Raw genomic sequence first — 114,915 nt, forward strand, 5'->3', positions numbered from 1 at the left:
GCCGGGTAGGACGCTGAGGCGAGGTCCGCGCAGGGAGAGGAGGACCGAGAAGCCCCTACGCCCGTGACCCTGACGGACGCGGCGGGGCACGGGTGCTCCCCCCGAGAGTGTCCGCACAGGACGAGCGCGGGTTCCACCGCTGGACGCGCGTGTGCGAGAGCTGCCCACCGAACGGTGGTGCGGGGCAGGGTGCCCGGGCCGGCGGTAGTGCAGCACCGGCGGTAGTGCAGCACCGGCGGTAGTGCAGCACCGGTGGTAGTGCAGCACCGGCGGTAGTGCAGCACCGGCGGTAGTGCAGCACCGGCGGTAGTGCAGCACCGGCGGTACAGCGGCGGCGCTGCGGGGCCCCGGGAGCCGCGGAGCGGCGCGTACGGGGGCACCTGCCCGGCGGGGGCGGGCAGTGGGCGGTGCGTCCCGCCCTGACGTCACAGCGCTCCGGCCCCGCCGCCTGACAGCCTGCGCCGGGCGCTGTGAGGGAGGCTGCGAGAGCGCCCCGGCTGAGCGGCGGCGGGACCTCTGCGGCTCGCCTCGGCTCGGCTCGCTCGGCTCCGCACGGCTGCAGCGCGCCGCCCTCGCCATGTCGGTGGCCGGGCTGAAGAAACAGTTCCACAAAGCCACGCAGGTACCGCGCCCCCTTTCCGCGCGTGAGTCGGTGCCGCCGCGATGCGCTCGGCTACGGCCGGCCTGTGCGTGGGCGGGCATGGGTGCGTGCAGGTGTGTGCTGGGCGCCCTGTGCGCGGATTTCCATTCGAGTGCAGGGCGAGTGGGATCGCGGATGCTGTGGCCGGTCGTGCGTGATGAGCGTGCGTGCGAGGCGGTGTGAGCGTCTGCACGGGTGTGCGTGGTGCGCCAGTGGGTCACGGCTCCGCGTGAGCGTGAAGGGTTTTGCGTAGTGGATGTGCACGGGAGGGGGTGGGTCTGCTCGGGTGTCCATGGGTGCGCGGTGCACGGCTGCGGAGGGCCGCCCCCCTGCCCAGCCCCGTCCGCGCTGCGGCAGCGGGCAGGATCTGCCGGGGTGCGGGAGCAGCTGCTGGGATGCCCTGTCCTCTCCGCCTGGAGTCCCCGGGGGTGGCTGCTGGGGCAAATACCCGCTGTGGCCCTCGAACCTTCCCTACCGAGGGCTATGCACTGTGTTTCCATAGGCATTCCTGACTTTGGGAAAAGAGCAATAAACATGACCTTTTTGTTTTCTGGGTCTAGACTACAGCTGAAATCCGAATAATGAAGTTTGGTTCTGTTGCTTTAGGCATGGTGTGATGCAGGAAGGTCAGGGTGGATGTTCCACCAGTCTTCGAGTTATTTTATAATACAAAGTGTGTGTGTTATTGTCTGCGAGGGTACAATTCCTGAATCAGCGTGCTTTGGGCAAAAATCTAAAATGGTTTCATAGACATCAAGAGAACTGCTTTGGATTTAGAGATCTGACATCAAGACCTGTGCAATATGCCTTTTTTTTGGTTTGCAACTAAATACAAAATCTCCAATTATTTTCTACTAGTTGCTATTGCAGGCATCTTGAGGTAGCAGTCTTGGTCACTGCAAGCAGTCTCTCATGCAGGTCACTGCAAACAGTCTGTAGGTGCAGGCACACAAGATACATTCTGCTGTTATGCTTTTCAACACCCATGTATTTCTCCTTCTCATGCATCTCATCTCTTTCATCTCATCTCTTGTGCAATATGGGGAGATGTTCCCTGAAAGAATGATCCTTAATACGAGTATTTGTCCAAATTCTGATTTTCAATACCTGGCAGTTACACCAGTACCCATTATGTTGTAGCCAGGTGGGCATCGGTCTGTTCTCCCAGGCAACCAGCAGTAGGACAAGAGGGCACGATCTTAAGCTCTGCCAGGGGAAGTTTAGGTTGGATATTAGGAAGAAATTTTTTATGGAGAGAGTGATCAGACATTGGAATGGATTGCCCAGGGAGATGGTGGATTCACTGTTCCTGGAGGTTTTTAAGATGAGACTGGATGTGGCACTTAGTGCCATGGTCTAGTAACCACGGCAATTTCGGATCAAGGGTTGGACTTGATGATCTTGGAGGTCTTTTCCAACCCAGTTGATTCTATGATTCTATGATTATGACTCTGAATGCAATAGGTTATGTCAAGTTCCAGCACAGGCACATGCAGGCATTGAATGACATTGTATCTCACTTTTAATGCCAGATTGTGTTGCATCATTGGTAAAATAAGTCTCACAAGAAAACTGCTGTACTCCGAACAGATCAGTAAGGAGCAGTTAGGGGGGTCTGAGCCCACCCTGCAGCACCCATCTGCTGCTCCTACTCTTGTTGTTTCTACTGCTGCTGCCTACAGTGCCATCAGAAGGCTAGGAATCATCATTACTGCACTGAGTTCTGGTACTGAAAATAAGAATTTCAGTGTCTATGTCATCCACATTTAAGAAGGAGGCAAGCTGAAGTTCACTTGTGGATACTAGAAGTCTCGGTTCTCCATTATTGTAAGCTAATGAGAATGCATCTGCAGCAGCAGAGATAAACATCTTTTTTTCCGGAAGCATGGTGTGAAAGGTCTGTGCGTGCTGTTTTGTCCTTCAGATGACACTCTCACACTGATTGTCAGCAACACTGTCATCTGGAAGGAAGGAAGAGTTTTAGCTGTCTGGAAACAAAATATTAAGTCTCTGATGCCAGATTTAGCAGCCTGGCATCTGATGACCTAGGGATTTTTGGCCTCAGCCTTGACTTTCACAGCTTGTTTCATGCAGGCCATGAATACACATTTGTGTATGAGAATGACTCACAAGTATGTTGCAAGACAAAACTGTTTATTGGCTTGTTCGCAGTATGAGTGAGAAATCCAGGATTTAGCTGTGATAACCTTGATCTAGGGAGTAATTCTTTAGCTAGTGATTAACCCCCAGGTGAAATATAGATTGTCAGTGTGAATGAAGCTTCCCAAATAGAACCAAACAAATTGGTAGTTTTAAAAATTCTTAATTATTAATTTGGTTCTTACTCATGTTTATGTATATGATGTGCTGTCATAAGAGAGTCTTAATTCATATCAGGAACAAGTTATTTCTCATCATTTCTCAGCTTGCTCTGTCCTTTAACCCAGTTTAGCATTGTAAAGTTTTGAATTCTCTGGTTTAATTTCTTTCTATCTTTAATGCTATTATTCTTGTTGTAACAATAGTACCCTGTAAACAAGTAGAGTTTATGAGTGTACAATACTATTAATACATAATACCATTCCAGTGAGAAGTATAAATTTGTGATACAATTTAAATGTTATAGATAAGGTTTTGTTTCATTCAAAAGTCTTCTTTCCATAAATCAACTTAAAATATTATGACTTCCACATTGTTTTATACAATGTAGGCATTTTATTGTCATTCATAATTCTTTGACTTGTAATATGTCAAACTAACCTGCATGAAGTACTGCCACTTCAGAAGCCGTGCTGAAGAACTTAATGCCTGTCAAATTCCATGCACCAACTGCAACAGCAGTGAGTCATTGAAAAGCAGGAGGATACTTCGCGCCTTCTAGAATGAGTGGTGTGTTCACCCTTCTGCCTTTCAGGAAAACTTTTATGGTTTTACCTCTGTGCAGCATCATGAAGTTTAGAAGAACTATTCCTGACTTGGTAAAAGCAGGGTGAGTCTGGAAGTTGTGACATTAATACAGAATTGCAAGATGCTAGATTGACCAGTATGGAGCAGGTTAGATTATTCATTTAATTCTATTATCCACAGAGCACCTAAGAAGGAGAAATAACCCCATTTGAATGTTAACTGTGCTGCTGCAAATCTGTAAGACATCCTGGAGTTAAGAAGATTGCACTAAAGAGTGCTTTTCCAAAAATGAGCAACCAAGTGCTGTGACGCCAAATGGTCCCTTTTATTTAGACATGCAGACTCCTTTCCGTTAGTGCTATGTCAGTGTGACTGGGAGAATATTGCTTCTACAGGTTTGTGTACAGTTTTAAAACTACCGCAATCACTATGGGTGATACCAGTTTGACAGTCTGGGGCATTTAAATAGAGTTGTTTTAAAATAGCATGAGCTTTGTTTCCACATCAGTGCTTTCATTGCATAATATGGTTCTTGTGAGGCATAGTCAAAACTAAGCTTTCAGAAAGTAATAATTTCATAGGGAAAGAAATGAACAAAAATTCTGGGAATGGCTGCATCCGATGTTCCCCTGGAAACCACTGAATAAATGTGACTGACATTTAAATAGCAATCTGAATGTGGTGATTTGAACCAGAAGCCTGTAATATTTAAAAGCCTGTTTATTTCCTACCACTGTATTCTCCTTTTTTTGATATAACATGATTTAATTTGTCTCAACACCAAGACAAAATTAACCAGTTTATACAGTTTTATAGAGAAAAAGGTTTGATACTGAAAGAAACATCTGAAGAAATTACTTCCAGTCCACTTATCGTTTTCAGTAGCTTGTTAGATGCCCTGACTTTTAGGTGGAAAGTACTGTGCTTCCCTCTTTAACAAGACAGCCTATGAATTGCCCAGTAAGAGAGTGACCCTGGTGACTAATAAGAAGCAAATGAAACTCCTGCCTTGCTATGCTATTACCCACGAAATTCTATGGCTTTCATAGGAATTCTGCATTGATTCAGAGCTGTCTACCTAGGTTCGTTTGTAAAAAAGAGAACATTAGGGTTGAGACAGGGTTGAGGTTGAGTTTGAAAACATTGATAATCTGTTTAGAAAGTGTCCTGACAGAGTGTCTGCTTATTATCATAAAACGCAGAAATCTTCTGAACATGTGCATCACCACAAACTTGGAGCAGTTCCATTGAAATCAGTAGGAATATGAGTATGATGGAAATTAATCTCCTGGTCAAACGATTTCTATACTGTAATTCATATCTCTGAATGTTTTTTTAATTCCTTGGTCAGAAGTATGTAAAATGTTTTTTTTAACTGGAATATGTGAAGCAATCCTTCTTTACATATGAAGTGATTTATACACTTGCTAGAGTCTTAAACTGCAACTAACCAATTGTTACTGTTCCACGTTATCAATATTTTCCTAAATCCCTGGCAACCTTTTATTCAAAATATATTCCTGACTGTCCCACAGTGTAGAGTGGGATCTGTGCGTGTGTGCAGGCTAGGCTTTTCCAGTGATAGGGCATCACCTGTCTTTTCCAACTGACTGTGATTGAAGCTAGACTCACAGTAGGTCTGCTTATCTCCTTCCCATGTTTCCTCTCAGCCTCATCCACCAAATTATGATCAGTTTCTGTCTTTGTAGGTAGATATGGGAGTTGGTCTGGGAAGTTGGACAATGCTGTATTTTTCCTAGTGGGAATGCTGCACTTCGTGTTGCTATGTCGAACTTAATGAACTGCCTTCTCATGTGGTGTGAAAACTTGTGAGCAAGCTGAGGAAGGAGGAAGGAGAGTCATTTGCAGGCTGGTGTGGCTCTGAGGATAGTGGCCCAACAGGCTGCTAGAAACCTCTCTTTAAGAGGCTTGCACCAGGGCAGTCTGTTGGTGTCTCTCAGTACAAAGTGGTACTTTTTGAGGTCAAGGAAAGGGAGCAAATTTTTTATCTGGAAATAAAGACTATTTTGGGGAAAAATATTCACTTAGCTGTGGAGGGAGTTATTTCCACAGTAGGTAGGGAAGTTCCTTTGCTTTGTACACTTGAACTTGATTGCCAGATACATTGTTCACATTTGGCATAATTCCCATGTGTCCTTTTATTGACATTACATAATTGAAAGGATGAAAAATTGACTTTAACCTAAATTGCCCTTTAGTTGGATACTTTGTAACCTTTCTGAGTTATTGGTGGCTTAAACAGTTTGCTTCAGTTAAAGACCCTGTTTCTGAATCTGATTGAAGGAACTGCTTCTTTGTGTGCAAAAAAGGTAATTTTTTTTTTTTTGTGAGGATTTCTCAAGCATCTGTAATCATAGTATCTTTCCACCTGATGTGTGCACTTTATGTTTTTATGTAAGTATGAGTATATAAAAGCTGGAGCCCTGAATGACACACATCTGTAAGTTTTCTCCCAGCAATCTCTGGAATCAAAGAATACCTGTGGATACTGTGCTCAAAACACAGCCTGCATCAGACTTTTGTTTCAAATCTTGACTTCCATTTTAACTGGAAGTGTTACACAGCAGGGAAGAACTGGCTGCTCTTGGTCATTCATGCAAAACAGTGTCTTTAATTTTTAAATGTGCCCTCGTGACTAGCATACTGATTGATAGCATGCTTCAGAAAAGTGCTGATGCAGCATAAGCAGGTTTAATCAAAACAGGTTTTGCAGAGGTTACTGCGCAGGAGATTCTGTAGTTTTATGTAGCTGTCAATTGAAAATTGAGGGTGACGCTGGGTTGATCTTACACATTTCTTGTGAAGGGTGGAGGGTCAAGAATCTTGAACACTGTCATGACCTAGTAGTGTGACCGTAAAATCTTTGGCTTTTATAAGCTCAAAAGGAGGGGAGGAGTTGAAAATCTGCTTTGCAGGCCATAAGGAGCTGTTACCACTCTGTGAATACATCTGAAGAGAAACCGTATGGACAGCATTTAGTGGGAAATGCCCTGATGAAGCAGGCTCATGGCCCGCTTCCCAGTGAAAGTCTGTGGTATGCTCAAGGGCAGCCAAAATATCCTCCACACAACCTTTTCTCCTAGAACTAAAAACTCTCCCTTTTGCTTCTTTCCAGAAATTTCTGTGACTCTTGTTCTTAATTTCTTCTCATGTAGTGGCCCTTGATGGACAGTGGTGGTGCTGATCCTTTCTTAAATATATGATATTTATGATAATAAATATATAATATCTTCAGATGAAAGAAAGCCAAGCTACAGCATGGTATTATTGTGATGATGTTTGCTATGGCAGAATTACCTAGCCTTTGGTTCTTACCTAATCCTACACTTAATCTTGGAGGCAAAATACTAGCTTTTTTATAATCTGAGGTCATAGCACATGTCACAGGAATCTATCCAGTCCATCATAGAAGTGGAGTAGAAGAGTTGTTTTTGTTTCTCTCAAAGCAGAGAAAAAAAAGAGGGAAATTCATATTTACTGTGCTAACATTTTTCACAAGTTTTCACTTCATGGAGGCTCTACAGACCTGCATGGCAGAAAATTAAAAATCATAAGTGGTTGTTTGAAGTTTACTGTGAATGGAAACTACTGTGGTGGAGCTGAACAGAGTGGTTCATGGATATGTAGTTGTACTTGATGTAGTAATGATGATGCTCTCGTGTCTGTGATGGAAGCCATATCTTTATAACTAAAAAGCTTTGAAAAAAATTTTCTATTTTGTAGACTGAAATTGTAGTGAAGTAGTTGTTGCAGCATCTCATGGTTCACACCAAGGGGCAGCAGTTTGCTCTTACTTTCTTTGCCTATTGCCGAAAAGAAGTATTATTTGATCCCAGCAAAGGTGCTGCTGAGGCAGCAGCAGTGTAACCTTGCTAGTGGCAGCCTCTAAAGGCTGTCTCATGTCATGCCAGAGGGCCTCCTGAAAGAACAAGAAATTCAGCCACTGGTTCAGCTAATGGACCTGTCACTGGGGGAGGGCTGGTGAATTGAATGCACATGTGTTTCAGAACAGGTAGGTGCCACTAGCTGGGATCCTTGTCAGCATTGATGTAATTTTCATCGGGCTGTGAAAAGGGGATACTCTACTGAATCCTTCATAAGCAGAAGTTCTAAAATAGAGAAAAATGTTGTCTTTGCCCCCCCTTTTCCCCCTCTATTTTGATGGCAGCAGAACACTTCACACTGTTAAAATATTTACATCTACCTCTGCCTTCTTCATAGTTTTGGGAATTTCAGTTCCATTTTTTAGCAATTTGCGGTTTTATATATCAAATGTTATTCTTTTCCATTGCCTAAATTCCAGTTTCTGTTGGCTGCAAAAGGTCTTTAAATGTGAACAGTTTAGCTAAGCATTTTGATGTAGGTCTTGTTTTTCATATTTGTGTTAAGAAATTCGGTGAGTATTGAGCAGAAAAATGAGGACACAATTTATTTTCCAGTTTAAAGTGTTCTTAAGCGCTAGACATCACTTTTGTTCTGCTTCTGGGGGGAAGAGTGCAACCACAATGAAATAGGATAGCATAACATGTTCCAAACAAGACAAAAGTTGTATTTTTTTCTCCAGAAAGAAAATTTTCCTGCAAATTATTGTTGATTTCATCTTTATGACTTTAAGTATACTGACAGGACTTGCTCTTTAAAGCAGCACTAGCCAATTAGATAGTTTTGCTGAGTTCTGTTCCAGTCTGTACACTTTTCAGCTTCAAGGTATGTGCCAGAAATTCCCATTCATGCAAAATCAATCTAGATGCAGTAAACCAGTTAATAATTCATAAAGTATAAATGTCAAAAATAGTGTTTGCCTTTCCCGATGAGTCACTTGGAAAGTTAATCTATGGGCTGAATTTGAAGTGCTGCAGTTTTACAGTTATAATTCTGCAATGGATCGGTTTCTTTCCACGAGTAGAAGAACAGCTTTTCAACTTAATTGATTTTGTTTGGAAAGGGATTTGAGGACATCACACTTAAGGCACATCCATCCATTGCAAGAAAGTGCACAGAACTGGTTAAGGCATTAGAGATGACCAGTTAGTGTGTTTTTCTCAACTAATTCACCAGGTGGATTTGTATTTCTCTGGGAATCCTACCTTTGTCATACAATCACAGTTAGTTAGAACTGAGTCTTGCTTCAGTTGAAGTGAAAGGAGGTTTCAGTGTTTAGAGGGAGGTCCTAATTGAGTATTCTGTTGATTGTTTCAAGCCGTTTCTTACATTGGCCAGGAATGAATGGAATTGCATTTTATTTTCCACTGTTATGAAAGGAATTAAGAACTTTTAAAACAAAACTGAGGCATGAAGAATGTTCAACAATATGCTAACATTTTTAGGAACCAAAAAACCTGTAACACTTGAAATAAGACACCAAAGCTCTACAGCCTCTGGAGGGTATTCTGCTGGAGTAATATACCAAAAAGGAAGATATGTGAGGATGAAAGACTGTGGAGGTCCACAACAGGAATTCCTGAAAACTGAGCAGAGGTAAATTCTCTGCTGTATGTATGGATGACTGACTAGAGGCAGAAGGAATGGCAGATATTACTGAATGAAGCTAGCACTTGGTATTTCCTGCTTCATTAACCTATTTCAAGGATCCTCAGTTCCTGATCTGGAAACAGTGATACTGTGTGTTGTTCCAGTCCAAGAGAAAAGATGACAATGTTCCCAAAACTTTATGTTTTGCACGTGGAAAGTCTCCCCAGTGCTGACTGCCAAAGTTCTGCTAGATTTTGATCAGCAAAGTCCCTGCTTCAAATTGATGACTCATTCAAACAGTTAAGTGAAGCTCAAAACTCTCTCAGGCAGAAGCTGAACTCTGGGTTAGCCTATTCCTGGGGTTCCCTGTAGTGCTGTGACGTCTGTGCTGGTGCCTAGGGTGCTGTGAGTGACAAAGTACATAGGCTGCAAAGGCAGAATGCAGTAACACTTACTGGCTATACAGAGGTATGGCCTTTCAAGATAAAAGTCAAGATTGTCCAAGTTTGTCTTGCTTCTCTATAACTCTGACGGAGGTGGGAGACCCTGTTACTTTAATGTGAGAAAGCATTACTGCATACTTAGACAACAGTGTCAGTACATCTGTACAAAAGGAGCTACTCTTCTGCTCTCTGCTGCTCAGTGCATATCATAAATTATGTATATATTCTTCTTCCTCAGAACAATGTAAATCTCTGGACATATGCGTGGTTGTGGCGCTTGAGGTCTCAAAAGCCTCAACTTCAGGAGCTGGAGTTTTGGCTGTCTTATTTCTTGATTTACAACCTAAATGTTCTGGACAAGAAAGCAGCCAAGCATGCTTGGGTTGAATTTCTGACTGGGGCCTACTGGTTCCACTGCAGAATCTATTTTAATAATAAAATAATTACCTGAGATAAAAACAAATTGGAATGTGGATGGAATTTGATTTGAAAATATCTACCAGACTATAGGAGTAAATTCAGTGATGCCCAAGGGCTGGCCTTACCCTCATTTCTGTTGCTGTAATTTGGGTTCTGGTATGGTAATTGCTGATTTACTCCTCTCGTCTCAAGACCACTTCCCAAAACATACATTAAAATCAGCTATACTGGATTTCTGCCAACTTTTATAACATGAAGAGAGTCTTCTTGAGCATATTTGAAAGCTTCCCTAGAGACACACAGATATGGTACTGTTTTATCTTGTCGCTTGTGAAAGACTTTCTCTCTCTTCTTGCACAGCACATAGGAGCAAAAGAGATTTGAAAATTTAATGAAGCTGCAATAAAACATCCTATTCTAGTTCCATATTTTTCTCATTTGTGTTTGCACATTAACTGCATGTGTGTCCAGGGAAAATTTATGACCTACAAACAGATTCACTGCTGCAGACTTTTTTTTTCTGATTTTCTCCTGATATTTCTTTAAAACCTTTGTGAACTATTGTTATGGAAAATTGTATTTCCTTTAAATGCTGTATTAATTGGCTTGTAATAAAATAAAAATTGGGAAGCTAAATTAAGCAACTGGGGAAGAAGCCATCGATGTCAAATGAACTTTTTGTTAAAGAATGAAGATCAAATCAGGAGCAACATCCCTATGGATGGCTGAACCAGAGGACTCAGAGCTTGAAACTTAAGGCTTCTGAGATCATGTGATGGAACAGGTAGCAGGGAGCCAGCAAGAGGGAAGAGTGTGTCCAGATGTTGAATTTGCATGCTGTGTATTAGTGATTTTATTAGCACTACACTGAGAGCTTAACAGAAGAGCATATAAGGAATATTATGATTTTTTTTTCTCTATAATGCAGCATCATGCTGCATCATGGTAGGACAGCACACTGTGTCTGTATCACTGTCAGAAGTCATCAAGTGTGTGGGGTGTCCCTTTCCTGGCTCAAAGTATCCGCTGTTGTCTTTGAGAGTGACTGAGCTTGTGGTTATAGATTTAAGATGTGAAATGTTGAAGCTTAGCAGCACTAAGAAGCATGGATGAGCTACTGGCAACTTTCTTCCTAGTATTCCCACGTGAGAGCTGAAAATGCTTTGAAATGTTGTTGCCCTGTTTTTGCTTGCATGGGCTTGCCTTGGAGGTTAGCTTTTTCTTCTGCACCCATTTAAGAAGAAAGTAGCCATTTCTAGGTGCCCAATGCTAAGCTATGGGGAGGTATTGAGGGAAACACATAGAAGTCTCTCCTATCCTGTCACAAATAAGCCTAAGTCTCTAACAAAATATCCCAGGGAGGAGTGAAAGGGGGGGGAGGAAGAGGGAGAGAAAATAAAGCATATTTACAGAAACTTTTGTTTTCTGCCGCAACCTTCCCAAGCCTGTGCTAGGAGGAAAAGGTCTGCAGTGCACTCTTCTGCACCCATTTCTCTTCTCACGTTTCTGCTGTAAAGTGACCAGGAGAGCAGAAAATGTGACTTTTGGCTCTTGTTCCATGCCAGCCTTTGACATCTGAGGAATTTATGGTGGGATTTGTGGGCTTGTTTCCTCTGCACCATCTTAGTGTGACCAAGGAGCTAAGACTTAAGGAATTCATTCATTGTGAGTATGATTGTGACTTCTTGGCTCTACTGAAATAACATGTTTGGTTTGCAGGCTGGAAATGTTGGGTTTTGTGCTGATACCTTATTTATTTTTAAATGGCAAGAGTCCTGTTACTAACAACTGCTCTAAATTATGATGCATAACCAACATTTACAAAAATTTTGCCGGTATTTTCCTTCTATGGAGACTTCAGGCAAATGTACGGTGGAGATGACCTGGTTGTTAATAGGAGATATTCACTAATCTATGTGCTATATGCCTTTATTCAGCAGCAAGAAAACATTCTGCAGACTAAATGCTGCTGTTTTGGGGTATTTTGGTCATTTATTTTGTCTTAAGTGTTCAGGAGTAATTTTTAACAGAGTTTTTTGTTGTTTGCTTTTTGTTTGTTTCTTTTTTTTTTGATAGTATTTTAGCAGCATATAATCCAAAACATTAAGGAGACGTTACAGAATCCAAACATTTTAAAAATAGTAGTACTGACTCCTTTTTTCTTCTTTACTGAATTGCCTTGGCTTTATGGTTTAAATTTTCAGTTCTATCAAGGGCAAAACCTAGTGTTTTGTTATAACTATATATTTGTAAAACTTGAGTTTTGAGGGGGTAACAACATATAGCAGCAGACAAATGATGGGCATTGCAAAGACCTGTCAATAATTCCTCTGAGCTATTTTGTTTCCTTAAAGTTTACCTCCCTTGAGAGCTGTTCTAGTTTAAAATGTGTGCCATGTATTTGACAGTGTGTGTTTGTGCCCCTCCCTCTTGCTTGCTTTCCGATAGAGTGATGCAGCAGCTGACCTGAACTTCTGAGGCAGTGTCTATGTTGGAAAGTCACACAGTGCAAAAGGGTTGTGAAAACTGCAGGAAGCAGTCCTCCTGTGAAAAGCTCTATGTTCAGCTGATGGGCTGACTTGAGTTTTAAATTTAGTAAATTGCTTGGCTCCTACTAACTCACTTTGCAAGCAAGGGTGTAGGTAGATACAAGAAGGAAAGTAGCATCATCCACAGAGAAAAGAAGTCATGTAGATTTATGGATCAAGGGGGCTGTATTTTAAGAAATAGTGTAGTAGTGAGCAGATGTGGCAAAGCAGGTTTCTTTACCTTCATCATGTTTTAAAGAACTAGATTGTATCCTCTGAGGCACAGACCTACATGGGGAGTGTTACAGAAACATGACCCACTAAGAGACCAGGATGTAACTCCTGAAAAGCCCACTGGTGCTCTTGGTAATATTGCTGTCTTGCCATCGAGGAATGTCATCTTCAGCAGATCTGAGATACTCAGTACCATGGTACAGCACTGATTGGTCACATCTCCTAGGTTTGGATCATGCAAACATAGGAGTCCGGTGAGGAACTACTTCTATGCTCCATTGTGAGCTTTTATATCTGCCGTAGTTGGCCTAAGAAGTAAAGGATCCTTAACCACTCTTCTTCTACGTACCCAGCCATAAACTAGGCAGTGTATAATTGTCATAACTAAAGGACCTCCACTGTCAGTGCAAGCTCTGCTGAGAATTCCTCTCCTTGCTTTGCATCACTTTTGTTTCAACAATATGACAAAGCTGTGACACTGGAAAAACAGCTGCAAACTCCTGAGGAAACTGAATTCATGAACTCTTGGTATGCCAAAGAGGATGGCTATTGTCAACACAGCCCTGAGGGCAAATATCTGTTTGTCTTGTTGTTTATTGCTGTTACATATCTCTTTGGTTTTTGCTGATAGGAGCCATTGTCCTCATGCAACCAGAACCCAATGATTATGATCTTGCCTTGGGTCTTGCTGGTCTTGCTGCCAAGGCATGCTGTATAATTCCTGATTTGCTAATTTACCCAAGTGTGCAGTGCTTGTGAGCTGCCATATTTGTCTCTTGTCAGTGATTTGACACACAGTGTTTTAAAACTACACTTTTCAAATGAGATAGACCTGCCAGCTGAGGTTTTGCTGTTGATCAGTTAATCAGTGGGAATGAAAAATCTGATGGCTTTAATCTATGCTCAATAGGCAAAGCTAATTTTAGGAACTTTAACGTCTTAGGTGAGTATGAGAACTCCCTGTACTCTGCATCACTGAAGAATTGAGAGCATGATGCCTCCTGGCCTTTGGGGGCTTATATTTCTAGGTACTTCTAGTAAAGCAATGCACTTCATCAGAGCCACATTGCATAAATTTAATTGCCTTTCAATTCTTCGTTTGCATTGCAGCTTATTTGTTGCTTTCCCCTCAGACTGCTATAGCTCATGCTACAAATAACTATAAAGATAGGAGTATCCCAGTGGCATCCTACATATACACCCAGCCCTCTACTAGTGTCCTTGCTGCTGTGAGGACAAAACCAGACTGTGACAAACACATCCTTTATAGAAATCCCCTTACATTTCCTTCATACTGAATATATAAATATACTAACTTGCTATGCACAGTTTTATAGTTCGATTGCTTGAGTCATGTCATGAAAAGTAGCTGTCCCACTGAAACTAACCCAGCTTTGCCTGTTATTAGATGTCTTGGCAGTTGTCTACTTTTGAGGTGATGTGTATGTGGCAATTACTCTTCCTCTCTTCTGGTCCTTGTCCTCTCTCAGGAACTGTGAAGCTCTCAGGAGCCATATAAATACATTACTTGTACTTGCCTTTTTTTACACTACAAATGTATTTGTTTTTATAGCAGTTCTTCTGTCTACATAACCTTCACTTTTCCTGCTAATTGCACCTCCTTATGTTCTGTGGAAAGATCTGTGAGTCAGTCTCTGCTTCTCTGCATTTGGAGATGAATTTAAAATTCTTGAATCCAATTAGAGTCTCCCCATAGACGTCAAAGCCTTTTTCATTTCATGTTCTTCTACTTTACTTGTCCTTGTGGAACTAGCAATGAAATTACTGTGGTGCATCCCTATTCACAGACCTGTATATGATTATGTATCAAGCACTCCCAGCCATAAGGGATGTGCATGTTATACTCAGACAAAGGAGATACATGCTTTTGTGTATATGTCTGTTTTTTTCATGTGTCACTGTAGGAGATACTTAGATGTAGATATCCTGCCTTTGGTAATCTGAAGTTCCTCTTTGAGCAATGAAGTGGTTGGCCAGAAAAATTGACTAGCTATTGTTACCATTTGACCAGTGCAAAGTATCTGGAAATGGTGCTTCCCTTGTATGTATGTGAAAATAAAGGGTTGAATGTGGATACTAGGAGAAAAGATATCAGCAAGCTTTTTGTAGCAAACTTAACCTGAGCATTACCCTACTTCAAATCAAGGGATGAAAGTGGCTTCTGAAGTGATGATTAGTATTTTATGTTGCATATCCAAGTTGCAAATTATGGTAGTTTAATGAGACAAGCAGTGCTATTTTGATATATAGCATAATCAGCTGTGAACATTTAAAAGTCATGAGGTCAGCCATTATTATATGGAGAGGCTGAATTAAAAGCATGAGTTAAAAAAATTTGGACTGGTTTTGTATTGTTCTTGATTTGAAATTTTGGGTGTTCATGATTCTAAACTTTTCAACAAGTGCGGGGGCCAATGTTTACTTTAAAAGTCCATTAAATAAACATTTTCAAGTAAATCATTTGCCTCAATGTTCTGGAGCTTTTAGGAAAACAATAAATAAAATTATGATGTTTCAAAGTAATAAACCCCCAAATGTTTCAAAATCAATAAATTCCTCCATAGACTTAGTATACAGCCTTTTCTTTCCGTTGTTGGCATTGAGATAATGACCTGCCCAGCAAGTGACCTCAGCTACTCGTTGTAAGTCTTGCCCTCAAGACCTTTCACCACCTCCTATGACCACACTCTTACGGTCTGATGTCCTACTTGTACTGAGCTGCCCAAAACTGCACACAGGAGGTGAGGCCTCACCAATGCAGAGCAGAGTGGGGCCAACTGGTGATGCTTTGCCTGATGCCCCCCAGGACATGGTTGGCCCTCCTGGCTGCCAGGGCACTGCTGACTCAGATTCAACTTGCAATCAACCCTCATATCTTTCCATGGGGCTGATTTCCAGGCTCATCTCTCCCAGCTTGTATGAATAACCAGGATTACCCCATTCCAGGTAAAGAATCCAGCACTTGCTCTTGTTAAAGTTCAAATGATTGGTGATTTCCCAGCTTTCTAGTTTATCCACATCTCTCCATAAGGCCTTTCTACCTTCTAGAGAGTCCACAGCTCCTCCTGTTTTAGTAATATCAGCAAACTTCTTTTTATCTACCTTTGATTTCTGTGTTCAGATAATTTATAAAAACACTAAGGAGCACTTGCCCTAAAATTGAGCCCAGGGGAACCCCTAGGGTAACTGTCTGTCAGCCTGATTGTAACCCCATTTACTATAAGCTGGACCCATCTGTCAATTTCTCATTCGACAGGTTATAGACTTTCCTAGCTGCATGCTGGACATTTGTCCAGAAGGGTACTGTGAGAGACAATGTCAAAATCATTGGTAATGAGTGCTTTAATTAAGTACTACGCATCACATCCTCTCCATTACGTAATATGTTTTTAACTATTTATATTCACAACAGAGCATGAAACTTACTTAACCAGTCCCTAAGACTGTTAAGTAAATTATTCTTGAGTCCTCTGTAAAGTTTCCTTTAAATCTCACCTCCTCTAGTTCTACTCTGTGAATTGTTTTCCCATGTCTAAAACTGCAGAGATGACTCATCTGCGCTGTGTGATATCTTGACCCCAATGTTTTATAAAAACAGCAGTGCTGTAACTTGGTTTTTCTGCACTGAGTAGAGGCAGTCAGCTGCAGATACTCGGCCTACAGGGTGTTGTTCAGTGGCAGAGGGAAAGGGAGGCTCTGGCAAAACAAAGATCACTGTACTGATATGGGAATATTAGTATATGGCTGTGATAAATAACTGTGATTGCTGTATGAACAATACCCTTGGGATTAAAGCCACTATAAAGCCCTTACAAGTAAAACAAACTGTAGAAGAAAAAACTGCTTTGCTACAAAAGAAGCAAATTACTTCTTTCGCCAGAGGTCTGGAGGTCAGGAGTCAAGTCAGTTCCCAACCAACACTTAGCTGAGTTAGGGCAAATATGCAGTGTAGATCTGCCAGAAGTGGAGGGTGTGAAAAAGGACAGAAGCTTGGTCACATAGTGTTATTCATAGAATCATAGAATCATAGAATCAGACGGGTTGGAAGGGACCTTCGAGATCATCAAGTCCAACCCTTGATCCACTACCGCTGCGGTTACTAGACCATGGCACTAAGTGCCACATCCAGTCTCTTTTTAAAAATCTCCAGGGACAGAGAATCCACCACTTCCCTGAGCAGCCCATTCCAATGTCTGACCACCCTCTCTGTAAAGAAATTCTTTCTAATATCTAACCTAAACCTCCCCTGGCAGAGCTTAAGGCCATGCCCTCTTGTCTTGCTGATAGTTGCCTGGGAGAAGAGACCAACCCCCACCTGGCTACAACCTCCTTTCAGGGAGTTGTAGAGAGTGATGAGGTCTCCCCTGAGCCTCCTCTTCTCCAGGCTGAACAGCCCCAGCTCCCTCAGCCTCTCCTCATAGGACTTGTGCTCGAGTCCCTTCACCAGCCTTGTTGCTCTTCTCTGGACCTGCTCCAGCACCTCAATATCCTTTCTGAACTGAGTGGCTCAGAACTGGACACAGTACTCGAGGTGTGGCCTCACCAGCGCTGAGTACAGGGGAAGAATCACTTCCTTGGACCTGCTGGCCACACTGTTCCTGATCCAGGCCAGGATGCCATTGGCCTTCTTGGCCACCTGGGCACACTGCTGGCTCATGTTCAGCTTCTTGTCAATCCAAACTCCCAGGTCCCTCTCTGCCTGGCTGCTCTCCAGCCACTCTGTCCCCAGCCTGTAGCACTGCAGGGGGTTGTTGTGGCCAAAGTGCAGGACCCGGCACTTGGCCTTGTTGGACCTCATCCCGTTGGAATCAGCCCAATTCTCCAGCCTGTCCAGGTCCCTCTGCAGAGCCCTCCTGCCTTCCAGCTGATTGACACTCCCCCCCAGCTTAATCTCATCTGCAAATTTACTGATTATGGACTCAATCCCCTCATCGATAAAGATATTAAACAGGACTGGGCCCAACACAGACCCCTGGGGAACACCACTAGTGACCGGCCGCCAACTGGATGCAGCACCGTTCACCACCACTCTCTGGGCCCGGCCCTCCAGCCAGTTCCTAACCCAGCACAGGGTGTCCCTGTCCAAGCCGTGGGCTACCAGCTTTTCCAGGAGAATGCTGTGGCAGACAGTGTCAAAGGCCTTGCTGGCCAAAGAGCCTAAAGCAAAAATGAGTTATGGCTTGCTTGGGGGGAAGAGCAGGCTACAGTAGGTTGCTGAGAGGTGCAGTATCTACCTATATCTTGGAGATCAACCTGAATCCTCAGGTTCATAGAAGATGCAGGGCCTGGTCTCTTCAGGGACTGTGCAGTTAACTAAATATTTGGCTTCCTGAAACATTAAATTATGCTTTCAGATTTTTCATCTAGGCTTAAGGTTCTGATTTAAGGCTAGGAAGACAGATGTAACGTTGAAGTAAGCAGAAGCTTGTGGCATAGATATTTATACATAACATATCAAACATTTAGGTATAAGTAATTTCTGTAGCTTAGGTCAACTACAGAAGACATGTGGACATTTTCAAGCTCTTAATATCCTAATTTTTATTATTAATTTATGTAAGATATTACAGGACTTTCGTTTTATGTAATTTGGGAAAGAAAATAGATTATTTTCTAATTCAAGTTCTGCACATTGATTTTCTTTGTACTTGAATTCTCAGATAAATGGTTCTTAAGCTACTTCAGGTGTGTTGAAGAATATTCAAAACACAAATACTTTGAAAATTTGGTGAGGACATGAAATAATATGTTCGGTGATGATGTGGTTGTAGTGCAAACAGCTGTCTGTGGTTCTGAGGGAAGACATAAGTAAAACTGAGAGAGTTATGACATCTTTCACTACTAAGTGATAATTGAACAGTAGTTAAAGGCTGACTAGTCTTGTGATATATTTAAAGCACAAATATGTGCTGGGGATTAGGTATTTTCTGAATGTCTAAATGAAATATAAGTTCACTGTTAAGTTCTAAATCCAGTGTTTCTTCTTTTTGCTAGTGGGGCCACTGGCTGATTTGCCCTGTAGAGATAGTTCTTGCTAATAAGTAATGCTGTGATACAAGAACAATGTTTTAATACCATCTATAGAATGGAGTGGGTTTTCCTCAAAAATACACATTTTCACAAAATTTTGTCAAGTGTTGATAAACTGCTACATTTATCCATGGGATGTAGACAATATGAAGTCCTTATAAACATTTCATTGGGGCACAGAAGTTTCAGTTTGTGTTTCAAGCAGTTTTTAAGCCAGGGTTTTGTTGATTTTCTTCTCCTCTTTCTTAAGAAACTTCAGTTTCTTAAAATAGAAGTTATTTAGAAGTGAAAGGCTCTGAAAACAAGAATGGCATCCAGTTACACTGCAAACCACAGTCTACTTGTGAGCAAGTAGGGGTACAGCGTTGTAAGAGCAAGGGAGCTTACTTGGTGAGAAATTATGTCTCTCCTTTCATAATGGCAGAGAAGACCACATCCTCTGGACCTTTCCCTGAAATCTTGATGCTGCTGCCATCAGCAAAGTCAGTTTTGATTCAGATGTCCAACTGAGGGACCCCTTGGCATCAGGGATGTAAGTGGTAGCAGAATCACTCTTGGGAGAAAAGTAGGAGGAGAAGGCTTTATGGAGTATCACTCTGGAAAACACTATTGTCAGGAGACAAAACCAGGTTGAAGATGACCTCAGCAGTGGGGATCGTGGACAAGGCTGGTAAATGAAGCCTCCACTGGCATTTTACACCACATAATAGTACTTATTGTCCTTCCTCTCAGGGCTTTATCTGGAAGCTCTCTAGTTGTGCAAATATGAGAACTGGAGATTTAATTATCCTTAAAAAGGGATATTGAGTAAGTCCTTTCATATAAATAATGGCTTTTTTCTAGGAACAGAAAAAAGACCTCTTCAAAATTTATGTTCCCATTCTAAGCTGTTTTAAAGGGCAACATAAACATTCAAAACACAAATGCTGGGATTAAAAAATAGGTTGTTTTAGAGTTGGTTTGAGGGAGGAAAAATGCTGATGCATTTCCAGATGGGAATGCAGTCAGTATAGGAACTGCTGACACACCATAGTAGTCCCCTTCCTGTTCATACAAGTAACTTCAGGAAATAGTGGTAAACAATTAGTTAAGAAATGAGTAGTGTGTGGTAATAGACAAATAATTTTGACTGTACAGTCCAGATTACACCAACGACAATCAGTCTTCCAGTCTTGTTTTGTGCAATTAGGGTGCCTTTGTGACATGGTGATGGCTAAAGTTCTGACACATCTCAGGCTCCGAGACAGTCAGTGATGCTCATTATCAAAACGCCACAGAGCAGCTAAGACACAGTAATTGCCACAGCAACCTGCAGCAAGCACAAATTCAACTTAATTTGGTAAATTGTTTTTAAACTACATTTGAGTACCCTGCAGAATCAAGCACTGTCAAAGGGGTTATTCACTGTTCAAGGCTCCGCTATGTGAAGGCCTACAGAGGAAATCTGAAGAAAGTAGATCTGAATGGAAGAATCAAGCTAACTGTGTTTTGTAAGAATACCATATCTGATTTAAACAGAAAGGGAAATCATGTGCAGGGTATTTTGGAAGTTCAACAGCATCAATAAAATAATAACTTTGTAATTTGACTGTATGTAGAAAAGTCCGATTGACATTTCAGTCACATTAAAAGTACCCAAATCTCAGTGTGCTTAGTTGAGATTTAGGTAATTGCTGTGCCAAGTAGAGGAATTATTAGTGAACTAAGGATGAAATAAATTCTAATTTATTGTGGTCCAAAGGTAGAGGAGAACTAAAAAGGTTACTGCATTTATCATGGGAGTTTTCAAATGAGACAGTAAAATTTAAGTATACTGATTTGTTGGCTTTATGGACAAGACTATAAAAATTTGAGCTTTTATTTTGAGTTTTGGCAGTTCAAGAATCATAGCAAGGGATATTCAGCTGAAAAGCTTGTACTGACCTGAAATTTTTGTTGGAGTAATGGTCTCTGTCTGTGGGATGTTAACAAGGTTGCATTTCTTCTAGCCTTCCCCGGAAGACTGCTGATTTGAAAATTGAACCTTCCACTGTTCTTTCCTTTGTGCTTGCTTGCACAGAGATTACTGACATTGGAATAGTGATGCCTGTTTTGGGACTTCAGTCAAATCTGTGGTTTCCAGAACAGACCGTGCTATGTGCTGGTGTCCCAGAGCGTATTGCTCCTTTGCGACCTCTCCTTTAAAGAAGCTTCACCTACTCTCAGCTCTTACTTTTCTGTATTTCAGCCCAAGGGAAAGGTCTTTGTGGAGAAGCTTGACTGTAGTCTACTGTTATCTTTCTTCCAGCAGTACACTATTTATTTTACATCCCTTTTCCATTCAAATATATTTTAAATGTCCACTGCAAGAGGGATACTGAAGGAAACGTTGTTTTGTATATCTCTGTTCCATCTCTCCTTTGAACTTTCATGATACTAGTCTTGAGGAGGCAGTGAAAAATTTTCAGGAATCAACAACATGTACTAAGAGAAGAAAGTCAGACTTTTTGAGAACTCCATCTTGGCATAATAATGTTGCAACAGAGTGGTGAAAAACAAATGGGATACTGTTCATGTATCTGATTTGGTGGTGTACTAAGACAGAAGCATACAGAAAAATACTGAGTATTGACAGAATTATCCATGAAACATCTGCTTTTCTCTAAAAATTTGTTATAGTAATCTGGTTGAAATAAGTTGATCGTGGTAATAGTATATAGAAGGTATTGTTATTTAAGATTAATTCTTGCCATAGTGGTGAAGTCCAATGAAATTTGTTAGGAACTTGAATTCCTTCTATCAATGTTTGCTCCTTCAGTCTCTTTATACTACCTTCTGTAGAACTTATTTTCATTTTTGATGGAATCATACAAATTTCTCAAGAACAAGTACACAGAACTTATTTTAACACCTAATCAAGGACTTAGCTTTTTACTGTTGAACTAATGGAAAATATTCGCCATTTTAAGCAGCAGACAAAAGACAAATTTTATTTTCCTTTTTTTTCCCACTAAAAATACTTATATTTTAAAAATAGCACCATCAGTTGCCTACTGGATGAGCAAGGTTATCTGTATTTCCAGTGATGACAAGCACTTGTTTCAGTGGAAAAATCCAGAGCTTCAGCTAAGTTGGGTTTAATTTTTACTAGTTTTTACTTTTGCAGACTAAAAGGGAACAAAAAATGAAGCAGAAATTTACTTAATTATTGATCCTCTTTTTTTTTCTTATGTGGGAGGCAACCAGAGGAAATTGTGAAATCTGAGAACAGCATTGTCTTAGTTAGACCAAAAGCCTGACAGAGTTCCACTAACACCAGTATGGTTTAGCTTTGAGCATTGTCTCTCAATAGGAAGGTGCAACTCTGATGTAACAGAAAAGGGAAGAGGCTATTCTCAGTACTTATGTTATATGTACCATCCCTCTGCACTTAGTTATCAGTGCAGACTGTTGCCCATAGTTCAAAGGGAATTGAAGAGTTCACAACAGTCTTTTCTCTGCCTTGCCACCTTGTGGCAGCTGACTTAGCAATGAACTGGAAGCAGTGATTCATTGGACACATATCCCAAGATTTCTTTGCTGAAAGTTGACAAGGCAAGTTGGGTGATCTCAGTGGTAAGGGTGTCCTTGTCATTGTAGTTCCTGATAAATCTCTTCGAGAGAGATAAGTTGTCATTAGGGCTACAGCAAATTCATAAAGAGGAGTGTTATGCTATTGAGATGAATTTTACACTGCTGATATGATTATGTGCTAGGAAACACAGTGACAATTTCTCGGTTGTGGTAATCCCACACTCATACACACTGTGCAAGGTACCGAACAGGTTTTTGTAGATGGCCTTTAGAAACTTTTTCATTCAGCTTAACGTGATCATGTATGGTATATTAGGATAATTCTGAGTTAAGCTTGGGATATGATTCTAAAAGACTTTGGGCTCTCAGTCCATAAAGTCTTTGTTCAACATGCCAACAGTATGTCTGCTGACATTTCAGTACACTCTTAGAAAATAATCTGACTTGTTCCTTGTCACAAAGCCAGGACATGGAAAAGGCTTTGTTTCGGTCATATAGGGCTGGATCCCTTCTGTAATTGAAAGTGGTGGGGAAAGTTGCAGTTGTCTTCCACGACATGGAGACCAATCTTGAACTGAGTGTGGGCTAATTGGAAATGAAGAAGTTTTTATTTTGTTACCAACTTCCCCAGACTTCTCATAGTCTGATCTGTCTCTGTTGTAACTTGAGAGTGTGGTGGCACAGACAAACAGTGAGAGGATCTCAATATTCACTGGTAGCCTGAAAATGTCTTAGGGACAAATTTATTTAACTGGCATTTTATTACATAAAAAAATGTGTCCTAATATTTGGTATGTTTTCGGTGCTGACTACAAGAGTGGCTAGAGCTTTGAACAGTGATATGAATTGAGACTCCCTGAAGAGAACAGTGACATGGTCAGTGTAAGCGTGTTGTTCAATATTTATTTTCCATTTAAACCTCACCCCCTGGCATAAAAAATTAGTAACACTTTGCTGTTTGGACATGGCATTTTTAGGGTACAGAAAAAACAGCTACAGTTCCTTATGCTTGCTATTCCTTGACCACGTCACTATTGGTAGCTTGGAAGCAGAAGCACTTGGGAATTTGCAGTCAAAGTGGTTTCCTGCAATGATTCACTGAAGGAAAAGAAGATCTCTGCAATATTTTGCTTCTCTTTGTATTTCTGGCTATAAATGAATGAACTTCACATGCAAGACTATGTCTTAAAATGAAAATATCACTTTTTCAGTGTAAATTGGTCAATTAATTCTGTGTGGATATAAACAGAGGGAGACTTATTACAGTCTCAGCCAGAGCCCTTGGCTCTGGCTCCTGCTTAAATGGTGATTACTGTTGTGGCTGACAGTTGGGTGACTAAATGAGGAACATCCATGACTAAAGGTGCGAGATGGTTCAGGTTAATCTTGGATCTGGAGGCTCCCTGTCTGGGGTTATATGGTTTACATGATGCAGAGATAGGGGATAGGAAGGAGCCATCATTATTGGATCAGAGCTGAATCATTTTGTTCATCCCTTCAAAAAAAGTTGTACTCTTTTTAATGGTGGCTGGCTCAAACAAGGATAAACCTGGAGATTATGCCAGCAGAAAAACATTGCAACTGTTTTTCTAAGAGGCACAAGTCGTTCAATTCCTGATGAGCTGTACTTAGAACACATTTCTTTTTTGTAGAGAGTTTGTCAGCATCCTCGTCTTCAAATAGTCAAATGTACTGTTGAGGCTGTATCAGTAGCACTAATTAACACATTCTCTCCTGCTAGGAGTTAAAGCAACTATGCTGAACTCTTCTAAACTCATTTCTCAAAGACCCACATTAGATGTTTGCGTAGATCTGTTTTTAGGGTGTTGAGCAGCATGTCAGTGTTGTTAGGAAAATTTTAAAGATGGCACCTATGTTGCCTGCAATGTCTGTGCCTGTATAAAGTTTATTTCTTGTGTCTCTCACTGTGACCACCCTTTTGCCTGTGTTTGGTGTGATGTGAGATGGCTCGAGGTGGGGGGTTGCTCGCTGGGGAGTGTGGCACTGCATACCCAGGCAGCTGGGAACTCCCTAGAGACTTCAACACAGTGTCTTCAGGCCCCCACTTAACAAATTTCATTTACATCAGTTATAAGTGCTGAGGGAGGAGGGGGGCAAGGGAGATGCACTTTACTCCATGTCTGGCCCTTTCCAGTTGGTTTAAGAGTATTACAGTGCTTATATAACACTTCTGTTGCAGTGTCCGGGGAGGCGTGGGCATCACATCATGTGCAGGAGGTTGCTTGATCAGAGAAATTCTGGCTTATGAGCCCTTGTTGGGCAGCCTTGCCCCCTACCCTCCTGAACTGATTTGTTGTCAGCTCATGAAGCAGTGCAAGCTACTTTTATTCTCTTGGTTTGTCTGATAGGACATTAAGACTGTTTTTAGTCACAGGGTATGATAAGCTCTATATGGCTTATCCGTAGGTTACATAATGTCCCACAAACACAGTCTGGGGTCTCAGTTGGTCTTGGGCTGGCTGTGCCACTCCTGTCATGGCCTATATTTATCTATTTGTTTAGAAACAACTCATCCATTTCATATGGTCTTGTGTAAAAGATGCTAAGGACAACTCTTAAGAAGCCAAGACATTTAGAATAAGCCCTTTTTTCCATTATTACTATTTTTTATTTACAAGGCTGCATACATGGAAAGTGAAAAGATTATATTATGAAATATTATATTGTCAAGTGTTTTGCAATTTCTGAACTTTCATGTACCTTGGTGAGACTCAGATTTTGCCTGAAATGTTTCTAGTTGTTTTTGATTAAATACTAAATACTAATGATTTCTATTATAGTTTCAAAATATTTAAGAACATCTTTGTTACCATAAGCTGACATGCTATTCAGTAGTAGTCTCCTGAATTCTTGGATAATTGACTTAAAGATCATCATTAAAATTTAACCATGACAGAATTTTTAAGCTTTTTTTTTGGTGTGCTTTATGAGCTCTGCCTTTTGACGTTTAAAAGATCTGTTCAATAAAAGTGAACTAAAATCGGATATTGCTGCAGGTATTTGTGAACTTTGTATCCCTTCTGTAGTTCATCTGTCTTATTTTCTTTATTAAGCACTGTTTTTTAAGGCAACTTCAGTATTTCCTTAAAGTGGTCAAAGCCTGCTTAGAAGACTTTTGCTCTTAATTAAAAAAATGAGAACAATAGGAATGGAAAGATCTTACTGAGTGATATTATGCTGCTCAGATACTGTTGAAGACATTTTTCCTGCAAGAAGTTTCTATGTAGAAATATTTTTCAAAATATTTTTTTCTCCAACTTGATATACACTGGCGGATTTTGACAAAATACTGTTTCTGAAATATGTTTCTTGCAAATACAGCATTCTTGCAAATACAGCATTGTCATTACAGTAGTAATGACAATGAGGGGAAGGCTGTGGATGTAGCCTACCTGGTCTTCAGCAAAGCCTTAACAGTCTCCCATAGCATATTCCTGGAAAAGCTGGCAGCTCACGGTTTGGACAGGGGCACTGTCCACTGGGTTAAGAACTGGCTGGATGGCCAGGCCCAGAGAGTGGTAGCGAATGGTGTTACGTCCAGTTGGCAGCCAGTCACTAGTGGTGTCCCCCAGGGACCAGTGTTGGTCCCAGTCCTGTTCAATATCTTTACTGATGATGTGGATGAGGGGATTGAGTGTACCCTTAGTAAATTAGGATGACACCACGTTGGGTGGGAGTGTCAATCTGCTGGAGGGTAGAAAGGCTCTGCAGAGGGTTCTGGACAGGCTGGATCAATGGGCCAAGACCAACAGCATGAGGTTCAACAAGGCCAAGTGCTGGGTCCTGCACTTTAGCCACAACAATCCCAGACAGCACCGCAGGTTGGGGAAAGAGTGGCTGGAAATCTGCCCAGCAGAAAAGGACCGAGAGGTGCTGTTTGGCAGGTGGTTGAACATGAGCCAGCAGTGTGCCCAGGTGGCCAAGAAGGCCAGTGGCATCTTGGCTTGTGATCTTCCCCCTGTCTTTGGCACTGGTGACGCTGCATCTTGAGTACTGTGTCCAGTTCTGGGCACCTCACTTCAAGAAGGACACTGAGGTGCTGGAGCGAGTCCAGAGAAGGATTAGAAAGCTGGTGAAGAGTCTGGAGCACAGATCTTGTGAGGAGTGGCTGGGGAGCTGGGGTTGTTCAGCCTGGAGAAGAGGAGGCTAAGGGGTGACCTCATCACTCTCTACAACTACCTGAAAGGAGATTGTATCCAGGTGGGGGTTGGCCTCTTCTCCCAGGCAACTAGAGACAGGATGAGAGGACATGGGGGAGGACATGCATCGGGGGAGATTTAGGTTGGGAAGGATTATCAGATATTGGAATGGGCTGCCCAGGTATGTGGTGGATTCTCTGTCTCTGGAGGTGATTAAGGAAAGACTGGATGTGGCACTTAATGCCGTGCTCTAGTTGACATGGTGGTGTTCAGTCATAGGTTGGACTCAGTGATCTCAGATCTTTTCCAACCTAATTGGTTCTGTGATTCTGTGATAATACGAGTATCAACCTTGACAATGTCCCTTTAAATGTGTGGGCTTTTTCTGTTTTCTTTAGTCATGTCTCCTTCTTTCTAATCTACTAGAAAATGATGCTTCAGAGACAGATCGCAATACCAGTGTGAATACTGTGAAAGATCATCATGGCCAGGCTTCGCAAACAAAGATTTGGGAAGGGCTTTACCCATGTTTGTTACAAGCATGTTGGTGGCTAAAAAGGCCAATACGAGATAGGCACATCCGGTTGCAAAAGGCACAGCAGAAAGACTCCTTAGGTGGTAAATTCTGCAAGACACGAATCTTTCTGCGTTGTCTTTTCTCCTCAAGAGTGATCCTGCGTGCTTTCTCAAAGGCATCAGCAGTGTTATAAATAGTGTGTCTCCAGACCTCCCGATTGGAAGCCAGAGTAGACCAGTTATGTTAATCAATATGGCCAAGGCTGAGATGTTGTTTCAGGGAGTCCTTGTATCTTCTCTTCGGGGCTCCTCTCTTGTGGCAGCCAGTGGCAAGTTCACCATAAAGCAAGATCTTAGGGAGGCGGTGGTCCTTCATCCTGGAGACGTGCCCTGCCCAATGCAGCTGTGTTCTCAGTAACATGGCCTCAATACTTGTGACTGCTGCTTGTTCTAGAACAGATGTATTGGTCACATAATCTGACCAGTGGATGTTTAGGATTGTACGGAGGCAGCGTTGATGGAAGTGTTCTAGGAGACGCAGGTGGTGGCGGTAGATGACCCATGATTCAGATCCATATAGGAGAGAAGACAGCAGAATGGCTCTGTAAACACTGATCTTTGTACTTTCCTTCAAGTGTTTATTTCGCCAAACTCTTTTTATGAAGTTTTCCAAAAGCACTATATGCCTTTTCTAACCTGTTGTCTCTCTCTCCATCAATCTTACCATCCGAGGAGATGAGGCTACTGAGGTAATTAAACTGCTGGACTGATTTGAGCTCTGATTGGCTGATGGTGATAGGGGGATGATGGAAGACTTCCTGAAGTGCAGGTTGATGGAGAACTTCTGTCTTCTTTAAGCTGACTTCCAGCCCAAAGAGCTCAGCAGCATCTGCAAAGCAGGATGTTAAACGCTGCAGAGCTGCTTCTGTGTGGGCAACGAGGGCGGCGTCATCAGCATAAAGCAGCTCCCGGACAAGATGGTTTAAGGTCTTAGTGTGGGCCTTCAGTTGCCTCAGGTTGAAAAGGCTTCCATCAGTACGATATCAAATGTAGATACCGTCCTGATCATCGAGGTCTGCTGTGGCCCTTTGGGGCATCATGCTGAAGAAGATTGTGAATAGGGTTGGTGTGAGAACGCAGCCTTGTTTCACACCACTAGTTGTTAGAAAGGACTCAGAAAGTGCATTGCCATATCTGACTTGGCCGTGCTGATCCTCATGAGTGAGATGATCATTTTAAGGAACTTGGGGGGACAACCTAAGTGTTCCAAAATATCTTAGAATCTGCTAATGCAATACAATGAGTTAACCAGTAGTCAGCAAATTAGTAGTGTACAGCAAACATTTCTTCCTCCTAGGATTGTTTCCATTGCAGTCATAAGCAATGATAGAGCAGTAAATAAAATGGTGAATAATGTTTCAAAAGATCTTTTCATCATGTTTTGACAGATGAACTTTAGATAGCTGTAATACTAGTGTGCGTTGGGAAAGTACAATATTTAAATGGAAGTGGATTACTTACCTTTGAAGGCATACCTGTGAGCTTTCAGTGGTGTGAAATGAGGGTCATGAATATACTACTTTCTGTATGAAAGAGAATATAGCTGTGTAGAAAAGCTTTTGTTATGCAGATGCTGTTAAAAGCATTGTGATTCCAGGGAAATGCCACTAGAAGTTAAACTAGAAAAATAAAAACTTGTGATAAAAAATCACTAGCATGCTGTAATTTAACTGATTCTCAGAGCCAGAAACCAGTAAATACAGGAAAGATTATTTGTTTCCATTTCTGAATATACTTTGCAAGCCACAGTTGCACTGAAGCGACATTCTAACTTGTCAGGAATGGACTCATGGTACTATGATTCTTAAGATATTAATTGGCTTATTAATTGATGCTTTGAATACAATTTATTAGTGTTCAAGCATGTAGATATAAAATTTACAGATGAGATGTTTCGAAAGTAACTATCATGATTGCATGAGAAAAGAAAAGATGAATGAATGGTGAGGATGTGAAAGGTCTTAAAAGAGGAAGTTCAAGTCACAAAAGGTTCTGTCCATAGAGGAAAAAATGCCATCACTTAGGCTGTGATGCGTACAATGCCATCACAGGTGCTGCATTTTTGTGCAGAACTATTGATTTAGCCATGGAATAGTTTTAGTCAGTCACTCCAAAATTGGTTAATATCTTCTACAAATAAATAAATTGCAATAAAGCAGTTGGATAATCTTGCAACAGTATTGGTACTTTTCCTCTCAGCCTTGTCAAAAGTTTCTGAGGAGCTGCATTTGATAGAGTGAGGCCTACATCCCCGAAATAAATTCTCCATAAATTAAGATGTCTTGTGAAGTTAGACATGTGAAAAATATTTGGAGTCAAATACGAGTAATGAGTATTTTACCATAAGCTGTCTTTATTTCAGCAGGATCTGGTGTCTTGCTTACTGTATTCAGATGGAAAAACAAAAACAAAATATCTCACTAAAATCAGAAATCAGCAAACAATTAGCTTGTAGCAAAAAGTAGACGGAATCATATCTAAAACTTCGTGCTAATAACACCAAGATCACAGGTTCAATTCCCTGTGTGGGCCATTCACTTCAGAGTTGAACTTGATGATCCTTGTGGGTCGCTTCCGACTCAGACTACTCTGTAATTCAAACTGTAGGACTTGTACTTTGAATAAAGATTTCTCAAATATCCTACCGAAAATACATCAGGGAATCTTCTAGTGCTTTTGTGCAAGTCAGTGTATAACTGCTTGAGATTTCTGACACAAAAAAACTGGATAGACGTTGAAATTGAGACAGCTGGAGAATGAAAGTGCATAGATTGAGGTGCTATACGCATCCTTAAGTAAACCTCCTATTTCCTACTAGACTGCATTTGTGAGCTAAATAAGACAAAAATTATACCATTATTTATAACCATAGTCTCTTCCCAAAGTCAATCCGCCATATACAAAGATTTTAGACAGAAGATGGCAAATCAGTTGCAGAGAAAGTTTGGAAAATATATGCAAACTGTTCTCCAAAAAATTGAAGATGTCAAATTTCTGTGCTTTTAATCTCTTTAATTTATACTAATCTGGGATCTTAAGGATAGTAATTATTTTTTATAAAGAATTGTCATTGTTTAGAGATTTAATTTTGTGCTCTTTTCTTTTTTTTACCCCGCTGGAAAATAGTAGCCTTTTGGAAATACTTCCTTAATGTTCTAAATAGAAAAAAGCTGGACACAGCAACTGGGTTCAATAATAGCAGCAGTTCTGGCTTTCACCAGCCTAACGGTGGTTATCATTTAGAGTGTATGAGTAATCCGCAACCTAAATTGAACCCAGCTGTCTTAGCTTGTTATTTAACTGCTGCAGCTTCTGGAATAAGCATGTGTTCAGCAGAAGCTTCCTGGAGATTATCCATGCCAGTGAATAGGAAATTGTAAAACTCTGATATGTGCCTCACAGTACTGGAAAAATTAATTTGCAGTCTAATGATCTAGGCCAAATAGGTAAAGTTGATTCAACTGCCTTTTAATTTTGATGTGTTATGATTATGCCAATAATCTTGAGAGCTTTTTTTTACATGTCATTAAAGAAAAATCCCTAGAAAACTGACATGTTAAAGATGCAATTACCTCTCTGGTTCTCTGTATCAGCTTGTATAAAATGGAACATCTTTCTATGATTTGTTTTTGAATTAAAGTGTAGATTTTGGGGAACACGGAAGTGCACATTTTGGAATACTTTTGCATGCTTTCTGTACTTTAAACTGTATAAACATTTTTTTTAATTTTATTTTTGAGTCAGTGTAATCTACTGTATGTATAATTAAAACATTTCTCCACCGATCTGATATCTCACCTACGAAAAATATGCAATTTAAAACAACTTTTGTTAAAACAGCTTTTGTAGTCTTCCTAAGCTTGTGTCTGTTAATTTCCTGAAAGGATTGTTCCCACTGATCAATCTTATTTTTATATATATGATACAATGGAGTTTCAGTTGAAATTATGTTTTATAGCAGGAACTTCATGGATCTTATGTCATTCCCTTATCAGTTAGTGATGATTTCTAATGATTGGTAAAGTCTTACTCTTCCACTCAATTAAATTTTCAACTTGCGTATAAATCAGGGCCTCATCTTAGTTAAAATCATAACCAGAGGAAAAATTAGAGAAAGGAGACCCGTACAGGTTTTTCACTTTACAGTAGTACAGTTCTCTTTCTACTGCATTCTTTACTTGGGATGTGTCTCTTTTACGGGCACCAACTACTATATCCAATAAAGGTTGGTTGTTTTTTTTCTTTCTCAGCATTTGGAGAGAGGTTGTGGTTTCAGACATTTTTTTGGTGGGGTTATGGGTTTTTTTTAATTAGTGAGGGGTCAGCGATGTTCTCTGGAAATTAATTCACAGTCCATGCAAAACCCATCTTCAGTGGAGCTGGTAGATGGGATTAAACAAGCAGGACAGACATGCTTGCGGTAAAACTCCATTTCTACTTGTCTTTTTTTTTATTTTTCATGAAAAAATAAGTTTTCAAACTTCACTTTCACAAGAACTTTTAAGTAAAATTTTATCTTCTTTTATTAAATATAAAAAAGTATGATTAGGAAAATATAACTCTGTTTGGGACCTGTATTTCAGGTCTGTTTTCCCCTTTATGGGCTAAGCTCTCGAGCTGGACTACAGCTATGTGAAAAGAGGTATGGCCTGTTATGCTGTGAGTTGCTTTGCTTATAAAGCCTTCCAAAGAAGGATGAGATGTATGAAGCTCTTAGATTTTAATTCTTAATGACACCATAATGCCTTTTTTGGGTTTTCTACCTAGCAAAGGGTGAAGCATGGGTAAAGATAATGTACTTTGACTATATTTGATTTGATGCTATTAAGAACATTTTAAGATAATTATCAGACAATAAAACTAGCTTCGTTCCTTAGGTCTACTAGTTCTATTGAATTCAAGAGAGAGGAAAATTAAGATGATACCTTGAAAACTATGTAAATATTACTTCTTAATGCAGTCCTTTGAGTTAAAGTGCTAATGAAACATTTACTATTCTCTTTGTGGAGTAAATCTTTATGCCTGTGTTCAGTGCTTTATACAGGAAATTGGCTTCAGTAAGTCCTTGCCTCATTAGTAAATGGGAAAAACTGTAGACACTTTATTCAATTGAGGGTGGGCAACTCTAAGTTTAAATCATCTGGTGAAGTGGTGGAGACACCACTTTTGTGACATAGTATTCTTTTCCTCACTGCTAATTTGTTTTGCAATATATGCAGACATGCAAGTAATGATCCTGTCATCTTTGCTTTCTTAAAGCATAATATCTTCTAAAATAGTATGTCATGTAGATGTCTTTCAGTGTCTGCCATCCTGTTATTTCTGCACTTGTCTTCTGCACACTTACAGGAACAGAGACATAAAAAAAGACTTGACCTTATTTTTTCATGATGTTTTTGGTTTTACTAGCAGAAGTCACAAAGTCAATTTGTATCTTTGTCACCTCAGCATTCCCATACTGAGGTCAGCTGTATTCCAGTACCTGGAAATGGGTTTGATAATTGGAGCTTGGGTATTTTGAAGGGATGTAGTGTTATTTTGAGTACGCGGTTATTTAAATTGCCCAAATGAAATAATTTGAAATCTGCTTGTATGCCATGAGCTATGTGTCTATTTCTTTATTCAGACATACGTAACAAAGAAACCCAGCTAAGGGGGAAAACTACTGTTCAGTACTTAGTATCAGAATCTATTAATGGAATGCTGCTGACTTTTATGTCCTAGAGCAAACCAAATCATCCATCTTTTCCCTCAGTTTCCCACGTGGAAAATTAGTGGGATGTCGATCATTCATCTTGAAATCCTATTTGCATGGATACTTGAATGTCATCCACTGTGCCTCCAAAAGGAGTCTTTTATGACGCTCTGCAAAAAAAAAGCGTAGCCAGAAGTAATACTAATGAAATTCCTCATTATTTAGTGTAGTGTGGTGATACTGTGAGAATGTGAGTGTATGCAGTAAGGTGTATCTGCTAGGTAAATAATTTTAATTACTTGCTTATAAAACTAAATGTACCCATCCTGAGCTTCCCTATAGCTCCTGAGAACTACAGGAGAACCTTTTGGGCTTTTTATCCAGAATTTTTAAGTTTTGTGATTTTTTTTTTTCCAGAGGCTATGAAGGCCTGGTCTTTTCCATGGGCTTTTTGTTTGAATATGAATCATAGCTGAAAAGCAAGGCAGAAATAGACATTTTTCTGCATTGGTGTGAGGTTTACAGATGCAAAGCATCCTGGTATCATCTATTACAGTCTTTTCTAGGCTTCTTTGAAGTCCAGACTTTCTGCCATATAAGGACTTGGGTAAATGTTTATTTTGAATTAAGAAAAAGGAAGAACAAGTTTGAAACATTATGGATACTCCAGAACAGATCTCTGTGCTCTAGAATAAGAAAGTTTTTACCATAGCTACTCTAGTAAGTGGTAAAATGGCTTACCATACTTGTAAGTTATACTAGAGAATCCATCACTTGTTATATAATCATTAATTTTTTGGTTGACTACACTAAAGGGGATTTCTGAGAGTCTTAGAGTTTTATCAAGCAAAATAAAAATGTGATATGGCTGATTGCAGTATTTCAACAAATACAAAATAAATTTAATAGAAAGTTGGAATGCACAATAAATCATTGTTTCACTACAAAATAGCAAGTTTGTCTAAAAACTATCAAGTTTTCTTGTTAGCTGCTGAATTAAGGAGGCAACAGCTGCTGTCTGAGATGCATATAGGTCTGTACTTATGTTCTTAATGAGTCATCCTGATTACACTTAGCTTTGTGTTACCTAAAATAAGTTGTCTCACCTAGTCATCCCTGTATATGATGCTTATCTGCTAATTATGCCGTTTCTTCAGTCTGAATGTTTCACTAGAAGATACATTATCATGGCCCTGTAGCAATGGATCTTTTTAAATTGTTATATTTGTTATTGTAAACCTTTCTGAGATGGTAAAAAATCTGCTTTTGATTTCTTATAGGAACAAACTATCTGCTTAAGCGTAAGGTTTGACTAAAAATTTAGGATTTCATAGAAATTTGATAGTACACAATGCTTTACAGTGTAAATCCAATGGGACCTGAAGTGATAGATACTCTGGATGTTGTGGTATTAAGGAATAAGGGAAAAAAATCAATCCTGTCTCAATCACTAGGTCAGTCAATCATGGTCTGTTTGGATGCAGTTTGCAGTGGTCTTGGACAACAAATCATCAGTGCTTTTGGATACAGTCATGTCACTTTTGCTTCCTCCAGGCTGAAGAAGAGTCAGACACAGTTGCCTGTTGACTTTAAGTACTTCTTAAAGTAAGGTAAATCTTATTTTCTTTGGCTGAAGAGCTTTGTGCTCAGGCATTGATGGCAATCAAGATCAGTAATGGAAGAGCCATCCGTTATTTTTCATTTGGGGCACATCAGGGAAAACAGATCCTTAACTTATAAGCCATTTTTATTCCTGCATAGGTTTACCATTCTCTGAGTGTATGGGAGAATATTTAATTCTCTATATAATGTGACTTCCTGACTAACTAAATTTTGTGACAGTGCTGCATTTCAATGTTAGCAGATGCTTACAGTACAGTTGTGTAGTTTTACATTGGAAGGTAGCTAAAAATGTCTTTTATAGTTTTTTTTTGGCATCCTAAATGCAATGATTTTTGCACTGAACAGTCTCAGGCTTAACTTGATAAAATTAGGCAGATTCTTTTCTCCACTATAAATGGTAATGTTATACGTTTTGAAGGCCATTTGTCCTTGCAGCTGGATCTAAAAGCAGATTTAGCTGAAATCTGTCCCTGAAATTCCAAACTTTAAATCCTGAAAAATCCTGTTTTCCTTACCCCTGGGCCAGAATGCCACCAAATTTTACTGGCTTTTCAATATCTCGGCAACTTTAGTTCAGTTTCTACAGACAACCAGCTGAATTCTGGGGTTTAGGCAATTTAGTATACTTAAGAAAAACAGGGATTAAGAAACTTGATGTTAATCTCTCTGAGTCAGTCAATGCTTCATGCCTTTGATGCAGTAAGATTTGATCTCATACTTACTTTGGGATTGTCATCTCTCTTTTTTAGTGGATTTATTGTACCGCTTTTCTTACCAGGATTTAGAACACTCATTCAAAAAATGGGAGAATTCTTCTTGAGACTTTCAAGGTTCAACATCTGTTTCTCCAATTTTTTTAGCAGTCTTTCAGCCATCAAAATGGGGATGTTATACTTTATTGCTGAATCCGATCTAACCAATGAACAAGAGATCTTTTGAGTGACTGGGAACATGGCTGTGAGATGTGGTGTTCTGCTACCTGGTTTCCCCATATTGGATTTTGAAGATTTCTGTCTGGAGACTGAGAGCAGGGCAGTGAGTCAACATTTGTAACATCTCTTGCTTAAGTTATTTTACTGCCGTGTAATTTTTGTTATACCACATTGTTGTTTAATGCTGACCAAGACTCTCCAAAGTGTTAGTGTTGTAATTAAAAACCCAACTGAAATCGCAGATGTGTGCAGTTACTGAGAGTATTTTTCTGTACTCTCTTTGCTTGCCTTAACCATTCTTTGAGGGTTTGGAAAGCTGCAAATGGAACAGAACCCCAGCTGCAGGTGGAAGGTGAAACACATGACAAAGAACAAATGAGGCTGAAAATTGAGTTTGCTCTGGTGCATGTGGGTATCAGTGGAACTTTAAATGGTCTTCAGATGAGTAGATCGGTACATTTCTCAGCAAAACATCATAAACAATTAATTCCACAGGACACCAGGGGCTGCTGGCATGTGTAGGAGTAAAGCGGGTTTTAGCAGTAACTGCAGTAAGAAAAGGAGGGGCGGGGGGGGGAAGGAAGTCCAATGTTTGGACTTCCTCTCAAGGTTTTTAAATGCCTACTGTGCCCTAAGCCAGTGGTCTAAGCCAGCTGCCTACAGTTAACCCTATGCATTTAGAGCAATCGGTTCAAACAGGTTTTGGAGACATCTGCTGCAGTATAGAAGGAGGGGAGTGAGACAGGGAGGTAAGTCAGTTTACAGAGTATGCATTAATGTATCCAGATACTGTGACCAGAATGGTACCCTCTCTGTCAAACACAGTCAAGCCACAAGTTTTATGTATATTTCCTATGCTTTTTGTCGTGCTGGTGTAGCTAGGCCCCACAAAGTAGAACTCAACAGCTGTTCCTCTTTTTCTGAGACGAACGCGTGTACCATAGGGTCTGCTGAGTCTACTTCACCCACGTTTTGCTTCACACTAAGGAACTCCCTACATCTTCCACTGCTTCCACGAACATTTGGGGATGCAAAGTTCTTCTAGAAATCACATGCAATCATTTTTTTAAAAGCTGCTTTCAAAAAATGGGAGAAGCATGTAGAGAAAAGGGCATCAAAGGAGACTAGGAGATTTAGTTGAACAAATCCTCTTTCATACAGCAATAGCACTTTTCTCTTATAGTGCCTTCTGCGGCAGTATCCCAAAGATTTTTATCTTTTTTTTACAGATGAGAAAACTGAGGCCATGGGATAGGCCATTTATTTGGGTTAGATTTTAAGAGAGCTCTCCAATGCAAGTATTATTCATATGGCATGTGCATTTTACATTAGTGAAAGCAAAAGCTGTTTTGTTAATGCTTTCAGTGGGAAAATGGATCATGCAGATCTCCCTCAGGATTTTGAACACAGCATTACTTAGATCCATTTATGTACATGTAGAAAATCATAATAAATGTGGTTTGCTTGGCGAAGGTATATCATTGCTACTTGTGCAGGCAGAGAAAATGCTTCTCAGGCAGTTATTGCTCTTACAGTTTCATCTGTAAAGTTAAAAAGCAGAATAAGTCCATGACCTAAAGATCACTAGCACATTATTTTTACCTTCCTGAACTTGCGAAGCCCTTAACGGGAAAACGTTTCAACCTTCAGTTTTAAGAGACTGTATGTTGAGAAAGAAAGGGAAGTCCTCTCTTTTACTTATTCCTGGTTTTGTTAAAAAATTGAGCTTTTCCGTTTTAATACCGATGTCATGATCACATAGACACCTGCACATTTATCACTATTTCAGTTTACTGCATAGACTTAGCACCAGACAGAATCACTCTAATAGAAGTTTTATTTAAAGACCACTGTGGGCATGATAAAATCTGTTTTCAGAGGAATAGGACAGACATGAGGATACAAGTAGAGGTGTGATGATCTCTCAACTACTTACATCTATATTAGTCAAAATCCCTGGTAAAGTGCCCAAATGCACTTGTTCCCTTCCAAATAAACAAACACTGTATTTATGTGAGCAGCTGGGGTTAAGAATATCAAGCTGCTAATTAAACTCTGCAATAGTTTTCACAGTGAATATAATTGTCAGAAGTATCTTACAACAAGGAAATGTACTATGTGAAATTCCATATCTGTGACAGAATCGGAGCAGTGAATAGCTTCATCCAGTTATCTCCCTACCTGATTTTAAAAAATAAAGTCTGCAAGTACTTGACCTTACATTTGATTACTTGTTTATCATCCATAACAAAGAGAGGCAATAAAACACCTCCAACGCTGATGATCCTTTGTAATACTTTTTAAACTTTCTAAAAATAACCATTCAACAAGTGACAGAAGGACCACGCTCTCTTCTTTTGTTTTTCCCATTTGAGCATGAACTGTATCAGTGACTTTGAAATTAACTAATAGGTGGCACTGAGAACTCATTAAGAAACCAGTCTCCTTGCAATTGAACAGTAGTAATGTTCCCCCCCTTAGAGATTGTTTTCTGCCACTTGAACATGTCAATGAGACACCATGATCATAGGAATTACCTTATGATGGAGACATAATGCTATGTAATTAAAGACTGTGTCTAGGTTTCTTCAGATGACTGAACAGTATTAGCACCTGTTACCAGAAACCAAGTTTTACTTGTTTTTTAAAGAGTCTAAATATTCAAAACCAAGTTGGTCAAGTAATTTTGTCGTACAGAACGTGGTAGGAGACCGTGGTATGTAGCTAAGGTTGTGCAGACAGGGAGCCTTGGAAAATATTCTATTTCTTTTGGAGCTGTATTTAGAGGAAAGATTGCATCTGTTCCATTTCAAAGAAAAATCAAAATACATATCTTCTGAAAAGCATTGAGGACTAGTACGTGGTACTTTTTCACCTCTTGCAGTCATACTGTGTATCCTTAGAAGTGTTCACTTTTCCTCTATTACACTGTCTTTTGAATGTTACCCCAAAACAAAAGAAATTTTGAACATTTATGTGGGAAATTTTAAAAGTGTGTTTTATTTCATCTTTTAAATGCAAGTGAATAGGTAAGGAAAAAGCATTATGCTATTGTATTATATTTTGTAAATGAATTACATTTGCAGTCCAAGCACTGGCTTCCATTACAGCTGGCTACTATGGTGGATGGCATATTTCCGTATGGAGCCATTAAGAAAGAATAACTATGGAATAAATGACTTCATAGTTGGTCATTCATCCTTCAGGGAGGAGGTGATGACATCAAATATCCTTTGAGACATCCTTGGGAGCTAAATCACACCAGTCAAAGTACAAGGTCCCTCTGCAGCCTCAAGGCGCAATGCCCTGCACCTGCAGGCTGCAGATGGCTTACCTGGGTGACCAGACCACATTTTAATGTGTGTTTCAAATGGCTGACTATGTGAAAACTCAGCTGAATGACAGTTGGCATCCTTGAAGCTGACTCTGTATTTAAATGTGGAGGATAGCAGTTGGCCTGGGCTGCAGGTTTTTCGATGCTGCTCCTGGCAGTGAGTGCCAGCTGCTGCACCACTTTGCAGTATGGTGGAATTTGTTTTCCAGTGAGGAAGAGGACCATGGCCAAAATTATCTCTTTCTGACACAATTTACCCAAGTTGAATTCTTGGCATTTATAATGGAAAATACTGTATTAGTGTACATAGGATGAAAATGCACATTCATGGAATGAAATGCCACAACTTTACAGCAATAATAGCAGGTATGAACTGGCACGTATTTTATCCAGATTAGTTACATCTGGAAAGAAAAACTATTTTTTGATGTGTCTCCTCTTCAGGACATTCATGGCTAATTGAGACCCAAAGTCCTGTTGTTATGCGATGGGTGTCTCTATTAGCTTTTGAGTCCTGATGATATGGGTTTGGTTTTGAGTGCTGATAGTGTCTGTTCTGGTGGTATCCTGAGAATCACAATTTCTCTACATTGATATATTCTTACCAACTTTAAAAAGCAACTGAGATTTTAATACTGTAGTGGGACATTTGAGATAAGACCAGGTAACTCATATTGCACCTTACATTAGTACCAGGCCAGACAGTTTAACAGGGCTTTGCAATGCTGTTACCAGATGGATCTGCATAATCACACTGCATTTGCTGAGGGTAACTGCAGTAAAGGCAAATTAAAAGATCAGAGGTATGAGTTCCTGTCTTAGTTTAACAAGACACAAATGTTTGCTAAGGAGGGTGGGTTAGGAAAAAAAGAAACCAAACTCCTCCCTCTAAGTTATTATAACTTCGAAATTAAGAGGCTTCAGGTGAAAGGTGTAGAAAAGGAATAACCAATAGTGGCACAACTAAAACTTTCAAAACAAAGTCCTACTTCCTCAGGTGGCTTTATGCATGTTGATGTTCAACATCTTCCTACCAAAGATCATGGTTTTATTGTAGATGTCTAGAAGCCACCATATCCTTATATATTTCAATATATATATATATTGTGCTGTACCTCCATTAAGTAATAATTATGCTGATAAAATTTGATGCCAATTATATAAATATATATTTAAAAAAATATATATATTATAGAACCACAATTTTTTTGGAACATAGTCTCTTTTAGGAAAGACTTGTTTCAGTTTGGTTTAAATAATTGTAACTATGCTGGTTTAAAATCCCATTAAATGCTATAAATAGTGCAGACCCTTATGGCATACAGACACTTCTTACAGCCGGATAATCCATTTGGTGTTATTTCGGAAAGCTCACTGCAGACAGGGGAGAAGAAAGTTCTTGACCTTTCTGTTAATACTCAAAGAAAGCCCCTAAAAAACTCACAGAGGTGCTTCTGCACAGTCCTTACTCACTGTTGTGCAGGCCACATCTTCAGCAGGTAGGGCAAAGGGTAGCTTCAGCAAGGAACAAATGCAGCATGAATAGTAACCACCTTAACCACAAAAGTGGATTTAGGTTCTCTCCAGCTGCCAGAGTTCAGCTGATGCAGAAATGATACAATTTGAATTGATTTCACAGGAGATATAGTCTCACAGAATTTCAGCTGGAAATTGAACTCTCAGATTCTAAAACCTCTTTTTACTGACTGTATATGTTCTATCAGTAACTTTAAGAGGGAGAAATGCGAATTGACAAGAGTTGAAGGTAAATTAGGGGCAAGTCCTAAAAGGGAGTAAGATTCCTCAGTACTCTAGCGAGTAGCAAGCTTTTTAGTGTGTCATTAAAAGGTAATGAAGGCTCTGAGATTGGCAGTTTCATCAGGGAGACATCCCCGTGACTCATCTTGTGTAAGCAGAGCTGAGTCCTTATGATCAAAATAGAATACAATACTCCCATTCCATGAAGTGAGAGCAACATAGCAGTGGAAAAAATAGTCTTTTTTTTCCTTCTTTTTTTCTCCTTTTTTTTGCTCTTTATTTGAGTCATGATTTTATGGCTCTTAATTAAACAAGACTTTTAGGACCTCATAAAGTCTCAGCATGGCATTAAAAAAAATCAGTCAGATTTGCTTGCATGTTTAGCAAATTTTTACTATAACCAGATCATACAGTGACAACTATTTTAATTGTGATAATTTTTCAATATGGGGGCATTTTATTAAAAATGGACTTCATCCTGTGATCCATCATGCTTTTAGAAATGGTATCTTTTTAAGTACATTAAGGAGTGCTTTTGTTACATGTATGGAAAAGCAGTCCAAGTAAGTTTTTTTCTTTTATAAAGTATGGCTGTAAATGGTTTAGATAAAAAAAAAGGCATCACATTTTTACTGTGTTTTCATAGCACCATGTTCAGAGATGTATTTTTTGTCTCTTATGTTTTGTCATAATACTATTTTTAACTTGAAATATTAGTCATAAGAAACCAAGACTTTTGAAGTAGCAGTAGCCATGACAACCTTCACTTTTGGGCGTGCAGTACAAGGTCTGTCACTGTGTGGCTGGACTGTGTATGCTGCATGTGACTGAATGAAATGTTACTGTGTATGGTAAAATTACTTACCAGTTCATTGAAGACTACTTTTTCGAGATCATACCACAAATTAATTGCAAACTGCAATTTAGGAAATTAGTTGTCACTGCTATGCTTGTTCCATCAAACAGTAAAGACACTGTTGAGCAAGCAATGTCTATTAAGCAGGGCATATTTTGTGGATTTTTTTTAATTACTTTCTCTTTTCTGTTTTCACATTCTGAGTAATCTTTTTCATTTCCTCCCTTTCTTTTACTTATTTTTCTATTTTTCTTCTTTTTCTGTTTCTCTGTTTTCTGCTCTTTACCATCTCTGTACCTAGCACATACTCTGTGGCTGAGATCAAGTAGGCAATTCTGTGCATGTTGACTTAGGTCTTGGGAAGAGGGATATGAATCACCTGAGGCAGCATTTATCTTACTGGGCTCTTGAAGCTGAGATTAATTGAGAATAACATGAAGTCAGAAACTGATAAATCTGCCACAAGTAGAGCTTGAAAATATGATTAATACTGCTTTCATATATGCAGTGCTGCTAAGGTTAGTATTAAAGATTTGAGTTTTTTAAGTGGATATGATAGGTCTTGTAGTTAAAGCCATGTGGCAGCTTTTAGTTTTAATCATATCTGGAAGTGGTGAATTTGAAACAGAAGCCTGGTGTATTTGTAAAACAAGCAAATAGCTGGGTTTTTTTTAATTTAATTGGGAGGGGCACGTGTTTTTTAACCGCATTTGAGTTGTATTGATCTTTAACTGCCTAATTTTCGCTGTAGTGAGTTGGAATAACTGAGATGTCTTGTGGTACCTAACTTTAATTACTTTGGCATTAAATATGGCATATTTTCTGAAGGGGCCTGAGGATATGTGGGGCTCATCAAGGCAATATTTAGGTGGGTGATGTTCTCTTGAGCACCTTTGTTAGTCAGCAATGCAGCTAGAAATGTGTGAGTGAAACTCTGAAGACTGTTTCTACTCTGCAAAAAAAAAATTCTGTAAACAGGGATTAAGCTTTGTACATAACCCCAAAGGTGTTTATGATCATGTGTTCTTGTCAGTCTACAATTGCTAGATTAAAAGAATATCAGGAACTGTAATTAGCAAACATAAAAAAAAAAGGGTTTTCTACAATCTCACAGAGTTTTTATCAAAATAAATTCAAAGATGGTTTTGTAGAACTCAGTTTAGGTATTAATGAATGTGGTTGGAAAATGATATTATGAAGAATTTAATCTTTATGCAGGATATGGTTCTATAGTAAGACATTTCCCTACAGATTGTACAGTAGAGCTGAAACAAAGTAATCCCCAGGTTTTTGTTAAATTAATACTGCCCATTTTATACAGCAAATGAGAAATGAAACTGCACTGCTAGTGCGAAAATAGTAAAAGTTTACATACCATCGTGCTTACATACAGAGAGCTAAATTGAAGTTACATGATAAGTTTAATTGTGCCATTTCTTGTATTTTTGAATGTGTCTATAAATCATTCATTATCTTTAAAACTATTTTATGCATGTGGTTTAGTTTATCTGTTTTTATGTCTGTAAAATAGAGTTTTATAGGCAGTATTTTCAGAAATAATTGTAGATTAAAATAACTGATTAGAAATACAATTTATTATTATAGATAAAATTAATTATGGTTACATATATTATAATCAGTTTAAAATATTTATTTGAAATTTTATATGTATATATATCAAATCAAGGAACACATTTAAAACAATTGCCTCATCACTTCTCTGAAGATTAAGGAATTTTTACTTTTCGGTTCAACAACTAGGACAAAGCTAACCTGGATTCTATGAAGTTGTTTGGAAATAAATTGGAAAAGGTTGTATCCAGGCAACAGCAACTTAATAATTTTATAACTTCTTACATCCACTTGCTCAATATGAAACCATTTTCTGATCAAAAAATACCGACTTATATAAACTACTTGCTTGGTATGCTCTTCTTTCTGGTAGAGAATTCCTCCACATTAATACACAGCTAACAAAAAGTTAACAGTTTACTTGTGCCTGTATTGTTACAGGCCTACACATCAAGCTACATTGGCAGCAGTGTAAAGTGTGATCTTTTGACAAGCAATGGCTTCTGTACTTGAATATAAATATTAGGCACTGGCTTTCAAATGGTAGGAAGAGTAGTGTAAAACTGTTCTCCCTTTTAAAGATCTGGTGGCATCTGTTTCTCAGGCAAACCAGAGAGAGGACCTTCTGGTTTTTCTCTGTTGAGGGAGCAAAGAGCTGGATTCTCCTGTCCTTGAGCCTGTATGTGGTGACCCTGAGGGCTGGGAGGAAGGATGGTAGGCTTTGCCCTAGTTCCCACAAACAGGCTTGAAGGACCAGGGAACAGGGTGGTAGCACACCCTGGACCATGCCAATGAAGTTATATGTGCTAAGCAAAAGGCCTAGGAAATTCCAAAGAGGAAGGGAAGAAGAATTTGGGGAAGAGCAAGGTGCACTGAGGCATTTCAGATTTTGTGCTATGGGGACAGATTGGGCATGGCAGCTATTCCCCAAGGGAAGTGAGGGATAGTCTGGCAACTTAGGGTGGTGCTGCCCAAGAGATGTCAGTACCAGCTTCTCTGTTACCATAGTCGAATTGGTCTCCAATCCTGCTTGTGATTCACCATCCTCAACTAGAGTTTGCTTTTCATTTTTGTTCATTTGTAGAAATCAAGAGAAGAGGTAAATCTGGCTCCAGGAGAGCTTCTTGTGACCACCACAGAACATTCTCCACAGACCAGTTACATGCTGCATGTTTGTATCTCGCATGACAATGTGAGCAAGCTGACTAATAAGATTATAATAGTGGTAAAGTTTGTGTATTGGGTATGTAATAACCCATATTTCTTTACTAAACTTGGACATAATCATGCCAGTCATTCTGGTATGTTTGACTTCACAACTTCAAGATAGTCCAGTAACTTCTGTATTTGAAGACAGTCTTCTCTGAGGTGTACAATATTTGAGCATGTGAAAGGTAAGTATGAACCACATTTACTTTAAAAGGCTTTAGTTGGATTTTGTTTTTGAACTGTGACAGATTCATTACTCTCTTTGTTTCTCTTTGGCGTTGGTACATATCAGCAAGTCGGTGATAGCCCACATCTAAATCTATCCGTGATAGAGTGATTGCTTCTAATTCTGCTTCTTGTCAGATCTACCAGCTTTTGGTGTCTCTTTCTGAAACACTTGAACTTTAAAGTCGTCTTCTTCTTCTTTTTTTTTTTTTTTTTAGTAAACTATAAACACAGCTGAACCAGTCTCGTAAGCTAAGAAAAACATTGATCTGGAGGGCCGTGTGCTGCATGCAGAAATCCCATGTTATCTATTCTAAATAATTCAGGCAAAAGAAGGGCAATGAAGCTGGTAAAGGGTTTGTAGACCACGTCTTATGAGGATAGGCTGAGGGAGCTTGAGGGCTGAGGATTGTTTACCCTAGAGAAAAGAGCACTCAGGGGAGACCTTATGGCTCTCCACAACTACCTGAAAGGAGGTTGTAGTGAGGTGGGGATTGGCCTCTTCTCCTAGGTATCTAGTGATAGGGCAAGAGGAAATAGCCTTGAGTTGCACCAGGTTTAGATTGGATATTAGGAAAAATTTTTTTCACAGAAATGATGGTAAGGCATTGGAGCAGGCTGTCCAGGTTGAATCACCATCCCTGGAAATGTTAAAAAATCATGCAGATGTGGCACTTAGAGACATGGTTTAGTGGTGGACTTGGCAATGCTGAGTTAATGGTTGGACTTTATGATCTTCAAGGTGTTTTCTGACCTAAATGATTCTATGATTCTAAAACTGTGTGAAAATTAGTCTTTTTAATAGTGATTTGCCTAAAAATCAGTGGAAAATTGTTGATAAAATAAGGCTAGCCAAAACTTAAAACTGAATTCTGGCTCTTCCTGACTGCTTTCCCACTGTTTTGAAGGTATGAAACATCTGTCCTTGGACAGTGTTTCAGAATCCCAATGGTCACCTACTCCCTCTACTGTCATTAGTTTGATACTAGTTGCATTTCTTTATATATTTTTTCTGTGGCTTTGAATATTATTTTTATTGCCTTTACAATTCTGTTCTGTGTGGTTTTTCACTTTTACTTTCCAGTAGATCTCTCTTTCATTTCTGAAGTCAGAAAAAGTAAAATTTTAGGCTGTATTCTTGGAAACACTGTTATTGGCAACTTTACTGGCAATTCAATATTTGTAAGATGACATTATAGGTTTGAAAAGTATTGTAGAAGTGTCCTTGAACCTAGCTTGAGACACGGCCTAGAGCTAGGGACCTGACAAATACAGTACTTATAACCTGACTTTTTTAGCATCTGGAGAGAGTATCTTATAGTGAACTTCTTTGAACTGCTCATTTTCTTCAGAAGTGGAGCTGAAGTGCAGCCACAGTGGATGATAATCCATAATGGATTCCCTTTCCCTCTCTCTCTTTCTTTTCTTTCGATCTTTCTTTGGCTTCCATGTAGGAAAAGCATAGCAATGTCTGGCAGATCAGCTATTGGTAACAGTGACCTGAAAATCTCTAGGCCTTTGGTTTTGCAGATCACATCATCTCTGCTTTATCAAGGGCGCTGAGAGTATTAATCTGTGCATGTAAAGTCTTTGCAATGTCTTATGGTTGATAGCATTAGATTGTGACTAGCAGCAATTTCTTCATCTAAACTAATGACAGTTCTCCATCTAAGCACTTCAGACATTCTGGGACCTTTCCTACACAAAGATTATTAACCCTGGATAATGATTTCATTATAAGAGCTGGTGGTCTCTAAAAGTAAGCTTGAAACCAAACTCATTTTGCTCTGTGGAGTTAAAAGCAGAATGTAAAATTAAGCACCGAGGTGAAAGCGTGGCATACGCACATCAACTCTGTGAAGGGTAGACCCAGGGAGAATTATTTTCATGCATAAAGTGTACAAAAGCTCTTTAATTGTCTGTTACAGAATGACATTTAAGCATCTACTGCTGTTTTTATTTATTTTTTTTTATAGCTACTCTCTGAAAAGTCTTTATATAGGCCTTAGAAAGTTTTGAAAAACCTTTAAGTTTAGTAGTGTTAGATGTTGGCAGTGTGGTGAACTTGCAATAAATCAGTGGCATATCCAAGAAGAAAAATATCCACCACCATCTGTAATGAAGAAAGAACTGTGTCCTAGTTATGAAACAGGGCTCAAAGATAGTATTCACTGAGTCATAACTCCACTAAAGTTCATATAGCTGATGTATTTGAAGCTAAGCTGTGTATAGAGATATATCTTAAAATTTATCAAAAGAAGGATTAATTCTGCTCAGATACAAATACAGCATTTTGCAAAACAAAGCTGGAGCATAGTTCCTCCTGAACAGTCTCCTGAACAGTCTTCAGACGTAGAAACTTGTAACATCTCTAATAGCTACATCAGACAATAGCAAAGTACGTTCTGTGTCTTTAAAATAATTGATACAGAGCCTCACATAATGGTGATATTGTCCAAGAAAATAAGATCTTCTCTATCATCTTAAATATCAAAGAATACTTATGAGATCTCCCTATTGTCAGTAGTAGCTGACTAAATTGACAACAGCAATTACAGGCTGTACATCCTTATTATGTAATTTAAAGTTCAATAAACACAGACTTTTTTTTAGGAACTGTCTGTGATATGGTTTTCTAGTAAAGGTGCCCCTGTAAATAGGGAGAAAAGTATCTGAGGGAGTCAGATACTGCAGTCATGAAGGATATGGATCAGATAAGGAGAAAGTTAGGCCCCAAACTTAAGGAAAGCAAACTGTAAACTCTTCAAGGAGAGAGTCAATAGGATCCTTTGAGTGACTGCCCTCAGGGACAAGGGAGCAGAACAGAGCTGGCAGATCTTTAGGCGAGTATTCCATATAGTTCAAGAGCTAGCAGTCCTCAGGAGCAAGAATTCAGGCAAGGAAGGCAGGAGACGGCATGGCTGAGTAAGGAACTGCTGGTCAAGCTTAAAGAAGCAAATACGCAGACAGTAGAAATGAGGACAGATAACCTGGGAAGAATATAGATGAAGTTTGGTTGCGTAGGTGCAGGATGATGAAGGGTAAGGCAAAGGTGGAACTGAACCTGGGAAAGGACGTAAAGAATCACAAGAAGGGCTTCTACAGATATGTTAATCAGGAAGAGAAGGTCAGAGAAGGTGTACATCTCCAATAAGCAATGCTGGAAAACTGGTAACAATGGATAAGGAGAAGGCTGAGGTACTCAACAACTTTTTTTGCCTCAGTCTTCACCTCTTGAGTGGATGGACAGCAGGAGAAGGACTGGGGGTGAAAAGTGCTTCCCACTGTTAGTAAAGATCAGGTTCATGACCACCTGAGAAACCTGAATGAGAGCGCAAGTCTGTGGGACCAGATGAGCTGCAACCCAGAGTCCTGAGGGAATTGGCTGACGTAGTTACCAAGACACTCTCCATGATAGTTGAAAAATCATGGCAGTCAGGGGAAGTCCCAGGTGGCTGAAAAAAGGGAAACACTGTACCCACCTTTTACAAAGGGTAGGAAGGAGGGTTCTGGGAACTACCAACCTGTCAACCTCTCCTCTGTGCCTGGGAAGATCATAGAACAGATCCTCCTAGAAGCTGTGTTGAGGCACATGGAAGGCAGGGAGGTGATTCTGGACAGCCAGCATGGCTTCACCAGGGGTTGGTCCTGTGTAACCAACCAAATGGCCTTCTGTGATGGAGCAACTACATCAGAGGACAAGGGAAGGGCTGCAGATGTCATATATCTGGGCTTCTGTAAAGCCTTTGACACAGTCTCCAACAACATCCTGCTCTCTAAACTGGAAGGAGATGGATTCGATGGGTGGACTGCTAGGTGGATGAGGAATTAGTTGGACGGTTGCATCCAGAGAAACTGGTCAATGACTCAGAGTCCTGATGGATATCAGTGATGAGTGGTGTCCCTCAAAGGTCCATATTGGGACCAGTGATATTTAATATTTTCATTAATATCTTTATTAATGCCATAGATGGAGGGATCAAGTGCACCCTCAGCAAATTTGCAGATGACACCAAAACGAGCGGTGTGGTTGACACACCTGAAGGACAGGATGCCATCCAGAGGTACCTGGTATCATTGTTTTGGGAAGGTACTCCCCAGTTCAGTGCCCTCACTGAGACCCTCCCTAATCAGACACCACTTGCTCGCTTCCTGCCTTCCCCTCCCTCTTCCTGCTCAAGGAATGGAGTTGAGAATTGGAGGCCCAAAAGGTGAAAATCATGGATTGAGATAAGAACAATTTACTGGAAACAGCAATGAGATAAGAAAATGAACACTAGCAGCAACAATATTAGTAACAAAAGGTATAAGACAGAATTATTTATATGGAAAATCGTGACAAATACCGACTGACGCTTTCCTCCAATACCACTCTTTCTCCCACTGGAAGGTAATGCCAATTGTATCCTGGGCTACATCAAAAGCAGTGTGGCCAGCAGCTCGAGAGAGGTGTTTCTGCCCCTCTGCTCTGCTCTGATGAGACCCCACCTGAAGTGCTGCATCCAACTCTAGGGTCCCCAGCACAGGAAGGACATTGATCTGTTGGAGCAAGTCCAGAGGAAGCCACCAAGCTGATTAGACGGCAGGGGCACCTCTCCTATGAAGAAAGGCTGAAAGGATTGAGGTTGTTTAGCCTGGAGAAGGGGAGGCTTAGGGGTGACCTAATTGCGGCCTTCCAGTGCCTGAAAGAAAGCTGGAGAGAGACTTTTTACCTGAGCGTATAAACAGAACAGAACACAGGGGAATGGCCTCAAACTAAAAAATAGTAGATTTAGATTAGATATGAGGAAGAAATTCTTTACTGTGGAGTGGTGAGGCACTGAACAGGTTGCTCAGAGATATTGGGGACGCCTCATCCCTGGAAGTGTTCAAGACCAGGTTGGATGGGACTTTGAGCCAATCTGAGGTCTAGAGGAAGGTGTCCCTGCTTGTGACAGGGGCCTTGGAACTAGATGATGATTTTAATTCCAGTAGAAAGAGAAAAGAAAGCATTCTACTGAAACACTTTTTTTTCTTTAATCATTAAAGATATAAATTGTGATTATAAACTGAATATATATTTAATTTCAAAGTGTAAATAGGAATTCTGAATAAAAGAAGAAATGCACTGTAATTGCATACAGATTTTACAGGGGACACTAGTATTATTCCCATTTCTCTGAGAAACTAATATAATGTGCCCAAAGCGATGCAGCACTGATGACTGGTTGAGACTTGAGACAGGTATTCAGATTTCTTACTGTCACCTTACAGTAGGTTTCCTGAACTTCCTATGTGTGCACATTTTATGTGTAAGACAAACAACTATTGTGACATAATATTGTTAAGGAAGGTTGCTGGTTACAGCATGTTTGATGCCTCACAAACATGTAAAAGTTTCAGACATTACATTTAATATGTATATTCATATGGTAATTCTTTTTCTGAGAATGTTCTCTGTATTGAGTTCTGATTTGGTAAAAAGCATTCTGTCACGTTCTGCACAGCCAATCAGTCTGAGGACTTCAGTGCATGATTTCATTCTTTCTCGTCAAAATAGCAAATTGCATATTTGGAGCTTCGGTGTTCATTATTTCTGTTTCTCTAGTGTCACTTCTGCTGCACATAGATTGTTCACCAGAGGTGTAGTAGAGCTGGGATTCAAAGAAAGGAAATGTAAGCAAGCATTTGGAACAGCTGAAAAAGAGAATGGTTACCTGCAGACAGTAAAAAAGCTTAAGGGGAAGCTCAGGGGGAAGAATGGAGTTCAACAGCCATTGAGCCTTGGATTATTATTTTACTATAGCCTAGTGGTACAGTATAGGGATAAGGGAGCTGCCTATAGTTGAAAATTCATGGGCTGAATGGGGCTGAATGTCAAATATTCTTATAGTACCTGCTATCGTGCATCTTCTACAGAGACACATTTTAAAAACATCCTGTGCCTCCTGCTTGAAGTAAGAAGAGGTCAGGCGGCAATTACTTGAACAGTGGGGAATTTTGTGCACAAAAACCATGTCATGATCCATTTTGTATCAGGGATGGGACTGTTACAAGAGGCTTCAAAACTTATCCACAGAGATTGAGCATTTTTGTTCTTTTTTTCTCCTTCATCTTGTTGGTTCTTTTCCCACAGCATTGTATAATGTTTCTCTTATGACTCATGGCTTATCTGACATCTTCCCAAACAAAACTAAAACAGTTGTGGCTGACCTGATAATAAAGTGCACAAGCCAGTAAAAAGTGCTACTTGTGTGGGAAGTGAGAACAAGATTGTTTTTGTAAGACTGGACTACGATCCTTCAGAGAATGTCCCTCAAAACCAAACACTGGGAAGAAAACTGTATCAGGATGGATACATGGCTGACAGCATGCCTGGGACTTCTCTGATCTTTAGCTGTCCTTGAGAGTGCTTACAGAAAAACAAAACCTAGTTGTGCTGTGGATAGTGGATTTAAACCTTTCTACTGCTATATTGGTAATATATTTCGGTTCAACGAGAGACATATATTTACAAAGCCTAAAATTGTACAATTGTAAGAAAAAGAGAAACAAATTTTGAATTAAAAGAAATCTTACTTCTGAGTTGTTGCAATAAACCTATATCTATGCTGATTTTTATGCAGTAATGGTTATTAAATACATTATAAAAATCTCTATATGATGAATACTGTCTCCTGTCTGTGCAATCCTAAGTTAGGTCTAACATAGGAGTGTTTTGGGTTTTTTCTTATGTGAAATTGGTGACAGGTGGATTTTAAAAACTGAAGCATATTTCACAGCTTTGCTTGAATAAGTGTGTTTGCACGACTTAGAGAGCTTTCTTGGCATTAATTCACCATTCCTTCAAATAATTAGTGCTTTTTAAGAAAAATTCCCAAAAAGTTCACTAATTTGAGGGACCTGTCTTGCCTCCCAGTGTTTCCAACAGGCAGTATTGGGGAGTACAACTGCTAAAAAGGTGCTTGTTTGGTTTGTTTTCTTTTAAATGTCCATAATTTTGGATCCTGGGACTCTGGTTTTTTGATGCATAATCAGTCTATTAATCAAGTACAAGATGATATCTTGTGCTTCTGAAACTTTATATTAACCTATGATGCTTGCTGATTATCAGCCTTGAAGCCAGCAGATTTAATTTTCTGCCTGCATTTTGAGATGATACTTCTGTAACTCTGCACTGGAGGTGTCATCTAGTGATACTCTGCTCTCTTAAAAGCTTGTCTTCTCTAAATATTAACTTGAGCCAAGCTAATTTAGGAACCTGTTATATGATTTGGTATGCTGCATTTCTGTGCATAGTGTTCTATTGGACTCTTTACTGGAAATAGAGTCTGAAACTTAAATACAAAGTGTGGTATGTTTTCTACAGCGATCAACATGCTTTTCAAAAAAAATATTCATCCTTGATGATGAATTTTGCCAAAGGTTACCACAAACTGCACTTGCATCCACAGCTTACAAATTAGTTGCATCAGGCAATGTTTTGGTTTGGTTTTTTTTCCGTGGGGGAAAAGCTTGATCTGTTCCCTTGAAAGTAATTTATTTATGAATGCAGATACATTGCTTATGATTTTCAAATGCAAATTTCACTTAAAAGTCTCTAACTTTTGGAGATTTAAGTATTCTGCAAGGTGATATGATCGTTTGCTTTCTTTTTCTTTCCCCCAGAAAATATCTAACTAGTCACTTTTCTAAACAAATTAACTGTTCTTACAATCATTTTTCACTAATGATCACTTTAACTTCAGATCATTCAAATTTGCTTTCTCTACCAAAAGATTCTAAAATTTCCCTGAACTTTCTTCTGATGTCAGTCCATCAACTCTGGACATGACGAGAGCAGACTTCAGGCTGCTCAGGGAATTAGTAAGTAAGATCCCCTGGAAAAATGTTTTTGCAGGTGCTGGAGTCCATCACTGCTGGTTACTTCTCAAACGTCATCTCCTAAGGGCACAGGAGCAGGCGATTCCCAAATGTCGAAGTCAAGGAAAGGAGGCAGAAAGCTGTCTTGGCTGAACAGGACCTCAAAAAACCCCTACCATTTTCTCCATTGGGAAGACTGACAGATGTAATGGGAAATTCTCATTCTTATTTTATCCTTTGTAAAAGCTGATGATTAAAAGGAAAACCTTTTATTAGGTACAGTAGGCTACTTCTACTAGTAGAAGTAGTTCAAACATATCATTACAGTACAATCAAAATACATAGTTTATAACTTGTGGATATATACAAAAGAAGGGAAGATTTGCTGTCTCTTAGCAGCAGCAAAGTCTTTAATGAAAGCCAGAATGCCTTAACCTGAGTAAGTGCAGTTGTTCATTTAACTTCTCAAGAGCTGTAGATGAACGGATTTTTAATTGATAATTAGATTAAGAAATGCTGTATAATTAAACTCATGGATTATGGAGAATATTCCTTGATATTATTGCTGTGCAAACAAATTTTTTCTCTCTTGTGTATTTAATTCCTCTAGCACTTTCTGGTACCTTCTGAAGTGAGAATCACGAGATGAAACCTCACTGATGCTATGGTAAGGCAACTAGGCCTGGTGTTTTTTGATTTACAAATGTGGAGGGTTTCACAGGTTCTGCATTTGCAACGTTATCTTCTGCCCTTCTTACCTTACTTTGTAACCTGCACATATTAACTCATGACTTAGTTCTCAGCACTGTCAATGTCGTGATAGAAAAGGGGTTGGTGAATCAACAGGTCACCACCGTCTAGAGCAAGGTATCTTCCATAGGATGTGTTAAAAACACAAGATACCTAGAAACACTGGAAGATACAAATTCATCAAATGAGGAAGAGCATGATTTTCTTGCCTGTGCAGTCTTTCAAGATTATAGAAGATTTCCTAACTTGCATGACTCTGAAAGTAGTTCTGAGGTAGCAGAGAATTTTTGTGGAAAAAGCTGAGAGCAGCCTCCTTAAATATGTACTGTTCATGCAGATTTCCGCGGTGAACTAGATGATCTTATTCTTTCCTTTTAGACCTCCTCCACTTTATGTGAGTTCCTTCTTCCCTTCACTTGCCTCAGGCAAGCATAACTGTGAGGTGTCAGAGACCAAAATTTTATTCTCTTCTGTAAAAGAGATTTTCTGAGTGAAGTTACAGGGTCACTTGGTTTGTCCAATATTGAACAGAATTTTTTCTGACACAGAGAAAACATTTCTCAGGTATAGCAAAACTGGTAGAATCCTATTAAAAAAAAAAAGTATTTTTGGCCAATTGGTATTATCTGACAAACTGTTTGAGAAATTCCTAAACATCTCTAAATCTTCTCTATACTGTACTGGCAGTTACTATTTCTTATTATCATTCAAATGCCCTAAACTATAAATATCTTTCTGCAATTATTAAAGGTGCTGATCTTGTGAGTTCTTAACTGTCTTTCCAAAGGGCATCTGCATCAGAAGCTGTTACGTAGAAGATATTGCAGGAAAGAACAAAGCATCATCATGCTGTATCATTTGAGCTGTTTAAACAGAGCTCGGATCAGTCATTTCCTTGATTGTCTTACACAAGGTGCCCATTGTCATAATAGCTTCAGTTTTATTGCTTTTGTCTGCAGTTTGCAGGAGGCTTTATAGCCTCATGAGGAATGTGAGAGGTTTTTAGTTTTTAGACATATCCTTTGGCAGTTTGATAATGGAAAAGTTTTGCTGCATTTTGTCTGTCAAAATGAAGGTATTGCATCTCCTCAGCAGTAGTGCCTCAGCAGTGGCAAGCACATAATCTTGATAGATTGAACTAGCATGATGATGTAAACGCTATATAAAAATAGTCCCAGTGCTACCCAGCCAGACTTACAGCTCCAATATGCAGGAGAGAGAAAAGCAAAAAGTAGATACTACTTTTCATGCAAAGAACAGTGATAGAGAAACATTAGCAGCCTCATTTCAGGAAATGGCTAACTCTGTCAGCTTGTATCATTAGTGCCTCTGGTCCCAGTCCCACAGTGTTTTAGAGGTAAAATTGTCAGGACAGCAAAATTGGAACTTGGTATTGTTTTGTGTTGATTTATTTTTCCAGCTTCAAATTTTATGATGATTGTAAAATTTATTGTTGATAAAGCTATTTAGGGCATAACCTTAGTTTAGGTTTTCTTCTTATTTAAAACTTAAAGTTTTTTTTTCACTGACACTCCCACAGTATATGAAGAGGAAGCACTCATTTGCATTTGTAACCATTCATTTTGCTCTGTTTGACAGAAGCAACTCCGTATGTGTGGGGATTTGACCCCAAAAATCCAATCTCCAAGCTCCCCCCCCATTTTACCTCAACACCAAAGAGAAGTTTTCAGACAGGCACACCTCAGCATGGGGGAATAATATTACAATTTATTACTATCACACTAAATACTATAGAAACTAAAGAGCAAATAAATACACAGTATTAATAATAATCCTACCACCCCTGGACCCTCCCACATCAGTTCAGAAGAAGTTCTCAGGGTGATAGTTAAAAGTCTCTCTCTCATTGGGGTATCAGGGTATCTTGCACCCCCACCAGACCTCAGCTTCTGCTGAGGTCTCCTCCTGAGCTGCAAGGGAAACACTTGTGTCACCAGGTCTTCATCACAAAAGTCCAGGGAGTCAGCTTGTGAGTCCTTTCTCCCTGGTTCGTGAAAGTTTCCTCCCAGAGAGTGAAATGTTCTCAACCACCAGGTTGCAGGTTTCTGGGTCTCGCTCAGTCTTTTTACCCCAAATAGTTTTCACCAAAAGTCCTTATCCAGAAAAGGCCTGCTGTTTTGGCTTTCCTCTGTTTTAGCTGCTGCAGCATCAGCTCGACTTGCCACATAGCAAGGAGGGGTCCATCCCCAGCATTCCTCGCCCTTTGGTTTTCAGCTGCCTTCGTCCAAGCCTTATGTAGGGCCTCTTCCGAGCCCTTTGGCCCGTCTCCAATTTCTGCCTGGAGTTCTGCCAGCTCTGCGTATTGCAGCTGCTTCTCCAGACCGGGACCACTCCTGGCCCATCTCCTGGCTCAGCTCCAGTGCTGAGACTTAAGTCCATGCCACCGCCTCTCCTGGGCAGTGGGGGAGAAAAAAGCCCCCTAGCCTTGGCCACAGGCACTAGATCCAATTAATATACTGTCCCGAGCTCCCTGCAGCCTGGCTGGGATGGGGAAGAGGGCCTGGCCCCCTGCAAGGGGCGGGAGGCCTCCCTCCTCTCACCTCATGGTCTCACACACACAGAGCTTCTGGCTGTTGTAATATCTAATTTTCACAGAGGCGAAAAAACAGTTCCGATTGGTCCCTCAGTGGAAACTCAGCTGGGACCAACCATTTCCAGCCCCCTCCCCAGGGAGTGGCTCAAACCAAGACAATATGTTACAAAAAAGTGTATTGGACAAAATCCAACTTCACAAAAAAACTTTCTACAGCAAATAAGAATTAGAAACTTATTGGTTACTCCTAAAGATAATGGGATACTCCTAAAATGTCTGTTATAAGAACAAATTACATACTCTTTTACATTAAGCACAATAATTATTTCTTCAATTTCCTCATAACTTAAAGTAGCATTTTCCCTCAGTGTGGCTGTGCTGTGGTAAGATAAGATTGAGGATGAAATGGAAACCGTAGAGCAGCAAAGTCTTTTCATGCCCCCACTTTCTCTTTAAAGATGGTTCATCAGTCTTGAGAGTTGGAGTGCACTTCCAGGTTACCTCAGCAAAGGACTCCAGTTGTACTGATGCTGAAACCATAAAAATAAAAAGTCAGGGTAGCTTGTGGCACAACTGATCCTGGAACAGATTACACTGTGGTATGTAGCAGTCAGAAATAAAAGCAAATGTTGGGGTGACCACCAGGTCTCACTTGTAATGATTTTTCTGACAGCTCCATGAATAGATGTGTTTGTGGTGAAGTGCAGGAGACAATGTATAGCCAGAGGTAGCAGCCTTTCTTCCCTTAGAAAAAAGACTTTGGCCTGTGCATTTTTACCATCTTTTGACATCTTTAAAAGGAGATGCAGTTGGCCTTGGTTTTCCTAATTCCCCCCCTGCTTCTCCAACACTGTCCCCTTTCAGAACTGTAATGGCAGTACCATGTATATTTCTGTGGTGCTGGAAGGGAATCTTCTCCAGGCATCTGTTTTCCCGCCACTGGTAAGGCCACAGCTTGCTTTCCCATGTGTCTCTTTTGAAATTTCTAACACAGAGAGGATTCAATGGGTCATGGCCCACCTTGTCATGGTCTACACATGGTAGTGGAGAAGCTAAGGCTTGAAGAGTAAGAAGTGGAAAGTAAGGCTTGAGAGCACCACTGGTATGTGTATCCATACAATTTTTTTAATCTGCCCAGATTTGTTGGACTGTGAATACCAAGCTGTTTTTCGCACTGTTGTTTATATGCGATGTTCTTTGGCTTTTGGAAAGTGCTGCTAAACTTTTCTATCAAGAATCTCTTTTTGTTTTGTACCTCTTGTTTAGCATTTGTCCATTCTTATGTTGGCATAGGGTGTCTGGATGTGAGATTCTTGGACTTTCAGAAGGCAAAACATGATAGATTTGTAAATCCCAGCACAACTCATGTACACTTTAAGGAGAAGATACAAAAATAGTTTATTCTTCTGGATCTTATGAGTCACACAGTAGCTAAAGAATTGAGACACAGGGAAGATGTTATTCACAGGGTTCATGCATATTCACAACATGGCTTATTTATTGTCCACCACTTTGCTCAACTTCAAACTGAGTGACGTATTCGACATAAATGAAATATGAAAAATGAGATATTGCAAAATCCGGTATGATTTATCTGTCTTCATACTTCCTAGTTTTGTTTCTTTATACCTTTCCACCACTAAAATCCTTCGGTTTGAATTGCTATTAGCTAATGTGAAAGAGAGAAATACTAGCACTTGTCTACACTTATCCATATTTATATATTTTTATTATTAAAAAACCCTTTATCTATATTCATGCATATTGTAATACTTGTATTAGGAAGTGATTACCTGATGAACAATTATCCTGCAAATTTCATACCAAAGCTTTATACTGTTATAAGTATAAAAGCTCAAGACATAAATCATTCTTTATTCTTAAGGAGGAGCAACAAATTTTCTTTTTTTGGATGCTCTAATGCCATTATCCTGTAAATCTAAGTATTATGGATGATGTACCTAGGTGGTATATGGTTGTGATGCTTGCTACAGTTGGATTTCGTGTGAATAATTTCTGACCTTCCACATTTGCATTTAATTTAGAGGATCAAAGTACTTTCATTTGCATATTTGGAATATTCATAGTTAAAGTTTAGCTATACTTTCACTCATTCCTTCTTTCTTAATTTTCATGAACAACACTAGGTATAATTCAGCATGCCACTGTGCTATTTCTTTTTTAAATTCCAGCAGCCATCTTCAAGTCTAAGTTGCCCTCACTAGATCTTATCTAGCAGAAGTGTTAGACTGGTTGAGTTTCACCTTTGCTGACAGCACTGGGAGAACAGGTTTAGGTGGGTCACCTGGTTTTGCATAGTGAGGTCCTCTTCTGAGCAGTGTTGGAAGTAGCATTGTTCCAAATGGCAGCCCATCATGTGAAGGCCTACTGGAGCCAGGATACTTCTAGCCATGAAGAAATTGTTTTTTGCACAAGACTCCCTAGGGTAGACAAAGCTTTTATTTATTCTTGTTAATCAAATAAATGGTATTTAAAACAAAAGGGTAATGGTTTTAACTGAGGACTACTGTGCTATATTGGTTAAATACTGATTGTCTTATATAGTATCACACAGCAGCTGATAGATACTAATGAAATGTACATTCATTGCAAGGTTGACATTTCTTTAAAAGTTTTTCTTTCAGAATATTTAACATTGTTTTCTTTTGGGATGGTATTTCTGAGATCTGGTTAGAACAATATTATCAACTCCAGTTATTTTTTTGTTAAAGTAAGAGGCTCAAGAATACAAGAAAGAAGTATATTAAGTTGGAGAGGAGAGCCTTGACAAGACTAACTTAAAAATTACATTACTTATGAGTAGAATGCAGCATTTGTTATAGAATTGTTAGAGAATCATGGAATCATTTAGGTTGGAAAACACATTTAAGATCATTGAGTTCAATTGTTAACCCAGCACTGCCAAGTCCATCACTAAACCATGCCCCAAGTGCCGCATCTGCATGTCTCTTAAATACCTCCAGGGATGGTGACAACCACTTCTCTGGGCATCTTGTTCCAATGCTTGGTAACATTTGAGGCCAAGGACAGGACCTGCTGGCCACGCTATTTCTCATACCAGCCAGGATGCCATTGGCCTTGTTGGCCACCTGGGCACACTGCTGGCTTATGTTCAAACACCTGTCAACCAACACCCCCAAGTCCTTTTCTGCTGGGCAGCTTTCCAGCCACTCTTCCCCCTCCTGTAGCTCTGCCCAGGATTGTTGTGACCTAGGGGCACTTGGTCTTCTTGAACCTCATATAACTGGCCTCGTGCCATTGATGCAGCCTGTCCAGATTCCTCTGCAGAGCCTTCCTAGCCTCTAGTACATCAACACTCCCACCCAACCTGGTGTCATATGTGAACTTGCTGAGGGTGCATTTGATCCCATCATCTAGGTCATTAAGATGTTAAGTAGGACTGGCCCCAGTAACGAGCCTTGGGGAACACCCACTAGTGATGGGCCACCAACTGGATGTAACTCCACTGACCACCATTCTCTAGGCCCAGCCATCCAGCCAGTTTTCCACCTAGTGAAGAGTGCAGCTGTCTGAGCCAGTTTCTCCAGGACAATGCTGTGGAAATGGTGTCAAAGGCTTCACTAAAGGTAGACAAAATCCTCAGCCTTTCCCTCATCCATTAAGTGGGTCAGATCTTTAACACCGTCACTTTTGCTGCTTTGCTTGATCCTGTAAGGTCAGTGGGAATTCTTCTGCTGATCTCTGTGGTAAATGGTCCATTCTGACACCTACAGTATGTTTGCTAAGAAGCAAGTTTTGCTACCTTTCTGCTGAGAAAATTTGTACTTCGCAAACATTCTAATGCCAAGATGTGGTGTATCCTAGCTCATTAATCCACCTTTCTGATGTCGTGTAGGGAAGAACATGTATGTGCTGAAATCTGATTACAGGACTTGGCTTAAGTCATACTCCGTCAATGAGATACCTCACTGTAAGAAATCTGCAAAGTCAGTGGTGTAAGAGACCCAGTCATGTATGAGAAGAAGTGGTGTCTAAAGCTGTCCGTAGGGGTACAGTTTCAGGTGTAATACAGAGTTTCCTTGTTTACTGGCTTTCTAGAAGGCTGTGAGAATAAATGAATTAATAATATTTTTAAAATCATGTGTTTGTGAGGCTCTGTCATAAGCAGGTAACAGTGAAAAGTCTGTATGCTCACAGATTCAGCAGCCTGCAGATGGTACTCTGATGGATGCCAGGGGCTTCTGCCTGTCACTGAATGTTTTGTACAGGCTAGTCTAGGATCTTCTGCAGATGGAAGGAGCATTAAGGCAGCTCAAGACCAGAAAAGCATATGTTTAAAGCCGACAACCTCTGTGTATAATTTCTGCTTGCATGTTGTTTTCAGAAACTAATTTGAATACAGTATTTTAAAGCAAGAAACAACAGTGTAAAAGATTTAGGACTTCTCAAGAATTACTTTGTACCTTAGAGTATATACACTGCTAAGCAGTCTCCAAGGCACAGTAAGCCAGGGAAGTATTTAGTGGCATTTCTATCTCTGTGTGTTTTTTACAGCCAACTACAGGCCTGAAGAATACAGAGCTCAACTACTCTTCCTCCCAGCTCCCCAAGATAAAATTGTTTGGGTGAAATGAAAATATTAATTGCACAGTTGTCTGCACAATGAACAGTAACTCTGAGCACATGGATAATTAGGCTAATTAGTCTCATTCATTAATTATATTAAGAGGCTACTACTGTATTTTTGTTTGTGGTTGTGATGTTTGAATTTAGATATTTGAAAACCTCACCTGGTCTACATGTTTTGTTATTTTTTGCCTTTACATAACTTGTGGTAAATTTCATATTGAACATAAATGTTCTACGAAATTTAATGAGCAGTAGTGGGTTTCTGTGGCTAGGTTTTGGTAGCAGGGGGGGCTACAGGGGTGGCTTCTGTTAGAAGCTGCTAGAAGCTTCCCCTGTCTGGTGGAGCCAACACCAGATGGCTCCAGGATGGGCTTCCTGCTGCTGGCCAAGGCTGAGCCAATTAGGAGCAACAGTAACGCCTCTGTGATAACATATTTAAGAACAGAAGATTGTTGCGCAGAAGGAATTCCAGCCAGGAAAGAGTGGAGTGAGAACATGTGAACAACAAGGTGGACACCAAGGTCAGAGCAGAAGGAGGGGCAGGAGGTGCTCCAGGTGCCAGAGCTGAAGCCGCTGTGGCCCATGGTGCAGACCATGGTGGAGCAGCTGTGCCCCTGCAGCCTGTAGAGGACCGTCAGGGTGCAGAGACTCACCTGAGGCCCATGGAGAAGCCCATGCTGGGGCAGGTAGATATCCAAAGGAGGCTGTGATTCCGTAGGAGGCCCAAGATGGAGCAGGGTTGTGCAGGGGACCTGCAGCCCATGGAGAAAGGAGCCCATGCTGGAGCAGGTTTTTCCCGGGTAGGACCTGTGGCCCCTGTGGGGGACCCACGTTGGTACAGCTCATCCATGAAGCACTGCACCCCAGGGAGGAGAGACCCACGAGACAGCAGTTTCATGAAGAACTGTTGTCCGAGGGATGGACTCATGTTGGAGAGGTCCATCAAGGACTGTCTCCTGTGGGAGGGACCCCACGGGAGCAGGGGAAGGACTCCTCTCCCTGAGCAGCAGCAGAAACAGAAACTGACAGGAACTCCCATTCCCTGTTCTTCTGCACCGCTGAGGGGAAGGAGGGAGAATGTGGAAGGAAGGAGGGGTGGGGGAAAGGTGTTTTTAAGAGTGTTTATTTCTTACTCTTTGGTTTTTATCCTTTTAGTAATAAGTTTAAATAATATTCCCACTTTGAGTCTGTTTTGCCTGTGATGGTGAAAAGTTAGTGACCTCTCCCAGCTCTTAACTCATAAATCCTTTGCTGTTTTTTTTCTCTCCTCTGTCCAGTTGCAGAGTGGGGGGAGAGGGTGACTGTAGTGAGTACCTGGGGTCAGCCCACTACACAGATTGATATAAATGGTCATACATGCTTAAATATCCCATGCAGACTGCAATATGTTTGCATTCTGAAATTCAAAACATATTTTAATACTTGCCATGGGAGATATGGGGGCAGGGGGAGGGGGAAGAAAAAGTGCTATTTTCTCCTCTGGTGTAAGGTGATTTTCTTTTAAAACATTTTCCATTAGGTTATTTCAAATGGAAAAGGAATCCTATGCATTTAAGAGCTTTATTTTACAGGTCCCTCACTTCTCATTCTGTAAAGCAAACAAATACCTTTTGATAAAATGTGGTATCTCTGGGATACAACATGGCACAAAACAGATCAGCGCCTAGCAACATAGTATACATGTTTTTAAGAAAACAGGTGAAAGAAGTAGTGGGTCTTTCCCTGATAGGGCAGCACAGAGCATCAGTTAGAATTACTTGTCTCATAAAATGGAAGCTGATTTGTGTGTGTTACACCAACTGAAGATCCTATCTCCTTTATACTCTGCTTTTCTTGCTCTTTTCACATCCACTCTCTCCTCCTGCCAGATAGTACTCTTTTGCAGGTAGCAAGTAGTAACTTCCACATGTTTTATAGAAGCTGGAAAGTCCCCATGCGTGTGGCAAGGACTGTATGACATGCCTAACGTCAGCTGTGTACTGTGAAATGGATTCAGTTCAGAGAAAACAGGTGTCAGTGAGATGCCTATAGATGTGCAGGCAGGCAGTTCGTGAGAGTAGTCCACAAGGGCTGCCTTTCCTAGTGTGTCAAAGACCAACATGGTCTTTCTCAATGGGTTGAGACAGGTCTAAACTATTGCTGTGTAACTGAACTTGACATGAATATGCAGCTGTCTTTCTAAAAAGTCACTCTTAGGGTGGCTCTTCATCTGCATTAACATGATGAAAGAATCAGGTGATGTTTTAGCACTGAGTAGTATATTCCCATGTCTGCATTTCTACACTCTTAGCTGTGAATATTGCTTCCTTTATGTAGGTATGGTTTTATTCAGTGTGCGCTGTCTAAAAGGTGATTACCCGTTTTTCAGATGGGATGTGCCTCTGGTGTGATTTAGGAAGGATGAAATGGCAGCATTGATAAAATCTTTCATTTATTTTTTATGTAGATTCAGTTTTTTTCAGACCTATCTCTGAAAGTAATCTACCTACATGTGCATGTACACATTGGAATCTACTTTGCCTGTTTTGTTTTCTGCATGGGCTAATGGAGTGGGAAAATACTTTCATTATGGATAATGGATTTCCAGACATTGAGAACAGGAAGTGACATAACAATGGATTAACTCTTAGAAGGCAATTCAGAAAAGAATTTGTTGTCACTTTTTGTATTTTTGTATCAATTAAGAAGTGTAAGCGGGTCCACATTTGCATCTTCCAAATCAGTTTTTAAAATTCAAGGGCCTCAATTTTTAATGAGCCTGCACAGGCAGTTCTTGAAGACTTCATAATGTTTTTTAAGAAAAGTTAATGCAATCTAACAGCTCTTTAAAACTGAACTTACTAACTGCAATAGTTTATTCTCATATGATGTTAAAATTACAGGGAAACATAACCAGGGTGAAAAGCAGCAATTGAATTTGTGTGTGAAGAGGAGCATTCCTCTTTTCTCTGAAACTCCAGGTATGTATATAGTTTGATCCACAATGGCTCAGAGCTTCAACTGCTGTGAAAGACTGAAAGACTGACTGTAGAAGACTGAAACTATCTTAAGATATTCAGAGGTGTAAATTTTTACAAGTTGTTTTACCAAGGACGTGTGGCCTCTGTGGGTTTTTTTTGTTGTGGTTTTGGTTGTTTTTTTTTTAATTACATTTTCATTTGGACTTCATCAAACGGATTGTGAGTTAACATAAGCAAAAAAAATGCCTGTTTCATTCTTATCTCTCAAAAATCTGCATATCCCTCTGGTAATCAGACACTGCTTTGTAAATTAGGTGAAAACTTATTGAAAGGCTTTCACTTCCTTTTATCACAGGAGCCTCCTTAGAGCGTCAATATCTTGAACACCAGCTGGAACCACAGACCTATATTACTGCAACTAAAGCAGAGTTTCTTGTGTTGATCCGTGTTGCATTATGATCAGAGCTGACAGTAGTCATGAGCCAGTTAGTAACATCAGTGCTATAGTATAATTTATTTTAAGAGGGATATTATGGTCATTCTTCTCATTTCTTCAGTACCTGTTAGAGAGCAGTACCTATTAGAGAGCAGCAGGTTTAGCTCTGCTTTTGCTTAATGCAGATATGTTTGTGTAACTGCCTGCATGTCAGAGGTGCTACTGGTGAATTGCATCTGTGTTTAGGTCAGAGCTGAGTCTTGTGTCTCTTTATGCAGGTTTTGTTTCCTTACATTTTAAAATGACCTTTATAATTGGTAGCTGATATAGTGTTGAAAGGAGGAAAATTATTAAATATTAATCCCCTAAGGCTGTGGCTATGTATTCATTGTGGTAGGAAGGAGCTGCCCTTCCTCTCCAGCAGGGACTCTGACATAACTTCTCTGCTGAACTTGCTATGGCTGCAGCAGAAAAGCTGCCCCTGCTCCTGGCCACTGCACCGTGCAGCTCATACACAGTACAGTATCAGGCAAAGTGGTGCCACCAGTCATTTGCTGCTTATATCTGGTTCCTAACTCAATTCAGTCCTAACTCATTCAGTACCCCTTCTCTTCTCCTTTTTCATTTGTGTACATCTCAGAAGCACAAAAAGACACGCCACCATTTCAGTCCATCAAGGGCATCACCCCAGACATGCACAGAGGCTGTCTGAGCATTACTGTTGTACTGTAGTGCTCTCCAGCCCCTGAGAATAGGCCAGTGCTTTGGCAAATACTGCTATTACACAGTGAGTGTGAGACAGGACATGAATTTAAGGGGAGGGCGTTCAGTGTAATTAGTACTTTAGTGCTTGTGTAAGAAAGTTAAAGCTTAAAGCAGATCTCATCAATTTCTAAATGTGCTACTGTCAAACTGAAAGTGTTGCATGGGTTTGAGTTGCTCTTTATGCAGTGTTGATAAATTTGCAACACTACCAGCAGTGTAAGAAAAGGAACAGATAGTTTGGATGCATTTTGCTGTGCTGTATAGACTGCCTTTTAGACATGGTGGCAATAGGAACAGCAGAAATAAAATGTACGTTAGTAATAGCAATAGCTTACAGACATGCTTTTCCTCACAAATTCCTTTTAATGTCTCCTCTTAGACAGGTAACAATTAATTCATGGCAGATTCCAGCAAATACACTTTTGAATGTAGCAGGGGCAGGTTCACAATAGCACAGTTAGTACACCTGTCAATGAATCATATTTAAGCCATGTTTTGCTCTTGGCCTCTAGCAGCTTCTGAATGTTCCCCACATTCTCACATTTCCAGGTCTTAAGGACTAGGCTGACTTTCACCCAGCAGAATGCATGTAGACTAGTGTGCATTAGGTAGAGTTATAAAATATGCCTTAAATGAGATTTAATTGCTGAAAATTTTCATGCTGTTATTTTGCCATGGTTTTTTTGCCTAAGTATGCCCTATTTATTTCTGCTAACCTTTGATTTGTTCCTGTATTGAGAGAAAGAAGTCACAATATCCCCAAAGCTTTAATACTCTGTAAAAATGAGCAGTTGATTTGCCTAACAAAGTCATGTGTAGTAGAGTCTGCTTTACCAATCAATATTGTTTTGTCATTACTTGCATAATGCTGATCAGATATTTGGACTCTATATTTTGTAGAGATCTTAGCAAGCTGTAGACTGTGCCCTAGCACTCTTTACCTGCTATGCCTGCCTGTGTTACTCTAGTGTTTTTAAGAGTTAACGTTTAGCACATGTAAGTCAGCTGGATCAGTAACCAAGACTAAACATTCTTCATGATGAGTGAGTGTGAAATCAGCCTCCCAGCTGGCAGCTTAAACCACTGCAGCAGGAAACAGTTTAGTGCTGAAATGGAGTAGATGAGTGCAAGCAGTCTGGTGACTATCACCTGTAACCAGATTGGGCCTGCTACCTAGTAAGGTATGCATGTGCCAAGTGAAGCAGAGGGAAGAAAGAGATCATTGTTTCTGCTGAATTTAGAAGCTATATGAATGAAGCATGCATATGTTAATGTATGTAGTTGAGATAAGATGGATCATGATCTATAAGCATGCTGTACATCGGCTCCAGATTAGGATGCTAGCTGGATGGATACATTGTCTGTGTTCTCTTTCCCTATTTTTCCACTCTGGGTGTTGTCATATTGTACATGGTTTTAAGACCCACAACTCACCTGCCTTAAAGCACAGAAACAAAACTTAAAGCTGCAATTCTATCTACCCAGAGGAAGCATCTTCCCCTGAAAACCTCATAAAAATTGCTTTGGAGACATTAGAGAGGTATGAAAGTTGGAATGAATATGTCATTTCATGGTTTACACTCTCTTTTTCCAATACAAACCCAGTATTTATTCATGGTAATAGCCATGATAGGTCAGAAGCTGGCAACTGCTAGCGTTCCAGAAGAGAAAGCTGGGCTGTGCACCTTCCTAGGCAAGAAACCGGCAAACTCAAAAAATTATTAACGTTCTTTTAATAGTTTTGCTCCTCTCTCAGAGTTACCTTATCACTACCCAGCTGAATGAGATGCTTACATTGAAGAAACAGGCACATAGCAAATTTTTTTGGCACTCTGAGAAATACAGCACGGATGTCCTATTACTCTGTGGTGAGCCCTGCAGTGTAGGGCAGGGCTCCCACTACTGCTGTGTGGTGAACTTTTAAGGATTGTGGGTCTGAATCCATACCTCTTTGCAGAAAAGTAAAAAAACTTGTGGTACTGTTGTTGTTAGAAGTAGAGATACCATAAAGGAATAGATTCTCTGCTCCTTTTCTGTACTGCAGAAAAGCAGAAATTGGCATGTCTTTCAGCTAACACAGCCACCTTTTTAATACCAGTTTCTTCTCTTTCTCATAGTGGTGTCCTGCAGGGACAGAGAGTGTTAAAAAAGGCACACAGCGTTCTGGCTGTCCTCCTCTCTCTGGCAGCTTTTGAACTTCTGCCATCTTCTCTTTGCCAGCTCACAAGGCCACTCTAAACTGCAAAGGTGCTGGGGTTGTGACCAGCTTTCTGGCTGAACTGAAACTTTGCAGAGAACTAACCTCCTGCAGTGTGTGTATGGTAGACATGCGAGACTTCAGTAAGAAGTTTAAAGGCATTAAATGAATTCTGTTAGTTATCATGGATGCATTGCAGTGTCTCAGCTATCAGCACACTTCTGTCATTGGAACGCATAACATTGCTTTAAATTTTTCTCAGCTGTGGGGTAATACCTACCTCATCTGTCATGGTGGGCACCTCTAGGCAGGGACTCTCTATACAGAGATACAGTATAGGGCAGTACTACACCAGCACTTCCTCAGCAGTGTTTTCACTGCCCTCACCCTGCTTTTTTTCACTTGCCAGAGGACAGCTTCCAGTGTAATGCAGTGGCATTGCAGCAGAGATTCTGCAGTAACTTCTGTCAGTGCAGAAGCTTGTGGCATACTTTCATATTGTGCGCTAGAGCTGAATGTGAATGACTCCCCCTGTATTGCTGGAGTTGCAGGAATTCTGCAGTATGGTCCTTGCTAATAGCCAGAAAGAAAAAGGCTAGATCAGATTGGTCGAGGAAAGGATTGTTCCAGCTACCCTCTTTCCTCCCCTTTGACAGCTTTAGCTGAAAATGAAAAAAATAAAATGAAGCTTAGAGATAGGTTCTAAATAAGGAGAGTAAGAACAGGGGACAGGTTCACAGTGCGTATTTCCTACCATGTGACAATGCTGGAGGTTGGGATCCTGATCTTTATGTATTCTTCTTGGGGAGAAATAGTTCCACTGAGATTTATTAAGTTTTGCTTTTGCTCCACTGGCATTACTGGAAATCCTATCTTACAAAGAATTTCATTTATGACTTGACAGGCTTTAGCAATGGCTTGTCTTTTGCACGGACGGTTGCTGTGTCTTATGTATGTCACATCTATAGCCAATTTCCCTGGCTTTCTGACCTGCCTTCAGACTGTTACTGGAGCTCATAAACAGGGCTATGGACCCTACTACTAGCAGCTGTGAGGACTTGCAAGGCCAAGCTATTGTATATGTATAAAGGGTATTTAGAAGATGCTTTGTGAGAGAAGAAGGCAAGCCTTTTAGAGTCCAGTCATAGCCTTCCCTGCTTAAGTTTCCAAAATTCAGTTTACTTCCTGATCTTTGAATACTGCACTTTATTGTTCACATTCTGCATCAAACAGCAGAGTAAAGGGAACTTTTAAGCATGAATAAAGCTAGCCAGCCTGTGCCTAGTGTGGTGTTGTGGTGGAATCGGCCAGTAAACAAAGATTTCTAGAAGGAAGGAAGTTATTTCAGTGCTATCAGGGGAGGGAGTTTATTGTTTCCTGATTAAGTATATCTACTGCGTGACAGAAGGGAAAAGGAAAAGATAATCTCAGGCATGTCTGGCAGATGCTTACCTAAAATACATCATGAATATTTTGGTTAGATATGCTGCTGATGGCAAGCAGTAGCAGGTGCAAATTAATGGTAAGGATTTTCCCCTGTGCTTTGCAAGTGTATTTCTTCATTTTGCTAAGGAGAAATAAAAAGTTCAATGGCATAATCAAAGTCTCAGTGCAAACAGGAGATAAAAAATTAAGTTCCCTGGAGATTCTTAGATCTCCCTTTTCTTTCACTTTTGTCTTTCATACTGTCTTCATGATCCATTACAGCTCCTGTGGTAGCAGTGGAGTCACTGTGCTCCTCAGTTCTGTAAGGGAAGGATCTTCTGCTGCTGAGCTCCAGATGATGGTGATTTGTTCTTGTGGCTGTACAGCTGAAGCAGAGAATTTACTAATGAAATGTAAATGGGCATTACTATATCTTAAATGTATATAAAGTTGGCATCTTATTTTCATTTTACTGCTGGCAGTGACTTTCTGTATTCTCATGCTGTATCCTACTGACACAAGTTATTTACAAATTTAATTTGCAGAAGTTGTTTACAAATTTAAAGAAAAATAGAATAAAAATCAAATAATTTTAAATGTAAGGCTGAGTGTGATAAGCTTTCCTTGTGAAATATGTTTAGTGGAAGTGTGGGGTTTGCTCAGTTTCCCTAACAAATGAGTAGAGCATACATGTGAGGCTAACCCCACACTTCTAGGTACTTGTGAGATTTATCACAATAAATGAGGCTTTCCAAAACTAATGATATTAGCTTATTTGGCTTGTAAATTAGGACTTCCCTCATCTACATGGCTGTTCTGGAAAACCCTTAGCAATACTACTCTGCCTCAGCTGAAATTAGATATTAGTTTCCTTTCCAGTACAGGATAAGGTTCTGTGAACCAGCACTGATATTCTCTACAGCCTCTTAATATTTCTGAAGATAAGCTATCTGCATACTAATCTGGAAAAGTCCTTCTTTTATTCTGTATTTTGATGCCAGTTGAACAAGGAGGAGAACTCTAAAATAGAGCTAGTTTACATATGCTTTTGATGTGTTTTTTCCTTCTGAGGTGTTCTAATTTGTCTGAATCAGCAGAAAATCTCCTCTGTTGCTGACTGTTATTACAGACAGTGTGATTGGCCACAAGAAGTGTGTTTAATAATCTGCAGAGAACCAGGGCCATGATCATAAACTTAAATTGCAGATGTCATGCGGTTTCTGTGGTAACAAGTTCTTATACCATAAATGCCAAACTGTGCAGGATCAGACAAACAGAAGAATTAGCCTGCAAGTAACAGCTTTCTCTTACTCAAGTGTGTGAATTTGTAAGCTTTATTCATTACTGTTTCCCATAGCCGTCATATTAATAAATATTTTCTTTCTACCACCCCATCCACTGTGTGACGATTTGATAGGACTATACTGTCAACAGCCTTCTTTTTAGGGAAAGAAATGTTATGCTGTGAAAATGTATTTGGAGCTATGAATGCATTCAATAAGGAGACTATTACTTTTCAGCCTTACTGTGGTATGACCGCTTTGCAAACAACATTCAATTTGTGTCATAGTGAAAGACAACGTACTGTGGTGGTAATCTATTTAAAGCTGTTTTTCCACTTCTGTATAGAAGCAAAGCTGCCATTTATACATGCTGCCAAACAAGTATTTAATGAAATTAATTGAGCTGCAAACTCAGGTGACTACTAGTATAGTTTAATGCTGATCTTACTGCATTTTCAAGTTTGGGTAGTCTCATAGGATTTCTGGTAGCAGTTGTTTGACCTGTGAATTATTCAGAGCTCTGGTACAATGCAGCGTCACAGTACTGAAGCAGATAATTCTCGTGGAATAGATATCTAATGCTCGTTTGATTTATATTGGCATCTTATGAGTAGTGAGAGATGACAGCATCAGAGTCATATCTTTAGAGGACTGGTGTATAAGATATTGTACAAGTGATCATCAATGTATTCTATAAAAAACAACTGGAATTTTCAGGATATTCATAGTGATTGCACAGGCATATTTTGTCCTCCGTGACATGCTGCACCATGACACAGCAATACACCAAAAAAAAAAAAAGTTTAATTGCACAAATATATGAAAAATTGAACAAATGGTTTCATAACTAAGACCTAACAAGTTTTGTTGTTTCACATAAAATCCATCTACCAAACCCCATTCCTGTCACTATGGCTTATATTCCAGCTCCTGTCAGCATTTACCAAAAAACTTTTTAATATTAACTGCCAGGAAAAAAAAAGTTTATTTTTTTCCTAAGTGTAGGAATCATGCCAATTTTGTTGTTCTACTGAAACCATTCTGATCAGCAGATGCTAAATTCATATTCTGCCTGAGTGGAAATGGAGTCTTTATAAAATTCAAATTTGCTTTAAGGAACATGGCATTGGTTTTCAGTCAAATAAAATATGGAGATCCCAATAGTAAAACATGATATTGTTAGGGTAGAAAAGTCTGTATATCTTTTGATTCACACAAATTACATTCTCTCCTCCCTTAAAAGGCCTTTCATTCTGTCGTAAAGCAAGAACTAGAATGTTAAAACCTTGAAATGACTTGACAAAGAAGATTTTCAGTTCCTGGTTAGCAGCTGTTAGCCTGGTGATGTTCTTGACTGCTTCTGAAATGGTTAGCACGAGAGCAGATCCTGAGCTCGTGTAAGCTGGCATAGCTTTATGACCTGTGATAATCAAATCTGACAATCTTAGTATAATGCTTTAACAGTTGATTTGGAGGATGAATATAAACAGACTGAAAAATATCTCTAAATTTAGTCAATATAATGATGGCATAGATGTGGCCTCTGTTGCAAGTGCTTAGGCTGCCTTTCTCAGGCTCACTGGTCCCACCTGACCACTTTAGATTATGGCCTTGCAAAGGAGGTTTGCTCTCCTCTTTGAGCAGGTTACCCCCTACTGTCCTAAAGGGCAAGAACTTGTAAGGGTTTAACTTTTTTTTTCTCTTAAATTTGAATTCTTGGTTTGAGTTCTCATCTCTGCATGAGTGTCTGTGGCCTTTAGGAAAAAAAAATCAAAACCAAAGTGTATTTGAATTTTCAAGTGGGAATTTTGTTCAGCTGTGCTTTTCCTGAAGTCTGTCAGTGCTTTTCCAAACCAGATTTTTGTCTGCATAATGGAAGGGAAGATAGTTCGTTGGCAGTCTGTGGTGTAACTATCCTGAAGGAAGAGTCTTCTCCAGCTCCAGAAGAGCTGAAGACTTAACAGCTCATCTCTCTCCTTTGACTCACCCCAGTTGTCTGTAACAGTACTTGACACAGAGTTTTAAAAATTAATTTTCTGCTTAGCACATAGTTTTGTTAGTCACCTTGGGTGAGTGACTCGTGATGGTGATTGTGAGCTAGTATTGACAAAGTGACCAAAAACTGAAAGCACGTTTAGAAGAGAGGGTTGACCTGCCTTTTTGACTTCGCAGTGACAACTCCAGCAGACTGTAAGGCTGCAGTTTTAAGATTGTCGTACGTTCCTCAGTTAGAGTAATGAGGAATATGAAGGGAAGGAGCAATTGTTATGGTTTATAGATGTGAATTGGGACATTTAGGGCATCTCTGGGAATGAAAAGTTATCTTTTTGCAAATCCTCATCAACTATGAAAATATCTCAAAGTGATGAAATGTAAAGCTACAGTCAAAGAGGGCTGGGAGATTAACTACCTTTGGGTACTTTGTATCCTCAGAGTTGAACTACAGTTATAAAAAATCTATTTTCGATATTTAACTACTAGCATATTAGCCTGCTGTTGTTTTTTGTGGTAGAATGCTGCTGTACAGATTTAGCCATGTAGGATGTCCATTTGCAGAAGATTGATTCATGAAACTGAAAATAAATAGTACCTTTTAGAGCACTGAATCTGTCCCTTGTCCACTGCAGAATGGCTCCTAACAGTACCTTGTTTGACTTCTCATGGGGTTTCACTAGTCCTGGTAAGACACAAGTTCAGTAACACAGACCAAACAAGCTCATCTGCATTCACAGTATTGATGTTTCACTAACGCACCATTTGGGCTACTAATTTGCAGGATGCTGACAGAAAACAAACAGCTGATAGCTATTTCCTATTGCACAGAATAATTACAGCCTGCATTAGTAAGTGCTTGGCTATGATGCACTTCCAGCTTTGTTGTAGTGAACTGGAGTGAATTTAAAATTATTCAAATGTTTGGATTTTATTAATGTCATGTGAGTGATTGACTGTGGGTATTCTTCCTCTTTATACTAAAAAAGTATCTATAGACATGAGTTACCACAGTCATTGAAACCAAGAGGAAAAAAAATTTCTTTTGTTTCTCCTTGTTTATTACTGGAGTCACTTCACTGAAATCTAGTTAAAAAGTCATACGTATGATTAATTTCTTATGAAGCATACCATCCCAGTAAAAGATTAGTACAGTCACTGGATCATATGCACCTGACTTAGTTGTGGAATTACACCACTAAAAGACTTTGTGATTGACAATGAAATTGCTGAAGTCCATTTTAAATGGTGTCTCATAGCAGTTATCATTCAAAGCTGTTACTATCAATATTACTGACTGTAAAGGGAGACATGGTCCATTGTGTTCCACTGGATTAGAGAAATGAAGCAGTAGCACAGGATAATTTTCCAATTAGTTTTCAAACTGAGATTTTATAAAAAAGAGTATTTGCTAAAGACACGACACCAAACATCCCTTTCATTCTCTCTAGATATGTCAGTTGGGTATTTTATATATAAGTCATGTTACCCTCCAGCTCCTGCTTGAGTGTGTGAATGTAAGGGTTTTTTTAAATCAATCTTCCTCTGTCTGTCTGTCTGTCTGTCTGTCTCTCTCTCTCTCTAAACTCTTGATTTTTACTGGTGAAGGTCTGCTTGCGGGTTGAGTCAGTATTGGAAAGTTCTCAGGCATGGATGCCTCTTGAGTTAGGCCTTGGAAGCTTCTAGGTGCTCTGTGCTTAGGTATGGTTTTTATTCTTGGTCAAAAATTGTGTTTCTGAGGCTTAGGCAGTAATATATTATTTCTGTTTGTTTAACTTAAAGTGTGTTTGAAATGAGTTTTTCAGAAAGAATAATAAGTCTTACTGTTGTAGTGACTTAACAGAAGAAAACCCAACATTTCTTTAAGAAAATGCTGTAACTAAATTTTTCATTTGTTGCTGAATCTGTTGTACTTTTTTTAATTGCAGAAAGTGAGTGAAAAAGTAGGAGGTGCAGAAGGAACCAAACTAGATGATGATTTCAAAGAAATGGAAAGGGTAAGTCTAAATACAGATGCATATATTCATTATTACCATGCGTTTTTTCTTTCAGGAATTTAAAAGTTTTTGTCCCTGAATCACTCAAAAAATTTTTGAAAGACTTAACTTTTATTCAGCAGAATGAAGCTTTCCATTTCCTATTTCTGTTTGTTTTCTAACTAAGGCATGTGTAGTGTATGGCATTCTTTATAACACACATATTACATTCAGAGATTGAGGCTGATGTCAGCTACAAATTAGCTTCAGTTAAACCATTGCAGGGGATCTCTGGAAACTGAGTCTATCTACAAGATGGTCGTTTCAGTGGCAAAGGGTGCTAGCAATTCTCAGATCCTTGAGTGACAGGTCAGGAGGAGCAAAAGCTGTCTGCTGAAGTGTATTGACAGTGGCACTGGAATATTCATTCACAGGTTCAGATCCTGTTAGGCAGCCTCCGCTGGCAAAATGCCTCAGGTTAGGTGGGCCTAACCCCCCATATCAGGCTGCTTGGTGAGCCTGATAGTGGTAGCACTGAGTGTTTCGGTGGAGGGAAACAAAAATAAAAAACCCCACAGCTGTATGGGGCGGTGATAATATTTCAGCAGACAGAATTAGTAGGAGCAGGTTTTTTTCTGGCTTCAACTTTGAAGGGTACTATCAAATCTTGTAACACAAGCTAGTGCTAGGTGATTTATAGGGTATGTATCTGATATAAAACCGAGTTGGTTTCCCCCCTCCCACTCAGCTTCCCTTTGTATATGCTGCAAGTATAGGCACTCCCAGTGGAAGATGTTAATGAAGATTCAGAAAACTGGTGTAAAGTTTAGAGTGGAAAAGAGGACATTGCCGGGGTGAGTCCCACATAAAGCTTGTGGGTGGCATGGGTTGGCAGCCCAGGAGATATGAGCACTGAGACCTGAGAAGGGAACAGAATAAATTCATCAGTTGCCTCCACACTCCCCACCTGGCCCTCTGTCCATTGCCAGCTTTCCTGCAGGCAGTGGACATGATCCTTCTGCCCATTCCTAGCCTTCTGTTCCCTCACCCTCGCTCTCCTCTGCAGCCTTCTAGCCATTTCTGGTTCCCTACCAGGCAGTTCAGCTACTTATTCACCTAGGTCTGGCAGACCTGTCCTGCTTCTTTGTGTAAAGCGTAGAGCAAGACCTGGCAGATGGCAGTGGCAACAGGAAACAGGAAAGACGTCAGTCACAGTGTGGTGCAACCAACCTACCTTAGGTGTTCTTTTTTTAAAATAGGAACTTGCCATTATGGTGAAGAAGTTCTCTCTGTGGGACACAAGCTACCCTGCAGAGAAATGCAATGTGTCCTTATAAATACAGACTACACAACAGGTTACAGGGATTCCCCAATCTGCCAAAGCAGCATTTTTTCTCTGAGACCTGATACTGAGAGGGAGAGTAGTTGCATACTTCGCTACATTCACTTTAGAAAGCAGATAGGGAGTGCTTCGTAAGAAAGCAAGAATTCTTATTACAAAAGAAAGTAGAAGAAAGTAATGCTATTTGGTTCTAAGTGTTTTAAAATCCTAACTACAGGAGTCAGCCAAGGGATAATAAACGGTCAGTGCATCCATGCTGATAGGTTTCTTGAAACTGAAAACTGAATGAATACCTAGTCTTCTCCATCACAGTTTTACCAGACCTTGCTCTCCAACCATAGTTGACTGACTTCTGCTTTCCTCTCATTTTGCCAGTTATTAGGGGATCAAAGATAGCCAGTTCCCCAAAAAGTTGTCAGTGACTGTTCTATCAAAAACTTTTCCCTATTGTGGATGGTTCCCAGGGTGGTGTAAAGAATCAGCACTGTACAGTGAGTTGTATCAAATTTCTAACATGCCCTGAGATACTCTGTACTAATGGCTTCAAGAATGGATCTGCTAGAAACTGAAATGGTGTACTCATGCTTTAGTAGTTTCTTAGGGATTATCATCATTCTCATACCAGGCTGTTCTCAGGGACATAAAAATAAATTATAAGAAGAATTAAAAGAATTTATAAGAATAAAAAGAGAGAAAAATATCTTCCTTTTGTCTAACTTTTCATGTTTCTTTTTGTTTAACACTCTCTCCTTCAGAAAGTGGATGTTACCAGCAGGGCAGTTGTGGAAATAATGGCAAAAACAATAGAGTATCTTCAGCCCAATCCAGGTAATGTAATTTCACAGTCTTACAGTACTTGCAGCACTTTTTGAAAGTACTCTTTCTCACCAGTACAAAAGTCTGACAGTGTAAAATCTCACCAGTCCTCACTGATGCAATTAAAGTTAACACAAGATTGGTGAAGTTATTGTGAAATAACAGAGATGAGTACAGATTTCTGTGTCATGGGTATGGGCACAGGGGAGGCCAATCAGCCCACAGGTGGGGATCAGGAGAGACACAGTAAGACTGCATGAGGCATCTCTTACTGTCTCAGTCATTCACCATGTGAAGGTAAAGGACCAGGCAGTCCTTGCAGACCATGAAATAAAGGCAAAGTTCTGAAGCAACTTCCTCCATGGCACAGGAAGAGATAGCACTTTTCATCTGGTCCTCTGGTGATTTCCCTTATTAGAGTTAGTAGAAAAGGGAGGGTGCAAAAGAGTTGTTGATACCATACTGGTGAAAAGGAGAGAAATGGGTATAGTCAGAGATGACTAAATTGAACCTTCAAAATAGAAATCAATGAGTGTTTTCCGTGAGGAAATGAAAGAATTGGTTTGTGATAGGGCTGATGGAGAGCTACTTGTTCCTCTTTTGCCAAAGATCCTCACAAGGAGGGGTGATCTGGACCTGTAATAAATAAGTAAACTATTAAATTGAAGAGTATGAAGATTTCTATAGCAATCTAGGAACTACTGTAAGTCAATGCAAGTATCACTGATGGGCAATGGAGTTAGCTTGTGCAAAATCAAGGTGAAGGTAAAATTAGGCCCTCTAGCTACCATAAGTATCTTAGAGTGTCATGGAAGTACAGACCAAATTCACTCATTCACACTAAGGAATATATATTCCTAATAGCTGGAAACAAACTTGAGCTGGTGTGAAATATTTCAGCTCCAGTGTGGTATACTGAAAGGCTATTGCTGGTATAGATTAATTGGTGATATTTTTATCTTAGATTACAGAAAAAAAGGGGAAATAACTCAGTGATGCAGACAGTGAATTGGAAAAAAAAAAAGAGAAGGATGAATAGTGTTTACAAGTTCAAGAACTGCTAGAGAGAAAATAATGATGACTAGAATAGTTTCTATGTCAACATATGAAATTCTGTTTATGACACGAGTCCACAGCTTCACTGCTCATTGTCAACAAGTACTCTGCAGGAAAAACAATAGGACTGACAAACATTATGGAGCTAGTGATAAAATTGTGAACTACTGTCAAGCTGCTGTTCTGCAACACTGTGTAGACTGAGTAATAAGCTTTGGCTGTTTGGTGCTTCTCTGACTGCCTTCCTGACACATCTGAGTGGTTAGGATTGCTGTGAATCACGAAACAGGCTCCCATCAAAAGCAGGCAGCGAAATTTCTGGAAGTAGCTAAGTGTATGAATTCAGGCACTTCAGGCTGATGTAGATTCGCAGTGCTGCAGGAAAGAACAGTTTCCATAGTCCAGCTACATATCCCTTCGTCTGCTTGTGGCACATGCAAGTAGAATCAGAAAATTAAAATCATAATAGGCAGGAGGAAGATTTACTTTCATACACAGAAAATGAAGTCATGTTATTCATTTCATCAAACAAATCCTTTAACAGCAGTATTTAACAGAAGATTAGAAGTTTACTTGTGTTTGATAGGGAGAAGAGAGATTGGGATGTAGCACACATTTCTTGAAAAGGAAGATGTGCCCTGAAAACACGAATAGGCATGGATAACATAGGACTGTGGTTCTAGAGATCAACTGGCTTCATGGTGTTTTGAAATATCAACAAAAGAAGTTTGCATCGTGGTCTAACTTCATAAAACATTTAATTAATGCTGGAATGGAGAAAGAAAAGGATATTAAAGACAAAGGTGAAAGCTATTGAAAGAGATGTTGGGCTGAGATTAGTGCAAATGAAAAAGATAGATTTGTGACTCCCCAGTTATGAAAAAAAAAAAGCTGAAGGAAACCTGAAAATTACTGAAGTTGAACATGATGAAGACTTAAAGGCTTTCCATGCAGATGTATGTGACCATATTTCAAGCAGAAGATATGCAGGATGAACAAGATTGAAAGTACAAAGAATGAGTGATTGGATTCTCTGTTTAAGTTTCTTTCAAAAGCTTTTGGCAGCATTCTTATGATTCACTGTGGTTCTGCTAATACTTAATATTAAGGTAAATCATTAGTGACACCATGAAAGTAAATGTAAAGGAGAGGGAGTGTAACTGGGAAAATAATCAACCACTCAGATCACTTGCATGTGATGCTTTGTACATCTTTGCCTGTCCTCGCTCAGGTTGAAATATAATGTAGAGAAGAAAGCACATAGCACTAGCAAAATAAAACAATAGAACTGAAAATCTCAGGGTGGAATTTTGAAATTGGCTGAGGACAAACTTACTTTTGCTCTTGTGGAAGTTACTGGAACCAACTTTAGAAGAAAAGAAGAGGAACGAGACCACTGGCAGATGTATTCTAGATTCCTACTAAATTATTATTTTAATGTAATCATGATTAAATTATTAGATAAATCATTCAAACATACATTTTTCATGCTTATATTTCTTCTCTTTAGAATATGTTTCTTGCCCTTCCCTTATTATCCTTTCATCTCTTTCATTCTTTTCCATACGTTTTGCTTTCTACTCTTACCTTGCTGTCCAGAATATAGCCACTTCATCTTTTTATATTCCCTCTCACATTTTTTCTTTTATTTCTGAAAGTACTCCCATTTGTTCCTGATTTATTCAGCTTGCTGCCTCCATTCCCCTGACTAATTTTGTTTGTGCATTAGCTTCGTTTGTGCTTCTGTATTTTCTCATTGCCACCATCATTTCAATGCCATTTTTAAAGGCCAGACACTTCATTAAAATGCAGTTTCTTATACTGAACAGTCAGCTAGTCTGCTGACTGTAGTTTTGTAGTGGGTAGAAAGAGAAGGTGTCAGAAAATTCACATGTTGAAAAACATGATCTGATGGCAGTCAAGGGTAGTGAAAAAACTAAAAAAACTATAATTACTATATGTTAAAAATATATTTTCCTTTCATAGCTGCTTCTCAGACAAAATAAGTTCTATGAGACTTGTCTGATTTTCCTGTGTCTGTTTCCATGTCTGTATCTGTGCATACATTTATAAGCCACAAAGTGAAACATACAACAAGAACTATCTCTTGATGTGCACTTATAACAATAAATTGAAAGAAAAACATTTATTGATTCCAGTTCTAGTGTTTTGTTTTGTTGCACAAATGTGTGCAAGGTTCAGTTTTGACCAATGAAATCGGCACACAACAGTGTGAGCTACTGATGTTTTCTAAACAGAAATACTAACTCTCAAGAGCACCTAACAACGTCAGGCCTTTGCAAGTGGAAAGGTAGAGGCATTCATAGCTGCCCTCCTCTAGCACAGACAATAATGTAGTTAAGAAACATCCTCTGAGTTAGCTTGCTGGCAATGGGATTAAGCTGGCAAAATTTGAACTTAAGTAGTGTTAATTAATTCACTCTCTGCAGGCCTTTCAGATTCTGTAATTGCAAAAATTCACTAAAGCACATCATCAAACAAATCAGTTCTTTTGTGTGTGCTGTCTTTGTTTTCATCAATTATGATAATTGTGTCCTTTCTTCTGATCTGCAGTTGAAAGTCATATTGAAGTAAGAGTTTCCCCAAACCTCCATAAAAAGCAAAAAGGGTTTCAAAGGTTGTTGGACATCATGTTTGGGGACACAGATTTTATTTAATGTTCTACAACAGAAAATCTTCCAAACGTTTAAAAATGGGGGGCACCACAGTTTAATGTTGAGTGTACCTAGTCTGAACCTCTTCTTGAGAGCAAGGCTGTCTCAATCTCTATCTCATTGGCTACCTAGGGATTTTAAGATTAAGAATTTGGAGATATCTTACAGATTTTCTTGCCTGTCGTGTGTCAGACATGCTGGCGTGGAAGTGTTTCTAGGCCTACTTCTGTCCAAGTCGTTTCAAGGGAAGCTTTGACTTCAGGTGCTGGACAGAGACTCCTCTCTACCCTACCAGCAAAAACAAAATGGCAGTATTTCATTCCTTCATTCCCAGGGCTTAGTCCTAAACTTAGAAAATGTCTTTCAAATACATTTTAGGTAGCTCAGATAAGTTTAAACACAGGAGTGCATTCACGACTGTGTAAGCAAACCAACTGCATGTTTGTGATATTGTCACTTGCCTTCTTCAGCTTCCAGAGCTAAACTCAGCATGATCAACACTATGTCAAAAATTCGAGGCCAGGAGAAGGGACCAGGCTACCCTCAGGCAGAAGCCTTGCTGGCAGATGCAATGCTGAAATTTGGCCGAGAACTTGGCGAAGAATGCAACTTCGGTAACTTTTACTTCCTTTTCCCTTATAGTGCAATAAACATGATAGTAAAATTTCATATAACTTTCATTATTAAAGGTCTGCGCTCTAATAGAGGATGAACTTCTGCAAGAATCATTAGAATTCTACTTCATCAAACTGTTCCTTTAAGGTCGGTCAAGGCCTGTTTAAGTACCTTTTGCAGATTTGGACTAGAGAAATTTTTTGCATGAATGAAAGTCAGATTGTTTCCATTCAGACCCATATCCATATAAGTTAACCCTCTGTCATAGGTAGTTGTACTGGAATGGAAGATGTGCATGTACAGACACTGTATTATTGTCAATGCATAGACACAATAAAGCCCTTTTGTCCTCAGAATCCTTATACTAACTGTTATTTTCTTAATAACAGACAAGGAATAAAAGCTAATAGATTTTTAATAGGCTTTGGCCTTTTTTCTGACCAAATTCCACATTTTAAGGCACTAGTGAATACTCTTGTCTTATCTGTCAATTGCTCCTGCCTCCAAGCCCAAATAAGTTTACAACTGAGTTACAAATGTTAAACTGGCTCTTACCATTATGTTCTTCAGCAGTAGACCTATAATTAGAAGTGATGACATTCACAACAGTATACTTTGTCTTTCTGTGGTGTTTTTTTGGCTTCTCTTTTTCCATTTCTCTATAGGTCATATAGGACCCTCAAATACTACTGTGAAAGTTCTATTTTCTGTTTGAATCTTCATAAAATTGTTTTCCTGTCATAAAGACATCTGCAATAGAAAAAGTACTTTCTTACTTGTTTTAATGTGATTTACTAGTTAGCTTGACGGATATAGGTAGATTTGTGCTAAAGACTACTGTTTGAGGTTTTTTTAATTGGTTGTCTCTCATTTGCTAAATTTCAAACACATTTTTAAAAGGAAGATCAGGAACTAAAACAACTTCTACAAATTGCTGTATGTTCCTTGATAACTGCACTAGCAGGCAGTAGTATAGATACGGCAATTATTTTCACATTCTTAACTAATAGCAGCTATTATGGCTGCTTGTCCCTTGTCCAGTCTGACAGACTCTCTCATTTTGCAGTGCATTCCTGGCATCCCCTGCTTGAGAAACAAAGCTCCTTCTGATTTCTCACATTTTTTGTTTTTTGACTCTTTGTATTCTTTGAAAGTGGATATTTTTTTCCTCCAACCTACACCTCAAACCAGGAGGGTATGTTTGAGCTTCTTGCTTTTGTTTTTGTGCAGAGGAATTAAAACAGAGTGGTAGCCCTCAAGTTAATCTTAGAGGAAATCTTAGAAGGCTACTAAAGTTACTGAAGTTTATGAGCTTGAGACAACTACGCTTCAGTAGTCTATGTAGTAGACCTCTGAAGCGTAGTAGTACTGTGAAGTCTATAGTTTCATAAAATAAAACTTTCATTAAAAAAAAATAAATCTTTGAAATTAAGAATTTTTACATTTGATACTATTACCAGCCTTACTGATAGAAATGGGGAGACCTAAACTTGAATTAGAACTATTTTTTAATGTACTCTGGTGATGGCATCACTGGAGTTGCCATATACAGATGATTCTATTCTAGCATGTTTCAGTAGAGTGAGGAATGAACAAATAATGAGGGATATGGAGGAGACTATCTTGACACAGCATGGAACCTCAAATTCAGCTGTATTACAAGGCATGAAGTCTTGGTGGCTGCAGAACTGTAAAATGCCCTTTCACTCAGTGCATCGTTTTCTGTTTCTTTCCTAAACTTAAGACTTAAAATGAAATACTAACTGAAGTTTCCATAACTCAGTTTCATTCTACAGTGACTCAAGACTAAGTTATTTTGAGATAAAGTGTGTATCTTTTCTTTCAGGACCAGCACTTGCTGATGTGGGAGAAGCTATGAAGGAGCTTTCTGAGGTCAAGGACTCTTTAGACATGGAAGTGAAGCAAAACTTCATTGACCCACTTCAGAATCTCCATGACAAAGATCTAAGAGAAATACAGGTGTTGCCCGCAATGCAGCATTTTAACAATGCCAAATGTGTGGACTGCGTATATGTTCAGAATTTGCATTACTGGTGTAGTTTAAAATGGGCATTCAGATTTGCAGATGACCTGATTTTAGTCTCATCTGGCTTGAATTCTACTTTTCAGTTCTGTCTCTCTAGTTGGTGGTTTAGAAAGGGAAAGATCCAAATTCTAATGTTTTTTGATAGTGGCATCATTAAGGTTATGCAGGCATGAACACAATATTCTAATCTTACCATTTGAAAGCTCATTTCACTACATAGGTGTACAGGTGTTTACATTCCATTCTGTAGTGTATGGCAGATGCTTATATGTGTAGTAGCTGCTATTCTGACCTTAGTAAGGCTTTCATACTGTTGAATATATGTGGATGAAAGATGTTTTGAGTCCTTTGATATAGTTTACAAAGTTGATAAAGTTATGCATATCATAATAGATGACAAATTGATTCTTCTGAGGGACAGTAAACACCTAAACTAATCATGCTTTTACTGGTAGCATTAAGTTTTGGCCATCTTGACATGGCAGCTGCTTAACAGATTAATGTGAATGTTACATCACTTAACAATCTAGAAAATCTTTAATATAAGATAACTTTCAGATAATTTGGTGGTCTGATAGAGATGATAAAAATATTTTCTGTGTCGCTTTGTTTATGAGAGCTGTTACACAGGCAAAAAATATAATAAATTGTGCCTTTAAAATTATTTTCTCCTAAACATCTAGGGAAAAAACGTAGTATTTAGGAAATTTTGCATCAGAGTTAAAAAGCTAGAAATCTGCATATCTTTTATACAGATGGAAATTGAAGTTGTCCATTCTGTGTGGACTTTTTTTAGTGCTGGTCAGTCATTTAGACCATCGCTTCTTAAACGATACATAAAACCACCTAATTCATGATTCTGTTTCTCCCCTCTGGAGAATGGCTGATGTACAGCAAACAGCACATGCTTGGAAGTGTGTGTGAACCACCTGCTTACAGTGCAGTATCAGGAGAGTTGGGGAACATCCTTTGTTCTGTGCTTGTGTTTGCATATTTTGTTTTTTAGCATCACCTGAAGAAAATGGAGGGTCGACGCCTGGATTTTGATTACAAGAAGAAAAGACAGGGCAAGCTCCCTGATGAAGAGCTTCGTCAGGCTCTGGAGAAATTTGATGAATCAAAAGAAATTGCTGAATCAAGCATGTTCAACCTTCTGGAGATGGATGTGAGATACCCCTGTTAATCTTTGACCAGAGTCTTAGATATTAGAAGAACTTTCCTCCTTGTTGGACACAGAGGCTCAGAAGCTGTAGTAAAGTACAGCATGTTCATATAGGACTAATTTTTTAGGTATTTTATAGGTAACTGAGCTAAAAAATATAAATCCTCTACAACATTGTTATGCTTCCTAACTGCAGAGTTTTACTTACTAAACCAAAATGTCTTTCTTTTTAGAATTATATAAATGTAAGTCATGACTTTACTTAGTTATGGTTATAGAGTCTGAGCCAAGGCTTTTGCTCAACTGTTTGGGCCCCTGAGAGGATTGGTAAAGATGAGAAATGAACTCACAGTCCCATGGTCTTTGCTGTAATCAGATGCAACAGTAAATAGGAAAACCAAAGTTAATCTGACTGTTTATATCTGACTCTGCAGCATATGTTTTGCTTATAGACTGGTTAGGATTGAACATTTATAAGGTTTATCTAATCTTCTATTTATAATTAATGTTGAAATTGTAAAATTAAGTGAGAAGAAACATTTATCTCTTTTGGAGGAAAAAACATGTCAGCTGAAGTCTGTCTTAACAGAATATATAGTCAAAGGAAAGTCAGTGTAAGTATTTCTGTTGATGTAAATTATTGGATTTGTTTTAAGTTTAAATACACACACATGGCCAGGCTTCGCGAACGAAGATTTGGGAAGGGCTCTACCCACGTTTGTTACAAGTGCGTTGGTGGCTGAAAAGGCCAATACGAGACAGGCACATCCGGTTGCAGAAGGCACAGCAGAAAGAGTCCTTAGGTGGTATATTCTGCAAGGCACGATTCTTTCTGCGTTGTCTTTTCTCCTCAAGAGTGATCCTATGTGCTTTCTCAAAAGCATCAGCAGCGTTATAGATGGTGTGTCTCCAGACCTCCCAATTGGAGGCCAGAGTAGACCAGTTATCAATATGTTGATCAATATGGCCAAGGCTGAGATGTTGTTTCAGGGAGTCCTTGTATCTCCTCTTCGGGGCTCCTCTCTTGTGGCAGCCGGTGGCAAGTTCACCATAAAGCAAGATCTTAGGGAGGCGGTGGTCCTTCATCCTGGAGACGTGCCCTGCCCAACGCAGCTGTGTTCTCAGTAACATGGCCTCAATACTTGTGACTGCTGCTTGTTCTAGAACAGATGTATTGGTCACATAATCTGACCAGTGGATGTTTAGGATTGTACGGAGACAGCGCTGGTGGAAGCGTTCTAGGAGACGCAGGTGGTGGCAGTAGATGACCCATGATTCAGACCCATATAGGAGAGTAGACAGCACTATGGCTCTGTAAACACTGATCTTTGTGCTTTTCTTCAGGTGTTTATTTCGCCAAACTCTTTTATGAAACTTTCCAAAAGCACTGTATGCCTTTGCTAACCTGTAAGTTTAAATACACACCTAATCCAATTCTACATTCAGTCAAAGGATTGCTGTAGAGCAGCCATAACAAACCTGAAATATTTGCATATAGAAATTAATATTTGCATAAAAGTGAAATATAGATGTGCTGAAATGAAGAAAGTATTAAAGGTTTGTAGTTCTAATCCTTGTAGTAACATCCATCCCCATGCAGCCAGACAGTGCTGGCCTGCATTACACCATTGCAGCCTTGTGTTTTATGGAAACTGTTGGCAATTGCATTGCCCACACAAGTGTTTTGGATGTTTTTTGCCTCATGAAGTAGAATGCTATCTGCCTTCACAACAAATATTCTGCATCCAAGTGTATGTAGTATCATCCTGTTTTGATCTGCTTCACAGGCCAGAATACAATAGAAGCATAACCATAGTCCCTATGGTTTTGTGCCCCTCAGAGGCAGGGTGGGAGAAGGTGTGTTATGCTCTCATTACAGCCTCATTTACTTTCATAGTGTTCCCAAATCTTCGTTCGCGAAGCCTAGCCACGATGATGTTGTTTCTGAATGTGGTAGGTCTGTGGGCTGCTGTTCATGCAAATCAGCCATGGAGAGATGATCGGCAGAGAAGAGTTGCTGTTACCATTCCAGATCAGGTCATAACCAGACATGGTAATGAATAAAGACTGATATGTAACTATTTATTATTAACTACAAAGACAAATCAAGTTTTTAGAGAGATAAGTAAAACTGCCTTTGCAGTGGACAGTGGTCTTTGCTCGCTATTGCTTAGCTGTTAATATTCACCTAACATCTGATGTTTGAATGTCAATCCTCAGATTGAACAAGTGAGCCAGCTTTCTGCTCTTGTCCAAGCCCAGCTGGAGTACCACAAGCAGGCCACACAAATCTTACAGCGAGTTACTTCTAAGCTGGAAGATAGGTAATGCACTTTTTGTAAGTTTATTAAATAGATTTTTTGTTAGTTTTGCAGAGGCAGAAAACCTGCGAGTAGAATCCAGTGCTATTATCTTTCTCAGTTTGGTATTTGTATGTTTATGAAAGCAAGGGCCATTGCAAGCTGGACAATTGCAAGCTGGGGTTTATATGTTTTGGAAATGCATCTACTTCTGAGTATGACTCAGTCAGGACTGAGTTCAGGAAAGCACCTCAGCTCAGTAAAGCTGTTAAACGTAATTTAACTGGAAGTAAGTGTTTATAAATATTGAATTCCATGAGACTTACAACTTTGGATTCCTTACTGTTTGTGCATGTATTCACAAAGTACTCATTCTGAGAGGATATTAATAATTGCTTCTGAAAAAGAGTATCTTGTTGCATTCTCGTCTACCTGAAGATCCTCCTAAGCCAGGTAGTGAGACTGTCCTTATTTGCCACCTTCTTAAATACTCCTTTTTCCAGTTTTATTATAAGATCAAACTTGATACAAGACTTTAATGAGTTTACCTCTTCCCTGCTTTTCTCTAACAGCATATGCCATTAGAATTGAAATAATATCTTTCTAAAATAGAGTTTTATAATTTTTAGTTTAGAATTTCTGTTTTCATCAAAAGAGACTGATCAGCTTCCCAGACATACATCCTTCTTCAAGGAAATTTAACATTCAGGAAATATTTCCTTAGTCCATATGGTTCTCGAAGACTCTTAGTAAAGGCTGGATATATTTCCCAAGACAAGATAATGTTCACATACTGTGTGAACCTGATTATGCATGATTCTTTGCTGTTTTCTGATGTCATTAGTGTAGATCAAATTACTGGTACTGCTGCATCTGTCAGTGTTTATTTTCTCAGAGCATACATTCTGAAAACCTCATTCGGTTCTAAGCAGCGATTTGGAGCAGCACTTGTTTTGGTAGGTAGGCTGCCCAGCTGACTGTTTCAGGATATAGTTTGCAGTACTTTCTAAACAGCTAACAAAACAATTTTCAGCACTTCTAAATTAATACTGCAATTCACTTTCTTTACAAAAGTATTAAAAAATCCTCGGGAGCAGGTGGGTTGTTTTGTAGTCCATAAATTATGCCATTAAGTGAACTTACCTCTCTCTGCAATAGATTTCTCTTCCTGTATCAATTGAGATCATCCTTTTCCCTTTTGAATAATTTTAGATTTTCAAGGATCTTGCATCAGATTGCTATTATAGTTCAGCTGAAGTACATATTTTGCATAAGCTTACTGTGCATCCCTAATTGTAAAAAGTCTGCTGGATAAATCATCCTTTGTTCACACCACTGGACACAAATTAGAGCTCTGTGATCTGCTCATGCTAGAGATGAGGCAGGAATGTAGAGCTGTCACTATTTGAACTACTACTCTTTTCCTGCTGGTGATACGCAGGTGGAAAGGAAATGCATGGCCCCTGGATTTTGGGGTTTGTTTTTTGACTATATGGAACAGAAAATAAATAATGCTTTACTTTTAAGTTGAACAAATTTGTTACTATTCACTCTCAGTGATGTCTACAGCAGATATTGCCCATTTTGTAGATACTTTAAAAAAAAAAGATGGGAATGGATCCTGTTCATGCTGTTGTTTGGCATGGACAATGTCTTTTAACTATCAACACTGTCCTGGGTAAAATATTCACCAAAGAATGAAAGAAAGTAAGAGTTAGATTGCAAAAACCATGAAAAGTTTAAAAATGCACTTGTATTCTGTTTTCTCTGGGCTGTTTAAATTAGACTTCAAGACTTTCTTCAGGAACTGCAAGTGCAAGAATTTTCATTTTTCTTCTAAACATTAATGGAAGATATAAACTTCCTTTAAATACCATGTTTCCAGGAACTGGGATTTTAGAATCTTGGCAACCATTAGGAAACTTGCAGTAAAATTAATAAAAACTGGAAGATCAGCGAAAGTTATTACTTTTAAACTTCCCATTTCACCAAGCAGAAGGTGGATGCAGTTTTCACGATATAGTATCATGACAGAGTGGCTGGGAAGAAGGAATGGTTTCCATGGAGATGTTTCTTTTCTTAAGAAACATGGCCAATGCTGAGCTTTTGGGTAGTTTTTAGCAAGCCACTGGAACTGTCACCTTACAGTTCATAAGCAGAAAAAGATGGTGTTTGTTTCATGGAAGTATTAAGTGTAACAGAACTTGTTTAAATATATTTTTCGTCAAAGCTTTACTGGCTTGAAAATGTAAATTTTGTTAATGAGTGAAACACAGCAAAAACTTTTTATTTAAGTTTATTTTGACAGCTTCAATTATTTGTGTTTTTAATATGGTTATGAGTTTGGTTATTTTTCTATGTAGAAGAAAAGCAGTCTCTGGGGACTGAGTGATACTAATAATATTGTTATTAGGATCAAAACCTGTAAGGTCTTTTCAATAGATAAATCAAAATGTGCTATCAACAGCAAGTCTAGGGCAGATCTAGAAAAGGTTAGAGAAACCAACTTGTCTTTTAAATCTAGAGGTCTTGACTCAAGTATTCTTCCATATGTGGTATTAGAAATATATGTTGTTCTGCATAAGCTGTTCATCCATTGCCTGGATTTTACACGGAAATCTAAAATGTACCCTTTCCTAGAAATTCTAGATATCTCAATTAAAAGAATAAGTTGAAATGAATGATATATAAAGTTTTTGAAAGTCAGGAAGACTGGAGTTTTGTCCCTTTGTGAAACAGGTATTCCAGACTGCAAATTAACCAAGCTTTCAACTGAAGTCAGTACATTCCCACAGTCTTCTCCCGAAATGACAAGAGTTGGCACCAACGAGCTGAATAGTTAATGCTTGCCAGGGATAGAAGCAAAATTCTTGCTAAAATGGGGACAGAGATGTTTATAAAGCCCTTCTGTAAGCATTGACAATCATGTAACAAGTTTTTCTCCATAGAAGCTCTTTGTTATTGTGAGACAAAAGGAAGACAGGCAAAATACTAGGTTTCTGGAAGGAAAGAAAAATTAGCAGCCTCACACCAGCTGTTTTTTGGTAATTTAAATTATTGTTGTAAACAAAATACACTACTCCAAATGACAAAACTTGTTTAGTGTGGATGATTGGTTGATGAGAACTTCAGCCATGGAAATAAAGATGTTTGGTGTGTCTCATCTGCTAACAAGATACTAACTCTTGACATTTAATGTTTTGGTAGAATAAAAGAGGCATCATCTCAGCCCAGGCGAGAATACCAGCCCAAACCCCGTATGAGCCTGGATTTCGCAACTGGTGACAATGCACAGCACAATGGAGGAATATCCCATGCCACCACACCCAAACCATCAGGTAATGGCAGTAACAATGTGAGCAAAAAACCCATCTGTGTTTGAAGTTTTGTATCAGTGCAGAAGTTGCATGCTTTCTTCTGGAGATTAGTTGTGAGGGAAGATGAAAATGGGGATAGCATAGGAGAGAGCTGTTTGAACTGTTGTTTCTTTGTAAAGTGTTCACATCTCCAGGCAGGAGAACAGGAACGGACCGTCCACTGCTTTAAATGTGTCTTTGGGTCGAAAAGGTCCTTTGTACTAGAAGGTTACCTTGTAATACAGATGTTTACAAAACAGCCATTTAGAAAACCAGAATAACAACTGAAAGTTTTACATGAAGATGCAGAAACCTGAAGCCCACCAGACCTCCATAACCTTATCCTGCTTTTCAGAACCAGGTATTACGACACAATGAGCCTGAAAGTAAAAATCACTGAAAAGAAAAGCTCAGCCATCTGAGCTGGTTTTTTTGTCCAGCAGGGAGCAGCACAATCAAGATGAAGCATTTATATGAGCGTGCATAATTAATATATTTAATAACCGTTTTTTCATATATATATATTATTTCATATATATATACATACCTACTAAGAAAGCCTTATTTTTTGTTTCATACCGTAAGGATCTGTTATCCCATGTTATGGTGAGGGTGGTCCTCTGTCCAGACCCTCATGTCAGTTATTCCACTTTACCTCAGTGACAATTGGTAGCATATTCCACCTTGCAAGACTGGATTTTTTTCACTAGGTATTTAATCAGGATTTCCTTCCTTTTCATCACATCCAGATGTGAATGTTTGATGTCCTCACAGATATAGACAGTAACAGTCTCTCCATTTGCCACCTGCAACTAGAAATTATCTTACACAATCTTGTGAACACCTAGCAATCTCCTCACTATGCAATCAAGGAAAAGGATACACTAGAGATTCCTTGTGTGGCTTGAGTCTTGCATGCTGAAGCTCTCTTCATTCCACCAGTGATTTTATTGTTCGCTCTTTTTTGTAGCCGCATGAACACTTGTCTGTGCTAAGGCAGTGCAGACTGATGTTCCTATGTCTCTTCAGCATTCATATTTTTCTCTTCAGAGAGCAGTATTTAGCATTTTCTTCAATAGGGCTTTTTTTTATTTGTTTTTTGAAGTGCTTGTTGGTTTCAGAGAAATGCTTTCTTCTTTGAAAATTCTTGAATGTATGTTTGGGGTGGTTCATTTAAAGAGTTTATTTGCTAATTCTTCTAAATTTCAGCTGGTAGCAATGAGGATACCAAATACGTGTTGTATAGCTTGTTGGTGTCAGCACAATAGTCTTCCTGACAAAGAAACGAAAATATACTGTGAGTGATATGTAAAGAAAAGAAGTAAGGTTTTATTACAGAATTTAATAAATTAAATCTGGTATTTGAAAAACTTGCTCTGTTGAGATCTATAGAAATGAAATATTTTTGTCATAAAATAGCTTAAGCATGGGTCTTCTAGCCAGAGTGAGTGTTTGAAATGAATATGCAAAAAATTTGAATCTGAAAGTTATTCATCTTGAAGCCAGTATACATGGAAAAGTAGAACTGTCATTTTGATGGAGTGGCATGTGTTGTTTCATTCAGACCACTGGAAGTGTATGAACTTTTACTGTGGAAAGTCAGGTAGGGATATGATTTCTTACAATTTAGTGCTACTAAATGCTAAATATTTTATCTAGTAACAATTTTGCTTTTGGTAGGCTTGAGGCTATAGAGACTTCAGGGGGAGGGAGGATATTTGTTAATTTTGTATAATGTATGAATATCTCATTAACTAATGACTTATAATAATATCCATTAGCCATCTTAAACAGTTTATGGTCAGATGTTCATGAACTAGCATATTAGAAAGCTCTCAATTTCAAATTTGTTCTGAATCTATCCTGCTGGCCCTGCAATCAAGTGTTTTATGAGAAAAGGTCTTTGGAAATGTCATATTAAAATTCAGAGGATTTCGAGCATATGCAGTGGTATTACCTGTATCAGTGAAGTTTTCAAAAAAATGGCAAAGACACAGTTATATCTTCACTGTTGTTTTAAGGTACCCCTTACACTACTTACCTGAGGTAAATAGACAAAGTGTCTCTGTGCCTGTAAAGCTGAAAATACATTAGGGCTTTTGTGATGTGGGCCTGATGGTAGCTTAGTTATTTTTGGATTCTCAGACATTTACTAGCTGGAACATAGAGTAACTGAAGGTTACCAAAACTGATGGTTGTCTTCTAATGAAGTTTAGCAGATTATCAGAGAACTGTCATCAGCATATAAGTGATACTTGAAACAGCAAAGTCTGTCATAGGTATAGTGGTAAAATGTTGAGATTTTTAAGCACATTGTTTTTTTGTGTTTCTTCTCCATAGGTGCTCACATGGATCAGCCGTGCTGCCGAGCTCTGTATGACTTTGAACCAGAAAATGAAGGGGAGCTGGGATTTAAAGAGGGTGATATCATTACCCTCACTAACCAGATTGATGAAAACTGGTATGAGGGAATGCTTCATGGCCAGTCAGGTTTCTTCCCCATCAATTATGTTGATATTCTAGTTCCATTACCCAATTAGGATGGCTGATCCACCACCTCTGACACATATAGTTGTGTCAGTACCACTGCTTTCAGAATGCTGCTTCTTACACCTTACAAGTGCAAACTGCAGTGGTTAGAGTCATCAATTCCTAATGAGCGTCTTTGGTTTACATGTTGTCATACTATGTGGTGGTGATGCGTTGTATCTTCTGAGCTAGCATAGTGTGGATTAGTTTATTGACCATGCTGGCCTGGTAGTAACCAGAGCCATTAGTGAGATGAAACTGGGAAGATGATGGCAAGTGAAACAGGTAACTCAGTGAAATAGCAGAAAGTGAAGGTGGTCTTGGGAAGATAATGCCTATCACTACTGTATTACTTTTCAGTCTTAGTTCTCTATAAAAAGAAGGAAAAGTTCTTGCCATTCCATCTTTCCCTTCCTAATGATACAGTTCACGCAGGTCTAACATTGACTAACCAGAACTGTATCTTCCAACCAAACTGGCTGGCTGTTTTCACGGAGAGAGCTTATGTGTAGACCCTCTGGTTTCTCAGAAAGTGAACCACTGCACTGTGTGTCCTGCTGCTCTCTGCTAATTTTTGTATTCTTAATTATTATTAAAAGGCCTGTTTCCATCCAGAGGTAAACTGTATGCTATGAAATGGGGATTCCTGTAGTAAAAATGTTGGACCACAAACCACCTGAATTTGCCCTTCAGGAACTTTTAGCATGCTCACCAAAATGCCAGTAAATGGGCAAGATGGGGAATAAAACTGGCATTTATTTAATGTTTCTTGTCAAGTCTTGGCAGAAAACCTTGCTGCTTAAGCACCAGATATCCTTTGTAAACTCATTCACTGAGGAATACAGTAACCAACCAAACATGACCATCACTTCATTTTGTTTCTGTCTACCATGTGTTCTTCGAACATCATTTGTGCATACTCTCTCCTCAATGAGGACAAAATAAAACATGCTATTTTTTGTGTTGAGCAGTTAAAGACAAGTGGCTGTATATGCAGAAACATTTCCCATCTGTTTAGTTGGTTCTCTTGTGTTCCTCCTTCCTGCACTTAGTGTGTACAGTGTCGTGCCTAGCTTCTTGGCATTCTTTTGGTAACAGTTGCAGAAGTTCTGTTAGTTTAGTTATCCAGAGTTCTATTTATCTAAACTGTACAGACTCTATCAGAGGTTTAATGTGCTGCTTCGAATGTGCCACTTCTATACTGGATGATGTGAAATAAAGACAAATCCCTACTGCTTAATGTATAAACTATATCATGGAAAGTATTGTTATTTCAAATAAATGCTGAAAGAATAACTTGAATAATGTTGTGGATTATTGCTTTGTTGCTTTAAAATCTGTTGTGGTAACTTCAGCTAACAAAAATTTTTTTTCAGAAGGCCTATTCGTCATTTCCTGCCCTTTTTTTTTGTCATCGTAATTTTGCTTCAGTCACACAGATCTCACACTTATAATGGCCCCTGTACACAGGATAAACTGAACACTGAGCACATTAAATTAATGTCCCAATGACCAACATGCAGTCTTGCGGATACAGGTTATTTCTTATCAAAGAATACTGGTGTTCACAAACTCCCTAGTAAAGCTTGAAGACATGTTAACTTCTAATTTATTTATGGACTGAAATAAAAACAGAGACACTGTCAGAAGCAAAACAGACTTGACGTGAAGAAAACTAATTGATAGCAATTAAAATATTTTTGTATAGTGAGAAAAAAAAGGAGTATCACCTTTCCTGTCCCAGTTCCCAAGCTCAAATTGAATTCTGACTCCTCCCCACCAGCAGGACATGAGCATGAGTAATTGGAGGTTTATGGTCAGTCCATAACATCTCTTTGCTGCTTCTTCCTCCTCATTGTTCTCCACTGTTTCAGTGATAGTTCCCTGCACAGGCCTCAGTGTGAATATCTGCTGATGTGTCATGGATCATCTCCAGCTCATCCTTCTTTAACCTTGATGTTCCCTGTTTCTCACTCTTACTTTCCTCCTCCTCTTATCTCAGCACTATGTACATGTCCCCATGCATGTTGACACACACTGACAAAGTGGAAGAAAAGTCTGTCAGAGATGGCACCTCTTCAAGGCTCAGTTCAGTGTCAGGCTGGACAGGGCGCTAAGCAACCTGGTGTAGTTGAAGATGTCCCTGCTCATTGCAGCAGTCTTGGTCTCAGTGACCTTTTAAGGTCCCTTCCAGCCCAAACTATTAAAAAAACCACAGATACAGATACAATTCCTGGAACTTTTTGTTACAGTTCTGTACTAAATCCGAGGACTGGCCTCCAAGTAAGTTTCAGTCAGTGACTGCCACCACTGATGGTAGCATACTATAGTTAAGAACTCATCATCATCATGGCTGGGCTTCGCGAACGAAGATTTGGGAAGGCTCTATCCACATTTGCTACAGGCGCGCTGGTGACTTATGAGGCCAATCCGTGACAGACATATCCGATTGCAAAAGGCACAGCAGAAAGACTCCTTAGATGGTGTATTCTGCAATACACGGTTCTTTCTGCGTTGCCTTTTTTCCTCGAGGGTGATCCTGCGTGCTTTCTCAAAGGCATCAGCTGCGTTATAGATGGTGTGTCTCCAGGCCTCCCGATTTGAGGCCAGAGTAGACCAGTTATGGTGATCAATATGGCCAAGGCTGAGATGTTGTTTCAGGGAGTCCTTGTATCTTTTCTTCGGGGCTCCTCTCATGCGGCAGCCAGTGGCAAGTTCACCATAAAGCAAGATCTTAGGGAGGCGGTGGTCCTTCATCCTGGAGACATGACCTGCCCAACGCAGCTGTGTTCTCATCAGCATGGCCTCAATACTTGTGATAGCTGCTTGCTCTAGAACAGATGTGTTGGTGACATAGTCTGACCAGTGGATGTTTAGAATTGTACGGAGGCAGCGTTGATGGAAGCGTTCTAAGAGACGCAGGTGGTGGCGGTAGATGACCCATGATTCAGATCCATATAAGAGAGTAGACAACACTATGGCTTTGTAAACACTGATCTTGGTGCTTTTCTTCAAGTGTTTATTACGCCATACTCTTTTATGGAGTTTTCCAAAAGCACTATATGCCTTTGCTAATCTGTTGTCTATCTCTCCGTCAATCTTACCGTCTGAGGAGATGAGGCTACCGAGGTAATTAAACTGTTGGACTGATTTGAGCTCTGATTGACCAATGGTGATGTGGGGATGATGGGGGACATCCTGAGGTGCAGGCTGATGGAGGACCTCTGTCTTCTTTAAGCTGACTTCCAGCCCAAAGAGCTCAGCAGCATCTGCAAAGCAGGATGTTAAACGCTGCAGAGCTGCTTCTGTGTGGGCAACAAGGGCGGCGTCATCAGCATAAAGCAGCTCCCGGACAAGATGGTTTAAGGTCTTAGTGTGGGCCTTCAGTCGTCTTAGATTGAATAGACTTCCATCAGTACGGTATCGAATGTAGATACCGTCCTGATCATTGAGGTCTGCTGTGGCCCTTTGGAGCATCATGCTAAAGAAGACGGTGAATAGGGTAGGAGCGAGAACGCAGCCTTGTTTCACACCATTCTTAATTAAAAAGGGCTCAGAAAGTGTGTTGCCATATCTGACTTGGCCATGCTGATCCTCATGGAGTGAGATGATCATTTTGAGGAATTTAGGGGGACAACCTAAACGTTCCAAAATCTGCCACAGACCTTTTCTGCTCACAGTGTCAAAAGCCTTAGTGAGGTCGACAAAGGTTACATAAAGACCTTTGTTCTGTTCCCTACACTTCTCTTGCAGTTGTCTGAGGACAAATACCATGTCTGTGGTGCTCCTGTTGGCTCTGAAACCACACTGACTTTCAGGAAGGATACCTTCTGCTATAGTGGGTATTAGTCTGTTCAAGAGTATTCTTGCCAGCATTTTGCCAGCAATGGAGAGCAGAGTAATACCACGATAGTTTGAGCAGTCAGATTTAATTCCTTTCTTCTTATACAAGGTGATGATGACTGCATCACGAAGGTCAGATGGTAGTTCGCCGAGTTCCCAACAGCGCACCACGAACTCATGGAATTTGGTGTGGAGTGCAGGGCCCCCATGTTTCCAGATTTCAGGTGGAATTCCATCAATCCCAGCTGCCTTGCCAATTTTCACCTGCTGTATGGCCTTGAGGGTTTCTCCTAAAGTGGGGGCAGTATCCAATTCATACTTTACTGGTTGTTGTGTGATGGACTGAATTGCTGAGTCTTGGACTGTGCGGTTGGCACTGAAAAGAGTCTGAAAGTGTTCAGACCATCGATTCAGAATGGAGGTTTTATCTGTCAGAAGTGTTTGACCATCAGCGCTGAGTAGAGGGCTTTGTACCTGGTATGTAGGCCCGTATGCTGTTTTCAAGGCCTCATAGAAGCCTTTGTGATCACCTGTATCTGCGCATAATTGAGTTTTTTCAGCTAGATCAATCCACCATTTGTTCTGGATGTCACGGAGTTTCTGTTGGAGCTTGCTGCATGCGAGACGAAAGGCTGCTTTTCTTGCGTGACAGGATGGCAGTGCAAGGTGTGCTTGGTGGGCAGTTCTCTTCTTCCTCAACAAGTCTTGGATTTCTTGGTTGTTTTCGTCAAACCAATCCTTGTTCTTCTTGAGGGAGAACCCTAAGGATTCTTTGGAGGATTGCAGGATGCTGTTTTTAATATGATGCCAGATTGTTTCAGGAGAGGAATCTGCAGAATTTTTGGGAATGTTATCGAGCTTAGTTTGAAGGTTTGCCTGGAAACTGTCTCTTACTGTGGCTGATTGGAGATTGTTAACTTGGAGTTTTCTCCTTGGGATGCTGCCCCTTTTTGGTTTGATTTTGATCTTGAAATTGAGTTTACAGCGCACCAGCCGATGGTCTGTTTGGCATTCTGCGCTGGGCATCACGCGGGTATGGTGGACATCGCGGACATCTCTCCGTCGCACCAGGACATAATCGATGAGGTGCCAATGCTTAGAACGGGGGTGCATCCAGGTTGTCTTCAGACTATCTTTCTGCTGAAAGATAGTATTAGTGATGGTGAGTTGTTGCTCTGCACAGAATTCTAGCAGAAGTCGACCATTATCATTGCAGTTTCCAACACCATGCATGCCTAATACACCTTTCCAAGCTTCAAAATTCTTGCCTACTCTGGCGTTGAAATCACCAAGGATAATGATCTTATCGTCTGCAGGGACCTTTTGGGTAAGGAGGCGCAGGTCAGTGTAAAATTTATCTTTTTCAGCAGGGTCAGCTTGGAGAGTTGGGGCGTATATACTAAAGATGACAACATGTTGCTTGTTGTTTAGTGGAAGGCGTAGGGAGATAATGCGGTCAGAGTGACCTGTCGGCAGATTTTCGAGTTTAGGAACAATAGAGTTTTTGATCATGAAGCCGACTCCTGAGAGGTGTTTTTCGGTTCTGGGCTTGCCTGACCAAAAGAGTGTGTAACCGGCACCATGTTCTCTGAGGCTGCCTTCTTCATGAAGGCGAACTTCACTGAGAGCGGCAATGTCGATGTTGAGACGAGCCAGCTCATGGGCAATTAGGGCAGACCGACGCTCAGGACGTCCGCTATCTGCAGAATCGAGCATGGTTCTGATGTTCCAACATGCTAGAGTTAATTTAGGTACACCTTTGGAGGCAGGTGCGTGCCTTTGACTTTTCTTTGTGCGACCACATTGGAGGAAGATGCCCGTTGGTCTGCGGTTAACCAACCGGGTGAAAGTGGAGATGAGCTTTGTTTAGGCCACCTTTTCTAGGCCCCTCTCCGAGTGGAGCAAGCAGTGCTGTCCTTGGAAAGGCTGCTTGGTCGTTCAGGGTGCTGCCTCAAGAGACTGTCATCTCCGGTCAGTCTCAAATGACCAATATCCTGAACCGCCTGCATGCAGGGTTGAGTCTGCGGCTCCCAGTGCATCTTTCACCTGCCGTTTCGACCCTCGCCCGTCGCTACAGGACTTTTTGCATGTGGGTAAAGCCTTCAAGCCTGCGCAATGGATTTTTTAGGTGAGATGCAGTATGCGCGGAACTGAACCCACCCTTTAGTCCTGAGGTTCATCTGCCAGGGCCGAGCGAGCTTGGACGGTGGCAGTGAGGTCCTCAGGATGTAGGTTTGATTAGAGTGACCTTCTCTTAGATGGATGGCCTTACAGGGCTAAGCGAGCTCCATCTGCCCGGGTTTGGGATTAGAGTTGTCCTTCTCCTAGGATGACTGCCAGAAGGCTAATGAGCTCATCCTACCCACAGATTTATTGTATCCGACCCTATAGTTTTGACCTGTCTGGCATGGGCGACCCTACCAAAGGCATGTACCATCGCCAGCGTAGCTCGCAACCACATAGGGGTATACAGGTTGCATTCTTACTATTAAAAACGATTAGGCCAAGTCTTACACTACCTAGTTTTCTGCCATCTGTCTATATTCAATCCCAGGGAAGCACCCGGGATCAGCCCTTTGTCCTGACCAAACTTACAGGATGTAACAGATAAATCCAGGACATACCAAACCTGGGCAGTAGCCACGGGTGAACCAAAGACAAACAAACGAGCGAAACTGTTCTGGCCACCGTACCCATCTAGGGCTCGAGGCCCTCTCTAGGCCCCAGCCCGACCAAGATCTCCAAGCCCCAGAGGAAACTATTATCCACTCTGATCTTGTCCTCCCCCCACCGTGTTTCCTCATATCTTCCCACGCACTACTTACCTGACCACCCTCCAGTCCGAGGACCCCCACAGCCTCCTTGTTACCCCCCCCTCCCCAAACCAGACCGGCAAACCTCTGTGTATTCCGAGGCTTCAATTCTCCTCTCACTCCTTTCTCACGAGGGCACAAGGTCACACCGGCGAAGCTCCCTCTCTCCTTTCCCGCTGGGGGGGGAGGGGACCGGGTGCGGCCCCGCGCGGGACCCCGGGGCGGCCCCGCGCGGGACCCCGGGGCGGCCCCGCGCGAGAACCGCGGGAGCGACCCCGTGGCCGCGCGAGAACCGCGGGAGCGACCCCGCGGCCGCGCGAGAACCAGTTAAGAACTATGTTACAGGTAATTAACTATGCTAATCATTAAGGCCTAACAGTCACACATAGTGTCCTGGCACACCTCTGTTTTATCAGATTATTATTACATAGCATTTGTGAAGGGCATGCAAACATAGGACAACAACCTTAAAGATAATTTTGCATGATTTAGAGCAGAAGGGCAGTTGGCATGCAGTGCTGCCCCACCCTGTTGAGGGGCCCTGTTTTTGAGATCTAGGGAAATGTACTGTATTTCAACAAATGGGGCCAGAATGAATGCACAGAATAGTCAAAAAATCTGTTACATGCCATTACATGATAACATGGGCCTTGTCTTGACATGTTGCACAATTCTTGGCACTTCCATATTGTTGTGTTCTCTGTCTCGCGCAGCTAATCCCTAAAGAACACTTTATTCCTCAGGTGGTGAGATCAAAATCTGACTTGGCCAAGGGAGAGATTACCAGGGCTGAGAAAAGTTTGTATCTAAAGCTTCAGTGCTAGGATGAAGAGGATGATCTAAAAAGCAGGAGGCTGTTTGGTTTTGCATATCAGGTAGTTCAAAGCTTTGTCTGAGGAGTCCTGTGACTCTTTCATTCTAGAATCACATAAGACATGTTGTTGATGGATACAGCATTCTTTTTTCACTGGGAGACTTACAACTTCAGTCATCCTGCCGCCTAAGGTGTATGTTTTCAGAACTATTTCAAAAATGTGCCATGGGTACCTAATTACCAAACCTGGCTGTAGAACTTCTCCTCACAGTGGAAATTAGGAAGTCTACCAGTGCTGAGCTATCAGCTGCCAAATATAGATAAATATTTTAGTTCTGATGTTGAATTCTTTTTTCTGTTGAACCCTAAGGTTTCATGAAGCTTTTACCTTCTTAAACTTCCTTTTTTATTGCAAAATGGATCTTTGTGAAAAACATAGCAAAATACCCCAACAGTTCCCTACGCTCTTCTCCATTTAAATAAAGAAGTGATTGAAAAGGTGTTTTTTCTTATTTTAAAATATCCTCTTCCCTCCAGAAAGAAAGATGGTAGTCACACCTGGAATATTGTATTTGAATCTTGGCTTAGCGATTATACAGACAACTCTCCCTTTGCAGATAGTCATACTGCTTTTCTGGACAAGACTTCAAAATACTATGAGGACTTCTTCTCTGGTTTCACAGTTCTAGGTCTTGCAAATCTTTATGGACATCACTATGCTGAGTAATAGCTCCAGAATGTAGCCTAAGCTGATCATATCTCATGAAGGCAGGGATTAGGGTTTGTGTAGGTCAGTGTGGAAATGGGTCTTCTTCCCAGCATGGGGGTAGGCTGATTTTAAGATAGGCAAATGAAATAATGAATCTGGGCATATTCCTAGGTAACACTCTGTAAAAGCGAGTACATTCTATAGACATGTTTAATTTTCTATAAAGCACCAGTAGGTTGTCTTAGACTTCAGCTCAGAATTCCTAGAATGTTCTGTAATTATTTTACTGCTTTTACGCTTTTAGCATTCTGGTAGTTCAAGTGCAGACTTGGTGGAATTTCCAGAAGGCTTTGCTGTCTTTCCTTGCCATTTGGTCTAATGTGTTGCAGAAGATGGGAACAGTGCAGTGCACTGTAGTGTACAGATAATTTCTTAGCTATTTAATAGTATTTCCTTGGAAATACAGCACAGGGGAGCAGATCAGAGAAAGAGCAACTTCTGCCATGCCTTGCTAGAGCTGCTGGTTTTTGAAAGGTCTGACAGCTCTGAGACTCAGAGAACATCTGCCTTTCAAGTGCTTCTAGGGCAGACAGTGGACAAGCTGAAGTCCTTGTAGTAAGAGCCCTCTCCTGGTCCGCAGCTCATTTGGTGGGTTAGTGGCAGCCAGCCTCATGCTTCTTGTAGTCACTTGCTCAGGGCTTGTGTCTTTTTCTTCACCCTTTATGAAACCTGGAATTGAAAGGAAGCACTAACAATGCAGGGAAACATAAAGGGGCTCAAGCACCTGTGCCTCTGCCCATCTGCGAGCTGTGAGACTCCAGGATGGGCTCTCTGACAAGATCTGCTTTCTTGGTACCTGCAGAAACACCCTGGTGCTGCTTTGGGTCACTGAAACTGGAGGATTCAGTGATTTATCCAACTACCATGCGCAGTGCTATCTATGAGACTTTCCTGCCCCTCAGAAGTCATAAACCTGTGGCATTTCCTTTGCTAAGAGCATTCACACAGGCAGCAAGATCCTTCAGTAGGCAACAGCTGTAATAAACATCACTGAGAGCTTTTTTATTAGGGATTCTAATGATCCCCATTGTCAGTCTGTCTCCTCCCACACCAGAATGGCAAGAAATTTGCTGGGCACATGAGAAGAGATGCAGAGAGAGAATGTGGCTTCAAATAGGGACCCTGTCCCTGGGCATTGCAGGTCTGCACATCCCTGGACTATAGGCATGTTTGGCATACCATAGCTATTCCTATTTTATCTCCTTGCTGCAGCGAGCATCAACACCAGGGCTGCAAGAGTGACCTCCTATAGGCCTGTGTTAGCTCTACTCTAGGTGCTGAGTACAGGGGAAGAATCACTTCCCTGGTCCTGCTGGCCACACTATTCCTGATGCAGGTCAGGATGTCATTGGCCTTCTTGGCCACCTGGGCACACTGCTGGCTTCACATTCAGCTCCTGTCAGTCAGTACCCTCAGGTCCTTTTCTGCCTGGCCACTCTTTCCCCAACCTTGAGGACAACCCCAGTGCTGTCTGGGGTTGTTGTGGCCAAAGTGCAGAACCCAGCACTTGGCCTTGTTGAACCTCATGCTGTTGGTCTTGGCCCATTAATTCAGTCTGTCCAGGTCTCTCTGCAGAGCCTTCCTACCTTCCAGCAAATTGTCACTCCCCCCAATTTGGTGTCATCTGCAAATTTGCTAATGGTAAACTCAATCCTCTTGTCCAGATCATCACTAAAGATATTAAATAGGACTGGGCCCAACACTGATCCCCGGAGGACACTAGTGACTGGCTACCAATTGGACATAACACTGCTAACCACCATTCTCTGGGCCTGCCCTTCCAGCCAGTTCTTAAGCCAGCCAGCATCTGGGCTGCCAGCTTTTCCAGGAATATGCTAAGGGAGACGGTGTCAAAGGCTTTGCTGAAGTCCAGGTAGACACATCCACAGCCTTCCCATCATCCACCAGGCGGGTCACCTGGTCATGAAAGGGAATCAGGTTGGTCAGGCAGGACCTGCCCCTCCTAAATCCATGCTGGCTGGGTCTGATCCCCTGGCTGTCCTGTAGGTGCTGTGTGATCACACTCAAGCTGATCTGTTCCATAACCTTGCTGGGCACTGAGTATCAGGCTGACAGGCCTGTAGTTTCCTGGATCCTCCTTCCAGCTCTTCTTATGGATGGGTGTCACAACGGCAAACTTCTAGTCAACTTAGACCTCCCCAGTTAGTCGGAACTGCCAATAAATGATGGAGAGTGGCTTGGCAAGCTCTTCCAACTGTTCCCTCAGCACGCTAGGATGGATTCCGTCTGGTCCAAGTGGCTCAGTAGGTCACTAACTGCTTCCTCCTGGATTACAGGTGGGCAACTCTGCTCCCCATCCCTGTCTACTGGCTCAGGAGGCCAGTTTGTCCTGAGCACAACCTATCTTATTGAAAATTGAGTCAAAGAAGGTGTTAAATACCTCACCCTTTTCCCCATCTTTGGTGACTATATTTCTCCTCGTGTCCAGTAAAGGATGGAGATTGTTCTTTGCCCCTCCTTTTGCTATTAATGTATTTATAAAAACACTTTTTATTGTCCTTTACAGAATTGTCCAGCTTGGGTTCTAATTGAGGTTTCACCTTTCTAATTTTCTTTCTGCGTAACCTAGCGACATCCTTAAATACTTCCTGAGTTGCCTGCCCCTCTTTCCAAAGATGATACACCCTCTTTTTTATCCTGAGTTCCTGCAAAAGCTCCCTGTCCATCCAGGCCATTTGTCTTCCTCACTGGCTCATCTTTTGGCACATAGCTTGCTCCTGCGCCTTCAAGATTTTGTTCTTGAAGTGCGTCCATCCTTACCGGACCCCTTGTTTTTTCAGGGCTGTTTCCCAAGGCACTCTCCGAATCAGCATCCTGAATAGACCAAAGTCTGCCCTCCAGAAGTCCAGGGTAGAGGTTTTGTTGGTGCCCCTTCATGTTTCACTGAGTGTTGAAAACCTCATCATTTCATCGTCACTGAAGCCCAGACAGCCTCTGACCACCACATCTCCCAGAAGCCCTTCTGTGTTTGTAAGCAGCAGGTCTAGCGGGGCCCGAGCCCTGGTAGGCTCACTCACCAGCTGTGGCAAGAAGCTATCATCCATACACTCCAGGAACCTCCTAGATTGCCTCTTTTCCACTGTTTTGAGTTCCCAGCAGACATTTGGCAGGTTAAAGCCTCCTACAAGCACAAGGGCCAGGATCTTATAATTCATCCATGTCTTCATCCTGGTTGGGTGGTCTATAACGGACTCCGACCAGGATGTCGTCCTTGTCGGCCTTCCCCCTGATTCTTACCCACAGGCACTTAACTTTATCATCACTAACCTCAAGTTCCACAAAGTCAAGAGACTCCCTAAGATACTGAACTACCCCTCCACCTCTCCTACTTCGCCTATCCCTTCTGAAGAGCTTGTAGCCATCCATTGCATCACTCGAGTCATGTGAGTCATCCTATCATGTTTTCATGATGGTGACTACATAGTTTTCCTGCTGTACAATGGCTTCCAGCTCCTCCTGTTTGCTATCCATACTGGGTGCATTGGTGTACATGCACTTCAGCTGGGCTGCTGACTACACTCCTAGCTCGGGCTTATCACCCTTAGGCTCATCTCTGGAGAGCTTGGTTTCACCCCCTTCAAACCTTCAAACATGTTCGCAGCTGGAGCTGCAGATTTCCCAAATTTTTATTTTTTTTTTAAGACAGGTAGAACATCCTGGGTTTCTGCTGAAAACAGTGAAGTCACAGCACTGTAAAAGTTAACTGGTATATGCTGTGCATCAGAATACTTGGATATCCACAGGCCTTCAGTGCTTGCTGTAGAAGCTGCCTCCAAAGCTTGGCTGTTCCATGCATCAAGGAGAGGAAACTAGTTACAATTCTGTGTGACTCTTACACCTGTAATGGTACTCAATATAAAGTACTTAGTACGAGACATCTAATGGTGGACATGACAATACACAGCTTGCATGATTGACGCTGAGTTGATTGCATAAGGAGAATTCCACAAATACCTTGGCTAGATTTCAAACATTTAACATACATTCTGAGCACCTACGTCTAAAGTTTGTTTTCTTGAAGTGCCCACTGAGGTTCCACTTAGCCCAGTGGCCATTGCAGGTTTTGTTTGTAAAGTTCCTCTGTCTATATTACCCAGAAGGACTGAAGCCCTGGCAAAACTCATCTATAACCCTATGCAATTGATGAGCTAGATAATCCACTGCAAGCAGAACCCAGTGCAGTATACAATCATATTTTCTTAATTTATGTTGAGATTTGCTGGACAATTTGATCTTTAATACCTGTCAATCAAGAATTGTAAGCACTAATTAGCTGGGCAGTCCCAGTCAAACATTTCATATCCCCATCTTCCTGGATCTTCCTGAGATCACAAGAATAGGAAGAAACCCAGAAGGTCCTGGGTAGTAATGCAGGAAGTATCATATGTCTGAAGCTTCAGCCCATATATGGGGTTGCATGATGAACATGGCAACTTTAGAACAGGAAGAAAGGAAGTTCAAACAGCTAGTAGGAAGTTTTGCAACTAGAACTATCCTCTCTTATGCTGAATTTTCAGGTGATGCTGGGAAATGAATACTCCCTAAACTATAAGGGAACAGCAGAGTAAGAAAAAGGGACAAATTTTATTTATCTTCTATTCTTCTAGAGAAGGGACTTTTATTCCTGGAATTTCTCTGATTTTAGCCTGTAAGTGAAATATAATCAGAGGTGCTTCTAGAACAAATAGTGATACAGAGAAAAGCATACTTTACTTCTTCAGCATGAGAAAAGAAGGTGGCCTTTCACAGCTCTTTTCCAGTAGGCTATAGTAGCTTGTTAGCAGCTCCAGCTACTTTAATGCAAATTTGAACCATGAGGAAAAGATACAGTAAGACGTAGACATCAGCACACATCCATGGTGATGTCCAAAGGAAAGTGCAGATGCATCAGCTTCATCAATCCTACAGTGACCTTCTGATCCAATGTTGTACACAGTTCCTGTGTGATGAGTGGGGCAGACAGAAGGATAATGCTAAGGCAGCTGATCAGCTCCTCCAAGTCCTGTAGGCGAGTCCTTTAAAGCATGGTCTTCAAAGAGCAGAATGAATTACAGATATAAAGTAAACAGAAGGCAGCTGGAATGCTTATGCCATCATTTTAGCACTCCTGAGCAGGAGGATAAAAAGCCTGGTACACCAAATGAAAATAAAAATACGAAAACAGCTTAACTCACAACGTCCATTACAAAAGACCAGAAGCTGCTATTTGCGGCAACAAGTTAAGTCAGCAGCACCTGTATTCAGTTAATTAGAATAAAAAGAGAGTGTTTGACCTTAGAGCTGAGAAGGAGTGTGTCAGTTTGCATACATGGAGTTTGCAAAAAGTCCTGGGAATTCTAGTTAACTGAATGGCAACACCAGGTGCTGTTTATTACCCTAAGAGGTTAATAAAAGGGGAATGCAGAGAGAGAGCTGTACGGAGAATCCCAAAAATTGAATCATGGTGTGTGCAGCCTCATTTCTTCAGTGCTCATATTTGCCATAGCTATCTCTGCTGTGTGTAAAGCTGAGATAGCTGTTAAAAATGGGTATACTTCCAGAGGCATGGGACATTATAGATCATTTCACCATGTCCTCAGCATTCCTTCTCCCAGAAACTGCTCCTTGCTTTCACTTTGGAGCTTCAGGAAGTTACTATTTGCTTTGACCTGGAAGTCTAGTAGAGTCTCTTCTGTTTCCCAAAATCACTAAGGTCACATCATACCTGCTCTGTTTAAGGTTGTAGGATGGGACTCAGCATAGATTTGATTTCCCATGCTGGCACTGTTGCCAGAAACTGAATAGTGCATTTAGTTTTAATTCTCCAACTGTACAACAGGGCTGATAATAAATCCATATTTTACAGAGTGCTGAGGATATATATTAATGTGCATAAACTTCTCAGAGACTTGAGGAAAAAAATCTGTTGTTTTCTTTGTACAACTATGTTATCCATCCAGCCAAAACAAAATTTATGCTTTTACTCAAGGCCAGCCATTTTGATAGCTTAAGAATATTTACTGTGTATTAATACTCTAACCTTCAATTGAGAGACTGAAAACAGAATAAAGCTGAAGGTATCTTCCACTGAATACTGGGATGTTGTTTGGCAACCAGGGGTATTAATGCACTGCAATTTCAGAGGTGTCTGGAGGTCACAACTTCAGCACTTCACTTGACTGTGAAGCCAACTGGTGGTGTGCTCTCCACATCCTCGTGTCAAAAGGCCTGCCAAGTAATAGTGCAATAAGCATCACTGGTTCTATTTCTATTCTTATTCTCAGCCTGCAAAAGTAATAAATAATCTCCATCTTACATATTTTTCATTTCATTATGTCTAAAGTAACTTTGTGGAATTCTTAAATTCCCTGTAACCCAAGAAAAGCTCTCACTTCCTGCTACTCTGATATTAAAGTAAAAAGAGAGGTATGAGATCTACTTATCAGGCCTGTATGCACACTTCTAGAGATTACCAGGAGTAATCTTACTAACTAATAATACTGTTCCTGGTAATTAATAATAATAGTAGTTCTGGTAACAAAAAAACCCAACAACAACAACAATAATAATAATCATAATCAAAATCCTGGTAGAAACTGGAAGCACAGACAGGTGTTAAAATGTTCCTCCTTATGTGGGACATTTGCTGAAGGTCAGCAATCAGCTACTACCACCTCTGTGCAAGTATTTCCAGTTTGCACAAGAAGCTTTTTATTTATTGGCTGAGGTGAAACTCTTCTTGATGGTGTGCAACTATCAAGCTTTTTCTAAGCTTAGATCTTAGGTCAGCAGCCCATTTTTGTCATAGGGAATTAGAGGAGGGAAAGACTATGCAGAAGCAGGAATTTCACAAATTCTGCTGAACTTGTAGGCTCTGATGAGATGTAGAAAATGTAACAGAACATGCTTAGTTCCTATTTTCATACCTTGGAAAGCCTTTGATGATATATAACATTGCTGCATTATGAATATTGTTCACTGGAGAAGCCAGACTGTTTCTTCAAGCTACATACCATGGTACCATCACCTTTTCAAGACGTGCGAGAGATCTAAACCTGTTTTTAATGAGTCCAGCATGTTTCAAATTAAATACAGCAGTTGATCTCTTAGATTTTGGACCATGGTTCTTGATGCACTACAAATACCTGATTTTTGTTACTGTTTGGTGCTAATACTGTGAGACAGTAGAGGGCACCCTGCCATTTAATTTTAGTGTTAATAACTTTTAAATAGATACATTTTCTTTCTGACATTAGAAGTTTTAAAGGATACTGTTAACAGACATAGCGATTTCTATAGATAATAGCCATTGTGCAAAGATAATTGTGAAAATCAACTTTTTCAATATCTTCCAAACCTGAATATTAAAATTTAAAAAACCCCAAGCACACAAAACTGGAAGCTGTAGAAATCTCTAAAGCTCACCCCACCTAATATAACCCCATCTAATATAACCCCCATCTGTTATATTATCATGTTGTAGGCAATTTTTTTTTATATTGATTTTAAGAATGGCTTAATAAAACATGCCTAAGGGTTGAAAAGTCCAGTAAAAGAGTTGAATAGCACCCTCATCACCCATCTGTCCTGAATGAAGTTATTTTTAGCTGTCACTTAGCTACAGATCCTTCCAGCCCAAAGCTTTATATTTCAGCTTCATGATTTCAATCAGGCACATACATGCTTATACTTAGCCTTTTTCTTCCCTTTCCCCAGTATAATCATAGAATTCCAGATGCTAACCTTCAGAAAAACCTAAAATTAAAAAAGAAAAATTAGAATAACTTCTGAAATTGTTCATTCAACACAAACAAGTCATCACAAAATACATCTGTCAACCTCTAGCTAGAAGGAAAGTTGCTTACTTTGGGCCAAACTGTCTCAAGGAATATATTAGAATATAAAAATTTTGACAGTTCATAGCATCTTTCATCTGAAGTTTCCTAAATATTTCACGTATATTAATTGAGGTTCCTTCTAGTAGCAAAATTTTTTTATTATACCAAGTTTTTATTATATCAGGTTGTGCTGGTTTAAAAGTTAACCAGCAGGGGAAATGAACTCAACTCAAAAGAGAGATTATAAGTCAGAATAACAATTTAATAAAATAATACAATAAGTACGATTATACAGACAAACAATTGGTTTTAACCCACAAAACCCAAATGTATAACCCAGCACCCTGGGGCATGAACAGAGTGGTGTTCCTTGCCCCCCCCCCCCCGAGTCCAAAGTAAAGGGAGAGGGGAAAAACCTGCTGGTGGGAGAGTGCTGTTGCAGTCTGGTCAAAAGTGGTGGTTGCAGTCCAGTGGAGGGTGGTGGTCTCAGTCTGGTTGAGAGCAGTGATCTGCAGTCTTCCTCTGGATTCCACGAGTGGAAAAAAGGTTCCAAAACTCCAAGTTTATATATTCTCCAGTTCAGGCAGGAATGCTCAGTACCTCCCTCAGAGCAGGGAATTCCATAAAAGGGTGTGAGGAGAGGAGCATCCTCTTATCTCGCAGGCCTCTTAACACCCAGTTTATAGCCTGAGGAGTCAGGCTGCTCTGGGCAGAGGGTGTAAATGGTCTATTGATAACAGTTTCTGGGAAATGGCATGGAAGGCTATAGAATACACAGTTTTGGGTTACACCCATCCAGTGATGAATTGGTCCCAGCTGTTCTAACTAGGACACAGGTTTATACATGAGCCCTTGAGGCATAAGGGATTAACACCCACTTTTTCCAAAATGTGTTTTGAAAGAGTTGTCTCAGTGCTCACTGTAAACTTAGGGTAATTTCAAATGTGTTTTGTTTTGTTTCTCTAAAAATGTATTAGGAGTAAGAGGAGGTGTGGGAACTAATAATGTCTAAGAATTTAATTAATTTGTAACTTGACTGCCAGATATAAGTGTGAGAATAAGGAACAGTAAGTGTTTTTAGGAGTAAAGTTGTATTCTCCAGAGATGTCCCATAGGTTATTCATATTGGTAAACATCAAAGCTGAAAATACCTCTAAAAATGCTGAAACAAGTACTATTCATGTGAAATCTTAAAATCATCCTCAAAATGAGATTGTAACCATATGCACATGTGCAAAAGGAGACAGTGCATGGAGTGAGCAAATAATAAACTGAGGCATTAGGGGCTTGGTATGGACAAGGCAAGAGGACTTAGGATGCCAAAGGTACAGACGGTAGCAATGATGGCAAATCATTTTCATGTGTGCCCACATGGCACCACCCCAGATATGGCCTCATGTCATCATCAATGCCAGTGCTTTGTAAAATGTGTTTTTGTCCAGCAGCATGGAGAGACATATTTTCCTGAGAGTTTTCCCATCCCTAGCTATCATTTTGACCGATATCATTTTGTCATTTAGAATGAGTTAAAAAGAAAACGAAAGAGTCTGACAAAAAGAAACTAGGTCTTTTTTTTGTCCTCATTGGAATAGAAAGATAAGTAAAGAACATAAGAGTAGGGATAGAGCTCCATGGATACAGGCTTCTGCTTCCACCAGCATACTACTGTTGTAGGAAAGGCTTACAAGCTGTGCTGCAGGCATGACAGTGTCAGCACATTCCTTGCAAGTATCTTGAATGTGCAAAGTAGAAACGATTTGTTGATGAGCTCTGGAAAATCCCTTCTAGCAACCAATCTTTGCCATCTTTATTCCTGAGCCCTTTCAAAGCGTCATTAGTGACAGCAATTGTTTCAGCTAATGCTTTGTTCCTAAAGACCTAAGGGAATTCCTTGCAGTTAAACCCATATGGATTACAAAACACAGGGTTTCCAAGGAATAGGCCGTCTCAATGCCAAATTATTTGGATATTCTGTGTTGTGATAGATTTCCAAAACCTCTGGACGGTACAGATGGCAAAATATCTTGTGATGGCTGAAAGCAAATCTTTTTCATACAATGTTTAAACTTTTGTTCTTTTCCAAATATTTGATATTTTTGTCTCCAAAATCTTTTTCATATGCTGCAAGAGTATTGCAGCCCTTTACTTAAGGTGCCTAAGGATAATTAGCCATGGCTGACAGGCAGGCAAACAAGAAAGCATAAACTGAGTGGAATGAGCCATCGTATGGACCATGGATCAAAAAGTGCCAGGAGAACAATGCCTGAAACAGCTGGAAAGGCCTAGTGTGATAACATCGTGTATCCATTTGAGACAGCATGTGGCCATGAACACCCCCAGCAACAAGAGTCTGGGAAAACTGGTACATGGACATCTGGCAGCACATAGAAACAGAGAATCCAGGATGAAATGGAGAAAACATTGTCTGCCATGCCCTTAGGCACACCCCGTCACAGACAGACTAGAGGGGGTACTAGAAGGAATGTCACTTTTTCTGTAACCTCAACTTTCTGGCATGAAATCATGTGCATGTGCACGTGTGTGGACAACTCTTTACCTAACATGGCCTATCCCACTGTTTTGGTCCACTTAATGAAGAAGTTAACTCATCTGCGTCATGTTATCTGGTGTTCCTTTTCCCACACAAGATTATGTTATTATCAAGGAATAGAAGTTATCCTGCTTCAAAATATTTTCTCCCTTTTTGTGGGAGATGATGTTTTGTTACATTTAAGATATTTTCTGTAAATGTCTCAGTATTGGACAATTTTCCTTTGCTTTGTTAAATTCTTGCTTTTGACCCAATGTGGAGAGTGAAAAAGTTTAATGTTCTGCTCTCTGTTTTTACGTGATCCACTGAAGCAAAATGACTTCTGTTTTCTCTCTTATAGATTCTCTATGCCATATTTTTCCTGGATTTCTGTGGAAAACAAAGCATATGACACAAAAAAACCTGAAAAAACGAGGGGAATATTTTTAGCTTTGAACTTTTACACTCTTCAGGTGTTTTATTTTGCATTGGTATTCTAAGAAAAATGCCACTCGAAACTATTTATGATTAAAAAGTCATATTTTTTTCTGATAAAAATAAGCTTTGGTAAACAATTTTCAATAAGCTCTTGAGTATCTCTGTAATTTAAGACTTGTTGGGCCACAATTAAGAAATACAGGCTGTTATAGAACCATAGAATCATAGAATGTCTTGGGTTGGAAGGGACCCTCAATATCATCTAGTTCCAACCTTCCTGCTATGGGCAGGAGTGCTATTCACTAGACCAGATTGCTCAGGGGCCCATCCAACATGGCCTTGAACACTCCCAGGAATGGGGCATCCACAGCTTTTCCAGGTAGCTTGTCTGAGTGCTTCATTACCCTCTGAGTAAAAAATTTCTTTCTGATATCTAATCTAAGCCTGCCCTTTTTCAGTTTAAAACAATTGCCCCTTGTCCTGTCACTCTCTGCTTGTACAAAAAGTCTCTCTCCTTTTTTATAAGGCCTTTTAGGGTAGTGAAAGGCCACAATGAGGTCTCCCTTCTCTTCTCCGGACTGAACAACCCCACTTCTCTCAGCCTGTTTTTGTTGCAGGTTCTATAGCCCTCTGATCATCTTCACAGCCCTCCTGTGGACATATTTGAACAGATACACATCTCTCTTGTATTAAGGACCCCCGAGCTTTATGCTGTACTCCAGGTGGGGTCTCACAAGGGTAGAAGAGAGGAGGAGAATCACTTCTCTTGATCTACTGGTCATGCCTCTTTGGATGCAGTCTCGGATGTGACTGGCCTTCTGGGATGCGAGTGCACACTTTTGGCTCATGTCCAGCTTTTCATTCACAAGAATCCCCAAGTCCTTCTTGGCAGAGCCATTCTCAGTGGCTTGTCCCACTCTGTGTTTATATCTGGAATTGTCCAACACAGGTGCAATTCATTGTACTTGTTGAACTTCATGAAATTCTTGTGGGCCCAGTTCTTCTCAATTTTGTCAAGGTCCCTCTGGATGGCATTCTGTCCTTCTGTTCTGTCAGCTGCACCACTAGCTTTGTGTCATCTGCAAACTTGCCAAGGGTGCACTTGATCCCACCATCAGTGTCATTGATGAAGATAATGAAGAGCACTGGTCCTAAGACAGAGCCCTGAGAGACATCAACTGTCCTTGGCCTCCACCTGGACATAGAACCATCAACCACAACTCTCTGGCTCATCCAGCCAGTTCCTTATCCACTGAAAAGGCCATCCATGAAATCCATGTCTCTTCAATTTGGAGATAAGAATGTCATATGGACCATATGAAAGACCTTACAGAAATCTAGACAGCTAACATCTATCAGTCTTCCCTTGTTGACTCTTGCCATCACTCCATAAAAGAAGGCCACTAAATTGTTCAGGCAGGATTTGCCCTTAGTAAAGCTGTGCTGGCTTGCCTCAGACCACCTTGTTTTTTATGTACCTTAGCATGTCTTTTAGGAGGATCTGGTCCATGATCTTGCCAGGCACAGAGGGGAGGCTTACCAGATCGTAGTTTGCTGTATCTTCCTTTCTCCCCTTTTTAAAAATGGGAGCAATGTTTCCCTTTTTCCAGTCACTGGGGACTTTACCTGACTGCTGTGACTTTTCAAATATGATGGAGAGTGGCTTAGCAACAACATCAGCCAGTTCCCTTGGGACTCAGTTACGTTAAGATGGTGTCCATAAGTGCTTTGATAACTGGACAACTTGCACCATGTCTTTTCAACTTTCCTAGTTTTCCAGTCTACAGATTGAAGCCTCTTATTTTATATTTTGCCTATGTTTTTATGACAGGTGATTTTTGGTTTTCTGGATGATGCACACCTACTTGTTAAGAAGTTTGCCTTGAAGGAGAAAATGTTGATAAAGATAATACCAGTTTCTGAACCTCTGTTATTAAGACTATTCTTTTTACTTCCATTTTTCCTGTCATCACACCTCTTTTGCGTATTCACTGTAAACTCTGAGAACTCATGTTCCAAAAGAGACTGCACATAGTCACTCCTTTTCATTTCTTCTGGCTATGTATTAGAATAGCATCTGCAACTCTTTTGCATTTAGCTTTGTCCTCATCTACTTAACATTCTGTAAAACTTCATGGAGCTTTTTTATTTTTGTAGTGGATACTCAGACAGCAGGGATCTAGCTGAAAAGCACTTATTAAAGTTCCCTAAATTTGTAACTCCTGCCTGCACTTAGTGGTGCACTACCACAGGCTGTGTGCATCTCCCCTACTTTTGAAATATTTTGATCCTATGACTGGACAAATAGTTACTTGACTTTATTTCTATAGAATTCAGTACAGAAAGAAGATGGAAAGTTTTTTTAGCACTATGCCTGACGTGGTGCAGCTTCTACAATAATTTTAGTTATCAATACTTAGCAGCTACAGACACAATCATAATACAGATAATACCCAATATATATTAATCTTGGTCTGAGTAGATTTTCTGTGTATTTTCTGTAATAATATATTATTGAGACTTGCTTTTAATCTCCAATACTTGCTTTTAATCTCCAGTACTAAGCTCTGTAATGACAATTTAGAGTGTAAGGACAGCCTTTAGATGCTGCTGCTCAAACTCACAGAGAAAACAAGTAACAGTCAAAGTGTCTTACATTTTGCTACATTCAGAAAAAACTAACCCTTTGCAGTTGGTATCCTTGAGGTCAGCACTTCTGCAAACTGGATAGTTGAAGCAGGAAAAACAGTGGGCCAGTCAGCTGGCCACTCAGTGTCTTTGACAATAGTAACATCCACTCCTGTGTCCACCAAGCCTTTGAATCTGTGTCTGTCTATCTGACAAGTCATCATGGGTTGTGCCGCAGAAGTAGTTTTTGCCCAGAATATTTGAGGCTCACTTGTGCTCCTGAAAGCCCTCGAGCCTCTTTCCCCCTCCCCAGCTGGTGACGTGCTGTAAAAGGGGATTAGCTGTGCAAGCTGTTTTCCTTTAGGTATGTAACAGGGAGGCACTGGGGTCCATGTCATGATTTGTATCTCACTGTGAGAGTCAGAGTCAATCACTCTGGGTAAGACAAACAAACCCATCCTGGTCATTGATGATCATCCAATTAAAAGGGCATGGACTCCTGGGCCTAAAGGTTCCCAAATTCCTGCAGGGATCAACACTATGGTGGTAGATGTCAAAGTTACTGGCCCTCTGGAGGCCAGGTCCAGCCCAGTGCTGCCTGAGGTGGCGGTGAGCAAATCGCCAATCTATTTTCTTGGGCCATATTTATTTGCTGAATCAGGGCACTCAGCTTCTCGCCCCATCTGCAGTTTCCCTGATGGGAAGGGTTTGTCCTCAGGTCAACTTGACCTTGAACTTCATTAGACCAGCTCTTCCCATGGTGACATTTTTGGCATACTGCCAAGGGGTGTTTCTTTGGGCAGTCCTTATAAAAATGATCAGCAGCACCACATCGGTAGCAGCTGCCTCCCCCTCTTGCCCTATCCTGTAATCTCAGCTGGGCGCTCAAGGCTGTTGCTAGAGAGGCTGTGTGATGTTCAACTGATCCAACACCCTGACATGCTCGAACCATCTCAGCAATGGTGCAGCTTTCCCTTTTAGGGATAGCCTGCAGAGCACGCTTGCAGTCTGGTTTCAAATTCTCATAAGCAAGCTGCCTAAAAAGCAGCTCTCTAGCCTCCTCATGTTCTACCTGCCTGTTTAAAGACGCCTGCAGCTGATCAAGAAACTGGGAGAACAGTCGATCCCTTCACCTTTGTGAAGGACAAGTTGCTATCCCTGTCCGTGCTAGGGAGCTTTCTTTTTGCCCTCAAAGCCATTTTCGCGATCACTTCATGTATCTCCCAGGGGTAGCCTATCTGTGAATCAGCTGTCGTGTAGGCCTCCTCCCCTGCCAAATGATTGCAAGTCATGCCTGCCTGCGAACCGCCTGGGTCATTTGCATACTCTGTGCAATTCTCCCAAAAGTCAGTTAACCAGACACTGTACTGGGTTGTTGTTAAAACCATCTTCAACAGCGTCTTCCAATCATGAGGTGTAAATACTCATGTCTCCAAATACAAAAACATATGAGACGAGGAAACTCCACTCTCTTTAACAAGTTACCTCAGTTCCTTGGTCACCTCATAGGGCAAACTTTGGAACTGATGCTTTTGGCGCAGGTGGTATATAACTGGGCATGCATTAGTAACTTTCCAGTCTCCTGTCCGCATTGCTTCCTCGTGGCATTTTTCCCACCAGTTAATCAACATCCCCCCATTTGTGCACTTGCCCTCGCCTAAAGAAACCACCACCAAATTTTTTTGAGCTCTGTTCAGTGGTGCATCCTCCAGCTGCATTCTGTGCTGAAGTCCTGACACTTTTATAAATGTCTTGCTTTTTTCCGGGATGTGTTCCTGAGTTTTAGAACAAGCTAGTGCGAATGCTACCGCAATCTTCCTTGCTGCAAGGCAGTTTCTGATTATCCCTGTTACAGGGAAAGCCCCATGTTCCAGGCACCAGATGTGGCTTTATTAATATAATAAATAAATAAACCCACATGACCCAGTGGCTGGGTCTTCCACCAACCAAATCCGTTCATTAGAAGCGAACAGCATCTTTTATATGCACTTCATAACAACACATGGTTCTCTTAGCCAACCACCATGGGACTCGCCACTGCCTATGTGTATTACAGTACTTTGGGGACTACGCCTCCCAGGATGCTTCGTCTAGCATCCCTAAAACACGTTCCCCACAATTTACCAGTCAAAATATTTTGTGTAAGCTTCTGTGTGGTTATGCTTAACATAGTTTCTGACATCTTGAAAATGACTGAAGCATGGTTAACTATAATGACAAGATGTCATGGATATTTTTACTTTTTAAAACTTTTATCTTAAAAAAAAATAATGACTACAATTTCTGGCCAGCTTTTCTTATTTTACAGCTCTGTATCTTCCAAGAAGAAAGCTAGGTAGAACTGT

At 40.3% G+C, this 114,915-nt stretch overlaps 1 protein-coding gene and 2 long non-coding RNA genes across 4 annotated transcripts; 2 read left to right on the forward strand and 1 right to left on the reverse strand.

The window, feature by feature from the left end:
- Positions 1 to 432: 432 nt before the first annotated feature.
- Positions 433 to 92,202, forward strand: SH3GL2 (SH3 domain containing GRB2 like 2, endophilin A1). Its single transcript, XM_064641700.1, has 9 exons — positions 433 to 622; positions 72,952 to 73,020; positions 75,097 to 75,169; positions 79,359 to 79,502; positions 81,350 to 81,483; positions 82,557 to 82,715; positions 84,933 to 85,036; positions 88,220 to 88,350; positions 90,709 to 92,202. The coding sequence occupies exons 1-9, from the start codon at positions 578 to 580 to the stop codon at positions 90,906 to 90,908; spliced, it is 1,059 nt and encodes a 352-aa protein (XP_064497770.1). The 5' UTR covers positions 433 to 577; the 3' UTR covers positions 90,909 to 92,202.
- On the forward strand, positions 34,178 to 44,004 carry LOC135407026 (uncharacterized). Of its 2 annotated transcripts, none has more exons than XR_010426648.1 (2): positions 34,178 to 34,309; positions 43,859 to 44,004. It is a non-coding gene; the product is annotated as an uncharacterized LOC135407026 (long non-coding RNA). The 2 variants fall into 2 exon arrangements; XR_010426647.1 differs by lacking the exon at positions 34,178 to 34,309 and adding an exon at positions 36,309 to 38,954.
- LOC135407023 (uncharacterized) lies at positions 88,048 to 106,932 on the reverse strand. Its single transcript, XR_010426644.1, has 2 exons — positions 106,817 to 106,932; positions 88,048 to 89,641 (listed from the first exon to the last, which is right to left on the reverse strand). It is a non-coding gene; the product is annotated as an uncharacterized LOC135407023 (long non-coding RNA).
- Positions 106,933 to 114,915: the final 7,983 nt, after the last annotated feature.

The sequence above is a fragment of the Pseudopipra pipra genome, chromosome Z (genome assembly GCF_036250125.1).
Source record: "Pseudopipra pipra isolate bDixPip1 chromosome Z, bDixPip1.hap1, whole genome shotgun sequence".
Taxonomy (NCBI): Eukaryota; Metazoa; Chordata; class Aves; order Passeriformes; family Pipridae; genus Pseudopipra; species Pseudopipra pipra.

What these genes read in the sequence shown, in the direction of transcription:
- SH3GL2 (XM_064641700.1), top strand. Translation starts at nt 578, where the DNA reads ATGTCGGTGGCCGGGCTGAAGAAACAGTTCCACAAAGCCACGCAG. An exon ending in ACTTCTAAGCTGGAAGATAG is followed by an intron (nt 85,037 to 88,219) that starts GTAATGCACTTT and finishes ATGTTTTGGTAG; the next exon opens with AATAAAAGAGGCATCATCTC. An exon ending in CACCACACCCAAACCATCAG is followed by an intron (nt 88,351 to 90,708) that starts GTAATGGCAGTA and finishes TCTTCTCCATAG; the next exon opens with GTGCTCACATGGATCAGCCG.